Raw genomic sequence first — 144,179 nt, 5'->3', positions numbered from 1 at the left:
TGTTGTTTTGATTTTTGTTTTCTTGGTTCAGGGCTCCGTAAATCACATGCTTCAATTCATCCCACCTCCTCACCACCATTCCTTGCAAGACAACTTCCAGGTTTTATTGTCTTTTATTACTGCTAATCTCCATTCCCTTCCTTTCCCTCCACATAGTAGCCACTTCAAAATTGGCATGTATGCTTGAAGAATTTATGTCTTTGTATGTCTGTGTGTTTGATAGACACAGGAAGTGTTGTGTTAAAAATCCCATTGTGTTTCTTACTTTCTATGTTGACACTAATTTTTATGGTCCACTCTCCTTGCTGTGTAAATACTCAAATCCCTGCTTGTTTTATCTTTACCAAACCATTCTCTCTACACACAAATTTTGTTAGTCTAAACTGAACCCTATCACTTTCTGCTTAAAACATTTCAAAAACTTCCATTTACAATTAGAAACAAAAAAAATTGGAAACCAGCCTAAGAGGTCTCCTTGTCGGCTCCTACATACATCTCCAACCTCAACCAGTGTCCTTCTCTGTCTTCTGCTCCCCACACTTCAGCCACGCTGGCTTTCATTCAGTTTGCTGAATTCAGAAAGACCTTTCTTTCATATCAGCACCTTTGCCTTCTCCCCCTCCCCCACCTCATCTCTAGGAAGGGCTTTCTCTTTCTCAGCCTTCAAGCCTCTCCTAACTGTGGACATTGGTGCAGCCCTTCTGGAGAGACTTAGGCAATATTAGTCATCCTGGGCCAGGTTCCCTGGCAGCAGTGACTCCTGGGAAGTGGGACAGAGTTTAGTGAAGGAATGACCTCAGAAAAAGAAGATGGAGGGAGGTGAGCAGAGATGTGGACTCAGCACATTACGTTCCGCCTGGTCTTGAGAGGGGATCTGGAAGAGGAATTGTACCCATTGAGTGAGTCCCATTGGAGGTAAGGAGCCAGGGTTGTCTACCCAGTGCTAGTCATTACTGGCCTCTGGCTAAGCCTACATCCCAGGGCAGTGGAGGGGGAGCACCTCCCCGCTCTGGACAGGGAAAGGGCCATCAGGAGCCATGAGCAGCCAACATCCACAGCAGCTGGGAGGGGGGATGGCTGAACCAGCCAGTGAAGTTGCATCCACTAGTAAAACCAAAGGTGTGCAGGGCCTTCCTGCTCGAAATTCATTCTTAGCAACATACTCTAGAGAAGCTTCATTCACGTGCCCATGAAGGATACAAGGAAGCCCATTTCAGCATTGTTTATGATGGTGCAAAACTAGAAATAACCTAACTGTCCTTCAAGAGGAGAATAAAGTAATCATAGTAAATGCCTAGTAAAGCCATAAGAGTAATGGACTGCTGTAAGTGTGGCAACGTGGACAAATCTCAAAGCATGATTTGAGTGAAAAAGAAAGTGTCAGGGTACATTCTGAATGATGCTATTGAAATCAAATTTCAAAAGTGCAAAATCAATTCTAAATTAACTTGTGTTTAAACAACTTTTGAGTAAAATTATAGAAACCTACTTAGGGACAAGCAGAAAGTGGATGATAGTAAGTATCTCTGGGGAAGGAAGAACTGGGATGGAATCAGGAGTTCAAAGGTCTCCCAACTGTCACCCTAATGTTCTATTTAAAGACACACAGGCAATGGCAGCATTTTAAGATTTAATAGGAACACAGATGATCACAATTTATTCTACATATATTTTATTCTTTTACATTTCATCCTTAATAGTCACACTTTAAAAATTACAGAAAATATTCATGTGGCCCTATGTACACCTAGAGTGATACTTTTGTCTTTTTGTTTTCCCTATGCTATTGTTTTACTTTCAAATGATAGCAGAAGAAAGTACACAGATGATCCATTTTCTCTGTTTAGACTCCATCACAGCACTTTGACACATTTCATCATGTCACAGGAATTTGTTAGCCATGCTGTTCACATACAATGCAATTAACATCGGGTGAGGATATTTATGTCAGTGGGAAAATACTCATACAAAGGCTAATGTCCTTTAGGTGGAATTGACAGGATAAGGTTTGGGAACCCACTTATTCCAGGTGTCTCCTTGCTGTCTATTCTAGCCAATATTTCCCGTGGTCCATTCCCACCCAGTGATGCTGATCAGAAGAACCAGATTCATGCTCTTAGACTCTGAGGGATTAAATTTTGACACAGAAGTCCTGCTCTTCCTTCTGTGTCCCAGCTAAGGAAATGTCATTCAAAAAATGATCAGATGAGATTGGACGCATTGAGGGTGGTATGGCCATAGACAGAGAAGCATCTTTCAGATGCTCAAAACTCAGCGGGAAGGCAGGGGAGGGTGGGGTGAGGGCGAAAGATCAACCAAAGGACTTGTATGCATGCATATCAGCATAAGTGATGGATGTGAACAACATGGGGGAGGGGGAGGGCAGGATTGGGGGGATGAGGGGACATTGGTGGGGAAATGACACATTGGTAATATCTTATTCAATAAAGAAAAAAAAATGATCAGTTCAAGATTGAGAATGAGAGGCCTATGTTATAGGTTCTCCTATGGTGATTCTTTTGCTCTTCGGACTTAGCAAAATTATATATATGAATATTCAAATATACAAGAGCACATTTCATTTTGCTAAGTACTTCTAGACGGCCCTCCTGGGTGCCTGTACTAGTTTACACTCCCATCATAGCCCATGATGTTCCCATTTGTCCCATAGCCTCACCAACACTTCCCATCATCACACTCTAATTTGTCTTGCAGATCGGTGTAAAGAGGGCCTCATTACTTCTATGACTACAAGTACAATTCAACATCTCTGCATATCTTACTACAAGTGCAATTGAATACCTCTTCATACCTTGTTAACGTTTTGGGTTTCCCTTTATGAAATTCCCTTTTCATATACACAACCCATTTTTATGTGACAGACATTTCTTATAAAATGTAGATATTAATCGCAACAAGGGATTTCAGAGATCGCTTGCAGGTTTTAAGATAAAGCTCCCATAAACATTTGTGCTCAGGTTTTTGAGTGGATGAAAATTTCTATTTCTCTGGCATTAAATGCCCCAGAGTGCATTTGCTGGGGTGTGTGGTAGTTGCATGTTGAATTTCATAAGAAACAACCAAAGTACTTTCCCCAGTGGCTGTAATAGTCTACATTCCCACCAGCACTGTATGAGTGAGTTTTTCCACATCCTCCCCAGCAGCGAGTGTCATCACAGTCTTTTGTTTCAGTTAGTCTCCTTGTGGTCTAAATAACCTTTTCCTAATGGCTTATGATGTTGAACTTTTCCAGTGCTCATGCGACATGTTATAGCCTCTTCAGTGAAGTGTCTGTTCATTTATTCTGTTTAATTCTCCAGTGAACAACCTGGGCCTGGATTCCCTTCCTTAGATGCTTTAACTACAAACTCAACTTCTTTCATAGACTAGTCAGGGCATCACTTTCTCTTGAGGAAGGTTGTATAGTTTGTTTCCTCCCAGGTATTGGTCCGTTTTGCCTAACTGGTTAGCGATATGCGCACAGCGTTTTTCTCTGTTTCTTGGTCAGTCTGGCTAGAAATCTGTTTGTTTTACCAGTATTTTTAGAAGCAGTTTTCTGGTTTGTTGAAGGCTTTTCAAATTCTTTGTTTTACTGATTTCTGCCATTATGTTTCCCCCTTTCCTTGTTTCTTCTAAGTCACTCTGTTGCTCTCTGTAATTTTCTATTTGGATACTTCAATCTCTCTTCCCAGCTGTAATGCTTTCCTTAGAAGTCTATTTAAAACAAAAACTCTGGCTTTGATGGCTGCTTTTGATATGCAGCTTTTCTTTATTGTTTTTTAGTTGGGAGTATTCCATAATTTCACTCATAATTTCCTTTGAACTCAGGGTTTGTATAGAATATACTTCACTTCAGCTTCTGCTGTATTTTCTAAACTGTCCAGATATTTGGTGATTTTAAAGCTATTCTTTATTATTAACTTCTTACCTTAGTGCATTAGGGTTAGAGAATATATAGGCATCATGCATTATGGTTCATGAACATATCAATGGAGAAAAAACATATATATCTTCTTTGGAATTTATTGAGACTTCCTATGTGGCATAGTATGTGGTAATGATTTATTTTGTTTAAAAGACTGGGTATTATCTGTTAGTCTGATATAATATGTCTAACAAAGCAAACAATAACTTCCATTTGTCAAATTTTCTTATTTTAAAAAATCCTTTATTGCTTCCCATTTAATAGGTCCTATTTCAGATGGCAGGTTTAAAATTAATGAATTCTATTTTGCAAGACAAGGTGCTTTCCCATAACTTAAATACGTGCACTTAAACGTATCCCTGTGATTTACTACACATATCTATATTTTCCTCAGCAAGACATGCTCTTTAATATGCCCTCCTGTGTATCATTCCTCTACCCTCATCAACTACACGGTGCTGACACTAATATTTTAGATTTTTTCCACTCTTTTTCTGTAATCTTTTAGTCAAGAATATAATGAGCATGGGGCCACATGGCTCACTTACGGGAATTTTTGGTTCTGGCTTCACCCAGGACACCGACCCCTCATTGAATCTCCAATCTGTATCTAAGGAGAAATGAGCTTAGCCCAAGGCCTTGTGGAGAATCAAATGAGGCTGAGGCTTTGTCACGAGGCAGAGAAAATGGCCAATGAGCTCAACCACAGCCCATGAGCAGACCTCTCCACTGTCCAGGCACCCAGAGAGCACTTTCCAGGGAGGACCCCACTGAGTTTCTACAATAAACCTGTGAGCTTGACCCTAGGTCAGTGATGGCGAACCTATGACACGTGTGTCAGAGGTGACACGCGAACTCATTGGTTGATTTTTCTTTGTGACATGGCATTTAAGTATATAAAATAAATATCAAAAATATAACTCTTGCCAAAGCCGGTTTGGCTCAGTGGATGGAGCGTTGGCCTGTGGACTGAGGCGTCCCAGGTTCGATTCTGATCGGGGGCATGTGCCTGGGTTGCGGGCACATCCCCAGTGGGAGATGTGCAGCAGGCAGCTGATCGATGTTTCTCTCTCATCAATGTTTCTGACTCTATATCCTTCTCCCTTCTTCTCTGTGGAAAATCAATAAAATATATTAAAAAAAGTTTAAAAAATATAACTCTTTGTTTTACTATGGTTGCAAATATCCCAAAATTTCTGTATGTGGCACGGCACCAGAGTTAAGTTCGGGTTTTTCAAAATGCTGACATGCAGAGCTCAAATGTTTCGCCATCACTGCCCCAGGTTCACCCTGTGGTTAGAGGCACAAGCACTCAGAGACATGAAGTGCCCTGAAGACGCCCAGCAAGCAGGGGGCCGCGTGACCACTGTGCTGTGCAGGGACAGGTCCTCACCTGGTACATAGTTGGACCCACACCTGTTGGGTGGAACACATATTCTGTCATAACACAGAGAGATGAGGGCGAAAGCATAGGCCCTGCTCAGGAAGGCGGGCAGCTGGTACTGCACCAGTGTGTCCAGCCGGTGTGCCTGGGGGGCTGCACCACACACCTATTTTTTTAGGAAAGCACGAGTGGATGGTGTGGGGCCACTTGGCGGGTTGGCAGCTGGGGCCCAGGGCTGGGCTGACTGGTCTTCATGTTCTGCTCAGGATGCCCGCAATGGGAGGCCAGTCCTTGGCATCTGACCACCAGCTCTGAGTCCTGTGGGGGCAGAGTCCTGGCTTCCAGGAAGGGCAGGTGGAGAAGGGAGAACCCTTCTCGCTGGGAGTGTTAGGGGTCCTGAGGCCAAAACTCACCTTCCATGATTCTCCAACTCAGCACTGCCCGCCTGACCCCCAGAGAGTTCTGGTTAATCAGCAGAGCAGTTGGGGCTCCCAGTGGGGGTTGCACATTAGCTTCCGGGTAGTGAGCACTTTTGTACTTAAGAAGGTTTCTCTTTGTGTTTCCAGGGTGGGTTTCTGTACTAAACTGAAAGGTGAACAGAAAAGCAGATGGGCCCTCCTGTGCTTGGCATCTGCAGGGTCGCAGGCAGGGCTGGAAGGTGGAGTCAGAATGTCTGGAGATGCAGATGGGGAAGTGCTGGATGCGGAAGGACCCTGGGCTGCCAGCTGGAAGAACTTCATTCCACACCACACCTTTGATCAGGACCCGCAGAATGTTCTCCTGCTGCTTCACCCTGCAGACCAATTTGCTTATGCCCCCAAGCACTGGCTTTTGGAGTTTGGACTCCACGCCCTTGTCCTGGTTTTCTTGGGTGAAAACAACACCTTCTTTTTCTTCTCCTTGGTGAATACTGTCATGCACATGGTGGGTGTTGCTTTGGCCTGGCCACTGCTGGGCAGCCTGCTGACCTGGAGCGACTGGAAGGTGCACTTGGGGGTGTTGTTGGCGGCAGGCAGGTCTTTCTTCTTCGAGTCTTTCTCCCTGTCTGTGGGCTGGGCTGCCGTCCAGTAATCCACCTGCCGCTCCATCAGCTTGGCGCCATCGCCCTGGCTGGGGGAGGACAAACCCCACTCACTGACAAGATGAATGGGATGACAAGGCATCATTGGTGAACAGAGGTAGGGACAAAGGGAAGGACAAAAGCACGCTGCAGCCCAAGGGGTCCATCATCTGAGTCTCCCGACGTGTCTGAGGACTGTTGCACTGTTCCAACTTTCACCTGCCACCCTGAAAAGAATGAACTATAAGCAATCCTCATTGGGTGTCTTCTGCTTGTAGGAGACCAAGGCTTCCTCGATGGGAAGCTGAGAGGAACAGTTGTTCCCGTGATGTACTGCGTGATTCTCGTCATGATGTCCAGTGTGTCTTGTATGGCGCTCTGGGCCTCCAGATTATGGAACAGGTCCCATCAGGCCAGATCCTGGGAGAAGCTGTTGTAGCAGTAATGCATGGAGCCCAGGTACCTGGCCACAACGTTGGAACCCAGCGGGACGACCAGGAAGTGCACATCGCCCAGCCAGCCGAGCATCTTATAGGACAGCAGCTCCAGGAAAACCCGCAGCACAGCGCTCAAGTAGTGCTGTGCCCCTTCCATCAGCATCTTCAGCGGCTTACGGGCCTGGGAATTATCGTTACAGTATCTCTGTATCCACCAGATGATGGAGCTGAAGGCCACAGGACGTCAGCCATGAAGCAGATGCACAGCACAGACAGCATGTGCCCCTGCAGGGTGTCTGAGGGGAACTGCTCCTGCCAATCAGAGGTTTGACCAGGATGATGTTCTCTGGCAGCTGGTCATCAAAGATGAGTATGCGGTTCAGCTGGTTGTACGTGGTCTTCCTGGGGATCTGCAGCTGGCTCCCTGGGTCTGGCCATGCTCATTGTCTGGGCTCTTGGCTCACTTGTTCTATGGCTGTGCCGTCTGCCGCCCCTTCAGGAACCTGCCCAGCCATGGTGGCGGGGATGCTTCCCCTTGGCCTTGGTGGAGGGCATGAGAGACTCAGTCTTGGTGATGCGCCTAGTGAGCAGCATCTTCTTGGTGAGCATGTCCAGGGCTGAGGTCTCTGCCTCCGGGCTGTCCGTGGGCGGTGCTGGGTGCTCCCCTGGGTGGGCATGCTCTGGGGCTCTAAGTTGGAGACACTGTCCCTTGGCTATTGCTGACTGAGCTTGGTCTTTTTGGGCACTTCAACGGACTAGGAGGCTCCTTTCTTTTGCTTTGTTTGTTTTGTTAACCCTCAGCAGAGGTTATTTTTCCACTGAATTTTTAGAGAAACTTGAAGGGACGGGGAGAGACAGAAAGGGAGAGAGGCATCGATGTGAGAGAGACACATGGATTGCTTGCCTCCTGCATGTGCCATGGCCAGGGCTGGGGAGCAAGCCTGTAATCAACACAGTTGTGCCCGTGACCAGATTTGAACCCGGGACCGTTTACTCCGTGCGCCAACACACTAGCCCTCAGCGGAACCAGCTAAAACTCTGAAGCTGCGCCTGGCTCTGGGCACCATGGATGTTCCCCATGTCCATTTCTGAACTGAAAGGTGACAGGCCTTCGCAGTATGGCCTGAGCTTGGGTTTGGTGGTGCTGAGAAGGCTGTCATCTTCTTCCCTGTCGGGGCTACTGTCACTGGTTCTCCAGCATGTTAGACAGAAGGTGCGGGTCCTCCTCTACTTGGGGACATGATCTGCAGGGTCCTGCTCACGGTCCAGGGCCTCCTCCGACACTTAGGCCCTGCTCAGCCAAGCCACGACATTCTGCTTGTCATAGACCTTGTTGTGACTTTCAATAGTCACTGCTTCCTGATCCAGTTCCTATCCATGGGTGGCATCTTCACCGGCCACCTGCTCAGTGAAGCTCTCATACTCCTTTTTAGAGTAGTGATTTGTAGACTTGGTCTTGGGCCGGCCTACATGGCGCTGTCCACACGGTGAGTGGACTGGCTAGACATGGAGGAGGCCCAGATTCAGGCTACTTTGGGGGAGGGGGTGCTGTGGGCCGCCGAGTCTGAAATACTGTCTCTGGGCTGTTTGATGCCTGAGGGCTCACGTGTTTTCTTGCACTTTGGCCATAATTGCAGGCTCCTCTTGGCTCCAGGCCCTGTGGATGCTTCCGTCTGTGTCTGTGAGCTGGAGTGTGCCAACCCTTCAAAGAAGAGTCTGAACTTGGGCTTGTGGGTGCTGAGGGTGCTGTTCTCATCCTCCATGTCTGGGCCACTGTGCCTGGGGTTTCGCAGTGTGTTAAATAAAAGGTCCATGTCCCACTCCAACTCTGGGACATGCTTTGCTGTGTCCTGCTCGAGTCCACAGCCTCCTCCAACACTTTGATCTTTCCCAGCCACACCACCACTTTTTCCTTGATATTTTGTGGCCTGGTAATGCACATCTTTCTTAATATCCATGGCCCCTACTTCTTGAGTATCCCCATGTCAATGCCCTTCTCAGCCAGGTTCGGTCCATAGGTGGCATAGTTGCTGGCCTGTTGCTCAGAGGAGAAGCTCTGATGTACCCCCTCGGAGTAATTAACCCTTGACTTAGCCTTGCATCTGTCCTGTATGGCACTGTCCTCCCAGTGGATGGGCTGGTTGGACAGGGAGCAATGGAGATCTCGGCCACTTTAGCAGAAGCCTCCTCGGCCACTTTGTCCACCCTTCAGGGTTCGCTGCCTGACCTTGGCCATGCGGATGGCGCCCACAGGGAGTGTCTTCTAGCTCCAGATGGTCTGGTTCTTAAAGCACTTCCTCCAGTGCAACAGGGCCTGTAGCTTGTTGCCTTCTCACAGAGGAAGTGGGGGTCCTGCAGTGAGGTCAACCCCAGAACTGTCTCCAGTTGTTCACTGGGGAACAGCATACTCCCGTAGGATGTATTGGAGCCCTGCATCTTCACAGTGATCACCATCAATATGAGGTTGGAGTACTGCATCTTCATGGCGATCACCATGGAGATGAGGTACTTCTCCAACTCTTTGAACACCACCATCTTCATTAAGGTCAGGTTGCACAACCTGGGCACGAATCTGAGGCTGGGGTTGTCCAACTCCTGGGTAGCAAACCGGTTCTTGGGCATTGGTGTTGAACCTGGGCACAGGGATGGGGGAGTGGGAGGTGTAGAGACCAGGACTGTGGGCAGCAAGGTAGCTGCATCTGCTTACAACATACAGGTCCTGCTGCATTCTGGCGTTATGGTTTCTCTTCCCGTGTTGGGACAGAGGAGGGACATTCCCTCAGGGGCAGTTTATGAACTGCCAGGTGGGTTGGGGCTTTAGTTCGGACCAATACCCTAAGTCCATAATTGGCAAACTGTGGCTCGCGAGCCACATGCGGCTCTTTGGCCCCTTGACTGTGGCTCTTCCTAAGCCTTAGGAGTACCCTAATAAAGTTAATAACAATGTAGTTACCTATATAATTTAAGTTTAAAAAATTTGGCTCTCAAAAGAAATTTCAATCGTTGTGCTGTTATATTTGGCTCTGTTGACTAATGAGTTTGTCGACCACTGCCCTAAGCACTCAGTGACTGTTGAAAGGAGGTGGGGCACAAGTGATCCAAGAACTGTGTGTGTGAAAAGGAACCACATGCTCACTGACTAGCTCAGGGAAGCCCTGTGTGGTGTTCTTGCAAACTCAGAGACCTAAAGTTATCAAAAAGAGTGTTCTGAAATGAAAACTTTCAAACTAAAAGCAGTTTATGGCAGGTAGTCATGTCCTAGGCTGGCATCTTCCCTGACAAAGGTCAATCTTTACCTTCACTGAGCCTGTCTATTGCCTTTTGGCATCTACAATAACATATAATTTGGAATGTCAAAGGAATTTCCCTAGTTCCAGGCCCCTCAACACATAGGCAATGCTCTGCGGAGACCAAAAATCCCCTCATTCTTACTGAGTTCATTGTTGACTTGTAACTATCCTATATCCACCATGTAAAAGAAGTATCTCTGTGTCTTTTTACTGTTTATCCAGTCACAGAGAATTCGCCGCTTTGGTTTCTCTGAAACCCTAATGCATCACCACTGGGTTTCCTGTTACCACCATACATCTCCTGTTCTGATTGTAATGTATAAAATAAGGTGCAAAACTGCCAGAGAGAATATCTCAATCCGCTGAGATTTTCATCCTGCCAGTTATTGACAGTGGGACTTAAATAAACGACCAAAATTCTTGACAAGTTTGAATGTTTCATACTTTGACATTTACTTGACATAGTGGGTCAGGATTCCAAAAGAGCTCACCCAGGACCAACCCGTGGTCATGGTGTCAGGATTCAACAAAAGACCCATTGAACTGCTGGTTCCCCACCCATTGGGTGAACCTGGGTGAGTTGTATCTTAAATCCATGACTTTTCCCTTGCTGGTGGTAGAGGGTGAGATTTATTTCAGCTGTATTTTTAAATATTCCAGATAGAACTAAGATTAAGGGTTGGTGGAACTTAGGTTAAGACAAGACAGTAGGAAAAAAAATTGGTGGCTGTTGTTAAACTGTGGCTTTCCAATCGGAATTGCTTTCTGAGAATCATTGCAAAAAAAAAACAAAACAAAAACCCAAACATTATCATTTAAATTAGAGTTGAACTAAATCAGCTCCAAAAATACAGTGTCATATTCACCCTCAGGTCCGAGTATTAGGTATTCTTAGGGGACTAAGTATCTCTGTGGATGTGTGATGTCATTCCTCATGATGTGCAGGAGCCCCAAAGCAAAATTTCAACACAATTGCAATTAAAGTGACTGGTTCTGGTGGGGGAGCACCCATAAGGTTTGGTCAACCGTTCCCTGACCCTTTGGTTGTTTGAGACAGCAGGGAGATCAACCGAGGCACATCAGAGGTTTGAATGTGATTTGAGGGGTGAGAGCCTCATGGAGCTCAACCGATAAGCAACACAGGTTGACCAACTACATTATATAACAATCCTAGAAAATTTGCTCCGATTCTGCAGATATCAGAAAGAAAAGAAAAACCACATACACATACACACAACTACAAAACAACAACAACAAAACACACCTAAAATTAACATGGGAAGTGGTGCCTCCAAGTCCAGGAGATGCCTGATCCCAGCCCTCACTAATATTCCTGATAGGAAGCTTTTACTTACACGTGCTTTACAGAAATGGGAAGATTTAATTAGAAAATATCCTCCTAAAAATGGCCAAAGTGCAGTTTTATTTGTGTGCCTAAATTAATTTTTGGCATGCAATAAAAATTAGGATAATGGCAGGTCTAACATTAAACTGAATGAATGAATGGAAGCATATCTTGAATTGGAAATCAGGAGATTTTCAGAAGCACATATAAATTCCTTTAAAAACAATTCAGGAATTAGAAATTGTATAGACTGTCTCTGAACTCTTCTGAAGGTAATAATTGCCAACACCCCATTCTTCCACCTTCTCTAGTTCCCCCACTCTATTCTGCACCCTTTTCCATCCTTCTTCCTTTCCCTTCAGTCCCCTCCACTATCACTTCCTACTGACTTAAGAGAAAATGAGAATAGGAATTCTAACAACTCCCTTTGGAGAAAAGCTTGTCTCAGCAAGAGAGGAACCAGCAAATGTTCCTGATTTTCTCAATGACCCTGATGGGTTCACAAAGGCATTTAACTCTTAGAATATGTAATCCTGGATATTCTAACTGATTCCAATTAATATAGCTAATGGTTTTTGTCAGCAAATGCAACACAAATTCTAAATAAGGCTTTCAAGAAAATTCCTGTAGAGAAATCTGTTCACTGAAATGGGATGTAGAAAACCAATTAGAAACAAACCACACACACACACACACACACACACACACACACACACACACACAAACACACACACACACAAATATAGTGTTGATCCATGGGTGTTTCCCTTCTCACTGATAGTTTGGGAGCAGGTGAAATTATCATAGAAAGAGAAGCCACTAAGACCCCTGTAGACACTGGGGCTATTCTATTTATTCCTAACCACAGCCAACTAATTATCTTCTCCTTCAGAGCAAAGCATCTGTGCAAATGGCAGGAATATTTAACCAATGTGTGTTTTTAATCAAAACCTGTTTCCAACTAGGGAATGTTATAGCAATATTAGCAAATATCTCTCTTTGCTAATAAAATATGCCCCAAATCAGCTGATAGGGAGAGGTGTTTAGTTTGCTTATTTGTTTGTTTTATGAAATCAGTGATACACACACATGCTTTTTCCAGAAGGGTAATATGTATTTAGAAATAAATGAACAAGATACTGAGCCCAACAGAGCCTGAGATGAACCCAGCGGTGTCTCCTCAAAGTAGGGGTTCTAGCTTCACCCAGGTTTCCTCGGGAGCTCTGGAAAAAGATCTGCTGGTGACATCATGCACAGACATGGAGAGGCATGGGGGAGATGGTGAGCATTCAGCAGGTAAATGAGCCTTTGGCCAGTATTTGACTGAAAAGGAGCCCAGAGTTGGAACCACAGGCATGCACCTCTGTCCAGTGCCCACCCAGGGTGGAGGGAGCTGGGCCCCTTTGTTGTGAGGTCAGGCTTATGCAGTTCTGAACCCAACTCTCAATGGAAAATTGGGAAATTGATGTCCATAGAGTGGCAGACATCACCCAATGTCCATGACATTCAGAGCCCAGAGTTCAGGAATGTTCAGACTTTCCAGGCCAAGGCTCCAACCTCTCCAACAGAGTTGGTCTGGACATTAGAAATCCTGACATACTGGGAAGCTCCTGCATGTTCCTCCGTATCTAGGGCTCAGGGGGCGCTTTGTTCTGGGACCCAGAAAGAGCACTAGCTCTCGTTTTTTTTTTTTTTTTTTACTAAGAGAAATATTTGTATTATTTTATTTTATTATGGTTTAAAGTATAACATATGTTTCCATTTTTCCCCTAGACCCCTCCCCAGCCACCCCCACCTGCAGCACATGCCCCTACCCCCTTAATGACTGTGTGCATTGATTATGCTTATATGCATGCATTCAAGACCTTTGCTTGGTCTCTTACTCTCTCCCCCACTCTCCCCTGCCTTCCTGCTGAGGTTTGAGGGCCTGTTTGATGCTTCTCTGTCTCTGGATCGATTTTTGTTCATCAGTTTATGTTATTCATTATATTCCACAAATGAATGAGACCATGTGATATTTATTTTTTTCTGACTGGCTTATTTCACTTAGCATAATTCTCTCTATGTCCATGCAAGCTGTTGTGACTGGTAAGACTTCTTTCTTTTTTTCAGCAGCATAGTATTCCATTATGTAGATGTACCACAGGTTTTTTCCACTCAGCTGCTGTTGGGCACTTACGCTGATGGGAATTTAGGCTGTTTCCAAATCTTAGCTATTGTGCTGCTATGAACACAGGGATGCATATATCCTTTTTGATTGGTGTTTCTGCTTTCTTGGGATATATTCCAGAAGTGGAATTACTGGGTCAAATGGGAGTTTCATTTTTAATTTTTCAAAGAAGCTCCAGACTGTTTTCCACAATGCCTGCTCCAGTCTATGTTCCCACCAGCAGTGCACAAGGGTTCCTTTTTTTCCACATAATCACCAGCATTTGTCCTTTCTTGATTTGTGGATGATAGCCATTCTGACAAGTGTGAGACGGTATCCCATTGTGTTTTGAAAAAATATATTTTTATTGATTTCAGAGAGAGAGAGAAAAACATCAATGATGAGAGAATCATTGATTAGCTGCCTCCTACATGCCTCTATCGGGGATCAATGCCCAAAACTGGGCATGTGCCCTTGACCGGAATCGAAGCCGGGACTTTTCATTCCTCAGGCCAACACTCTTTCCACTGACTAAACCGGCCAGGGCCCTCGTTTTTGTTTTCATTTGCATCTCTCACATGATTATTGACCAAAACCATGTTTTCACAAGGCCATGAGACATATGCAAACGGAACTTTTTTTCTTGTGACTAATAAAAAGAATTTTATTCAACTCACTGAAGTCACATGTCCACATACAACCGTCATCACTCTGGCCAGGCCAGTGAGCTGTGCTAATAACTCCACTCTGGGGCCTTGACCCAAACTCCCCAGACCACCTGGATATGGAATTGGCAGCTGTTAGAAAGGGGGAAATGGAAGTCATGTCCCCCACAAGCCATTGTCAAATAAAATGTCAACTTGTGGTTTCCACTCTGACATATGACCTTGTAAGTTCTTACTCTCATCCTTACAATAAGAAAAAAGATGAATAATCCAAAAAATCAGGAAGTCTTTTCAGTTCCACCAGATCATTGAATTCACATGGCTATGAAATTAACCATTGCCTCTGCAAACTACTGTATTCAGGCTTTGTTAACACAATTCAACCTAGCACTAGCATATGTGCGTGTGCGCGCACACAATCTCTCTCTCTCTCTCTCTCTCTCTCTCTCTCTCTCTCTCTCTCTCACACACACACACACACACACACAATCAAATGAGTCTTTGTGGAATTAAAAGAAAATCAGACACCGAGGAGGTGACAATAGGAAGAAAAAGGGGTTGTAGGCACTTTTGCCTTGTGGCATTCCTCCTCCTACTTTATAGCTACTTCCTTCATGAGCGTAAATAACGCTAAGAAGCACATGCTGCAATAATCCATTGTGCAGGCAGAGAAGAGACAGGATCTAACAGGCACAATGACTTATCCAGGATCAAGAAGAGGTAAGAATGAGGGGTTGAGTCTGAGCCCTGGTCTGTCTCCTCAAACCTAGTACCCTGGCTGCAGCTAAACCTTGTGGAGAGGGTGTGTTCGTGTCACTGTGTACAATGTTGGTATTCCATGGAGAAGGTAGGTGAGCAGTCAGCAGCCCACAGGACTATCTATAGCTGTTATTAGGTGAGGGGAGTCATCAGGGAGGCAATTCCAGGAAGTGAGGTCACTTCCTAATAGAACTTGGAACCCCGGTAACCAGGCACCCACTCTCTAGCAACTGCCCAACTGCCACTCATTTGGCAAGAGACAGTTGACAGTTCAACATGTTCTCCTGTTGTGTTCCCAGTTGTGGGGGCTCTGGTTCCCGGAGACCCTGCAGGGAGCGTTGTTCCAGACTCTGTAGACGGTTCACCACTCGTGCCCGACATCTCTGGCCGTTTTCAAGAAGATCCCCTCAGGTAAGTGAAGGTGGCCTGGGTCAGACCCATTCACGCCAGGCCAGGCTCCTCTGTGGGCCATCCCTGTGCAGCCCACATCCCCCCTCTTCATGTGGTGGATAGGGGGTCCTGCAGGGAGAACCGCGGGAGTGTTTGGAGCAGTGGATAACCTCGAGGTCCTGCTGTGATCACACCCCAGGGTAGGGCAGGCAGGTGGAGATGGGGCTCTAGAGGGGTCCCTTATCTATGCCAATGGGAGTCCTAGGCCCTCAGGCTGTCATGCCTTTTCCTTGCCAGTAGAGGTCTCAGCAGATCACATTCTGTGTGTCTGGAGTGGAGAGTCACAAGTTTTAGAGAACCAGCAAAACAGGGCTCTGAGGTTTTCCCCTGGTGACTGGAAACTGTCTGTATAGAGCTCTGCACAGGAGAGCGGACCGGAGCCGACAGATGGGGTCTTCAATTCCACGCCCTTGCAGGCGGCACAGACACCTGAGATATCCTCAAGCCTGAAGCACCGCCGCAGGGTGAGTGTAGGTGCCCAATTGACCCAAACTCCAGGACCCCAGGGAGTCAACAGGACTCAGGTTCCAGAAGGCACCCTGCTGCTCCCCTGAGATCCCTCCTAGTGTCCAGTTTCCAAAGGAATCTGGGTCCTCGTCTCCTCCATGTCAGGAGCTGGGGCCTCCCAGGGCTGCACATTGTATGGGGACCGGGACTGCTTATCACAGAGATCCATGTCTTTTTTCTGTGGGACCTGGACTTAAAACCTTCCATTGCCATGGCGACAGTGCCACACTAAACATACCACATGTCCTGACATCAAAATCCTCCACCCCAGGAAAAGCCTCTGTGTGCTCATCATACATTGGGATGTTCTGTCAGAAATCGCACGGGTGACACTGTTAATACCAGCATGTGCTGTTTGTCCTCTGCGAAGAGAATGACCTAAGATACTAATGTGCTTCATATTCCTCACCTGCAATTCTACTTTTCCTGCCAAGAACCTTTTCTCTTATTAATGTGAAAAACTTTCAGACCTCTGAAAAATGTGTGTGTGTGTTTATTTGATCCAAAATGTCAACAATTGTGAGCGAGAAAAATCTCAATGGGATGAGAGAATGCTCCTGAGAATGACAATTTTGCACCTTATTTTATACAATACAAGCAAAAGTGCAGACTTATGTGGGTTGCATGAAATCCATGGGTGATAGATTAGGGAGACAGGAGAAAGCAAATTGGAGACACTTCTGTGATTGGAAAAAGGGTAAAATGATAGGCACATATTTCTTTTACAATGGTGGACGTAGGATAGTTTCAAGTCAACAATGAACTCAATAGCAACGAAGGGATCTCTGATCTCCGCAGAGCACAGAACAGTGCCTGAGCATGAGGTGTCCAAAATAAGGAAAATCCAATGATATGTTATCATAGAGGCAAAAAGGCAGTACACACACTTAGTTAAGGTAAAGATTGACCTTTGTCAGGGAAGATGCCAGACAAGGATCTGATGACCCATCATGAGCTCCTGTTAGTGTTTTAATTTCAGACCATCCTTTGTAGTTACTTAAGGTCTCTGAGTTTGCAAGGCTGCCTTGCAGGACTTCCCTGAGCTAGTCAGGTTAGCATGGGGCTCCTTTTTCATTCACACATCCTCCTTTTATTCAGAAATCAATACAAATTATGCATTGATGATGAGTGTTAGTGTTATGTCTTGCTGAACAATGGACCATTCCGGATAAGGTAAGACTCTAACCTTGAATGACATTCAAAGTGGAATTTTTATTATAAATCAAAATAAAAAGGCAGGTGCATGGGAGGCCATGAGATCCTATATGTTTTTGTTAAAAAATATTCTGTATCAATTTTATATTTTGAGCTAACATGAGCAGAGTCCGTTTGCTGCTTGTCTTAAGTTTTGGTATTTTGCATCTAGTATAACATTTACATACCAGGAACAAAAGCAAAAACATTAAAGCAGGAACACTGCTTAGGAATAGAAAATGTCGACTACTAGACAAGAAAGTGACTAAGGGAAATAAGCATCCCAGCCAACCAAAAACCCTTTGCATATATTTTCATAATTGCTTATTAAGCTAATTATATGTTTCCTTCTTCATCCACTGTTCCTTGTACTTATGCTATGTTTGACCTGAAGAATTAAGACTCTCTACTGTTTCCTTACCGTACTGATCATTAGAATGTACTTGTCTAGTAGGTGGGAAAACTTAGCAGATATCGAAATTCAACAATTCATATGTAATAAGGTATGTAATAAAAATATAAAAATCAGTTGGTGTACATATAATCAATAACAGTTAGGAGATAGAAGAAGAAGGTTTGAGCAGCAGTAATCTGTCAGCATCCAGGCCTTGTTGACTTCTTGGGAAAGCTGTCAGCCCCCACGGCCAGTGGTTTCTCATCCTTGACAAGTCTTCAGTCTCCTTGGTGGATGGAGGGCAGTGTCAGTGACAGATATCCATTTATGGTTAGGCCTTTAATAAGGTAACATCCTTTTTAACACATTGGAGAGAGTCTTTAATTAATGTGTTTCAATAAACAAAATCTCCTGGTTGTAAGTTTTGGTCCTTGAAGTCTTTGTCTCTTGGGATTACTGTGAAATGAATGTCACTAATGTATCATTGCCTCTAACCTTCCTAGTGAGACATGGATAGTAATGTAGAATTTCTACTTTTAGTTTTCCTTATATTTGGAAAACAAAAAGACTAAAAATCAGCAGTATTTTAAACAGAGTCATAACAATAATAACCATCTTCCCTTCATTTCGTTCCCTACCCGTTTTGTTGTTTATCCTGGTTATTTGCTAGTATGTTCGTGAATTCAGTCATTCCTTAGAGTTCTCTATTTCTTCATTCAGTTCAGAGATGTGACCTGCGTAGAAACCTGTTACTTAGAGTAAGTCAAGCCCTGACTGGTTTGGCTCAGTGGGTGGAGCTTAGACCTGAGGACTCAAGGGTCCCAGATTCAATTCAGGTCAAGGGCATGTACCTTGGTTGCAGGCACATTTCCAGTAGGGATTGTGCCAGAGGCAGCTGATCGATATTTCTCTCTCATCAATGTTTCCAACTCTCTAGACCTTTCTTTCTCTGTAAAAAATCAATAAAATATATGAAAAGAATAAAAAAATAGAGTAAGTCAAGAGTCCTTTTCATGAATTTTTCTAAAGATGTAACATATTTGAAAATGCAGTAAAGTAAAACAATATATATGAACGACAAAACAAAGTGGTATGGCCGAAACCGGTTTGGCTCAGTGGATAGAGCGTCGGCCTGCGGACTGAAAGGTCCCAGGTTCGATTCCGGTCAAGGGCATGTACCTGGGTTGCGGGCATATCCCCAGTAGGAGATGTGCAGGAGGCAGCTGATCGATGTTTCTCTCTCATCGATGTTTCTAACTCTCTATCTCTCTCCCTTCCTCTCTGTAAAAAATCAATAAAATATATTAAAAAAAATAAACAAACAAAATGGTATGGTTATAGTTTTGATTGCAATGCAATTGAGGAAAAACTGCCTTTTTGGTAAAATATAACATTTCAAGGCAATAATTTTTGGATAACAACAATTACTGTAAAATTAGAGAGAATGATATGAAAATATATAAGTATATATATATATATATATATATATATATTTGGATTCAATACATAATTTGAATATAAAAGGAACAGATAGCATGTAAGATTTTAAAACATTGTCAATGGCTTCTTGTATTGAGAATTGGATATAATTCATAAACTTCCAATGTTTGTGCCACAAATACCCGGAGTCGAACTGCCAGACACCCTCACAGGGAACCATCCTCTTGGCTGGCCTGGTGTCGCTGACACCAAGACCACTGTTACAACAGAGTGTTTCCTATTTGAAATTTTCTTGAATCTTTGTACATTTCTTCCTAGGGCAGGTTGAAATCTTTAGAACATCCATTTTAATAAAAATATAGGTACACAAATAGCACAGTTATTTATATTTTTTTAATTTTTTAAAGCTTCTCAGGTAATTTCAAGCATATTAAGTAGTCCTAAATTAGTCAAAAACGTTTCTCTAATAAGGAGAGAGAATAAATCCTTGAGGTACTCTAGAGCCCATTGGAATTGACTCAAAGTCATCTCCTGTTTTAAAAGTCTCTTACAATAGAAACTTTGGGAAGGTTGCAAATATACTTGTGCAAAAGATTATACCATGGACTTTTTGTAAATCTACGTAAAGCAAACCCAGACTTAGGGCAACTAACTCTAAAAGATATTAATCATACTTGCAAGCAGTTGTAATATTAAGTATTTTGTCCAGACTACAGAATTCTCCTTAATTTACAGAAGCATTTAATCTTTGTAGGCCAATAAAAGATTATATCTTAGTAATGTCATATGGAGGCTGACAATTCACCACACATAACACATAGATGAACACATATCTCACAAAGACTATACACACAATTTGAATTATGTTTTTGGTAGAGAAATAAAAGAATATTTTTATATAAAACTTTCACAAAATTGTATAGCCTATACCCCCTTTTACAAACCTTTCCTCACCTTTTACAATCCTTCTTACCCATTCAGAAATAACTATCCTTAGAGAAACTTACATGTGACCTTTTCCCTCAAATATGACTCTCCATACCTCAAGCCTTCTATTGTCATAACTGTATAATTTCTTCCAACTTAACCGGAACTTTTAACTGTTAGGAGCATTAATTTCCAATCGTAAGCACACAAGTGAACAAACAGCATTCCTTAGATTGACGTTGATGAACATATTTTAATCAAACTCTTACTTTGAAAAAACACACCTTCAGCAAAGCAAAAAACATTACATCAACAGCTCCAAATCCATTTTACAGACCTTCTGCAATTAAAAAACCCCCAAAAGCAGTGAACTTCAGACTTGTCTAGCAATCAATATGTCAGTATTCATGTTATTTCAAAATGTGTAGATATTTAATAACTTTCATTAAAACTGACTAAGTTAGAAAGATATAGTTGAAAAAGCTAAAGAGATTTGTGTAGGTGGGTAAGGTATTGTTTTTTCTATTGGGATAAGTCATATCTTCCAGAGATCTGTATTTTTAAGAATGGCCTAGACAAGACGTCTTGGTGAACTCAGGTATTTTCACTTCAAAGGTTCTGGGACTTTGGTTGCATGAAGCCAATTACCTGTAAGACTCCAAAATGAATAGGGGAGGTTTGGAGAAGGTAGAAGGACTTTGTGGGCTTTGAATTGTTTCTGGAGCAAAACCTATGGCACCTTGAAAACTTCACTTGTAAAACAAGGATAGTCATTTTCAATACCTCAGGACCAATGTTGCCCGCCCCCACAAATGTTAGCAAGGGATTGACAAATTCATTCACCCATTTTTGGATGGTTTCTTTCTATTTGGGAATATTTTTCTAGTTTCCAGAAAGCTCACAACTCTGAGAGGTATAAAGACTTTCAGGTATATGAAACCTCCGTTTGTCTCCCCTGGAAATGGCAACACAGGGCCCAGGTACGAGATAGTCTTAAAGTTAATGGTGCCAAAGCCTCTTTATTACCCACTTTATATTGCAACCAGGTAATTGGTGTAACAAAAGAAGATTGGCTTCTTGTTTGAGGCACTCAGGGTCAAGTTACTCCCATTTGGTGAATATGTACCCCAAAAGAGAATTCTCACTTCACTGTGGGCTGGCCCCCCATCTTTAGGCAGACATATGAGAAAGCCTAGTGTTAGAGCCATGTCTGCATGTCTCTGGGCTGTTTGGGGCCATTCTGAGTAGGGTGGGTACCCTGTTCAGCCATCTCTCAGGGTCTTGTGGAAGATAATACTGAAGAAGAGATGATTAGCAAACATTCGGTCAGTCTCAAGCTTAGTTTCCTCCTGGAAGGTTCCTTTAAAATCATTACTTTCCCTTTTGGTTCAGTATCGGGTTCATTTATTCTAAGTATATATGTTACTATTCTGGAGAAAGCATCTGTCAGCATCACTGATTTCATTAAAGAGTAAAAAAACCCCACTCACTAAACAGGGGAATTGGGGGAGATTTGATAAGCAAACCATATATATTCTCATAACATTCCCTAGTTGGAAGGAAACAGGTTTTGATTAAAAAACAGACATTTGTAGGAAAGCTTTATTCCGATGGTGAAAGCAATTAATTGGTTGTGGTTAAAAACAAATAAAATAGCCTCAATATATACAGGGTACTTAGTGGCTTCTCCCCCTCCCCCTTTTTAAAAATAGATTTTTTACTGATTTCAGAGAGGAAGGGAAAGGGAGAGAGAGATAGAAACATCAATGATGAGAGAGAATCTCCAATTGGCTGCCTTCTGCACGCCCCCTAATGGGGATCAAGCCTGCAACCTGGGCATGTGCTCTTGACCAGAATCAAACCTGGGACCCTTCAGTCTGCAGGCGACACTCTATCTCCTTAGCCAAACTGGCTAGGGCAATGGCTTCCCTTTTAATGATCATTTAAAATTCTCCCAAAGTATCAGTGGGAAGGAAAAACAAGCTTGGAGCAGCCCTAGGCATGTTTCTGTTTGTATCCTTTTTCTAAATCCTGTTTCAATTTCCTATATCCCTAAAGTGTGGAGGCTTCTCTATAGGAGTTTTCTATAAACCTTATTTAGTACTTCTCTTGCTTTTGCTCCCAGAAACCAGGAGTATATTAATTGCAATAGGTTAAAATATCCAGGATTGCATGTTCCATCAGTTAAATTTCTCTGTGAACCAATCAGGGCCATAGAGAAAATGGAGGATGATTGCTGATTCCTCTCTGGCTGAGAGCAGCTTTTCTCCAAAGGGAGTGGGCAGAATTCCTAATCTCATTTTCCCTTAAGTCAGTAGGGAGGGGCAGTGGAGGGGACAGAAGGGGAAGAAAGAAGGGAAGGGAAGGAAGACATCTGGACAAGGAAGCTCAGAGAGCAAAAGATGTAGGGGACGTGCTATAGAAGGGGGAGGATGGGGTGTTAGCATGTATTAGCTTCAGGAGAGTTGGAAGATAATCTCTGAAATTTCTTGTTCATTTATTTTTTAAAGAGAATTTGTCTCTGCTTCTCCTTAGAAGTTTCTAATTTCCAAATAAAGATGTGCATCCTATGCACTCAATCAGTTCAATTTTCAGGCCACCATTGTTATAGTTATTTGTTTCTTTTGTTTTATTTTGCTTGTGAAAAATTAATTTAGGCACCCAAAGAAAACTGTATATTGGCCATTTCTCAGTTGATATTTTGTAGTTAAATCTTCCTACATTTACCCTTCTGTAAAGCACTTGCAAGTCAAGGCTTCCTATCAGGAATATTAATGAGGGCTGGGGCCTGGGAGTTCCCAGTCATGGAGGCACAACTTCCCATGTTAATTATAGGTATGCTTGTTGCTGTTGTTTTTATTGTTTGGTATCTGCAGAGTCTCAGCACAGTTTCTAGGAGTATTATGTAGTGGGTTAAAGTTTGTTGCTTTATGGGTTGAGCTGCAAGTTGCTCACTCCCCTAGAGTCTCATTCAACCTTCTTTGTGCCTCAGTTTCTCTCCTTGCTGACTACAACCACCAGAAGGGCTACCAGCAGAGGTGGACTAAACCTCATTAGTGCTCCCCCTGAAGAGCCAGTTAGTTTAATTGCAGTTGTGTGCGAATTTCCTTATGGGGCTCCTGCATGTCATGAGGAATGACCTCAGACAAATCCGCAAAGATCCTCAGTTGTCTAAGAACATCTGAGATTCATGCAGGAAGGAGGATGTGCCCCTTTATCTTCTGAGCTGAACAAGATCAGCTCTCACTTAAACAGCTAAGGTGTTTGCCCAGAAAGTATTACAAAATATGGCTCCAATAAAGTCAGCAACACAAGCAAGGGAAGGTCCTGAATCCAACAGACAAGTGTCACAAGTTCACCGGCAGGCAGGGAACTGGTGCGTCAATGGACCCTTTGCTGGATGCCAGCACCGGGTGTAGGTCTGCAGGGTGGTGCTGGGTGAGATTTTCTGGGATCCTGCTGTATTGTGCCAAGTAAATGTCCATGTCAGAAGCATTCAAAACTGTGAACAATTGTTGAGATTTTATCTGAGCCAAATGGTCATTGGCCTTGAATCAAAACCTCAATGGATTGAAATAATGCTCTGGAGAATGGCAGTTGTCACCTTATTTTAGATATTACGGTCAGAAGTGGCGATGTATGTGAGTTGCATGAAATCCATTGGTGATAGATTGTATGAAAAGTGAAATGACAGACATATACTTCTTTCCTATAGGGGGATATAGGACAGAACAGCCAACAATGAACTCAATAACAGTGAGGGGATTTGTGGTCTCCACAGAGCACAGAGTATCCAAAAAATAGGAAAATTCCTTTGACATTCCAAAGCTATGTTCTTGTAGATTCCAAAAGACAGTAGACAGTCTCAGTTAAGGTAAATAATGACCTTTTTGCAGAAGATTCCAACCTAGGACCCAGCGACCCACCGTAAACAGCTTTTAGTTAAAACGTTTTAATTTCAAAGCATCTTTGTGATAACTTTAGGTCTCTGAGGTTAAAAGACCATCACCCAGGCCTTCCCTGACCTAATCACAGATTAGCGAGTGGCTGCTTTTTGTGTGGCCACACTCTCCTTTGATTCACTCATGCCCCACTTCATGCACCAATCATGTCCCTCCTCTGTCCCACCACAGGAGAAAAAACCAGCAACCCTGAGTAGGAAAAGGTCCGGTAGGGTACCAGCAGCTGCAGCTTCCTCACGAACTGTGGGCCTGGCCAGCACGTCCACGGTGCTCAAAACACTGGTCCCCCAGAACCTGTTCGCCACCTGGGAGGTGGACTGCTCCAGCCCCAGCTGCGTGCCCAGGTGGTGTAGTCTCACTGTAACGAAGCTAGTGATCTTCAAGAAGCTGGCCAAGGACCTCAACTCCGTGGTAATTTCCGTGAGGATGCAGGACTCCAAGGGCATCCTGAGGTCCCAAGAGATTGTGCTGCCCCGCAGTAGACCAGTGCACACCAACCTGGCACTCACCTTCTCCCTGCAGTACAACCACTTCCTCAAGGGAGAAGGTAACAAGCTCCTGATCATGCTGGAGCAGAGGAAATGCTCTAAGAACAGAAACGTCCTGGGCTACAAGACACTGGCCTCTGGCGCCATCCACATGGCTGACGTCATGCAGCGAAACCCCAGGTGTGGCCAGATGGTGAGCCTCTTTCGCAGCATCAAGGAATCCTCCACTGCGGTGGCCGAGATCTGGATCTCCTCCCTGTGCAGTGAGCCCATCGAACACGAGGACAGTGCCATGCAGGTCAGCCCTAAGGCCAAGTCGGCAGGGAACTACGAGGGGCAGGATGAGCTGCAGGCCAGTGGCAGGGGAAAGCACAGACAGGACCTGCACAAGGATGCCTTGGAGAAGGGGGAACCAAAGAAGCAGCGGCCGTCCATAGGAGGAAACCTGAAGCTGAAAGTCCTGGCGCTGTTTCACAGGTCCAAAGTGTCAGAGAGGGACCTTCGGTCTGACATGATGGGGAAGTGCAAGAAAAGTGACCCATACCTGGAGGATGATGAGAGCGTCCTCAGCACCCCCAGGCCCAAGCTCAGGCCATACTTGGATGGCCTGTCAGACTCCAGTTTGCAGACGGAGATGTGGGGCAGCCACAGTGACAGGACCCAAACAGAGCCTCTGAGTCTGCCCCACATGCCCGAGAATTCGTGGGCCCTGGGAGGCAAGCAGCCAAGTGAGATGGACAATGGATTAGTGGCCCACAGCACACCCACCAGCAAGGTGGACAACATCCAGATCTCTCTGTCCATGTCGCCCATCGACCAGGAGGACAGCGCCAGGCAAGCCAGTCCCGAGGCTGAGTCCTCGGACAACTACTCTGAGTGCATGTGTGAGAGCTTCTTCTCGCAGCGGGAGGCCAGCTACCACACCGCTGACCAGGAGGAGGGTGACTGTGATGAGGGGCCTCTCATATTCACAAGGAGCACCCTGACCACGCAACAGAACTACCACCAGAAAGTCCTGTTATGGCTGCGCACAGTCCAAGGTTCGGAGGAGGTCCTGGACCCTGAGCAGGACCATGGGGAACATGTCCCGGAGGTGGAGGAGGACCTGGACCTCCTGTATGACATGCTGCCGAACCCCAGTGACAGTGGCACAGACACTGAGGACGATGGCAGCGTCCTCAGCACCACCATACCTAAGCTTCGGCCATACTTTGAAGGGCTGTCTAACGGCCCAGGCATGAAGGACAATCACAGTGTCCTCAGCAGCCCCAGTCCCGAGCTCAGGCCATACATGGAAGGCCTGTCAGACTCCAGCTTGCCGATGGAGATGCGGGGCCTCCACAGCACCAGGATCCAAAAGGAGCCTCTGAGTCTGGCCCACCCGCCTGAGAACGCGAGGGCCCCGGGAGGCAAGCAGACAAGCCACAGTGACTCCCAACTTGTGGCCTACAGCACACCCACCACTAAGATTCGAATGGCCTCCCTGTCCCGCCAGCCTATCGATCAGGAGGCCACTGCCATGCCGGCCAGCACTAAGGCCCAAACCTCGCATAACCACCTCGCCAGCACATCTGAGAGCTGCTTCTTTGAGCAGCCGGCCAGTCACAATGCCGTCCACAGGCAGTCCCAGGAGAATAACTTGGACCAAGGGAATCTCATAGTAAGAAGGAGGTGCATGAACAGGCAACACAATTACCACCAGGAAGCCGTGGCATCTATGCTCAGGGCCCAAGTGTCGGAGAAGGTCATATCCTCAGAACAGGCCCTTGTGAGGCATGTCCCCAAAGTGGAGAAGGCTCTGCACCGTCGGTATGATATTGTGCTGAGCTCTAGTGACAGTAGCCTAGACACGGAGGACGATATCAGTGTCCCCAGCACCGCAAAGCCCAAACTCAGGCGATACTTTGACAGCATGTCAAGCGATAGTAGCTCTGACTCAGTGGCCCACACAATTCGCTCCCCTGGGAAGCAGCTGGCACAGCTGGAGGACAACCGGGAGGCAGGGTCCTCCGCCCAGCATTGGTTCACCAAGAAGCTGCCATCCATAGTGCGCTTCACCAAGTCTCTGGTCCTGCCCTCCAGCAGGTCCAAGAGGAAGCAGGCTGGCCACCGGGGCTGCGGCACAGCCCTGAATGAGTGGGTCAACAGAATGGGCAACGAGAGCCCATACCCACAGAGCCAGTGGCAGATCCCCAGGAAGCCCATCCGTGACCAGCTCCACAACATCCTCATTTGCCAGGACAAGATGCCCGAGAACATCATCCTGGTCAACACCTGCGCCTGGCAGGGCCAGTTACTTTCGGACATCCTGCAGGGGCACTCGCTGCCCGTGGTGTGCACTTGCTCCACAGATGACGTCCAGGAGGCCTTCAGCATCATCGTCTCACACATGCAGAGATACTGCAACTGCGATTCCCAGGCCCTGACGCCTGTGAAGATGGCGGTGGCAGGGGCACAGCCCTACTTCAACGCTGTGCTGCGGGTCTTCGTGAGGCAGCTGTCCCAGCAGCCACCCCAATGGCTAGACTACATGCGCTTCCTGGTCATCCCGCTGGGTCCCCACCCCTTGGCCAGCTACCTGGGCTCCATGGACTGCCGCTACAACAACTTCTTCCAGGACCTGTACTGGCGGGACATGTTCAACAACCTGGAGTCTGAGAACACCTTGCAGGACACACAGGACGTTGTGTCGAGAATCTCTGAGTACGTTGCAGGGGCCAACTGTGTCTACCTGCTGCCCATTGCTGAGGCCATTCTCATGTCTAAGCAGCAGCGCCCCAATGAAAAGTCCACACAGCTCATCCCCTTTGTGGGGGCAGTGAAGGTTGGAAGAGTGGAACCATCTGCAGCCATGTCAGGAGGCTCAGATGATGTAGTCACCTCATGCTCCGGTGAGCTTCTGTCCCCTACCGGGAAGGCCTCACCCAACACACTCTCCCCCGCATCAATGAGTGGGAGCCTGTCCTCCACCAGTCAGAGTGTCCATGCACAGATGATGGAGCTGCAGGTGGATTACTGGACAGCAGCCCAGCCAATAGATACGAAGAGAGTCACAGAGAAGAAACAGCTGCCTACCACCAAAAACACACTCAAGTGCTTCTTCCAGTCTGTCCAGGTCAGCAGGCTGCCCCGCAGTGGTGAGGGCACAGCAACACCTGCCTTGTCCATGGCTGTGGTCACCAAGGAGAGAAAAAAGAAGGCGCCCAAGAAAACCACGGACGAGAATGTGGAGTCCCAAAGCCAGTGCATCCAGGGCATTGGTCGCCTGGTTTGCAGGGCCAAGCACCAGCAGAGCATGCTGCCGGTCGTCATCGATGGCGTGGAGTGGAATGACGTGGCGTTTTTCCAGTTGTCAGCCCAGTGGTCCTCCCACGTCAAGCACGTCCCCATCTGCATCTTCGGACACAACAATCCCACCTTCTAGCCCTGCCCCTTCCCCTGCCCTTCACTCTGCCTTGGCCAAGACCAGAAGGACCCAGCTGCTTTTCTGTGAAGAGTACAGTTTCCTACAGACACAGACCCTGGGAACGCAAAGAGAATGTGCTCACAGCCTGGAACCTAAGGGGGTTGCCCCTCCCTGGGAGCTCCTCAATGCTCTGTTCAGTAACCAGAAGGCTGTGGCGGGTGGGACTCAGGAGGGCAGTGTTGAGCTGGAGCATCATGGAAGATGTGTTTTGGCCTCCGGATGCCCAACATTCTCAGTGAGAAGGGTTCTTGCCTTGAAGACCTGCCCTTCCAGGAAGCCAGGACTCTGCTTCCCTGGGAGACAGCTCCAACCTGTGCCCAGACTCAGAGGTTGGCAGCCAGAGGTCAAGGGCTAGCCTCTGATGGCAGTATTCTGAGCAGAACTTGGAGTCCAGTCAGCCCAGCCCTGGGGAAACAGCTGCCCGACAGCCAACTGGTCTAGCACCACCTACTCAGGGTTACCAGTGAACTCCAGCCTCACAGGCAGAAAGAGAAAAGACCTGTATGGTGCGCATCGCCCTAGCACACTGGCTAGACAAAGTGGTCGATTACCTGAAGAGGGAACCCACCTTCGTTCCTGTTACTACAGAACATTTGTTACCACCCAGCAGCTGTGGAACCAATTATTTACCAGGTGAGCCCCTCCCCCTCCAGAGCACATGCTCACCAGGCCACCTGTTGGCTGTTTGCCTTCAGGTCACTGCAACTCTCTGAGTGTTTGTTCCTCTGAAACCTCCCAGAAGCAGGGAGCAGGCTCATAGGGTTATTGTAGGGACTCGCTGGGTTCCTCCCTGGTAAGTGTTCTCTGGGAGCCTAGGCAGTGGAGAAGTCTGCTGCAGGGGCTGTGATTGAACCAACTGGTCATTTTCTCTTTCTGTTGAAGAAGCCACTGCCAAATTGTGATTCTCTTTGGGGCCTTGGGTTTAGCTCTTTTCTAATATTCCAAAGAGATTGGAGATACTATTAGGGGTCTCTGTCCCAGGTGAATCCAGATTAGAGATGCCAGGGGTGAGCAGTGGGGCCCAGGCTCACCCAGCAATCTGAGGTGGGGCTGGTTTGGGCTCATTCAATCAGCACGTATATTAGAAGCCCTGCCTGGTACAGAAATGTTTCTAGGCACTGACCATAACCCAGTGCTCAGAGCAGACCCCAAGCCTGCACTCCAGAGCTTCCTTCTGGGAGGGAGCGATTCAGTCCCACTAGGCTGCACAGGCTCATAGTGTCCACAGAACACCTGATGTGACGTCCTCCTGGCCTCCTCTCCCTATGGCTGCATCTTCGCGTATTGTGAAGAGGATGGTAAACCTCTGTTCAGCAGAAAACGTGAGTCAGTTTTGGATCCGATCCATGAGGGGAGTATGGAGACTGTGAATTCAAGGTGTTGGGAAAACCATGGATCCCAATCATGGTGGGATTTCTGCAAGAGACAGAGGTCGGAGGGCTTCCCTAGAAAAAAGGACATGAGTCAGACAGCTGTGCAAGTGGATATGGGTGGTGTGGGCGAGTGGGAAGGTCAGTGGACAGACAGCCCCTCAGACAATTCATAGCCTTCCACTCCTAATTCTAGCCCAGTCTGCACCCCTATCCCGGGACCTTGCTCCCTAATCTGGTAGAACCTCCGCAGTGGCAGCTTGGGGTACCCCACCCTGTGGGAGTTGAGTTTCAGTGGGAGGCAAAGAACCACACAGGACAGCTAGTGAATGAGGCAGCATGTAGGTGCAGGAGCCAAAGTTTGAGGTGATAGGAAGGCCCTGGGGTTTGTTTGTTTGCTCACTGGTCAGTATTCCTGAAGCACCTGCTCAGTGCCAATGAGTGACATGAACTGGGTGGACACCAGGCCTCTCAGTCCTAATGGGAGGGAACAGGGACACTGCGAGAGCATGTCAGGTTCCCCTGAAGAAGGGGACAGGTGGTTCCCTCATTGATCCCGAGCTGTCAGGTAGGAGGGCTTCATGCCAACCATTCCTGGGTGACCAGGCCCATCTCTGCCAGGACTGCCAGACTGAAGGTGGACGAGGAGAAGGTCTGGCTTCTGGATGGGCAGGAGCAGCAGGCATAGGATCCCAGGCTCTCTGAGTGGTGCTGTGGGAGGGCCGTGTGGAAGGGAAAGGCAGGCCTCACATTCTGCTGCTCACCTATCTCTCTCCCCAGGGCCATCTCCTGCATCCTGAGCATCTGGCTGGACCGGCACCTTCAGAATTTCACAGCCTGATGATGCTGTTGGCTTCCATAGAGCTCAACTTGCAGTCTCCTACCTGCCAAACAAGGCCCAGTGCCTCAGCGGGAGCACCTGAGCCCACTGAGACCGAGACAGGAGGAGGAGGAGGCCTCCGGGGGTGGTGTGGGTGAGTGTGCCTTTGGAAGGCACACAAAAGGGAGTGAGGGTGGTAACATGTCCTCTTCTTGCATCGACAGAACCAGCTCCAGAAGAACACCAGGAAAACCCTCAAGGGCAACGCCACCCTAGTGGCCTCTCCAGAGCCAGAGCCGGATCCAGGCCCAGCTTTCACTCAACTTCAAGAGGCAGAAGAACCACCTGCAGCATTTGAGCAACTCACCCCAGCATCTGTGCGGCCTGTGGTGCTAGATCCCAGGCCAGAGCGCGTGTCAGCAGCGATAGCAGAGAGGGCACCCTCCTAACCCCATTTAGACACAGTGTTAAATGTGTAATATTCTTCTTACATATGTTTATAATTTTATTATATTTTTATGATATTTAGTACTCCTAAACAGAAACTTAATTTAGAGTCTATAAAATTTAACCCTAAAAACCCTCAAAGCTTTGAGCAAGTCTGTTTTTCTGGACCCTGACCCTCCCAGGGAGAACTGCCCTCACCTTCTCCACCTGCCCTTCCTGGAGCCAGGACTCTGCTTCCCAGGGAGCTGGATCCACCCTGTGCCCAGACACAGTGCTGAGCTCCCAGTGGGGGCATCCTAAGCCCAACATGGAGGCCTCTCAGCTCACCCCTGGGCCTTCATGTTGTCCCCAACACCACTCACTCAGGCTTCCAAATAAGCTTGACCTTCACAGGGCAAAAAAAATAAATAAATAAAAATAAAAATGGACATGTAAGGTGCAGACCTCCCAGGAACAGTTAATGGAAAAACTGGTCAAATACTTGGTGCCCAGCTTACTGGGCAGCGTCCCCACCTTGGTCTGCACCCGCCCTTCTGTGTTAATACAGAACTTTTGGGTCGCACCAACGTGTGTGGGACCAACCATGGACCAGGTGAACCCTGCCCCTCCACAGCACAGTGGTCACTCAGCCACCTGCTTGCTGTGAGTCTCCAGATCCTGCATGTCCCTGAGTGTTTGTTTCTCTGAACATGGGGAGAGCCTAGGCCCAGCTTCATAGGGTTATTGTAGGGACTTGGGGCGGCGGGAGGGGGGTTCCTCCCAGGAAAAGGCCCGCTGGAAGCCTGGACTCTGGAGAGGTGTGCTGGTGGAGCTGTGGTTGTTCCAATTGGCCATTTTCTCTTCTTTTAAAGAAACTTGTGCCTTATTTGTGATTCTCCTCAGGACTTAGGCTAAGCTATTTTCCCTTTTGATAAAGACGTTGGAGATTCCATTAGGGGTCTCTGTCCTGGGTGAAGCCAGATCAGAAATCCCAGGGGTGAGCAGGGGGACCCCAGGCTCAGCCAGCCTTCTGAGATGGGGGTGGTTTGGGCTCATTAATTCAGCAAAGGCCCTGACCACAGGACTGCACTCCAGTGCTTCCTTCTAGTCAGGAGTGATTTCAGTCACACTGGGCTGCACAGCCAGGTAGCATCCACAGTACAGCCCATATGACTTCTTCCTCAAAGTATCGCTGATCTACACGTACTGTGAAGCAGAAAGTGGATCTCTAGACCAGCAGAAAAAGTGAATGGGCTTTGGATCAGAGCCTTAAGGGGAGTATGGGGACTGTGAGTTGGAGAAGCTGGCAACACCCTGGATCTCATGCCTTGTGAGATTTCTGCCAGAGGGCAGAGGTCTGAGGGCTTCTGCTAGAAAAAAGGGAGGGAGTCAGAGAGCTGTGCATGTGGATTGGGTGGTGTGGGTGAGTGGGGATCAGGCTAGCCCACACAGAAAAGAGCTGCCAGAGGATGAGCTTAGGCAGGAGCACAGAGCCACTCAGGTCATTGCCCAGGGCCTGCAGTCTGGAGGGCTTCCTGGGGTGGGGCCTTGAACTGGGACTTCAGTGATGGAGATGGGACATTTCTTTCTTGTAAGGCACACAAAAGGCAGTCATGGTGGTAACATGTTCTCTTCCTGGATCTACAGAAGCAGCTCCAGAGCAAGATGAAGAAACACCTAAAGCAGCAACGCCTACTCTGCTGCCATCTCCAGAGCCAGAGCAGGCTCCAGGCACAGCCGTCACTGAACTTCCAGATGTGGACCCACCTGCAGCTTGTGAGCAACGCACCTCAGCTCCTTTGGAACCTGTGGTCTTAGATCCTGGGCCACAGCGTGTGTCAGCTGCCACAACAGAGAGGGCTCTCTCCCCTCATTAATATGAAGTTTTAAAATATTTGTGTTCATCATATATATGTTTAACTTTATGTATTTTTTCATACTATTCAGTAACATTCAGTCTAATTAAAGAAAATGTAATGAAATACTCAAATATAAATTTAATTTAGATTCCATAAAATTTAACTCGACAACCCTTCAGAGACTTGAACAAGTCTGTTTCTTCTGAGCCTGCGTCGTGTTACTATTAGTCATAGGTTGGGAAGAATGAGTCTCTCAGGAGCCATCTGCTCGAAGGATGTGATGTACTTGAGGCCCAAGACAATGGGACTTTGGGGGAAATTGACCCACCAGCATTGGGGCAGGGACCCTTGATGTCAGGGCTGCAAACCCACATTTTGTTTGACTTCATCTCCCACCAGCACATGGACAAAGCCTGGCCTTAAGCGCCCCCTGGAGTCCACGTCGCAGAATGCTGTAGGGTTTAACCAGCAGAGAGCTGTTCTTGAACCCTTACTGACACCTGCACCTGGACAGACAGTCCACCCTGCCCCACGGACACTGAACAGCTTTCTGAGCATCTCCTCTGTGGGCCCACAGCACTGAAGAGGGGACAGGGAATGTCCCAGGGCCCGGGGTCCACACTCATCTCCTCCACAGGCACCGCTTCAAAATTTCCTCTGGGGTCAGAGCCTCTGTCTGTCTGCCCTCAGACCCTAGGCTCTGGTTCAGCTGGGCTTTTTCCTGAGGCTCTTCTGTCTCTCCAGAGCCCAGCAGCCATTCTTTCTCACGCCCCAAGGCTGAACAAGGTTGTGGAGACAGCCTGGCTTCTCCTTTTACATCAATCCTCCTCAGTGCTCTGAACCATCCTGGTGAGGATGGCCTAGCAGCCTTGTACAGCACCCCGCCATGGCACAAGCTACACTGACTCAGGACAAATGGGCGCTCACTGGGGACCACACCCAGGGTCCCTGCTCTCAAGGAGATCAACCCTGTGTGTTGACACAGAGAGAAAGGAAATCTGAATGGAGTCTGATGAGACCTCCCACTGACCCCTGAGGACCATAAGCACTGAGAATGTGAGCCCATCGCGGGGGCATTGCACAGGCTCTCTTTAGGATGTGATTTCTAAACCAGAAAGATGAATCAGTGTTTGTATACCCTCTTCATCCTGATTTTACAATGGCAGCCGATGAAGGCTTGTGAAAGTAAAGGAGGTCTGGGAATCATGGGCAGGTCTCCCTAAGAGATCCATGGTGATGAAAGTGCACTTGCATGCACTTGGAGTGGGCCTGGAGGGGCAGCAGCCTGCCTTGCCTGTAGTGTCTCTGCAGTAGACCAATTCCAGGATGCCATAATTTTAAGAGGTTCATCAAAATGTTGATGAAACTTGGGGTCTCAACAGGGTTGAGTCACACATGTTGGGAATGGCTAAAGGCATTTCCCCAAACCTGAATAGGAAACTGATTGTGGCTGCCAGACAGCTAAAAGGCATCTTAATCTACATGTTATTGCCCCCTACTGGCCAAACACCTGAACAGCCTTAGGCTATTCCCCAAACTGACAATGCCTCTGTACCCTTTGAAACCTTACCTTTTGAAGTGTATTATCTCCACCTTGCCTTAGGACAAATTGTGTTAATAAAAGCAAGGGGCCTAGACAAGGAGGTACTCTTCAGTCCCTTTAGCTGAAGGTCCTCTGACCCCCAATGCCTTTCAAAATTATAACTCGTCTCCGGACTCTTTATCAGTCTCCGGATTTCTATGTCATCTGCGCACAGCCTTTTCCAGATTCTTGAACCCTTCTTGATGCTGGGACATGAACCCTGGCACGTCTCCTTACCTTGGAAGCTCAGAACTGTGGTCTCAACAGGTGCTGTTTCTTCTTTCGAATTACACTTTTCAGTTTGGCTCTACTTTGCAGGTCCTTTCCTAAGTTTCACAGCCATCATCCAAACTGGAGGCAGAGGGTGTGAGAAATGAGGGGCAGGGGGCTGGAGGCAATTGGGAGGAAAAAGGAGGGAGATAGAAGGGCAGGGCCAGGGCCTGGTATGGGACCACTGTGCTAGTGATCTACTGCTGACAGTTACCGCACATTAGAGACTTAACCAACACACACTTATTAGCTCACACATCTGTGACAAGGAATCCTGCATGGCTCAGCTGGGACTACTGTGGTCTCACCTGTGGCAGGATCTCTGTCACTGAGGGTCTGAGCTCACTTGGGGGAGGGGGTGGTCTTTGGGATACAGTTTGGATGGAAGGCCTGACTTCCTCTCTCTCTGTTGGTCTCATTCAGTGCTGGGCCACATGGGTTTCTCCAGATAGCAACTCATAGCACAGAGGCTTATTCCTCAATGGAGAGAGAGAGAGAGAGAGAGAGAGAGAGAGAGAGAGAGAGAGAGAGAGAGCAGATCAGAGTAAGCAAGTGGATAAGCATCAATTTTTATTTATTTTATTTTTTTTTATTGCTTAAAGTATTATAAAGGGTATTATATATGTGTCCATTTTTTCCCCCTGCCCTAGAAAGTCCCCTAGCCTCCCCTATCCCCCAGTGTCTTATGTCCATTGGTTATGCTTATATGCATGCATACAAGTCCTTTGGTTGATCTCTTACCCCCCTACCTTCTGCCCCCTAACCCTCCCCGGCCTTCCCGCTGCAGTTTGATAATCTGTTTGAGGCAGCTCTTCCTCTGTGTCTATTATTGTTCAAAATTTATAGTGGTCTTTATTATCCATGAATGAGTGAGATCATGTGGCATTTTTCCCTCATTGACTGGCATATTTCACTTAGCATAATGCTCTCCAGTTCCGTCCATGCTGTTGCAAATGGTAAGAGTTCCTTCCTTTTTAGACCAGCAGAGTATCCCATCCTGTAGATGTACCAGTTTTCTAATCCATTCATCTACTGATGGGCACTTAGGCTGTTTCCAGATCTTAGCTATGGTGAATTGTGCTGCTATGAACATAGGGGTGCATATATCCTTTGTGATTGGTGTTTCTGGTTTCTTGGGATATATTCCTAGAAGTGGGATCACAGGGTCAAATGGGAGTTCCATTTTCAGTTTTTTGAGGAAACTCCATACTGTCTTCCATAGTGGCTGCACCAGTCTGCATTTCTACCAGCAGTGCACAAGTGTTCCTTTTTCTCCGCATCCTCTCCAGCACTTGTCGTTTTTTGATTTGTTGATGATAGCCAGTCTGACAGGTAAAGAAAAACTTTTCAGGTTGGGAATAAATCAACTATAGAACTTGTATGCATATCTGCATAACTCAGGGACACAGATAATGGGTGGTGAAGGCCTGGGGTGGGGGGTAGGGATCAGCTAGAAGTCGTCAATGGGGTAAAAAGGGGACATATGTAACCCTTTCAACAATCAAGATTAAAAAAATAAAATGGATTTGCTTTAAAATTCTTAAGTTATTTTTTTTTTTAAGTTGACGAGACAGTGAGAGAACCAAAAGTGTGTGGGAGAAGCATCAATAGGTTGCCTCCTGTATGCACCCAGACTGGGAATCAAACCCACAACCTAGATGTGGGCCCTGACCAGGAACCGAACACGAACGGCAATCCTTCAGTGCACAGGACGATGCTCAACCACTCTGTCTGTCCCAGGCACCGGCTTTGAGAACCAAATCATGGAGGTCGTGTTGGATCCCTTTGCCGTCTTCTATGGAGTCACTAAGAACAGCCACATTGAAAGGGAGGGCACACATTCACACCACACGAGAAAGGTGGAGTCCATGGGGAGTTACTGAGGAGGGAGCCAGTGACTCGAGAGGTCCATGCCTTGCCCCGGATCACAGACGGTCAGAATGCAAAGACTGAGATAAACCCAGTTGTGTCCTCCAAGAGGGGGTCCTAGGTGCCCCCAGGTTTGCTCAGGGGCTCTGGAAAAGGCTGTGCCTCTGGAATCGTGTTCTGACATGGAGATGGCACAGGGGAGACTGTGAGCACTTGGCAGCCTAGACAGTATTTTTCTGAAAAGGAGCCCAGATCTGGAATCACAAAGTTGCACCTCTGTTCACAACCCACCCGCAGTGGAGAAAGCCAGGCCCCCTTATGCTCAGCTCATGCTTACGTAGTTGTGGATCACACCCTCATTGGATAATTGAGAAATTGAAGCCCTTGTTCAGGCAGGGATTGGCCAGGGTACATGACATTCAGAGTGCAAACTTCAGGAATGTTCATACCTTCCAGGCCAAGGCTCCCACCTCCCCACAGAGTTGGTCTGGACATTAGAAATCCTGACATACTAGGCAGCTTCAGCCTGATCCTCCCTTTGTGGGGGCTGATTTGTTCTGGAGTCCAGAAAGGGAGCACTGTCATGTGCACATACACACACACACACACACTCACACACACACACACATTCACTCTAGATGTGATGACTTTGGGGGGGATTAGAAAAAAAGCAGACACAGAGGAGGTGACAACAGGAAGGAAAAAGAGGTTGGAGGCACTACCTACATGTGACAGTCCTCCTCCTACTTTATAGCTCCTCCCACACAGTAGCCTGAACAGCCATAAGAAGCACTTGCTCCATAACCCATTGTGCAGGCAGGACAGAGACGGGCCCTGACAGGCACAATGACTGATCCAGGATCAAGAAAAGGTAAGAATGAGGGATTGAGTCTGCACCCAGGGAGGTTTCCTCAAGTCTGGGACCCTGGCTGCACCCAGAGCTTCTAGGGGGCTGGGTAGAGGCGTGTGCTGGTGCCACTGTGTACAGAAAAGGTGTTTCATGCAGAAGAGGTGTCTGCAGACAGCAGCCCACAGGACTACTTGCATAGCTGTCATGAGATGAAGGGACTCAGGGAAGACAATACCAGGTATGAGGTCACTATCCAATATAACTGAAAACCCCCGTAACCAGGCACCCACATGTAGCCCAACAGGCAGCTCACTTGCCAGGAGGCATTTGCCAGTGCAACATGTTCTCTTGCTGTGTTCCCGGTGTTTGGTGCTCTTGCTTCCGGAGTCCCCGCAGTGAGAGCTTTTTCAGACGGTGCAGACATTGGTTCAACCCTCATCCCTGACGTATGTGTCCACTTCCTAGAATTTGGCCACAGGTAACACAAGGTGGCCGGGGTCAGACCCATTCAGGACAGGCCACCTCTGTGTGCCATCCCTGCGCAACCCACATCCCCTCCCCTTCATGTGTTGGGGAAGAGGGACCTGAAGGGAGAACTCTGGGGCAGGGACAGCTTTCGCGGGCAGTGGATCACCTAGAGGTCCTGCTGTGATTACCCACTAAGGCAGGGCAGGCAGGTGGAGATGGGCTTCCAGAGGGGTCCCTTATTGATGCCAATGGGAATCCTAGCCCTCAGGCTGTCACACCTTTTCCTTCTGCAGTGGAGATCTCAGCAGACCACACTATGTGTGTGTGTGTCTGCAGTGGAGGATTACAGGGGTAGAGAACCAGCAAAACAGGGCTCTGAGGCTTTCCTCCTTGTGACTGGGAACTGTCTTTCCAGAGCTCCTCACAGGAGAACTGAGAGGACCTGAAAGATGGGATCCTCACCTCCATGCCTCTGCAGGAGGCATAGGTGCCCCATACATCTTCCAGCGTGCTGTACTCCTGCAGGGTGAGTGCAGGTGCTGAGGTGACCCAGACTCCAGGATCCCATGTAGTCAAAGGTAGCCCTGGGTTCCAGTAACTGCCCTGCCACTCTTCTAGGTCCCTTCTAGAGTCCAATTTCCAAAGGAATCTGGGGCCTGTATCCTCCCCACAACCCACTCTCACTCAGCCCCCTTCAGATGAGATGCAAAGTCACTGCCCACAAAGTTTTAGGAATATCAGAAGAGAGACCTTGCTCCATTTCACGTCATGCTCAGTCAAGGGTATTTTTGTATTTTTTTTACAGACTTTCCTGTTTTAATGCCCATGTCCCAGTGTCCATGTTGGCCTGACAATCATTATAAACCTTCTCCCACTCTCACACATCATCATGATTAATAGGGATGCTTTTCCCAAAAGGACGTGGGGCTGAAGATACCAAGTCTGTTGCTTTGCCATTTGCTTCCCAGAGAACCACATCCCCATGGTCCCTCCAGGTCAGGAGCCGGGGCCAACCTGGGCTGCACTACTTACCAAGGGGGGACCTGTTATCAGGGCTGGCGATGCAGCTGTTCACTGCTGTGGGACCTGGACGTGACCCCCTCCTATTGTCATGTCAGTGGTGCTGCCCTGAACACCCCACTTGTCCTCATATCCAGACTCTCCCACCCCAGGACAAGCCTATGTGTTCCCATCTTAGAATGGGATGTTCTGTCAGAAATCCCAGGGCGACCTTGGTAACACAGGGAGCTGTTGTCCATTCTCTACTAAGAAAAGACTAAGATACCACTGTGTCTCATCATAACTCACCCCCAAGTCTACCCTGCCTGCCGAGAACCTTTTCTCTTGTCCATCTAGAAAACATGGAAACCTGTGCAGAATTTTTCTGAGTTTATTGAGCCAAAATGTAGACAATTGCAGTGAAGAAAATCTCAATGGAATGAGATAATTATGCTCCGGAGAATGGAGCTTTGCACCTCATTTTAAACATTACAATCAAAAGTGGAGACTTGTGTGGTTTCATGAAATTCATTGTTGATAGATCAGGGAAGCAGGAGAAAGCACAGCAGGGAAATCTCTGGGCCTGGAAAAAAGGTAAAATGATAGACATGCACTTCTTTCACTTAGGTGTGTATAGGTCAGTAAACAGTCAACAATCAACTCAATAACAGCGATGGGATGTGTGGTCTCTGCAGAGACCAGAGCAGTGCCTGTGCTTCGAGTGTCTAAATAAAAAGGAAAATTACTTTGACATTACAAAAATATGTTGTTATATGTTAGGTTAGGTGGCTCAGGAGGCGGCGCAAGAAATAGAGTCCAGTGAATCAGAAAAGAAAGGAAAGGAAAAGGTTTATTCTGCGTCCCCGGGAGACCCATGTACCCCAAGGACAGGGCACCTGGATTCACGACAACAGGGAGGGGGGCGCTTTTTTTATACTGTGGTTGGGTGAGGGGCGGGGACATGAGCTGAGGAATTCTCTGCTGCAGGGAATGGGCGGAATATTCAGGATGAAGTTCTTATCTGTGTGGGGGTATGTGAATTCAGGGAGAAGAAGCTGGTATCTGTGTCTGCCACCTTGATCTGTGAGAAATTCCAGGGGAAGTCTATTATCTTGTCATGTCTGCATGTATCGGATCCTGGGCTCTCTCTGACCTAACATCCCGGCCTTTTGGTGATAAGGGGCCTTTTGGTGATAAGGGATGGCTACTCGTTCTGGCTGCTTCCAGCTGACCACGGGTGGCGAAGGGGGGGGAGGGGCAGTTAAAGGCCAGGGTTTGGCAGAGGTAGGTCGGAGGGGAGCCGAGTGTAGGGATGGAGCAGGAGCTGATTCACAGTCACTCATGACATCTCCGCAATCCCGGAGTGGATGAACTTGAGGAGGCAGGGGGCTAGGAGAAAAATAGACACAGATGAGAATCAGGGGCCCTATCATGGGTAGGACTCAGGTGGCTAAGGGGCTTTGGAACCAGCCGGAAGGAGAGTTGTCCTGGAAGTGTCCTGCATGTAGTTCTTCAGTCAGCTTAGTCAGGGTCTGTATGTTTACGTTTTGCTCCACTACTCGACTCATTGATGTAATAACAGCATTCTTCCCGAAGGAATATACAGGTTCCTCCTTTTTCTGCAGTCAGAAGGTCTGAGGCGAGCTGCTTCTGCAGGGCTACTTGGGCTATTGATGTCACTTGTCACTGTAGGGAGGCTAAAAAGAGGCGGTAGTAGACTCCAGGGCTAACTGGAGCTTGTCATTAAAGTACTGAGCAGTGACCAGACTGTTCCCGAGGGCCCCCCAGTGAGGCCTACTGAGGCAGCAATACTCACCGCTAACATGACAAGGGGGAAGGCAGCCCGGCAGGTCCAGGGATGGGATGGAGGGAGCAACCAGTGAGCTCCGACTCTCCATACAAGTTTAGTTGGGGAACTACTGTGACCACGAAGCAAGGCCCGGGGTCAGAGGAGTTCATGCAGTTCCTTAAGGTGCCGTTGCACCAAAAGAAGGTACCTGGGCTGGCCTTGGTGAGACTGGCTGTGGTGTGGTATGATAGTCTCTTCCGTGGCAACCCCATAGGTGTTGACATCTTGATTACATCTATCTGGGTTCCGCTGGTTGTAAGCAAAACAGACATAGGGTCAGCCAGTTTTGGACACTGACTGGATGTCGACAGCCATCTGGATCTTTGTCTGACATCCGAACAGAGGGCAGTCCTGAGATCCTACCTGCCAGGTGACTTGTTTGCTGTTCTGGTAGTGGGTTTCACGGACCTTGAACCTCCACACATAAGCGGGTGGGGGTGGGTGTAGGTTGCACACGGCAGGGAGGAGAAGGAAGGAGGAGGGGAGGGCGGTTAAGGCAGACCTTAGTGGGGCCCAACACCTCACATTTATAGATGTCATGCTGCTCCGGGTTCCTCTTGAGTCTGGAGAGGCGGTGCTAGGACAGGTCGTCAAGCTGGGGTCGCCAAGCAGCTTGGCCGCGGTGGGGACTCTGAGGATTACAGTGTGAAGTCCTGTCCACCTAGGCTCCAAGGCTTGTGTTTGTAGGTTCTTAAGGAGGACCGAGTCACCAGGGTGAAGGGTTGGTCTTGGGAGTCCTGGTTGGTCAGCTCTGGCTTGGGCAGAAACCTGTTCTCGTGTTCTCGGAGCAATTGCCTGGTTAAAGACAGATATAGGAGATACGTACCCAGGGGAGAGGGATCAGTAAGGAGACGGTGGTTGAGCATGAAGAGCCAAAAGGGCTCAAGAAAGTGGGGCTCCTTGGTGTAGCTGGAGTTTGGTCAGGGCCCTGGGCAGGACGTCTGGCCAGGAGCTGTGAATTTCTAGAGAGAGTTTAGTTAGATGGTCCAATAGGTTGGAATTGAGTGGCTATGACAGGGCTGGGCAAACTTTTTGACTCGAGGGCCACAATGGGTTCTTAAACTGGACCAGAGGGCCAGAACAAAAGCATAGATGGAGTGTTTGTGTGAACTAATATAAATTCAAAGTAAACATCATTACATAAAAGGGTACGGTCTTTTTTTTTTTAGTTTTATTCATTTCAAACGGGCCGGATCCAGCCCGCGGGCCGTAGTTTGCCCACGCCTAGGCTATGATGAGGGATCGAGCCAGTGACAGAAATCCAGCAGGATGTAGAGGAGGAGGGATTGATGTTGGAGAGTAGATGGAAAGTTGTGTTGATGAGGGTGGGCATAGGAGTAGGTCCAGGGTTCGTAAATAGAGAGTGACACTAGAGGATTTCCCATCCAGACAGTAGAATTGATGATTCCCTCATCATTCCGTGTCTGTTTCACCTGAAAATATGAAAAACCTGAGCAAAATTGGAGGGTCCCTTGCCAGGTAAGAGCCTGTGAGGAATGATCGGTCATCCGGTCCTGGATGGTGTCGCCGAACCTTCAACGGGGATGGTGGGAGGCACTCGGTGAGCCTGAGAGAGATAGGTATTGCAGGGAAAGTGGGAAGAAATGTTAGAATGCGCTGATATCCAAGGGAAAATGGAAGGAGCAGTGGAAGCCAGGGACCTGGAGGCTGGAGAAAAGGCAGAGAGGGAGGGAGCAGGTCGCACAGCCTGTTCCCAGGCCTCTAGCCACTTGGATTTTAAAGTTGCTGCATTTTTTCCTTTGGGGAGGGTGGAAGGGGATGGGGCGAGGTCAGAGCAGTTTTCAGTTCAGAGGAGGGGACAGTTGTGGCGGAGAGAAGGAGAAAAGGCATTCATGGTGAAGACTGAGCGAGGCGAAGACTGAGCTAGGCTACGACTGAGCTAGGCTACTGTGGTCTGGGACAACTGGGCCCCATAACGGGACACATGGCAGTGGAGGATCTTTGTCCCAGTAAAGGGAGGGGGCCAGGAGTGGGAGGAGCAGGGAAGCTGAAGGGCTCAGAGTGAGCTGCAGAATGGCCACTAGGATGGTGAGGATATCTCGTCCTAACAGGGGCATGGGGCCTGCTATCATCAAGGAGGCAGGGAAGGGGTCCAGTGGCCAGAGGGCAGGTGGATTTGCCGTCAATACCCATGTCCGAGATCTTGGAAGGATAAAGGGGCCCTAAAAAGCAGGGAAGGACAGAGAAGGCAGCCCCCGTGTCAACCGGGAAGGTGACCTACTACCTTCATTGTGACCCGAGGCTCAGCAAGGGGATTGGAGTCATCGAGGCTGGGCTTCTTCAGTCTTCAGCCAGTTCCAACATGGCCAGCGGGTGTGTCCTGGACTGGAAGGGTGGTCCCCCCACGCTGAGGCGTAAGGGGCCCGCCACTTTTCCAGGGACAGTCACTCTTCCAGTGACCATTTTGACCTCACGCCGGGCAGGGCTTGGTCGGGGCTCGGGGCCAGGGGCACTGCATTGCCCAGTGGCCTTCTTTTCCGCATTTGAAGCATTCTCTGGTGGCGTTCCTTTCATTGCACCCCCACCGCTCACAGTCCCCTTAGGGCCGTGGCAGCTGCCATCAACCTCAGGGCCACAAACAACTAATGCGTGTCTGCAGGTCTACCTCCTGTGGAAGGCAGGCCTCCCATTCTGAGTGTGCCTGCTCCTCCAGGGCATTAAGAACCTTCAAGGCCATTTTTCACTCGATCTTGGACCTGGGTTTGAGGACCAATAAAGACCTTAAAGGTCGGGTTAGAGAGTGGGGGGCGTAGATTCAGACTATGCCCTCAGTTCCTGGACGGGACTATGGCAGGGGTAGAATGGGCGCAGAAATGGAAGAGGCTGTTTTGGAGCTGACGTTCTTAGGATTTGGGCTCTAGGGGAGGAGGAAGCTTATCTTTAAGAGAGTCTGAAGAGAGCACAGCTGGAACCTCTTGCAAAGGGAACTGGCCGGCCACCTGTGAACTAAAGTGCTGGCAGTCATGGTGGTGGAGTTTCAGCGGAAGGCGGGCGGTTAGACCTTACAGAGGGCACTGCGTGGAGTACAGGTTACTAAGGCAGGCCTGTAAGGGAAGGGGAGAGCGCGGGAGAGGTGGCCTGGGTGGGCTTGGGAGAGGTATTGGCAGTTGAGTTTAAAAGCCGCAACCTCCCAGGGGCAGAACGGAGGAGGAAGGACAGAAGGAAGGTAGAGCCTACGGAAGCGTGTGTGCACCGACTGGGAAAGAAGGCAGAGGCGGCAGGGGACTTTGTTGCCGGCTCCCACAGTGGCTAAGGCTTTAGCGGCTGTGGGGGTGCGCGGAAGGACCAACTGGGCAGAGGAGGGCATGGGGTTGTAAAAGGCGGTTTGAGTTCCTGGCCGCTGTGGGGCGGCAGAAGTGGGGAGGCGGGGCCAGTGGGTCCACGGAAGGTGTGGCTGGAGGAGAGTCCAGCAGGGTGGAGGAGGGGAGAGTGTGGACGGACTGGGGCACGAGGCCCGTGGGAGAGCGGCGGCTTACGCCTGGGGGGAATTTGTGGTGGCCTCTGGTGAAGGGGGGGTGGGAGAGCACGGAGACAATGATGATGATTATGGCACTCCGCCACCCACACACAGTACATGAACCCACCCCCACATGCACCACACACACTGCGGGCTCAGCGGTGCGGGGAGCGGCACAGCGCAGGGACAGCCCGGAGGGAGTAGGAAGGACAGGACTAGGAGAAATGGCGGAAGGAACTTTGGGGGAGGGACGGGGAATGCAGAGATATGGAGAGAGGCTGAGAGAGAGACTGAGAGAGAGAGACTGAGAGAGAGAAACTTGGGCAAATTTCCCAGTTCTTTGGCAGAACTTACTGAGATCGGTGTGACCTTAAAGTCAGGTACCGTTTTAGCCAGATCGGTGAGCTGGCACCCTAGAGGTGTGCTCAGGTCAGGTTTGGAATTTGGAATCCCCCTGTGCTTGATCCCCGTGGCCTGTAGCGGGGCTAAAGGCTGGCGTCCCAGCAGTTTAACCCACGCTACGGAGGGACGGAGGGACCGTGGGCGGGGTAGAGGCGTCCCTGCTACCCCCCCAGGTCAGGAGGAGCCTTCCTGGAAGGGTCCCAAGAGGCAATCTCTGACGTGGCCACGTTTTATGGACAGAGATGCCAGCAGGCAGGTGGCCACCTGGGACCAGCGCGGGGCGGGGCGGGGCGGGGCGGGACTCACCGCTGATGCTGCCAAACTGGGAAAAGTTGCTGAGCTGAAGAGAAGCGGTCCTGATGGGTCCAGAGCCACGAGGAGGGAGAGGCAGGCACCCAGCCTTGGAGGGACGGCCAAAGCGAGTGCTCCCGCCACCCAGGTTTCAAGGCACCAAATGTTAGGTTAGGTGGCTCAGGAGGCGGCTCAAGAAATAGAGTCCAGTGAATCAGAAAAGAAAGGAAAGGAAAAGGTTTATTCTGCGTCCCCGGGAGACCCACGTACCCCAAGGACAGGGCACGTGGATTCACGCCAACAGGGAGGGGGCGCTTTTTTTATACTGCGGTTGGGTGAGGGGCGGGGACATGAGCTGAGGAATTCTCTGCTGCAGGGAATGTGCAGAATATTCAGGACGAAGTTCTTATCTGTGTGGGGGTATGTGAATTCAGGGAGAAGAAGCTGGTATCCGTGTCTGGCACCTTGATCTGTAAGAAATTCCAGGGGAAGTCCATTATCTTGTCATGTCTGCATGTATCCGATCCTGGGCTCTCTCCGACCTAACATTATAGATGTAAAAAGACTTTAGAAAGAGAAAAATCAAGATGGCGGCATAGGTAAACACTGGAAATTGCTGCCTCGCACAACCACTTCACAAATACAACTAAAAGACAAAACGAACATCATCCAGAACCACAGGAGGGCTGCTGAGTGGAAATTCTACAACTAGAAGGAAAGAGAAAAGCACACTGAGACTCAGAGGAGGTGCGGAGGTAAAGTGCAGAGGTACGGAGGTGCACATGGAAAGGGCTGCCAACTGAGGACATGGTTGTCTTTTTCAATCGGGAGGGAGGCACAATCTCCCTACAGCCCTAACTCCAGTTCCAGGTGAGTCTCTGGGGACCCAGACTCACACAGGAGAAACTGTACTGTCTGGCATCAGTCGGAACTCGAGGGCGGCTTTCTATCAGAGGTGCTTGCAGTGATTACTGGGACACTGAGAAGCGGGGCATCTTAGGGCAGGACTGAGGAGAAGCCAAAGCTGCTTGCTCTGCCTGTGGATCCTGAAACCCGCCCCACCCAAGCTGTGCAAAGAGGCTTTTGCATATGAAAGGCCTGGCCCTTTGCAATCTAAAATTACCTAAAAACCTGCAGCTGGGTCAGAGAAAGCCAGAATACCCAAAAGAAGGCCCAAGGCCCCCAGTGACTTGCATTGCTTCACAGCTGGGCTCCTGCTGGACAGCCTCAGGCAGAGGCTAAATTAGCAGCTCCTTAGAGATCCAAGAGCCATTGTACCCAGTGGTCAGAGTGGGACCATCCAGATTACAACTCCTCAGATCCATAAGGGACACACTCAGGGAACAGACTCAGTGAGCACCAAAGCCCCACTGAAGCAAGTCTTGCCCTATAAGGGTGTCTTCAACACAGAAGTTCTCCCACTGCAGACACAGCTCATTCTCACAGCCAATTGGCCTGGAGGTCAATTCCTCCCAGTGATACCTACAACAACCAAGGCTTAACTCCAACAACACTGTGTACAAAGCCCACAAAGGGGTGCACCAAGAGTGTCCACCTCCGGTAATTGGGGAGCCTGAGCCACTGGGCCCTATAGGATAGCTAGCACAGAAAGAACACTCTATCAACACAGGAAAGCATAAAAATGCAGAGACAAAGAAACAGGTCACAAATGACAGAAATGGAGGAAAGCAAATTACTGGATATAGAGGTCAAAACCCAACTTATACGGTTTTTCAAGAATTTTCTAGAAACTTCCAATAAATTTAGTAAGACCCTCAATAAGTCTAGTGAGACCACCGATAAACTTAGTGAGACCCTCAAATCTAGTGAGACCCTCGAGGTTATGAAAAAGGACCACCTAGAAATTAAACATACACTGACGGAAATAAAGAACATTATGCAGAGTTCTAACAGCAGACTAGAGGATAGCAAGAATCAAGTCACAGATTTGAAATACGAAGAAGCAAAAAAAACCCAACCGGAAAAGCAAAAAGAAAAAAGAATCCAAAAATATGAAGATAGTGTAAGGAGCCTCTAGGACAACTTCAAGCGTACCAACATACGAATTATAGGGGTGCCAGAAGAAGAGAGAGAGCAAGATATTGAAAACCTATTTGAAGAAATAATGACAGAAAACGTCCCCTACCTGGTGAAAGAAATAGACTTACAAGTCCAGGAAGCACAGAGAACCCCAAACAAAAGGAATCCAAAGAGGACCACACCAAGACACATCATCATTAAAATGCCAAGAGCAAAAGACAAAGAGAGAATCATAAAGCAGCAAGAGAAAACAAGTCAGTTACCTACAAGGGAGTACCCATACAACTCTCAGCTGATTCCTCAACAGAAACTTTGAAGGCCAGAAGGGAGTGACAAGAAATATTCAAAGTGATGAATAGCAAGAACCTACAACCAACATTATTTTACCCATCAAAGCTATCATTCAAAATTGAAGGTCAGTTAAAGAGCTTCACAGATAAGAAAAAGTTAAAGAAGTTCATCACCATCCAAACCAGTATTATATGAAGTGCTGACAGGTATCCTTTAAGAAGAGGAAGAAGAAGAAAGAAGAAGAAGAAGAAGAAGAAGAAGAAGAAGAAGAAGAAGAAGAAGAAGGTAAAGATACAAATTATGAACAACAAATACACATCAACAAGTGAATCTAAATATCAAGTGAACAAATATTCTGATGAACAGAATAAACTGGTGAATATAATAGAATCAGGGGCATAGAGAGGGAGTGGACTGACTATTCTGAGGGGGTAAGGGATATGGGGGATGCGGGAAGAGAATGGACAAAAATTGTTCATCTATGGATGAGGACAGTGGAGGGGGGCGTCGGGTAAGGGCAGAGGGTGGAGTGGGAACCGGGTGGAGGGAAGTTATGGGGGGGAAAAGAGGAACAACTGTAATAATCTGAACAATAAAGATTTATTAAAAAAAAATAGGCAGGCTCAGTTAAGATAAAGATTGACGTTTTCAGGGAAGATGACAGCCTAGGACACCAGTACCCACCATAAGCTGCTTTTATTTAAAAAAAAACCCAAAAAACAAACAAACAACACTTTAAGTTCAGACAAACCTTTTCAGTTACTTTAGGTCTCTGAGTTTGCCACACCGCCAGGTTAGCATGTGGTCCCTGGAATCACACCTGCCCCATCTCTTGCCACCAATCACTGAGTGCTTGGGGTTCATTCTGAGCTGGAGTGCCCAACCCACCTGGCAGTTTATGAGCTGCCTCTGATGGCATGTAACCCTCTCCCAACACAGGATAGAAATCAGACCACCATTTCGGTGCCCGCAGGCCAGGAAAGCATGCCCGCTACACTCAACACACAGGTGCCCATGAACTTGTTTTCCACCTGGGAAGTGGAATGCTCCAGCCCCACCTGCGTACCCAGGCTGTGTAGCCTCACCTTAACCAAGCTGCTCATCTACAAGAAGCTGGAGAAGGAGCTCAGGGCTGTGGTGATCACTATAAAAATGCAGGGCCCTAAACAACTTGAGGTCTGATGAGATTCCGCTGTCCCCTCTTGGTCACGTGAAGACCGACCTGGCGCTGACCATCTCCCTACAGTACCCTCACTCTCTCAAGAATAAAGGCAACAATTTACAGATCCTGCTGCAGCAGAAGCAGCGCCTTAACAACCAGACCATTCTGGGTTACCGGGCACTCCCCATGGGCACCATCGACATGGCAGAGGTGATGTAGCGACCCCTCGAGGGTGGCCAGATGCTGAGACTCCATAGCACCAACATGGAGGAATCTGCCCACATGGCTGAGGTCAGCATGTCCTCCCTGTCCAGCCAGCCCATAGACCCCAAGGACAGCACCCAGAAGGCTGGCCCCAAGTCCAAGTCCCTGGTTCTTTACTCAGATAAAGAGCATGAAATATTCTCAGATCAGCAGGGCAGCTATAATCCCGGGCATGGGCAGGACCAAGAGGAGGAGGACTTCCACTTTGAGGAGCCCAAAAAGCAACACCAAAGTGTAGTAAGATCGCCACTCATGAGCAGGCAACAAGATGCCAACAAGAAAGTTGGGGCGTAGCTGCTCAGGGTGCAAGAGTGGGAGGAGGTCCTGGATTCAGAGCAGGAGTCTTCGGAGCATGTGCCTGAGGTGGAGGAGGACCTAGATCTGCTGTATGACTCAGTCGAGAACCGTGACAGTGGCCCATGAGAGTGTCTTCAGGACCCCGAAGCCCTGACTCAGGCCATATTGGAAGGCCTGTCCCAGCCCAGCTAGAGCATCCACAGTGCCCAGCTCTCAGATGGAGTGCTAGAGAATCCACAGTGCCAGCACCAGGAGGAGCCTCCAGATCCAACCCATGTGACAGAGAAGATGAGCCCAAAGCCACCAGTGGGCGCATCACCAAGACCGAGTCTCTCCTTATCGCTTCCACGAGATCCCAGGGGGAGCACGTTGGCCGCTGGGCCTGGAGCACATCCCTGAAGGAGCAGCAGGTGGCAGAGGCAGAAACAAGCGGGCCAACAGCCTGGACAACAAGCACTGCCCCAACCCCCTGAGCCAGCTGCAGATCCCCAGGGAGACAGTATATGACCAGCTGAACCACTTCCTCATCTCTGACAGCCAGCTGCCCTAGAACATCCTCCTCCTCAATGCCCCTGCCTGGCAGGGGCAGTTCCCGTCTGAGTCTAGCAGCAACACGTGCTGCCCGGGGTGTGCACCTTCTCTAAGGCTGAGGTCCAGGCAGCCTTCAGCACCATCATCTCGTGGAAACAGAGATACCGTCTCTATAATTCCCAGCCCCCCAGCCTGTGAAGATCGTGGTGTCAGGGGCACAGCATTACTTAAGCACCGTGTTATGGGTCTTCCTGAAGCTGCTGTCCTACCAACCTATGCCTCTCTCCCCCTGGCTGGGCTACATGCACTTCCTGGTCATCCAGTTGGGTTCCTACCTTGTAGCCAGGTACCTGGGCTCTGTGCATTACCGCTACAACAGCTTCATCCAGAACCTGCCCAGGCGGGACCTGTTCTACAAGGAGGCCCAGAGGGCTGTGCAGGACACGCTGCCCATGGTGTTGAGAACCACACAGTGCGTCACAGGAGCCAATTGTGTTCACCAACTGCCCATCATGGAGGCCACACTCAGCTACAAACAGAGGAGCCCCAGTGAGGAGTCCTCGAACATCATTCCCTTCGTGGGGGTTGTGGAGCTTGGTATTGTGAGACCATTCTGGGTCGCCTCAGGACACTCAGATTATGCGGCCCGCTTGGGCTCTGGAGTGCTGTTGTCCACCCTCCATACGGGTCTGCGGCAAACAAGGAGGCATCACACATCCTTCTCTACTCCCCGTCAGTGAGAGGAGATGAGTCCTCCCCCAGCCAGGGTGTTGGAGCTGAGCTGATGGGGCTGCAGGTGGACTCCTGGATGGCAGCCCAGCCCACAGACAGAAAAGGAGACTCTGAGAACAAAGCCCAGGCTACCGCCAACAACACCCTCCAGTTCCCCTTCCAGTTTCTCTAGGTGAGCAGGCTGCCCAGCAGTGGTGAGTCTGCAGCCACGCCCTCCGGGTCATGGACAAGGAGAACAACAAGAAGGTGATGTGTTTTCCCAAGAAAACCAAGGACAAGGAACTGGAGAACCAGAGCCAGTGCCTGGAGGGCATCAGCCACCTGTTCAGCAGGGCCAAGCACCAGCAGGACAACTGTGGGTCCTTGTTGACCGTGTGGAGTGGAACAGCGTGGAGCTCCCACGTCCAGCACTTCCCCACCTGCATAGTCGGAAGCTCCAACCCCACCTATGAGCCTGCCCGTCCCCTACCCTTCCCTCTGCCCTGGCCAAGCCCGGGAAGGATGAGCTGCTTTTCTGTTCACATTTCGGGTTTAGCACCGAGACAGACTCTTGAAACACAAAGTGTAACCCTTTCAGTGTGAATAAGCTCATAACCTGGAAACTAACGTGGTGGTGCCCACAGGGAGCCCCCAACTGCTCTGCTTATTACCCAAAATGCTCTGGCAAGTGGGAGGCCAACAGTGTTGAGCTGGGCAATCATTGAAGGTGATGGTCTTCAGGACCCAAAAACTGCCATTGACAAAGCTTCTCAATGCCAACACCTGCCCCTCCTGGAAGCCTGGACTCCGCCTCCCCGGGGAGTCAGCTTCCCTTTCTGCCCGACTCAGTGCTGGCCTCCCATGGGGGCACCTGACTGAGAACAGAGGCTGGTCAGCCAGCCTTGGGCCCCACTGCCACCCATCCCAGTGGCCCCAGCACTACCCGCTCATGCTGTCCCATAAACTCCATCCTCGTGAGGCAGAACAGAAGAGAAACACCAAGGACCAATGTGGTACTGACTGCCTGGGCACACTGACTGGACAAACTGGGCAAATACCTGATGCCCACCTTCCTGGGCAGGGACCCCACTTTTGTCCCCACCTCTCCGTGTTCTTATAGAACATTTGCTACAACAGGAGTTGGATCAACCATGTACCAGGTGAGCTCCTGCCCCTGCACAGCACAGTGGTCATTTGGCCACTTGTTTGCTGTGAATCTTCAGGTCACTGCATGTCTCTAAGTGATTGTTCCCCAGAATGTGAGGCCCAATAGGGTTACTGTAGGGTCTCAGTGGGGTGCCTCTGGGTGCCTGGACAGTGGTGAGGTCTGCTGGAGGGCTGTGTTTTAGCCAATTGGTTATTTTTTCATTCTGTTGACAAAGTCTCTGCCAAATTTGTGATTCTACTCAGGGCTCAGGGCTAAGCACTTTTCTCATGAGATAAAGAGATTGGAGATCCATTATGAGTCCCGGTCCGTGGTGAAGCCAGATCAGAAACCCCATGTTTGAGAGGTGGAGTTCAGACTCAGCCAGCTGTCTGAGATGGGCATGGTTTGGGTTCATTCATTCAGCAAATATATGAGAAGCCCTGCCAGGTACAGACGTGTCTCTAGGCACTGACCATAATCCAGTGCACAGAGCAGACCCCAAGCCTGCACTCCAGAGGTTCCTTCTAGTCGAGAGTCCTTCTGCAAGGACTCTTCCTTCTGCAAGAGGGCAGAGGTCTGAGGGCTTCTTCTAGGAAAAAGGGCAGGACTCAGAGAGCTGTGCATGTAGATATGGGTGGAGTGGGCGAGTGGGGAAGTCAATGGACAGAGTGAGCCCCTCAGAAAATTCATACCCTTCTGCTTCTAATCCCAGCCCAGTCTGCACCCCTATCCCGGGACCGTGCTCACTAATCTGGTAGAACCTCCTCAGTGGCAGCTTGGCTGTTGATCTCTACCCATGGTAGTTAACTGTCAATTAGAGGAGAAGAACCCCACAGGGCAGCTAGTGAATTAGGCAGCATGTAGGAGCAGGAGCCAAAGTTTGAGGTGTGAGGTGGTCTCTGGACATCAGAAATGCAGATGGATTTTCTTCGTTTACTCCTTGATCACCTATTCCTGGAGCACCTACTGTGTGCCAATGAGTGACATGAACAGAGTGGAAACCAGCTCTCCCTGTCCTCATGGAGTTGACATTTTGGCAGGAGGGTAGTAGGAGGGTATAGGGACACTGAGAGAGCATGTCAGGTACCCCTGAAGAAGACGACGGTGGTTCCCTAATTGTTGCAGAGCTGTCATTTAGGTGGGCTTTCTGCCATGCCCTCTTGAATGACCAGGCACATCTCTGCCAGGACTGCCAGGTTGAATTTGGGCAAGGGATAGGTCTGCCTTCTGGATGGGCAGGAGCAGCAGGCACAGTACCCCAGGCTCTCTGAATGGTGCTCTGGGAGGGTCATGTGTAAAAAAGGCCAGGCCTCAAACCCTGCTGTCTGTCTATCTCTCTCCCCAGGGTCATCTCCTGCATCTTGGGCATCTAACTGGACCAGTACCCTGAAGATTTTTATTAGTCGCCAGAATTTCCCAGCCTGATCATGCTTTTGGCCTCCATAGAGCTCACCTTTCCAGTCCTAGACCTGCCGACCCAGTGAGTTTAATAAGATTATTTATACTAGTGACCAGAAGACAATTCTGGATGTTTCCAATGAAATTAGAGCAGCCTGTGAGTGAGAGAAAGAGACAGAGCTGGGAACCAGTGGACTGAAACATCTTGGGTTTGATTCCAGTCCAGGTACATACCTCAGTTGCAGGCTAGATCCTTGGCCCTGGTCTGGGCCAGGGAACGTTATCCTTGGGTGAGGATCGACAAAGAAAACTGTAGTGATAAGAATGGCACTGCCACTTGCATTAAAACCCCAGGCACGTTAGCTGAATTCTTTACGTCTTGTTCTTTTCACGTGAAAAATGAGTTGCAAGGATAAAATTGAATAATAAAGTGCTTGACATAGAGAGTTGGCATATGGTAGGCACTTAGTATATATTGCCCATTACTATTATAAATACACTAGAGGCCCAGTGCACGAAAATTTGTGCACTGGTTGTGGGGGGGTCCCTCAGCCCAGCCTACCCCTTATCACATACTGGGAGCTCTAAGGGGATGTCCTAGTGACGGCTTAGGCCTGCTCCCTGTTCCCCTTGGGGAGGGGGCCTAAACCACAGTTTGGCCTCCCTTTGTGGGAGGCGACCCGGCTCATCAGGGGAAGGCACCAGCCCCATCACCCCGCTGTTGCAGCCATTGCCAGTCACCGCAGTCACCAGGGTGTTTTCATCAACACGGACTCCAGTCCCTTCACCATGAAAAAAAGACAACTTTCTTTAGGCATTTTCAAGATGTGTGTTATAGGATATGACATTTCTTTCTTTCTTTCTTTCTTTTTTTATCCTCACCTGAGGATATGTTTCCATTGAATTTTAGAGAATGTGGAAGAGAAAGCGAAAGTCAGAGAGAAACATCAAAGTGAGAGGAACACTTTGATTGTTTGCCTCCTGTATGAGCCCTGACCTGGGCCCAGGCCAGGGAGGAGCCTGCAACCTAGGTACATGCCCTTAGTCAGAATTGAACCCGGACCCTGTGGTGGGCAGGCCGAGGCATTATCCACTGAGCAAAACCAGCTAGGGCAGGAAATGACATTGCTTAGCCCTCCAGCAGCGGACCTTCCTTTTTTTCAAAAGGAGTGTGGTAAAAAACCCTAGATCACCTTATTGGAGTCTTATTACCCAAGTTACTAAGAATGTTATCAATGGTATACAGGGAGCTTGGCCAGTGAGCAGTCAGAAAAGGTGTTTCCTCTGTAGTTACACCAATTGCCGGCTCAGCCTCTGCCCAGGCCTAACTCCTCTGGCCGAGTCATTAGGCCTGGGCAGGAGACCCCCACTCCTGCAATCCCCCCTCCGCCCAACCCCAAGCTTAATGCCTCGGCATTAGGCCTGGGCAGAGGACCGCCAGCTCCCCCAATTGTGCGATCTGACCCTGCTCCCCGTGATCACTGGCTCTGCCCCTTCTCCCAGCCATCGCAAGCCCCCTTCCTGCTCTCAGCCATTGCTGACTCCACCACTGGCCTGGCCTAATGCCTCTCACCAAGCCTGTAGGCCTAAGCGTGGAATGCCCCGGTCCCCACGATCGCTGACTCTGCCCCTGCACCCCGCGATCACTGACTCCACACCAGCCCAGGCCTAACGCTTCTGGCCAAGGTGTAAGGCCTGGGCAGGGGATCCCCAGCTCTCCTCAATTTTCGGCTCTGCCCCTGCCCAGGCCTAATGCCTGTGGCCGAGGCATTAGGCCTGGCAGGGGACTCCCAGCTCCAAGCGATCACCGATCACCGACTCCTCACATCCTCCACACCATTGCCGGCTCCACACCTGCCCAGGCCTAACTCCTCAAGGCATTGGGCCTGGGCAGGAGACCCCTCAGCTCTGATTGCAGGCTCCGATTGCCGCTGGGTGTCTATGTATGCAAATTAACCGCCATCTTTGTTTGGTTAATTTGCATACTCATACGATTGGCTGCTGGGCATAGCAAAGGTATGACCAATTTGCATGTTTGTCTATTATTAGGTAAGATATGAATGTAAACAATCATCAAGTGGAAATACCATGTGTAACATCAACAAAATAATCTAAAGCACTAAGATGTTAACAGGAATTGCCCAGGGCCTTCCAATGCTCTATTTCTCCATTTAATCATAAATGCATGGACCTACTCATTTCTGGATAGAAAGATAAAATATTGCAAAGGCATATACTCTCCTGAATTAATCTAAAATGTACATATATATGTAATATGCAGATTAGGCCAGGAAGCTTTAATGCAGTGGTTCTCAACCTGTGGGTTGCGACCCCTTTGAGGGTTGAACAACCCTTTCACAGGGGTTGCCTAAGACCATTGGAAAACACATATATAATTACATATTGTTTTTGTGATAAATCACTTGCTTTAATTATGTTCAATTTGTAACAATGAAAATACATCTTGCATATCAGATATTTACATTATGATTCATAACAGTAGCAAAATTACAGTTATGAAGTAGCAACAAAAATAATTTTATGGTTGGGGGTCACCACAACATGAGGAACTGTAGTAGAGGGTCGCAGCATTAGGAAGGTTGAGAACCACTGCTTTAAAGGGTCACGACCAGACAGGAGGAGGTTGCCTGTGCAGGTGAGGCCAGGGGCAGAGATGGAGACAGACACAGGGGGCCTGCCTGAGCCAGAGCGGACACAGGCAGGGGGGCCAGTAAGGCCTGGGGTTGGCTGAGTCACTGCGCCTGGCTAGGGAAGCCCTGGAAGGGACACAGGCAGGGGGTCAGGGGGTACCTGGGGCAGAAGTCAGGTGCGGGTCCTGCTGCCTGCAGCACGGGTCAGATCCAACTCCTGTGGTAGCCCTCGAGGTGCCTCGTCCAGCGATTTCAATAGAGCGCTGGGCCTCTAGTTTAAAGTAAAAATTATAATAGGATTTTGGGGAAACAAACATTGTTCTAAATTTGATCTACAAATAAATATGCAAACAAATCAGGAAACAGTTGAAAAGAATATAGGAAGGGGACTTGCTCTGTCAATTAGGAAGGACTCTCAAGCAGTGCGGCCCTGGTGCTGGAGTGAGCAGGTCCTGGGAGCTGGGCAGCGACATCTGGAACAGGGCACAGCACACATGAGACTCAGGGGATTATTGTGGGGGCCCTTTGGCAGCAAATAGCACTGGGGCAGCTGCTCAATTATTGAGGGGAAAACTTTAGGTCAATATTTCAGATCTTACCCAAGACATTTTAATGTATTTACGAATAATATATTTTACTGTCTTTTCCTTCTGAAAATCGAATGAAGGTGGAATCAAAATTTTAAAAATAAAAAATGAGAGAATATACATAAACTCTATTTAATTCCATGATATAGAGAACACTACCCACATGTTGATGTCTTTTTTGGGTGAGATGTAATGGAGAAAAAAGGTCAGGCCTATGAAGTCCTAAGCAAAGAGCCTTGCAGACAGAGAGGTGTGTGTGTGCAAAGGCCTGAGGTGGGAAAGAGCCCACTGGGGTGAAGGAATGACACACGGGCCAGGGTGGCTGGAGTTAAGAGGAGAGTGTGAGACAGGACGTTGTGCTGGTCAACGGGGTCCCCGATCCTGCAGAGTCTTGCTCAAGCTGTAAAATTTATTCCAAGTGCCATGAGGACTTTTAGAGGATTTTAAGTGAAAGACATTTAGCAACTATCTTTCTATTTGTATTTGAAAATAGTACTTTAATAATCAGATTTGGCTGTTGCATTTTTGATCAGATGCTTTTTCAGTACCTAGTACATTTTATTAACTTTTATAAAGACACGGTTTTTATTTTTGAATATTCATTCCTAGGTTTAATTTCTTTTTTAAAAAAATATATTTTATTAATTTTTTTGCAGAGAGGAAGGAAGAGGGATAGAGAGTTAGAAACATCGATGAGAGAGAAATATCGATCATCTGCCTCCTGCATACCCCCTACTGGAGATGTGCCCACAACCACGTACATGCCCTTGACCGGAATCAAACCTGTGACCTTTCAGTCCACAGGCTGATGCTCTATCCACTGAGCCAAACCAGTTAGGGCCCTAGGTTTAATTTCTTAACAAACCTACAGCATCTGAGAAACTTATTTATTTATTTTTAATTTAAGTGTAGTTGATATACAATCTTATATGGTTATATTGTTTCTGGTGTATGATATGGTGAATCAACAATTATATCACCTCACCAATTCATATAACCATCTGTCATCATGCAAACTTATCCCAATATTATTGACTGTATTTCCCTTCCCCTTTTCACCCACTCCACACCCTCCCTTCTGGTAACCACATCTTTTCTCTCTTTTTATATGAGTCTGTTTTTGTTTTGTTTTGTTTTTTTGATTCCACATATGAATAAAACTATATGGTAATTGTCTTTCGCTGCCTGACTTAGTTCACTTAGCATAATACCTTCTAGACCAGTGGTTCTCAACCTTGGCTGCACATTAGAATCACCTGGGAATCTTTTTCAAATCCTGATTTCTAGGCCTCATCCTCCAGAAATTCTGTTTCTTTGTTACTAATGTTGTGGCCCCACCCCATAACAAAGAAACAGAATTTCTAGGGGATGAGGCCCAGAAATCAGGATTTTAAAAGATTCCCAGGTGATTCTAATGCTCAGGCATGTGAGAAGGGAGTAATGTAGATTTCTTTAGTTGTGGCGCCAGACAAGCCATTCCATAATGAGCCAGACACTTAGAATAAGGACAAGGAGAAGTCTGAATGGGGATTTTTTTCTCAACACTTTCTCATACTGCCAAGGAATAAGAAGCTGATGTTTAATTTGGGTTTGGATTGGGGGGGAGGAATGGATGGTGGTGGTCGCAGCCATGAGGAACATGGTGTTGTGTTAGTGCTGGCAGTGTATAATAATGATATTGATTTCCTTTTTACATGGTAGACTATTGTTTATTGTTAAACTATTGAAAAGATGGTCAGCTCAAGATCTGAAGTTTTATGCCACAAGTGTTCCAGTTTTTCCTTTAACAACTTGGTCTAGAACAGCATTGCTGGATATTGGAGATACTAGAGAAGTGAGGTTTCACACTGTTTTACTGATGATACACTTCATGTTACATTTGCCCCATAAGTAAGATACTAATAATATGGGTTATTGGGTATGGTGTACGTCGTTATTATCTTCACAATTTTTCTGTAAATCTAGAACTAATATAAAATAAAACATCCATTGAAACAACACTCAAAATCCTAGGAAATGGTAGCAACTGATCATAGTGGAAGGGACCACTGAAATGACGGGGGAGTATGGGAATTGTCTTAGAGGAAACACCACCTCCCTGCCATATGCTGGACTCTAATGGAACTAGAGGAAATGAGAGAGAGAGGTCTCTCTGGGAAAAATTTTAGGAGTTAAGAGCAAGGTCTCGGTTCTATAACCAGAGTGTCTGAGATTTCTGCATCCTCTGCATCCCCCGCCCCTCCTTGATAGTGACACTGAGGCTTTGTGATGTCAAGCCACACCATGGCAACCACTGATTTTGGGCTGCCAGAGCTGAAGTAAGTGGCTCCTCATTAACCTAAAGAGTATATGTAGAGGCTACTTCATAATACTAAAGGGATCAATACAACAAGAAGATATAACTCTGGTAAACATATATGCACCCAATGCAGGAGCACCCAAATTCATAAAAAAACTCCTGGAAGATATCAAAGGAGAGATCGACAACAATACAATCATAGTAGGGGACTTTAATACACCACTGACAGCACTGGATAAGTCCTCTAGACAAACAATCAGCAAAGATACAGCAATCCTAAATGACTCACTAGATCAGATGGACTTAATAGACATCTTCAGAACACTCCACCCCAAAGCCAGGGAATATACATTCTACTCAAATGCTCATAAGACATATTCAAAAAGAGGCCATATATTGGGTCACAAGCAAAGTATCCCTAAATTTAAGAAGATTGAAATCATAAAAAGCATCTTCACAGACCACGATGGCATAATATTAGAAATAAACTACAATAAAAACAACCAAAAATACTCAAACACCTGGAAGCTGAATAGCATGCTATTAAATATTGATTGGGTTACCAATGAGATCAAAGAAGAAATTAAAAACATCCTGGAAACTAATGACAATGAAAACACAACAATCCAAAACCTATGGGACACAATGAAAGCAGTCTTGAGAGGGAAGTTTATAGCTCTACAGGCCTATCTCAAAAAACAAGAAAACATGGTAGTAAATCATCTAACTCTACAACTCAAAGAATTAGAAAGAGAGCAACAAGAAAACCCCAGAGTGAGCAGAAGGAAGGAAATAATAAAGATTAGAGCAGAAATAAATGACATAGAGACCAAAAAAACAATACAGAAAATCAATGAAACCAAGAGCTGGTTCTTCGAAAGGATAAACAAGATTGACAAACCTCTAGCCAGCCTCACCAAGAAGCAAAGAGAGAGGACCCAAATAAACAAAATCAGAAACGATAGAGGCGAAATAACAACAGACCCCACAGAAATACAAATGATCATTAAAAAATACTATGGACAGCTCTACTCCAACAAACTAGACAACCTGGAGGAAATGGACAAATTCCTAGAAAAATACAACATTCCAAAACTCAATCAGGAAGAATCTAAAAATCTCAACAGGCCAATAACTATGGAAGAAATTGAAGCAGTCATCAAAAAGCTTCCAGCAAACAAAAGCCCAGGACCAGACGGCTTCACAGGGGAGTTTTACCAAACATTCAAGGAAGAACTAAAACCTATCCTCCTCAGACTACTACAAAAAATTCAAGAGGAAGGAACACTTCCAAGCTCATTCTATGAAGCCAGCATCACCCTAATACCAAAACCAGGTAAAGACAACACAATGAAAGAGAACTACAGGCCAATATCCCTCATGAACATAGATGCCAAAATCCTCAACAAAATCTTAGCAAATCGGATCCAGCAGTACATCAGAAAGATCATACACCATGGCCAAGTAGGATTTATCCCAGGGATGCAAGGATGGTACAATATCCGCAAATCAATAAACGTGATACATCACATAAACAAACTGAAAGAAAAAAACCACATGGTCATATCAATTGATGCAGAAAAAGCATTTGACAAAATTCAACACCCATTTTTGATAAAAACTCTCAGCAAGGTGGGAGTAGAAGGATCATACCTCAACATAATAAAAGCCATATATGACAGGCCCACAGCCAACATCATACTCAATGGGCAAAAACTAACACCATTTCCCCTAAGAACAGGAACAAGACAGGGATGCCCCCTCTCACCACTCCTGTTCAACATAGTACTGGAAGTGTTAGCCATTGCAATTCGGCAAAAAGAAGAAATAAAAGGCATCCAAATTGGAAAAGAGGAAGTAAAACTGTCCTTATTTGCAGACGACATGATATTATACATACAAAACCCCAGAGACTCCATCCAAAAGCTACTAGACTTAATACATGAATTTGGCAATGTAGCAGGATACAAAATTAACCCCAAGAAATCTGAGGCATTTCTATACACCAGTAGTGAACTTTCAGAAAGAGAGATTATAAAAGCAATCCCGTTTACCATTGCACCAAAAAAATTAAGCTACCTAGGAATCAACTTAACTAAAGAGGTAAAAGACCTCTACTCAGAAAACTACAGGACGTTGAAAAAAGATATAGAGGAAGACATAAACAGATGGAAGAACATACCTTGTTCATGGATTGGTAGAATCAACATCATTAAAATGTCCATACTACCCAAAGCAATCTATAAATTCAACGCACTTCCCATTAAAATACCAACGGCATACTTCAGAGATCTAGAACGAACTCTCCAAAAATTCATCTGGAATAAAAAAAGACCCCGAATAGCTGCAGCAATCCTGAAAAAGAACAAAGTAGGTGGGATCTCAATACCAGATATCAAGTTGTATTACAAAGCCACTGTTCTCAAAACTGCCTGGTACTGGCACAAGAATAGGCATATAGATCAATGGAATAGAATAGAGAGCCCAGAAATCTGCCCGAACCAATATGCTCAATTAATATTTGACAAAGGAGGCAAGAACATACAATGGAGCCAAGATAGTCTCTTCAATAAATGGTGTTGGGAAAATTGGATAGATATATGCAAGAAAATGAAACTAGACCACCAACTTACACCATACACAAAAATGAACTCAAAATGGATAAAGGACTTAAATGTACGACAGGAAACCATAAAAATTCTAGAAGAATCCAAAGGCAACAAAATCTCAGACATATGCCGAAGCAATTTCTTCACTGACACAGCTCCTAGGGCACTTGAAACTAAAGAGAAAATAAACAAATGGGACTTCATCAAAATAAAAAGCTTCTGCACAGCAAAAGAAACCATCAACAAAACAACAAGAAAACCCACTGTGTGGGAAAACATATTTGCCAATGTCATATCTGATAAGGGCCTAATCTCCAAAATTCATAGGGAACTCATACAACTTAACAAAAGGAAGTTAAACAGTCCAATCAAAAAATGGGCAAAGGACTTAGATAGACATCTTTCAAAAGAGGACATTCAGAAAGCCAAGAGACATATGAAAACATGCTCAAAGTCACTAATCATCCGAGAGATGCAAATCAAAACAACAATGAGGTATCATCTCACACCTGTCAGACTGGCTATCATCAACAAATCAACAAACGACAAGTGCTGGAGAGGATGTGGAGAAAAAGGATCACTTGTGCACTGCTGGTGGGAATGCAGACTGGTGCAGCCACTATGGAAGACAGTATGGAGTTTCCTTAAAAAACTGAAAATGGAACTCCCATTTGACCCTGTGATCCCACTTCTAGGAATATATCCCAAGAAACCAGAAACACCAATCAGAAAGGATATATGCACCCCTATGTTCATAGCAGCACAATTCACCATAGCTAAGATCTGGAAACAGCCTAAGTGCCCATCAGTAGATGAATGGATTAGAAAACTGTGGTACATCTACACGATGGAATACTATGCTGCTGTAAAAAGGAAGGAACTCTTACCATTTGCAACGTCATGGATGGAACTGGAGAGCATTATGCTAAGTGAAATAAGCCAGTCAATGAAGGAAAAATACCACATGATCTCACTCATTCATGGACAATAGAGACCATCATAAACTTTTGAACAATAATAGATACAGAGGCAGAGCAGCCTCAAACTGATTGTCAAACTGCAGCAGGAAGGCCGGGGAGGGTTGGGGGGCAGGAGGTAGGGGGGTAAGAGATCAACTAAAGGACTTGTATGCATGCATATAAGCATAACCAATGGACATAAGACACTGGGGGATAGGGGAGGCTAGGGGACTGTCTAGGGCGGGGTGATAAAATGGACACATATGTAATACCCTTTGTAATACTTTAAGCAATAAAAAAAAAAAAAAAAAAAAGAGTATATGTAGAGGCCAGGACCCTTTGAGTAGTGTCTGTTGCCTCAAGCTAGCGAAACTTAATAAGACGATATTGTAGGCTAGTAGAGATACGGAATAAGACTCCAAACCCAAGGATGGATGAAGAAACTGCAAGTCATAGAATCAATAATGTTTGTATGGGGCGGGGGGGGGGGCGTGGATGGTGGTGGTCACAGTCATGAGGAACAACAGGTTGTTGTGTTAGGGCTGGCAGTGTCTAATAAAGAGTTTGATTTCCTTTTTACATGGAAGACTATTGAATATTGTTAAACTGTTGAAAGGATGGTCAGCTGAAGATGTGAAGTTTTATGCCAAAACTGGTACAGTATTTCCTTTAACATCATGGTCTAGGACAGCATTGTTGGATATTGGAGATACTAGATAAGTGAGTTTTGACTCTCTTTCACTGATGGGGAGGGATCTAAGGAAGGGGCAGGCATGTGAGAAGGGATTAGTGTAGATTTCTTTAGTTGTGGCACCAGACAAGCCATTCCATAATGAGGCAGACCCTTAGAAAAAGGACAAGGAGAAGTCTGAATGGGGATTTTTTTCTCTCAATGATTTCTCATACTGGCAACGAATAAAGAAGCTGATGTTTAATTTAGGTTTGGATTGGGCTGTGGGTTGCATGGTTGTGGTCGCAGTCATGAGGAACAGGGTGTTGTGATAGTGCTGGCAGTGTATAATAATGAATTTGATTTCCTTTTTACATGGTAGACTATTGAATATTGTTAAACTAATGAAAGGATGGTCAGCTCAAGATCTGAAGTTTTTTGCCACAACTGGTCCAGTTTGTCCTTTAACAACTTGGTCTAGAACAGCATTGCTGGATATTGGAGATACTATAGAAGTGAGGTTTCCCTCTAACAGTTTCACTGATGATTCACAGCATGTTACATTTGCCCCATACATAAGTAAGATATTAGGAATAAGGGAAATTGGTTATGGTGTACATGGTTATTATCTTCACAATTTTTCTATAAATCTGGAAGTATTCAAAAATGAAACATCCATTAAAACAACACTCAAAATCCTAGGAAATGGTAGCAACTAATCATAATGGAAGGGACCACTGAAATGACGGGGGAATATGGGAATTGTCTTAGAGGAAACACCACCTCCCTACAATATGATGGACTATGATGGAACTGGAGGAAATGAGAGAGAGAGGTCAGTTTGGTTAAAATTTTAGGAGTGAAGAGGAAGGTCTCTGTTCTATGACCAGAGTGTCTGAGATTTCTTCATCCTCTTACACCCCCGCCCCTCCTGGATGGTGAAGCTGAGGCTTTGTGATGTCAAACCACACCATGGAAACCACTGATTTTGGGCAACCAAAGCTGAAGTGAGTGGCTCCTCATTCACCTAGAGAGTTTATATAGAGGCCTGGACCCTTTGAGCAGTGTCCGTTGCATCAAGATAGCCAAACTTACTAAGAAGATATTTTAGACTAGTGGAGATAAGGAATAAGACTCCAAACTCAAGGATGGATGAAGAAAGTGCAAGTCCTAAAGTGAATTAGAAGTCAGTTTCTCAACTGCACGACGAAGAAGTGGATAACGTCAGAATACCTTATTCAAAACTACCCCTTCCCCAATAATTCCTCTCCCAAGATTCTGGCCTTGTGCTTTTTGGCCACAGACACTTCCTCATTCAATCCACTGTCATCCATTTACAAGCACATTTCCTAAACATTTTCCAAAATTTTCCCCAAAACCAATGTCTTTCTGTGATTAACTTGTTTCCAAACTACATAACCAAGATAGTGCCAACGGTAACTTTGGACTTTAAGCTGAATGTACACAAGAGGGAGAAAGACAGAAAGAATCAGATAATTGTATTTTACTACAGGAAGGGCAAAACCTCCAGTAAGCAAGACAACAACCTCCAGTAAGCAAGGAAGAAAAGAAGCTGATGTTTAATTTAGGTCTGGATTCGGGGAGTGGGATGGATGGTGGTGGTCGCAGTCATGAGGAACAGCGTGTGGTGTTAGTGCTGGCAGTGTATAATAGTGAATTTGATTTCCTTTTTACATGGTAGAGTATTGAATATTGTTAAACTCTTGACAGGATTGTCTGCTCAAGATGGGAAATTTTATGCCACCATGGTACAGTTTTTCCTTTATCTACTTGGTCTAGAACAGCATTGCTGCATATTGGAGATACTAGAGAAGTGAGGTTTCACTCTGTTTCACTGATGATTCACTTCATGTTGCATTTGCCCTAAACATAAGTAAGATATTAGTAATAAGGGAAATTGGGTATGGTGTACATGGTTATTATCTTCACAATTTTTATGTAAATCTGAAACTATTCTAAAATAAAACATCCAGATTTTCAATCCCAGCAACAACACAGAGTGGGTAACTATTAAGGAACCAGCTCTGGCCAGTAGACTTCCCCACACCAGTTTTAAGTGTAATAGAGACGATAAACCCAAGCTATGGGACAGAGAGACCCTTTAGCCTCAGTGGCCAACCCAAAAACACTGCCACCCAGAGGCTGAGCCACAAACTGACTCTTAGCTAAATAAAAATTAAGGCAGTCTGGGAGTCAAATATGGCCTGCTTTAAAATGCGGACTGTGGTTTACAACAGGGAGGAACAGTGTATCACAGAGAAATTCAACACTCTCCTGAATTCCTGACAGGACTAAGGCAAGCCAGACTGACGAGTAGAAGAACCGAAGGACCTTCACTACTGCAATTTGTTTTTCTTCTTTTTTATTTTTTATTTTTTCACATTTTAACTATGAAACCATTTTTTTCCTTTGTTTTCCCATCACCTGATTTTACCCTTTAAATTACTACATTTTTATTTTTTAACCAGTATTATTACTGCTACCATTTTACCATTTTTCAAAGTGCCATTTTATTTTCTCTTTATTTTATTTTGGGATTAGTGTTCTGTATTCTGTTTCATGATTTCTCTAGCATCAATTTTCCCTACCTCAATTTTACCTCTATGCTAAAGCCCTTTCCCTCACTTTTCTCCTTTTGTTGTCCTGTTTCTCTTACCCTACTCCTGCTCTAGATTTTCCCTATTCCTTCTGTTTACCTCCTGTCAAAATTTCACCCTACTTATATATCCTATTTCCAATTCATTGCTCTAAAACCTTATACACATATCCCTTATCTTTCTTCACTATCCAATTTTTTTCTTCTTTTATCTTTCTATTGTTTTGCTGCTGTTTGCTTGATTGTTGAGTATATTGGTTTTTTTGTTGTTGTTGTTGTTGTTTGTTTGTGTGTGTGTGTGTGTGTGTGTGTGTGTTTAGGACTGGTTGTGAGGCTGTTTTTCTTTTTCTTTTTCTTTTTTTCTGCTGGTTTTTACCCTCGCTCCAACCCCTCCCCCCTGGTTATTTTTATGCTTCTGTTTTCCCTTGCCTTTCTAGATACTATTGGTTGATTCAAGGTTGCATTCATCTCCAGGGAGCTGTTGCTGGAGTTTGTTGGGATTAGTGGTTGTTATATAGGAGTTTTCTCCTCATATACATAGCCTCTTCCCCTCATGTACTTCATTCTCTCTTTTCGCTCTTTTTTTTTTACTCTCTTTTTTTTTCTCTTTTATTTCCCCCTTGTTTTTATCAATTTCATTTTTCACTACTTTTTTTTTCTTTCTTCCCTACTTTTCTTTTCTTTTCTTTTTTCTCTTTTATCTTTTTCTCTCCTTTCTTCCTTGTCCCATAATTCTCTTTATGCAGGTGGTCACCATTTTGGGGGGTTATTAATATCGTGAATATATTTGTGTTTAGTGCCTAGTACATGGTGCCTTGTTGTGTTGTATTTTGTGCCTTTAAATCAACGCAGCAGATCCAAGAAACAGCAGCCTCATGAGCACCACACCCTCTGCTGAGGAACAGCAGCTGTACGTGAAGCCTCCCCACACCAGCCAGAAGAGCCACCACAGCTGTGAACAGCACCCACCAGAGGAGCTGCTGCCAACAGAGGAGCAGCTGCTACCACAACTGCCCGAGGAGCAACCACAGCCCAAGGAACCACTGCCACCCAGGGAGCAGCCACTGAATGACTCAACGTCTAGATCTGTCAGTGAGATCAATCATGGGTAGACAAAGAAACCGCCAAAGGAAAGAGAAGGAGGACTCTCCAGAAAAGCAGCTAAGTAATACAGAGGCATGCAACATGACAGAAAAAGAATTCAGAATAAGGGTCCTAGAGTGCATATACCGGATGGAGGAAAACATCAACAACCTCTGCAAGAAGCTAGAAGAAAAAGATGAAAAAGTCAACTACCTATGCAAGAAGCAAGAAGAAACAGATGAAAAAGTCAATAACATATGGAGGAAGCTAGAAGAAACAGATGAAAAAATCAACAACTTAAGTAAGACCCAAGAAGAAATGAAGAGTGATATAGCTGCAATAAAAAACACCATTGAAAGTTTCAACAGTAGACTAGGAGAAGCGGAGGACCGAATTAGTGAATTAGAAGACAAGGAAGCAAAACACACTCAAAATGTACTGCAATTGGAGAAAAAAATTAAAAGACAATAGGAGAGCCTAAGGGAGCTTAGGGACAACATGAAATGAAACAACACATGAATAACAGGGGTGCCAGAACAACAGAAAGAGGAACAAGGATTAGAAAACCTATTCAAAGAAATAATATCAGAAAACTTCCCTGAGGTGGGGAAGAAAAAAGTCACACAAGCCCAGAGAGTCCCAAATAAGGTGAACCCTAAAGGACCCCCACCAAGATACATCATAATTACCATGGCAAATGTTCAGGACAAAGAGAGAATCTTACAGGCTGCAAGAGAGAGATGAAAAGTTACATACAAGGGATCTCCCATTAGATTATCAAATGATTTCTCAACAGAAGCACATCAGGCCAGAGAAGAATGGACGAAAATTTACAAAGTGATGCAAAGCAAAGGACTGAATCCAAGAATACTCTATCCAGCAAGGCTATCATTCAAACTTGAAAGGGAAATAAGAAGCTTCACAGACAAAAAAAGGCTAAGGGAGTTTATCACCACCAAGCCAGCAATGCAAGGAATGCTAAAGGGACTGGTCTAAAAAGAAGAAATGCAAAGCTGAGAAAGAAAACACCCACACAAAAAAAGAAATGGCTGCAAACAAGTACCTTTCAATAACAACTTTAAACGTAAATGGACTAAATGCTCCAACCAAAAGACGTCAAGTGGCTGAATGGATAAAAAAACATGACCCATACATCTGCTGTCTACAAGAGACCCACCTCATTAGAAGGGACTCACACAGACTGAAAGTGAAGGGATGGAAAAATATTTTTCAGGCAAATGGAAAGGAAAAGAAAGCTGGGGTAGCAATACTTATATCGGACAAAATAGACCTCAAAGTGAAGGCCATAACAAGAGATAAGGAAGGCCACTTCATAATACTAAAGGGATCAATACAACAACAAGATATAACCCTGGTAAACATATATGCACCCAATGCAGGAGCACCCAAATTCATAAAAAAACTCCTGGAAGATATCAAAGGAGAGATCGACAACAATACAATCATAGTAGGGGACTTTAATACACCACTGACAGCACTGGATAAGTCCTCTAGACAAACAATCAGCAAAGATACAGCAATTCTAAATGACTCACTAGATCACATGGACTTAATAGACATCTTCAGAACACTTCAACCCAAAGCCACCGAATTTACATTCTACTCAAGTGCTCATATGACATATTCAAAAAGAGGCCATATATTGGGTCACAAGCAAAGTATCCCCAAATTCAAGAAGATTGAAATCATAACAAGCATCTTCTCAGACCATGATGGCATAGTATTAGAATTAAACTACAATAAAAATTACCCAAAATACACAAACACCTGGAAGCTGAATAGCATGTTATTAAATATTGATTGGGTTACCAAGGAGATCAAAGAAGAAATTAAAAACATCCTGGAAACTAATGACAATGAAAACACAACAATCCCAAACCTATGGGACACAATGAAAGCAGTCCTGAGAGGGAAGATTATAGCTCTACAGAACTATCTCAAAAAACAAGAAAAAATGGTAGTAAATCATCTAACTCTACAACTCAAAGAATTAGAAAGAGAGCAACAAGAAAACCCCAGAGTGAGCAGAAGGAAGGAGATAATAAAGACTAGAGCAGGAATAAATGACAATGACATAGAGACCAAAAAAGCAATACAGAAAATCAATGAAGCCAAGAGCTGGTTCTTTGAAAGGATAAACAAGATTGACAAACCTCTAGCCAGACTCACCAAGAAGCAAAGAGAGAGGACCCAAATAAACAAAATCAGAAATGATAGAGGCGAAATAACAACAGACCCCACAGAAATACAAATGATTGTTAAAAAATACTAGGGACAGCTCTACTCCAACAAACCAGAGGGCCTGGAGGAAATGGACAAATACCTAGAAAAATACAACATTCCAAAACTCAATCAGGAAGAAGGTAATAATCTCAACAGGCCAATAAGTATGGAAGAAATTGAAGCAGTCATCACAAAGCTTCCATCAAACAAAAGCCCAGGACCAGACAGCTTCACAGGGGAGTTTTACCAAACATTCAAGGAAGATCTAAAACCTGTCCTCCACAGACTACTACAAAAAATTCAAGAGGAAAGAACACTTCCAAGCTCATTCTATGAAGCCAGCATCACCCTAATACCAAATCCAGGTAAAGACAACACAATGAAAGAGAATTACAGGCCAATATCCCTTATGAACATAGATGCCAAAATCCTCACCAAAATCTTAGCAAATCGGATCCAGCAGTACATCAGAAAGATCATACACCATGGCCAAGTAGGATTTATCCCAGGGATGCAAGGATGGTACAATATCTGCAAATCAATAAACGTGATACATCACATAAACAAATTGATAGAAAAAAACCACATGGTCATATCAATTGATGCAGAAAAAGCATTTGACAAAATTCAACACCCATTTTTGATAACAACTCTCAGTAAGGTGGGAGTAGAAGGATCATACCTCAACATAATAAAAGCCATATATGACAGGCCCATAGCCAACATCATACTCAATGGACAAAAACTAACACCATTTGCCCTAAGAACAGGAACAAGACAGGGATGCCCCCCTCACCACTCCTGTTCAACATAGTACTGGAAGTGTTAGCCATTGCAATTCGGCAAGAAGAAGAAATAAAAGGCATCCAAATTGGAAAAGAGGAAGTAAAACTGTCCTTATTTGCAGACGACATGATATGATACATACAAAACCCTAGAGACTCCATCAAAGAGCTACTAGACTTAATACATGAATTTGGCAATGTAGCAGGATACAAAATTAACCCCAAGAAATCTGAGGCATTTCTATACATCAATAGTGAACTTTCAGAACGAGAGATTATAAAAACAATCCCATTTACCATCGCACCAAAAAAATTAAGCTACCTAGGAATAAACTTAACTGAAGAGGTAAAAGACCTCGACTCAGAAAACTACAGGACATTGACAAAAGATATAGAGGAAGACATAAACAGATGGGAGAACATACCATGTTCATGCATTGGTAGAATCAACATCATTAAAATGTCCATACTACCCAAAGCAATCTATAAATTCAACGCACTTCCCATTAAAATATCAACGGCATACTTCACATATCTAGAACGAACTCTCCAAAAATTCATCTGGAATAAAAAAAAAGACCCTGAATAGCTGCAGCGATTCTGAAAAAGAAAGAAGTAGGTGGGATCTCAATACCAGATATCAAGCTATATTACAAAGCCCCTGTTCTCAAAACTGCCTGGTACTGGCACAAGAACAGGCATATAGATCAATGGAATAGAATAGAGAGCCCAGAAATCAGCCCGAACCAATATGCTCAATTAATATTTGACAAAGAAGGCAAGAACATACAATGGGGCCAAGATAGCCTATTCAATAAATGGTGTTGGGAAAATTGGACAGATACATGCAAGAAAATGAAACCAGACCATGAACTTACACCATACACAAAAAATAAACTCAAAATGGATAAAGGACTTAAATATACAATGGGAAACCATACAAATACCAGCAAAATCCAAAGGCAACAAAATCTCAGACATGTACCGAAGCAATTTCTTCACTGATACAACTCCTAGGGCACTTGAAACTATAGAAAAAAATGAACAAATGGGACTATATCAAAATAAAAAGCTTCTGCACAGCAAAAGAAACCATCAACAAAACAAGGAGAAAACCCACTGTGTGGGAAAACATATTTGCCAATGTCATATCTGATAAGGGCCTAATCTCCAAAATTCATAGGGAACTCATACAACTTAAAAAAAGGAAGTTAAACAGTACAATCAAAAAATGGACAAAGAACTTAGATAGACATCTTTCAAAAGAGGACATTCAGAAAGCCAAGAGACATATGAAAACATGCTCAAAGTCACTAATCATCCGAGAGATGCAAATCAAAACAACAATGAGGTACCATCTCACACCTGTCAGACTGGCTATCATCAACAAATCAACAAATGACAAGTGCTGGAGAGGATGTGGAGAACAAGGAACACTTGTGCACTGTTAGTGGGAATGCAGACTCGTGCAGCCACTATGGAAGGGGATATGGAGTTTCCTCAAAAAACTGAAAATGGAACTGCCATTTATCCCTGTGATCCCACTTCTAGGAATATATCCTAAGAAACCAGAAACACCAATCAGAAAGGATATATGCACCCCTATGTTCATAGCAGCACAATTCACCATAGCTAAGATCTGGAAACAGCCTAAGTGCCCATCAATAGATGAATGGATTGGAAAACTGTGGTACATCTACATGATGGAATACTATGCTGCTCTAAAAAGGAAGGAACTCTTACCATTTGCAACGGCATGGATGGAACTAGAGAGAGTAATGCTAAGTGAAATAAGCTAGTCAATGAAGGAAAAATACCACATGATCTCACTCATTCATGGATAATAGAGACCATTATAAACCTTTGAACAATAATAGATACAGAGGCAGAGCTGCCTCGAACAGATTGTCAAACTGCAGCGGGAAGGCCAGGGAGGGTTGGAGGTCAGGAGGGAGGGGGGTAATAGATCAACCTCAGGACTAGTATGAATGCATATAAGCATAACCAATGGACATAAGACACTGGCAGATAGGGGAGGCTAGGGGACAGTCAAAGGCAGGGGGGAAACAGGACACATATGTATTGCCCTTTGTAATACTTTAAGCAATAAAAACAATAAATAAAATAAAATAAAACATCCATTAAAACAACACTCAAAATCCTAGGAAATGGTAGCAACTGAACATAGTGGAATGGACCACTGAAATGACGGGGGAGTATGGGAATTGTCTTAGAGGAAACACCACCTCCTTGCCATATGCTGGACTGTAATGGAACTAGAGGAAATGAGAGAGAGAGAGGACAGTTTGGGAAAAAATTTAGGAGATAAGTAAAGGTCTCTGTTCTATAACCAGAGTGAGATTTCTGCATCCTCTGCCACCACCGCCCCTCCTGGATGGTCAAGCTGAGGCTTTGTCATGTCAAGCCACAACATGGCAACCACTGATTTTGGGCAACCAGAGCTGAAATGAGTGGCTCCTAATTAACCTAAAGAGTATATGTAGAGGCCAGGACCCTTTGAGTAGTGTCTGTTGCCTCAAGATAGCGAAACTTAATAAGACGATATTGTAGACTAGTAGAGATATGGAATAAGACTCCAAACACAAGGATGAATGAAGAAACTGCAAGTCTGAAACTGAATTTATGTTTGTATTTTTTTTGGGGGGGGGGTGAGATGGATGATGGTGGTCGCAGTCATGAGGAACAGGGTGTTTTGTTCGTGCTGGCAGTGTATAATAAAGAATTTGATTTCCTTTTTACATGGCAGACTATTGAATATTGTTAAAGTATTGAAAGGATGGTCAGCTCAAGATGTGAAGTTTTATGCCACAACTGGTACACTTTTTCCTTCAACATCATGGTCTAGAACAGCATTGTTGTATATTGGAGATACTAGAGAAGTGAGGTTTGACTCTGTTTCACTGATAGGGAGGGATCTAAGGAGGGGGCAGGCATGTGAGAAGGGAGTAATGTAGATTTCTTTAGTTGTGGCACCAGACAAGCCATTCCATACTGAGCCAGACACTTAGAATAAGGCCAAGGAGAAGGATGAATGGCCCCACCCCATAACAAAGAAACAGAATTTCTGGGGATGAGGCCCAGAAATCAGGATTTTAAAAAGATTCCCAGGTGATTCTAATGCACAGCCATGGTTGAGAACCACTGTTCTAGACCCACCCATGTTGTTGCAAATGGTAATATTTCCTTGTTATTTATGGACCAGTAAGATTCCATTGTACATATGCACCACATCATCTTTATCCAGTCATCTGTTGATGGGCACTTAGGTTACTTCCGTATCTTGGCTATTGTAAATAATGCTGCAGTGAACATAGGGGTAGAGCATAGGCGTAGAGCTTTTAAAGCTCTCCTAATATTAAACCATACTTGTGTTCCAGTATAAGCTAAGGAAGTAGATATACTCATGTTTAGTCCTCTTAGTCACATTTATTATTAAGTTGGTCCACAGCTGTTTTTATGTATGTGCCAAACTTCCTTTATATTTTGATATCTGTTGCATTAACTTCCATATTAAATTTGTATCCACATATGTTTATTTTCTACTATTTGGATTTTGTTGAATTTTTGTAATATCATTAAATATAAAATGTAAAGGAAGTAAAAATCACCCAGGTTTTTTAACAAAATTCTTCCAATTTTTGTTTTCTTACTAAATTATTTTTATTCACTCAATGTGCTGGTGAACATACTCTAAACATTTTCATCATTTTTAATGGCTGCATGCTATTACATTTTGGGATTGCATCATATATATTTTTAATCAATATTGTGATGATGATATTTAGCTTTCTTTCTGTCTTTCCTATTCAGACAATGGATCAGTAAATGTGTTTGCACATCACTTTTGGACAGATTTCTAGGTACATTCAAAGGGAAGCACACTTCATTGTTATACATATTGCCAGAGTGTCCTCCAGGGAGGTAGTTTCAACTTGCATTCCCCAAGTTCATGGAAACTGTCAGGTTCATGCAGCCCTGCCAATCTGATCTGGGAAACAGCTTTAATTCTCACAGCACTCCTTACTGGTAATTCAAGGTGAAGATAAACAAGTTGTTGTTTTTAAAAAATTAATATCATTTTTTAAAAAATATATTTTACCGATATTTTACAGAGGAAGGGAGAGGGATAGAGAGTTAGAAACATCGATGAGAGAGAAACATCGACCAGCTGCCTCCTGCACACCTCCTACTGGGGATGTGCCAGCAACCAAGGTACATGCCCTTGACCGGAATCGAACCTGGGACCTTTCAGTCCGCAGACCGACGCTCTATCCACTGAGCCAAACCGGTCTGGGAGAAGATTAATATCTTAAGGAAATAGCAAAAGGAACTTCTTGGAGCTAAATCACAAATATTGAGAAGGGTATCTCTCCAAGATGCAAGGATAAGAATCATAAATGATACAGACAATTATTGCAGATACATGAGACCAAGAAACTCTTTGCTTTTATGCGAGAAATCATTATGATAAGATTAGTCACAGAAGCAAATACCAAACTGCTTATATTTGTTCTTCCAGTTTATTGTAAATTTAATTTTACATTTCTTGAAAGTCTTGGAAGTGTGCTACACAGTCACTTCTCTCTCTCCCCCTCTCCTCTCTCACTCTCTGTTATTCTTTAAAAATACTGTCTCCATATTACTGGGTATTTTTCCACACACACCAAAAAGGAGAAAAATGTACATTCAACATTGTCGTTTTGTGACTTTAAAAAATAAAGTAACAAAAAGGACATGCTTTAGATTAAATTCTAGTTCTAGAAATTTATCTTAAGAATATAATTATCTATGATGGTGGGATTGGGCCAGGTGCTGGGTTGCTTCCCCTCATGGAGTTTGTAAACCAGCATAGGAGAGAGCTCCTCAAAGCAAGCAGACAGGACAAAATAACCACAAACCCATAAATGCTGCAAGGAATCAGTAATCTGGAATAGAGAGTCATGGCAGGGCGGGCTGGGGGGAGAGAAAAAGGCAACGTCTTGGATTAGATGGTCAGGGAGGTTTTCTCTGAGAGACTTTAAGCTGAGTCAGACAGCTGAGAGTGTCTGATACTCAGAGAGTTGGGAAAAGAGCTTTGCAAAGAGAAGGAAGAACATCTGCAAAGACACAAAAGTGTGTCTCAAGGACTGAAAGGAAGTCAGTGCTGGTGTTTTGTGAGTGAGGCTGTGAGAGACACTAGTTGAGGTTGGGAGGTCCATGGGACACAACAAGCCAGTGAGTCATTCTGTTTTATGTTTTAAGGACAATGAGAAGTCATTAAAGTGTCTTAAGCAGGTAGGGTGGGATGGCTGGTTTTAAGTTGAATGGATCACTCTGGTTGCAGGGAGGAGAACAGGTGGAAGACAGGACAAGATCAGAAGCAGAGAGAGCAGAGGGCCAGCAGAGGGGGAGGGTGGCCTGAACTAGGACAAGAGCAGGAAAAGTAGAAAAAGAACTGACTCCACTTGGAGATGAAATCATGACATGTCAATGGTGGACTGGGTCCTGGAGATACAAGGTAGGGTAAAATCAAAGATGACACTTCATTTTAGACTAGGGGACCTCCAGGAGGGCCCATAAAGGGTTAATATGGGGAAGTGTTTGTACTCCTGAGTGGTGAGCAGGAGAGAGGGCAGGAAGGTATTTAGATGCATAAGTCTTGGATGCTGGTATGAATTTGGAAGAGGAGGCGCTACTGATAATAGAATGTAATTGAGTAAGACAGGGAAACAGGGCAAAGGAAAGTCACAGTAAAGGTAAAATTGGGGAGTGAAAACCAGGACAGGAGGTCAGAAAATGTTACCACACTTTGAATGCTGCGTCAAAGCAACAAAGTGGGGAGCTTTTAAATTATGAAGCCAGGGAAACAACTTTAACCACACTTTCCTTTGACAAGTTCAGGAAAAAATAATTTCATTTACAGATGAGCAATAGGAAAAGTTGAGTACTGGAAAGAGTGTGAAAAAATGGCCACTCATACATTTTAGGGAAACATTTTATTGGGACAAGCTTATTAGAGAATAATTGAGAGCAGGGGTCTTCAAACTACGGCCCGTGGGCCACATGCGGCCCGCCGAAAACGTTTATTCGGCAAGCGGGTGTTTTTTGCCGCTGCTGTGTGCATAGGAATTTGTCCATAGTTTTTTTTTAAACTATAGTCCGGCCCCCCAACGGTCTGAGGGACCTTCAACTGGCCCCCTGTTTAAAAAGTTTGAGGACCCCTGATTTAGAGCAACCATACATATAAAAATATTCAATCTTTTTGACACAACTCCAATTTGAACTTATTTTATAGGAATTCAAGAAACAGTGTAAACGTTGAAATATATGAATACTAGTAAATTTATGACAACACTGTCATCATAAAATTTTGGCATTACTGCAACATCTATCAATAGACAACAGAGTAAAAGACAATATTTTGCATACATAATGAAATACTTGTGCAGTTGTAAAAAGGAGTCATGTTATCTTAATTTAGACATGAATTTTCTATGATGAAGTTTAAATTAAAAGCACAAGTTTGTGTGATCCTATTTTTAATTACCTATATGTGTGCCTGTATGTTACCAGAAAAACATGCAAGTCCATTACTAAATTATTGTGATCAGGATTTTATTTTTAATTGACAAGATATTAAAAGAATCATTGTTCATATAATTTGATTCTATAATTCTATTTCCACTGATAGAGATCCTCATAAATCATTCAAAATGCTATACATTTTATAAAGAAAGATATCCATCACAGCATTATGTATGTATTTTAAAAACAAAAAGAGCATAAAGACCCATTTAGGCAATACTTAAGCACATGATGGTACTGAAACAGATGAAATATTATGCCGCATGTTTACAGGCAACAGGCATTTCTTGTGAGATAAGAATGACAAGATGGAAACTATGTCAACATTCACAGGATAATACTAGGAACAAATATACTAATATGTTGCATGTGATTGTCTCTGGGTGATGGAATCTGAGGTGATTTGACTTCTGTCTGTTTGTCAGTGGACTGAGATCCAGGACTGCTCCTGGGTAAGAATTACTCTTTCCTTTGAAGGTCCCAAGGGCTCAGGCAAGGTCTTGGGGCCCAGAAGACATGAGTACTGTCTGCCTAAGGGGAGATCATGTGGCTAAGCCTCCAGGAAGGATTGGCTTCCCCCAAGCTGATCATTCAGATACGAATCAGTAAGAAAATAATACCCAGCAATGAGCTTGCTCAGTAAGTAACATTGGGTGTTGGATCTCCCTGAACAGTGTCTGAGAATATGGCTCTAGAGCAGCGGTTCTCAACCTGTAGGTCGCGACCCCTTTGGGGGTCGAACAGCCCTTTCACAGGGGTCGCCTAAGACCATCGTAAAAAATATATATAATTACATATTGTTTTTGTGATTAATCAGTATGCTTTAATTATGTTCAATTTGTAGCAATGAAATTGTGGGTCACCACAATATGAGGAACTGTATTAAAGGGTTGCGGCTTTAGGAAGGTTGAGAACCACTGCTCTAGAGCACCTCAGAGAAGCAGGCCATTGGATAAAGCCAGCATCCACTCTATTCTATCCATTGAGAATTTGTCTCTCAGGGCCAGACAGGCAACCAAAGGAACCACCTCAACAACTCTTTGAACACCAACTGACAAATGCATTTGCAGAGCATGCCCTGTGCTTCTCTGGGCACTTGAAGAAAAATGTGGAGGGAAATCCCAAGGTCCTTGCCCCCAATCAAGGAAGGCTTCAAGCGATCACTTTTGATCCACAGGCGTTTATTGATACCTAATGGGTGTCTACTCCTGCCCTGGGCACCTAGGTACAGAGCGACCAGACATGGTGGAAGTTTGGTCCCCAGATCTCCTGGCACCAGGTCATAAACTTGTGCAAAGGGGAAATAACAAGACATGTTAACCTGGATTATCTCTGATGCCAGAGATAAGACCTGGCACCATGGAGCCCCAGGGAAATGTGGAACTAGGCTGAGAGGGAGCATCAGGAGCCCCCCACCAGGTCAGGCATGAGACTGCCTCAGGGCTCCCATCTGTGTCCTTACTAATGAGGCTCCAGGGAGGTTCGGCTTCCTCTTCCCTCCAGGTTCCTTGACTCAGATGCTGCATTAATCACTAGGAAGGCCTCTGCCATTCAGTTCCACCCGCTGAGTAGGTAAAAGTTGGATTATTTGGAAGGTCTCCCTGAAAACCTGTTCCCCATCGCAGATGTGGGTCTCCACAGGGCGAAGGGAAATAATGGGTAGGGAGGTGGGTGGTAGCTGTTGTTTTGATTTTTGTTTTCTTGGTCCAGGGCTCCGTAAATAACATGCTTCAATTCATCCCACCTCCTCACCACCATTCCTTGCAAGACAACTTCCAGGTTTTATTGACTCTTATTACCGCTAATCTCCATTCCCTTCCTTTCCCTCCACATAGTAGCCACTTCAAAATTGGCATGTATGCTTAAAGAATTTATGTCTTTGTATGTCTGTGTGTTTGATAGACACAGGAAGTGTTGTGTTAAAAGTCCCATTGTGTTTCTCACTGTCTATTTTTACACTAATTTTTATGGTCCACTCTCCTTGCTGTGTAAATACTCAAATCCCTGCTTGTTTTATCTTTTTTACCAAAACATTCTCTCTACACACAAATTTTCTTAGTCTAAATTGAACCCTATCACTTTCTGCTTAAAGCATTTCAAAAACATCCATTTACAATTAGAAAAAAAAAAAATTGGAAACCAGCCTATGAGGTCTCCTTGTCGGCGCTCCTACATACATCTCCAACCTCAACCAGTGTCCTTCTCTTTCTTCTGCTCCCCACACTTCAGCCACACTGGCTTTCATTCTGTTTGCTGAATTCACAAAACTCTTTCTTTCATCTCAGCACCTTTGCCTTCTCCCCCTCCCCCACCTCATCTCTAGGATGGGCTTTCTCTTTCTCAGCCTTCAAGCCTCTCCTAACTGTGAACATTGGTGCAGCCCTTCTGGAGAGACTTAGGCAATATTAGTCATCCTGGGCCAGGTTCCCTGGCAGCAGTGACTCCTGGGAAGTGGGACAGAGTTTAGTGAAGGAATGACCTCAGAAAAAGAAGATGGAGGGAGGTGAGCAGACATGTGGACTCAGCACATTACGTTCAGCCTGGTCTTGAGAGGGGATCTGGAAGAGGAATTGTACCCATTGAGTGATTCCCATTTTAGGTAAGGAGCCAGGCTTATCTACCCAGTACCAGTCATTACTGACCTCCCAGGGTAGTGGACTGGGAGCACCTACCCGCTGAGGACAGGGGAAGGGCCATCAGGAGCCATGAGCAGCCAACATCCACAGCAGCTGGGAGGGGGGATGGCTGAACCAGCCAGTGAAGTTGCATCCACTAGTAAAACCTAAGGTGTGCAGGGCCTTTCTGCTAGAAATTCATTCTTAGCAACATACTCCAGAGAAGCTACATTCATGTGCCCATGAAGGATACAAGAAAGTCCATGTCAGCATTGTTTATGACGGTGGAAAACTAGAAATAAGCTAAATGTCCTTCAACAGGAGAAGAAAGTTATCATAGTAAATGCCTAGTAAAGCGGTAAAACTAATGGACTGCAGTATGTGTGGCAATGTGGACAAATCTCAAAGCATGATTTGTGTGGAAAAGAAAGTGTCAGGGTACATTCTGAATGATGCTATTGAAATCAAATTTCAAAAATGCAAAAACAACTCTAAATTAACTTGTGTGTACACAACTTTTGAGTAAAATTATAGAAACCTACTTAGGGACAAGCACCAAGTGGATGATAGTAGGTACCTCTGGGGAGGAAAACTGGGATGGAATCAGGAGTTCAAAGGTCTCCCAACTGTCACCCTAATGTTCTATTTAAAGACACACAGGCAATGGCAGAATTTAAGATTTAATAGGAACACAGGTGATCACAATTTATTCTACATAGATTTTATCCTTTTACATTTAATCCTGAATAGTCACACTTTAAAAATTACAGAAAATATTCACGTGGCCCTATGTACACCTTGAGTGATACTTCTGTCTTTTTGTTTTCCCTATACTATCGTTTTACTTTCAGATGATAGCAGAAGAAAGTACACAGATGATCCATTTTCTCTGTTTAGGCTCCATCACAGCACTTTGCCACATTTCATCATGTCACAGGAATTTGTTAGCCATGCTGTTCATATACAATGCAATTAACATCGCGTAAGGATATTTATGTCAGTGGGAAAATACTCATAAAAAAGGCTAATGTCCTTTAGGTGGAATTGACAGGACAAGTTTTGGGAACCCACTTATTCCAGGTGTCTCTTTGCTATCTATTCTAGCCAATATTTCCTGTGGTCCATTCCCACCCAGTGATGCTGATCAGAAGAACCAGATTCATGCTCTTAGACTCTGAGGGGTTATATTTTGACACAGAAGGCCTGCTCTCCCCACTGTATCCCAGCCAAAGAAATGTTATTCAAAAAGTGATCAGAGGAGATTGGGCGCTTTGAGGGTGTTATGGCCATGGACAGGGAAGCATCTTTCAGATGCTCAAAACTCAGCAGGAAGGCGGGGGGAATGGGGGGGGGGTGAGGTGAGGGGGAAAGATCAACCAAAGGACTTGTATGAATGCATATCAGCATAGGTGATGGATGTGGACAACATGGGGGAAGGGAGAGGGGGAGGGCAGGATTGGGGGGATAAGGTGATATTGGTGGGGTAATGACACATTTGTAATATCTTATTCAATAAAGAAAAAAAAATGATCAGTTCAAGATTGAGAATGAGAGGCCTATGGTGATTCTTTTGCTCTTCGGACTTAGCAAAATTATATATATGAATATTCAAATATATAAGAGCATATTTCATTTTGCTAAGTACTTCTAGATGGCCCTCCTGGGTGCCTGTACTAGTTTACACTCCCATCATAGCCCATGATGTTCCCATTTGTCCCATAGCCTCACCAACATTACCCATCATCACACTCTAATTTGTCTTGCAGATCGGTGTAAAGAGGGCCTCATTACTTCTATGACTACAAGTACAATTCAACATCTCTGCATATCTTACTACAAGTGCAATTGAATACCTCTTCATACCTTGTTAACGTTTTGGGTTTCCCTTTATGAAATTCCCTTTTCATATACACAACCCATTTTTATGTGACAGACATTTCTTATAAAATGTATCTATTACTCGCAACAAGGGATTTCAGAGATCACTTGCAGGTTTTAAGATAAAGCTCCCATAAACATTTGTGCTCAGGTTTCTGAGTGGATGAAAGATTCTATTTCTCTGGCATAAATGCCCCAGAGAGCAATTGCTGGGGTGTGTGGTGGTTGCATGTTGAATTTCATAAGAAACAACCAAAGTACTTTCCCCAGTGGCTGTAATAGTCTACATTCCCACCAGCACTGTATGAGTGAGTTTTTCCACATCCTCCCCAGCATCGAGTGTCATCACAGTCTTTTGTTTCAGTTAGTCTCCTTGTGGTCTAAATAACCTTTTCCTAATGGCTTATGATGTTGAACTTTTCCAGTGCTCATGCGACATGTTATAGCCTCTTCAGTGAAGTGTCTGTTCATTTATTCTGTTCAATTCTCCAGTGAACCACCTGGGCCTGGATGCCCTTCCTTAGATGCTTTAACTACAAATTCAACTTCTTTCATAGACTAGTCAGGGCATCACTTTCTCTTGAGGAAGGTTGTATAGTTTGTTTCCTCCCAGGTATTGGTCCGTTTTGCCTAACTGGTTAGCTATATGCGCACAGCGTTTTTCTCTGTTTCTTGGTCAGTCTGGCTAGAAATCTGTTTGTTTTACCAGTATTTTTAGAAGCAGTTTTCTGGTTTGTTGAAGGCTTTTCAAATTCTTTGTTTTACTGATTTCTGCCATTATGTTTCCCCCTTTCCTTGTTTCTTCTAAGTCACTCTGTTGCTCTCTGTAATTTTCTATTTGGATACTTCAATCTCTCTTCCCAGCTGTAATGCTTTCCTTAAAAGTCTATTTAAAACAAAAACTCTGGCTTTGATGGCTGCTTTTGATATGCAGCTTTTCTTTATTGTTTTTTAGTTGGGAGTATTCCATAATTTCACTCATTATTTCCTTTGAACTCAGGGTTTGTATAGAATAGACTTCACTTCAGCTTCTGCTGTATTTTCTAAACTGTCCAGATATTTGGTGATTTTAAAGCTATTCTTTATTATTAACTTCTTACCTTAGTGCATTAGGGTTAGAGAATATATAGGCATGAAGCATGATGGTTCATGAACATATCAATGGAGAAAAAAACATATATATCTTCTTTGGAATTTATTGAGACTTCCTATGTGGCATAGTATGTGGTAATGATTTATTTTGTTTAAAAGACTGGGTATTATCTGTTAGTCTGATATAATATGTCTAACAAAGCAAACAATAACTTCCATTTGTCAAATTTTCTTATTTTAAAAAATCCTTTATTGCTTCCCATTTCATAGGTCCTATTTCAGATGGCAGGTTTAAAAGTAATGAATTCTATTTTGCAAGACAAGGTGCTTTCCCATAACTTAAAGTACATGCACTTAAACGTATCCCTGTGATTTATTACACATATCTATATTTTCCTCAGCAAGACATGCTCTTTAATATGCCCTCCTTTGTATCATTCCTCTACCCTCATCCACTACACAGTGCTGACACTAATATTTTAGATTTTTTCCACTCTTTTCCTGTAATCTTTTAGTCAAGAATAAAATGAGCATGGGGCCACATGGCTCACTTCTGGGATTTTTGGTTCTGGCTTCACCCAGGACACCGACCCCTCATAGAATCTCCAATCTGCATCTAAGGAGAAAAGAGCTTAGCCCAAGGCCTTGTGGAGAATCAAATGAGGCTGAGGCTTTGTCACGAGGCAGAGAAAATGGCCAATGAGCTCAACCACAGCCCGTGCAGCAGACCTCTCCACTGTCCAGGCACCCAGAGAGCACTTTCCAGGGAGGACCCCGCTGAGTTTCTACAATAAACCTGTGAGCTTGACCCTAGGTCAGTGATGGTGAACCTGTGACACGTGTGTCAGAGGTGGCATGCAAACTCATTGGTTGATTTTTCTTTGTAACATGGCATTTAAGTATATAAAATAAATATCAAAAATATAACTCTTGCCAAAGCCGGTTTGGCTCAGTGGATGGAGCATCGGCCTGTGGACTGAGGGGTCCCGGGTTCGATTCTGATCGGGGGCATGTGCCTGGGTTGCGGGCACATCCCCACATGTGCAGCAGGCAGCTGATCGATGTTTCTCTCTCATCAATGTTTCTGACTCTATATCCTTCTCCCTTCTTCTCTGTGGAAAATCAATAAAATATATTAAAAAAAGTTTAAAAAATATAACTCTTTGTTTTACTATGGTTGCAAATATCCGAAAATTTCTATATGTGGCACGGCACCAGAGTTAAGTTAGGGTTTTTCAAAATGCTGACATGTAGAGCTCAAAAGTTTCGCCATCACTGCCCTAGGTTCACCCTGTGGTAGAGGCACAAGCACTCAGAGACATGAAGTGCCCTGAAGACACCCAGCAAGCAGGGGGCCGCGTGACCACTGTGCTGTGCAGGGACAGGTGCTCACCTGGTACATAGTTGGACCCACACCTGTTGGGTGGAACACATGTTCTGTCATAACACAGAGAGATGAGGGCGAAAGCATAGGCCCTGCTCAGGAAGGCCGGCAGCTGGTACTGCACCAGTGTGTCTAGCCGGTGTGCCTGGGGGGCTGCACCACACACCTATTTTTTTAGGAAAGCACGAGTGGATGGTGTGGGGCCACTTGGCGGGTTGGCAGCTGGGGCCCAGGGCTGGGCTGACTGCACTCCATGTTCTGCTCAGGATGCCCGCAATGGGAGGCCAGTCCTTGGCATCTGACCACCAGCTCTGAGTCCTGTGGAGGCAGAGTCCTGGCTTCCAGGAAGGGCAGGTGGAGAAGGGAGAACCCTTCTCGCTGGGAGTGTTAGGGGTCCTGAGGCCAAAACTCACCTTCCATGATTCTCCAGCTCAGCACTGCCCGCCTGACCCCCAGAGAGTTCTGGTTAATCAGCAGAGCAGTTGGGGCTCCCAGTGGGGGCTGCACATTAGCTTCCGGGTAGTGAGCACTTTTGTACTTAAGAAGGTTTCTCTTTGTGTTTCCAGGGTGGGTTTCTGTACTAAACTGAAAGGTGAACAGAAAAGCAGGTGGGCCCTCCTGTGCTTGGCATCTGCAGGGTCGCAGGCAGGGCTGGAAGGTGCAGTGAGAATGTCTGGAGATGCAGATGGGGAAGTGCTGGATGCGGAAGGACCCTGGGCTGCCAGCTGGAAGAACTTCATTCCACACCACACCTTTGATGAGGACCCGCAGAATGTTCTCCTGCTGCTTCGCCCTGCAGACCAATTTGCTTATGCCCCCAAGCACTGGCTTTTGGATTTTGGACTCCATGCCCTTGTCCTGGTTTTCTTGGGCAAAAACAACACCTTCTTTTTCTTCTCCTTGGTGAGTCCTGTCATGCACATGGTGGGTGTTCCTTTGGCCTGGCCACGGCTGGGCAGCCTGCTGACCTGGAGAGACTCAAGGTGCACGTGGGGGTGTTGTTGGCGGTAGGCAGGTCTTTCTTCTTCAAGTCTTTCTTCCTGTCTGTGGGCTGGGCTGCCGTCCAGTAATCCACCTGCCGCTCCATCAGCTTGGCGCCATCACACTGGCTGGGGGAGGACAAACCCCACTCACTGACAAGATGAATGGGATGACAAGGCATCATTGGTGAACAGAAGTAGGGACAAAGGGAAGGATAAAAGCAAGCTGCAGCCCAAGGGGGTCCATCATCTGAGTCTCCCGACGTGTCTGAGGACTGTTGCACTGTCCCAACTTTCACCTGCCACCCTGAAATGAATGAACTATAAGGAATCCTCATTGGGTGTCTTCTGCTTGTAGGAGAGCAGGGCTTCCTCGATGGGAAGCTGAGAGGAACAGTTGTTCCCGTGATGTACTGCGTGATTCTCGTCACGATATCCAGTGTGTCTTGTATGGCGCTCTGAACCTCCAGATTATGGAACAGGTCCCATCAGGCCAGGTCCTGGGAGAAGCTGTTGTAGCAGTAATGCATGGAGCCCAGGTACCTGGCCACAACGTTGGAACCCAGCGGGACGACCAGGAAGTGCACATCGCCCAGCCAGCCGAGCATCTTGTAGGACAGCAGCTCCAGGAAGACCCGCAGCACAGCGCTCAAGTAGTGCTGTGCCCCTTCCACCAGCATCTTCAGCGGCTTAAGGGGCTGGGAATTATCGTTACAGTATCTCTGTATCCACCAGATGATGGAGCTGAAGGCCACAGGACGTCAGCCATGAAGCAGATGCACAGCACAGGCAGCATGTGCCCCTGCGGGGTGTCCGAGGGGAACTGCTCCTGCCAATCAGAGGTTTGACCAGGATGATGTTCTCTGGCAGCTGGTCATCAGAGATGAGTATGCGGTTCAGCTGGTAGTACGTGGTCTTCCTGGGGATCTGCAGCTGGCTCCCTGGGTCTGGCCATGCTCATTGTCTGGGCTCTTGGCTCACTTGTTCTATGGCTGTGCCGTCTGCCGCCCCTTCAGGAACCTGCCCAGCCATGGTGGCGGGGATGCTTCCCCTTGGCCTTGGTGGAGGGCATGAGAGACTCAGTCTTGGTGATGCGCCTAGTGAGCAGCATCTTCTTGGTGAGCATGTCCAGGGCTGAGGTCTCTGCCTCCGGGCTGTCCGTGGGCGGTGCTGGGTGCTCCCCTGGGTGGGCATGCTCTGGGGCTCTAAGTGGGAGACACTGTCACTTGGCTATTGCTGACTGAGCTTGGTCTTTTTGGGCACTTCAGCTGGACTAGGAGGCTCCTTTGTTTTGCTTTGTTTGTTTTGTTAACCCTCAGCAGAGGTTATTTTTCCACTGAATTTTTAGAGAAACTTGAAGGGACGGGGAGAGACAGACAGGGAGAGAGGCATCGATGTGAGAGAGACACATGGATTGCTTGCCACCTGCATAGCCATGGCCAGGGCTGGGGATCAAGCCTGTAATCAACACAGTTGTGCCCGTGACCAGATTTGAACCCGGCACCGTTTACTCCGTGCGCCAACACACTAGCCCTCAACGGAACCAGCTAAAACTCGGAAGCTCCGCCTGGCTCTGGGCACCATGGATGCTCCCCATGTCCATTTCTGAACTGAAAGGTGACAGGCCTTCGCAGTGTGGCCTGAGCTTGGGTTTGGTGGTGCTGAGAAGGCTGTCATCTTCTTCCCTGTCGGGGCTACTGTCACTGGTTCTCCAGCATGTTAGACAGAAGGTGCGGGGCCTCCTCTACTTGGGGACATGATCTGCAGGGTCCTGCTCACGGTCCAGGGCCTCCTCTGACACTTAGGCCCTGCTCAGCCAAGCCACTACTTTCTGCTTGTCATAGACCTTGTTGTGACTTTCAATAGTCACTGCTTCCTGATCCAGTTCCTATCCATGGGCGGCATCTTCCCCGGCCTCCTGCTCAGAGAAGCTCTCATACTCCTTTTTAGAGTAGTGATTTGTAGACTTGGTCTTGGGCCGGCCTACATGGCGCTGTCCACACGGTGAGTGGACTGGCTAGAAATGGAGGAGGCCCACATTCAGGCGACATTGGGGGAGGGGGTGATGTGGGCCGCCGAGTCTGAAATACTGTCTCTGGGCTGTTTGATGCCTGAGGGCTCATGTGTTTTCTGGCACTTTGGCCATAATTGCAGGCTCCTCTTGGCTGCGGGCCCTGTGGATGCTTCCGTCTGTGTCTGTGAGCTGGAGTGTGCCAACCCTTCAAAGAACAGTCTGAGCTTGGGCTTGTGGGAGCTGAGGGTGCTGTTCTCATCCTCCATGTCTGGGCCACTGTGCCTGGGGTTTCGCAGTGTGTTAAATAGAAGGTCCATGTCCCACTCCAACTCTGGGACACGCTCTGCTGTGTCCTGCTCGAGTCCACAGCCTCCTCCAGCACTTTGAACTTTCCCAGCCACGCCACCACTTTTTCCTTGATATTTTGTGGCCTGGTAATGCACATCTTTCCTAATATCCATGGCCTCTACTTCTTGAGCATCCCCATGTCAATGCCCTTCTCAGCCAGGTTCGGTCCATAGGCGGCATAGTTGCTGGCCTATTGCTCAGAGGAGAAGCTCTGATGTACCCCCTCGGAGTAATTAACCCTTGACTTAGCCTTGCATCTGTCCTGTATGGCACTGTCCTCCCAGTGGATGGGCTGGTTGGACAGGGAGCAATCCAGATCTCGGCCACTTTAGCAGAAGCCTCCTCGGCCACTTTGTCCACCCTTCAGGGTTCGCTGCCTGACCTTGGCCATGCGGATAGCGCCCTCAGGGAGTGTCTTCTAGCTCCAGATGGTCTGGTTCTTAAAGCACTTCCTCCAGTGCAACAGGGCCTGTAGCTTGTTGCCTTCTCACAGAGGAAGTGGGGGTCCTGCAGTGAGGTCAACCCCAGGACTGTCTCCAGTTGTTCACTGGGGAACAGCATACTCCCGTAGGATGTACTTGGAGCCCTGCATCTTCACAGTGATCACCATCGATATGAGGTTGGAGTACTGCATCTTCATGGCGATCACCATGGAGATGAGGTCCTTCTCCAACTCTTTGAACACCACCATCTTCATTAAGGTCAGGTTGCACAACCTGGGCACGAATCTGAGGCTGGGGCTGTCCAACTCCTGGGTAGCAAACAGGTTCTTGGGCATTGGTGTTGAACCTGGGCACAGGGATGGGGGAGCGGGAGGTGTAGAGACCAGGACTGTGGGCAGCAAGGTAGTTGCATCTGCTTACAACATACAGGTCCTGCTGCATTCTGGCGTTATGGTTTCTCTTCCTTTGTAGGGACAGAGGAGGGACATTCCCTCAGGGGCAGTTTATGAACTGCCAGGTGGGTTGGGGCTTTAGTTCGGACCAATCCCCTAAGTCCATGATTGGCAAACTGTGGCTCGCGAGCCACATGCGGCTCTTTGGCCCCTTGACTGTGGCTCTTCCTAAGCCTTAGGAGTACCCTAATAAAGTTAATAACAATGTAGTTACCTATATAATTTAAGTTTAAAAAATTTGGCTCTCAAAAGAAATTTCAATCGTTGTGCTGTTATATTTGGCTCTGTTGACTAATGAGTTTGTCGACCACTGCCCTAAGCACTCAGTGACTGTTGAAAGGAGGTGGGGCACAAGTGATCCAAGAACTGTGTGTGTGAAAAGGAACCACATGCTCACTGACTAGCTCAGGGAAGCCCTGTGTGGTGTTCTTGCAAACTCAGAGACCTAAAGTTATCAAAAAGAATGTTCTGAAATGAAAACTTTTAAACTAAAAGCAGTTTATGGTGGGTAGTCATGTCCTAGGCTGGCATCTGCCCTGACAAAGGTCAATCTTAACCTTCACTGAGCCTGTCTATTGCCTTTTGGCATCTACAATAACATATAATTTGGAATGTCAAAGGAATTTCCCTAGTTCCAGGCCCCTCAACACATAGGCAATGCTCTGCGGAGACCAAAAATCCCCTCATTCTTACTGAGTTCATTGTTGACTTGTAACTATCCTATATCCACCATGTAAAAGAAGTATCTCTGTGTCTTTTTACTGTTTATCCAGTCACAGAGAATTCGCCGCTTTGATTTCTCTGAAACCCTAATGCATCACCACTGGGTTTCCTGTTACCACCATACATCTCCTGTTCTGATTGTAATGTATAAAATAAGGTGCAAAACTGCCAGAGAGAATATCTCAATCCGCTGAGATTTTCATCCTGCCAGTTATTGACAGTGGGACTTAAAAAAACGACCAAAATTCTTGACAAGTTTGAATGTTTCATACTTTGACATTTCCTTGACATAGTGGGTCAGGATTCCAAAAGAGCTCACCCAGGACCAACCCGTGGACATGGTGTCAGGATTCAACAAAGGACCCATTGAACTGCTGGTTCCCCACCCATTGGGTGAACCTGGGTGAGTTGTATCTTAAATCCATGACTTTTCCCTTGCTGGTGGTAGAGGGTGAGATTTATTTGCGCTGTATTTTTAAATATTCCAGATAGAACTAAGATTAAGGGTTGATGGAACTTAGGTTAAGACAAGACAGTAGGAAAATAAAATTGGTGGCTGTTGTTAAACTGTGGCTTTCCAATCGGAATTGCTTTCTGAGAATCATTGCAAAAAAAATCAAAACAAAAACCCAAACATTATCATTTAAATTAGAGTTGAACTAAATCAGCTCCAAAAATACAGTGTCATATTCTCCCTCAGGTCTGAGTATTAGGTATTCTTAGGCGAGTAAGAATCTCTGTGGATATGTGATGTCATTGCTCATGATGTGCAGGAGCCCCAAAGAAAAATGTCAACACAATTGCAATTAAAGTGACTGGTTCTGGTGGGGGAGCACCCATAAGGTTTGGTCAACCGTTCCCTGACCCTCTGGTTGTTTGAGACAGCAGGGAGATCAACTGAGGCACATCAGAGGTTTGAATGTGATTTGAGGGGTGAGAGCCTCATGGAGCTCAACCGATAAGCAACACAGGTTGACCAACTACATTATATAACAATCCTAGAAAATTTGCTCCGATTCTGCAGATATCAGAAAGAAAAGAAAAACCACATACACATACACACAACTACAAAACAACAACAACAAAACACACCTAAAATTAACATGGGAAGTGGTGCCTCCAAGTCCAGGAGATGCCCGATCCCAGCCCTCACTAATATTCCTGATAGGAAGCTTTTACTTACACATGCTTTACAGAAATGGGAAGATTTAATTAGAAAATATCCTCCAAAAAATGGCCAAAGTGCAGTTTTATTTGTGTGCCTAAATTAATTTTTGGCATGCAATAAAAATTAGGAAAATGCCAGGTCTAACATTAAACTGAATGAATGAATGGAAGCATATCTTGATTTGGAAATCAGGAGATTTTCAGAAGCACATATAAATTCCATTAAAAACAATTCAGGAATTAGAAATTGTATAGACTGTCTCTGAACTCTTCTGAAGGTAATAATTGCCAACACCCCATTCTTCCACCTTCTCTAGTTCCCCCACTCTATTCTGCACCCTTTTCCATCCTTCTTCCTTTCCCTTCAGTCCCCTCCACTATCACTTCCTACTGACTTAAGAGAAAATGAGAATAGGAATTCTAACAACTCCCTTTGGAGAAAAGCTTGTCCCAGCAAGAGAGGAACCAGCAAATGTTCCTGATTTTCTCAATGACCCTGATGGGTTCACAAAGGCATTTAACTCTTAGAATATGTAATCCTGGATATTCTAACTGATTCCAATTAATATAGCTAATGGTTTTTGTCAGCAAATGCAACACAAATTCTAAATAAGGCTTTCAAGAAAATTCCTGTAGAGAAATCTGTTCACTGAAATGGGATGTAGAAAACCAATAACAAACAAACCACACACACACACACACACACACACACACACACACACACACAAATATAGGGTTGATCCATGGGTGTTTCCCTTCTCACTGATAGTTTGGGAGCAGGTGAAATTATCATAGAAAGAGAAGCCACTAAGACCCCTGTAGACACTGGGGCTACTCTATTTATTCCTAACCACAGCCAACTAATAATCTTCTCCTTCAGAGTAAAGCATCTGTGCAAATGGCAGGAATATTTAACCAATGTCTGTTTTTAATCAAAACCTGTTTCCAACTAGGGAATGTTATAGCAATATTAGCAAATATCTCTCTTTGCTAATAAAATATGCCCCAAATCAGCTGATAGGGAGAGGTGTTTAGTTTGCTTATTTGTTTGTTTTATGAAATCAGTGATACCCACACATGCTTTTTCCAGAAGGGTAATAAGTATTTAGAAATAAATGAACAAGATACTGAGCCCAACAGAGCCTGAGATGAACCCAGCGGTGTCTCCTCAAAGTAGGGGTTCTAGCTTCACCCAGGTTTCCTCGGGAGCTCTGGAAAAAGATCTGCTGGTGACATCATGCACAGACATGGAGAGGCATGGGGGAGATGGTAAGCATTCAGCAGGTAAATGAGCCTTTGGCCAGTATTTGACTGAAAAGGAGCCCAGAGTTGGAACCACAGGCATGCACCTCTGTCCAGTGCCCACCCAGGGTGGAGGGAGCTGGGCCCCTTTGTTGTGAGGTCAGGCTTATGAAGTTCTGAACCCAACTCTCAATGGAAAATTGGGAAACGGATGTCCATAGAGTGGCAGATATGACCCAATGTCCATGACATTCAGAGCCCAGAGTTCAGGAATGTTCAGACCTTCCAGGCCAAGGCTCCAACCTCTCCAACAGAGTTGGTCTGGACATTAGAAATCCTGACATACTGGGAAGCTCCTGCATGTTCCTCCGTATCTAGGGCTCAGGGGCGCTTTGTTCTGGGACCCAGAAAGAGCACTAGCTCTCGTTTTTTTTTTTTTTTTTTTACTAAAAGAAATATTTGTATTATTTTATTTTATTATGGTTTAAAGTATAACATATGTTTCCATTTTTCCCCTAGACCCCTCCTCAGCCACCCCCACCTGCAGCACAGGCCCCTACCCGCTTAATGACTGTGTCCATTGATTATGCTTATATGCATGCATTCAAGACCTTTGCTTGGTCTCTTACTCTCTCCCCCACTCTCCCCTGCCTTCCTGCTGAGGTTTGAGGGCCTGTTTGATGCTTCTCTGTCTCTGGATCGATTTTTGTTCATCAGTTTATGTTATTCATTATATTCCACAAATGAATGAGACCATGTGATATGTATTTTTTTCTGACTGGCTTATTTCACTTAGCATAATGCTCTCCATGTCCATGCAAGCTGTTGTGAATGGTAAGACTTCTTTCTTTTTTACAGCAGCATAGTATTCCATTATGTAGATGTACCACAGGTTTTTTCCACTCAGCTGCTGTTGGGTATTTACGCTGATGGGAATGTAGGCTGTTTCCAAATCTTAGCTATTGTGCTGCTATGAACACAGGGATGCATATATCCTTTTTGATTGGTGTGTCTGCTTTCTTGGGATATATTCCAGAAGTAGAATTACTGGGTCAAATGGGAGTTTCATTTTTAATTTTTCAAAGAAGCTCCAGACTGTTTTCCATAATGCCTGCTCCAGTCTACGTTCCCACCAGCAGTGCACAAGGGTTCCTTTTTTTCCACATAATCACCAGCATTTGTCCTTTCTTGATTTGTGGATGATAGCCATTCTGACAAGTGTGAGACGGTATCCGATTTTGTTTTGAAAAAATATATTTTTATTGATTTCAGAGAGAGAGAGAAAAACATCAGTGATGAGAGAATCATTGATTAGCTGCCTCCTACTTGCCTCTATCGGGGATCAATGCCCAAAACTGGGCATGTGCCCTTGACCGGAATCGAAGCCGGGACTTTTCATTCCTCAGGCCAACACTCTATCCACTGACTAAACCGGTCAGGGCCCTCGTTTTTGTTTTCATTTGCACCTCTCACATGATTATTGACTAAAACCATGTTTTCACAAGGCCATGAGACCTATGGAAACAGAACTTTTTTTCTTGTGACTAATAAAAAGAATTTTATTCAACTCACTGAAGTCACATGTCCACATACAACCGTCATCACTCTGGCCAGGTCAGTGAGCTGTGCTGATAACTCCACTCTGGGGCCTTGAGCCAAACTCCCCAGACCACCTGGATATGGAAATTGGCAGCTGTTAGAAAGGGGGAAATGGAAGTCATGTCCCCCACAAGCCATTGTCAAAGAAAATGTCAACTTGTGGTTTCCACTCTGACATATGACCTTGTAAGTTCTTACTCTCATCCTTACAATAAGAAAAAAGATGAATAATCCAAAAAATCAGGAAGTCTTTTTAGTTCCACCAGATGATTGAATTCACATGGCTATGAAATTAACCGTTGCCTCTGCAAACTACTGTATTCAGGCTTTGTTAACACAATTCAACCTAGCACTAGCATATGTGCGTGTGCGCGCACTCAATCTCTCTCTCTCTCTCTCTCTCTCTCTCTCTCTCTCTCTCTCTCTCTCACACACACACACACACACACACACACACACACACAATCAAATGACTCTTTGTGGAATTAAAAGAAAATCAGACACCGAGGAGGTGACAATAGGAAGAAAAAGGGGTTGTAGGCACTTTTGCCTTGTGGCATTCCTCCTCCTACTTTATAGCTACTTCCTTCATGAGCGTAAATAACGCTAAGAAGCACATGCTGCAATAATCCATTGTGCAGGCAGAGAAGAGACAGGATCTAACAGGCACAATGACTTATCCAGGATCAAGAAGAGGTAAGAATGAGGGGTTGAGTCTGAGCCCTGGTCTGTCTCCTCAAACCTAGTACCCTGGCTGCAGCTAAACCTTGTGGAGAGGGTGTGTTCGTGTCACTGTGTACAATGTTGGTATTCCATGGAGAAGGTAGGTGAGCAGTCAGCAGCCCACAGGACTATCTATAGCTGTTATTAGGTGAGGGGAGTCATCAGGGAGGCAATTCCAGGAAGTGAGGTCACTTCCTAATAGAACTTGGAACCCCGGTAACCAGGCACCCACTCTCTAGCAACTGCCCAACTGCCACTCACTTGGCAAGAGACAGTTGACAGTTCAACATGTTCTCCTGTTGTGTTCCCAGTTGTGGGGGCTCTGGTTCCCGGAGACCCTGCAGGGAGCGTTGTTCCAGACTCTGTAGACGGTTCACCACTCGTGCCCGACATCTCTGGCCGTTTTCAAGAAGATCCCCTCAGGTAAGTGAAGGTGGCCTGGGTCAGACCCATTCACGCCAGGCCAGCCTCCTCTGTGGGCCATCCCTGTGCAGCCCACATCCCCCCTCTTCATGTGGTGGATAGGGGGTCCTGCAGGGAGAACCGCGGGAGTGTTTGGAGCAGTGGATAACCTCGAGGTCCTGCTGTGATCACACCCCAGGGTAGGGCAGGCAGGTGGAGATGGGGCTCTAGAGGGGTCCCTTATCTATGCCAATGGGAGTCCTAGGCCCTCAGGCTGTCATGCCTTTTCCTTGCCAGTAGAGGTCTCAGCAGATCACATTCTGTGTGTCTGGAGTGGAGAGTCACAAGTTTTAGAGAACCAGCAAAACAGGGCTCTGAGGTTTTCCCCTGGTGACTGGAAACTGTCTGTATAGAGCTCTGCACAGGAGAGCGGACCGGAGCCGACAGATGGGGTCTTTAATTCCACGCCCTTGCAGGTGGCACAGACACCTGAGATATCCTCAAGCCTGACGCACCGCCGCAGGGTGAGTGTAGGTGCCCAATTGACCCAAACTCCAGGACCCCAGGGAGTCAACAGGACTCAGGTTCCAGAAGGCACCCTGCTGCTCCCCTGAGATCCCTCCTAGTGTCCAGTTCCCTAAGGAATCTGGGTCCTCGTCTCCTCCATGTCAGGAGCTGGGGCCTCCCAGGGCTGCACATTGTATGGGGACCGCGACTGCTTATCACAGAGATCCATGTCTTTTTTCTGTGGGACCTGGACTTAAAACCTTCCATTGCCATGGCGACGGTGCCACACTAAACATACCACATGTCCTGACATCCAAATCCTCCCCCCCAGGAAAAGCCTCTGTGTGCTCATCATACATTGGGGTGTTCTGTCAGAAATCGCACGGGTGACACTGTTAATACCAGCATGTGCTGTTTGTCCTCTGCGAAGAGAATGACCTAAGATACTAATGTGCTTCATATTCCTCACCTGCAATTCTACTTTTCCTGCCAAGAACCTTATCTCTTATTAATGTGAAAAACTTTCAGACCTCTGAAAAATGTGTGTGTGTGTTTATTTGATCCAAAATGTCAACAATTGTGAGCGAGAAAAATCTCAATGGGATGAGAGAATGCTCCTGAGAATGACAATTTTGCACCTTATTTTATACAATACAAGCAAAAGTGCAGACTTATGTGGGTTGCATGAAATCCATGGGTGATAGTTTAGGGAGACAGGAGAAAGCAAATTGGAGACACTTCTGTGATTGGAAAAAGGGTAAAATGATAGGCACATATTTCTTTTACAATGGTGGACGTAGGATAGTTTCAAGTCAACAATGAACTCAATAGCAACGAAGGGATCTCTGATCTCCGCAGAGCACAGAACAGTGCCTGAGCATGAGGTGTCCAAAATAAGGAAAATCCAATGATATGTTATCATAGAGGCAAAAAGGCAGTACACACACTTAGTTAAGGTAAAGATTGACCTTTGTCAGGGAAGATGCCAGACAAGGATCTGATGACCCATCATGAGCTCCTGTTAGTGTTTTAATTTCAGACCATCCTTTGTAGTTACTTAAGGTCTCTGAGTTTGCAAGGCTGCCTTGCAGGACTTCCCTGAGCTAGTCAGGTTAGCATGGGGCTCCTTTTTCATTCACACATCCTCCTTTTATTCAGAAATCAATACAAATTATGCATTGATGATGAGTGTTAGTGTTATGTCTTGCTGAACAATGGACCATTCCGGATAAGGTAAGACTCTAACCTTGAATGACATTCAAAGTGGAATTTTTATTATAAATCAAAATAAAAAGGCAGGTGCATGGGAGGCCATGAGATCCTATATGTTTTTGTTAAAAAATATTCTGTATCAATTTTATATTTTGAGCTAACATGAGCAGAGTCCGTTTGCTGCTTGTCTTAAGTTTTGGTATTTTGCATCTAGTATAACATTTACATACCAGGAACAAAAGCAAAAACATTAAAGCAGGAACACTGCTTAGGAATAGAAAATGTCGACTACTAGACAAGAAAGTGACTAAGGAAAATAAGCATCCCAGCCAACCAAAAACCCTTTGCATATATTTTCATAATTGCTTATTAAGCTAATTATATGTTTCCTTCTTCATCCACTGTTCCTTGTACTTATGCTATGTTTGACCTGAAGAATTAAGACTCTCTACTGTTTCCTTACCGTACTGATCATTAGAATGTACTTGTCTAGTAGGTGGGAAAACTTAGCAGATATCGAAATTCAACAATTCATATGTAATAAGGTATGTAATAAAAATATAAAAATCAGTTGGTGTACATATAATCAATAACAGTTAGGAGATAGAAGAAGAAGGTTTGAGCAGCAGTAATCTGTCAGCATCCAGGCCTTGTTGACTTCTTGGGAAAGCTGTCAGCCCCCACGGCCAGTGGTTTCTCATCCTTGACAAGTCTTCAGTCTCCTTGGTGGATGGAGGGCAGTGTCAGTGACAGATATCCATTTATGGTTAGGCCTTTAATAAGGTAACATCCTTTTTAACACATTGGAGAGAGTCTTTAATTAATGTGTTTCAATAAACAAAATCTCCTGGTTGTAAGTTTTGGTCCTTGAAGTCTTTGTCTCTTGGGATTACTGTGAAATGAATGTCACTAATGTATCATTGCCTCTAACCTTCCTAGTGAGTCATGGATAGTAATGTAGAATTTCTACTTTTAGTTTTCCTTATATTTGGAAAACAAAAAGACTAAAAATCAGCAGTATTTTAAACAGAGTCATAACAATAATAACCATCTTCCCTTCATTTCGTTCCCTACCCGTTTTGTTGTTTATCCTGGTTATTTGCTAGTATGTTCATGAATTCAGTCATTCCTTAGAGTTCTATATTTCTTCATTCAGTTCAAAGATGTGACCTGCGTAGAAACCTGTTACTTAGAGTAAGTCAAGCCCTGACTGGTTTGGCTCAGTGGGTGGAGCTTAGACCTGAGGACTCAAGGGTCCCAGATTCAATTCAGGTCAAGGGCATGTACCTTGGTTGCAGGCACATTTCCAGTAGGGATTGTGCCAGAGGCAGCTGATCGATATTTCTCTCTCATCAATGTTTCCAACTCTCTAGACCTCTCTTTCTCTGTAAAAAATCAATAAAATATATGAAAAGAATAAAAAAATAGAGTAAGTCAAGAGTCCTTTTCATGAATTTTTCTAAAGATGTAACATATTTGAAAATGCAGTAAAGTAAAACAATATCTATGAACGACAAAACAAAGTGGTATGGCCGAAACCGGTTTGGCTCAGTGGATAGAGCGTCGGCCTGCGGACTGAAAGGTCCCAGGTTCGATTCCGGTCAAGGGCATGTACCTGGGTTGCAGGCATACCCCCAGTAGGAGATGTGCAGGAGGCAGCTGATCGATGTTTCTCTCTCATCGATGTTTCTAACTCTCTATCTCTCTCCCTTCCTCTCTGTAAAAAATCAATAAAATATATTAAAAAAATAAACAAACAAAATGGTATGGTTATAGTTTTGATTGCAATGCAATTGAGGAAAAACTGCCTTTTTGGTAAAATATAACATTTCAAGGCAATAATTTTTGGATAACAACAATTACTGTAAAATTAGAGAGAATGATATGAAAATATATAAGTATATATATATATATATATATATTTGGATTCAATACATAATTTGAATATAAAAGGAACAGATAGCATGTAAGATTTTAAAACATTGTCAATGGCTTCTTGTATTGAGAATTGGATATAATTCATAAACTTCCAATGTTTGTGCCACAAATACCCGGAGTCGAACTGCCAGACACCCTCACAGGGAACCATCCTCTTGGCTGGCCTGGTGTCGCTGACACCAAGACCACTGTTACAACAGAGTGTTTCCTATTTGAAATTTTCTTGAATCTTTGTACATTCCTTCCTAGGGCAGGTTGAAATCTTTAGAACATCCATTTTAATAAAAATATAGGTACACAAATAGCAGTTATTTATATTTTTTTAATTTTTTAAAGCTTCTCAGGTAATTTCAAGCATATTAAGTAGTCCTAAATTAGTCAAAAACGTTTCTCTAATAAGGAGAGAGAATAATTCCTTGAGGTACTCTAGGGCCCATTGGAATTGACTCAAAGTCATCTCCTGTTTTAAAAGTCTCTTACAATAGAAACTTTGGGAAGGTTGCAAATATACTTGTGCAAAACATTATACCATGGACTTTTTGTAAATCTACGTAAAGCAAACCCAGACTTAGGGTAACTAACTCTAAAAGATATTAATCATACTTGCAAGCAGTTGTAATATTAAGTATTTTGTCCAGACTACAGAATTCTCCTTAATTTACATAAGAATTTAATCTTTGTAGGCCAATAAAAGATTATATCTTAGTAATGTCATATGGAGGCTGACAATTCACCACACATAACACATAGATGAACACATATCTCACAAAGACTATACACACAATTTGAATTATATTTTTGGTAGAGAAATAAAAGAATATTTTTATATAAAACTTTCACAAAATTGTATAGCCTATACCCCCTTTTACAAACCTTTCCTCACCTTTTACAAACCTTCTTACCCATTCAGAAATAACTATCCTTAGAGAAACTTACATGTGACCTTTTCCCTCAAATATGACTCTTCATACCTCAAGCCTTCTATTGTCATAACTGTATAATTTCTTCCAACTTAACTGGAACTTTTAACTGTTAGGAGCATTAATTTCCAATCGTAAGCACAGAAGTGAACAAACAGCATTCCTTAGATTGACGTTGATGAACATATTTTAATCAAACTCTTACTTTGAAAAAACACACTTTCAGCAAAGCAAAAAACATTACATCAACAGCTCCAAATCCATTTTAAAGACCTTCTGCAATTAAAAAACCCCCAAGAGCAGTGAACTTCAGACTTGTCTAGCAATCAATATGTCAGTATTCATGTTATTTCAAAATGTGTAGATATTTAATAACTTTCATTAAAACTGACTAAGTTAGAAAGATATAGTTGAAAAAGCTAAAGAGATTTGTGTAGGTGGGTAAGGTATTGTTTTTTCTATTGGGATAAGTCATATCTTCCAGAGATCTGTATTTTTAAGAATGGCCTAGACAAGACGTCTTGGTGAACTCAGGTATTTTCACTTCAAAGGTTCTGGGACTTTGGTTGCATGAAGCCAATTACCTGTAAGACTCCAAAATGAATAGGGGAGGTTTGGAGAAGGTAGAAGGACTTTGTGGGCTTTGAATTGTTTCTGGAGCAAAACCTATGGCACCTTGAAAACTTCACTTGTAAAACAAGGATAGTCATTTTCAATACCTCAGGACCAATGTTGCCCGCCCCCACAAATGTTAGCAAGGGATTGACAAATTCATTCACCCATTTTTGGATGGTTTCTTTCTATTTGGGAATATTTTTCTAGTTTCCAGAAAGCTCACAACTCTGAGAGGTATAAAGACTTTCAGGTATATGAAACCTCCGTTTGTCTCCCCTGGAAATGGCAACACAGGGCCCAGGTACGAGATAGTCTTAAAGTTAATGGTGCCAAAGCCTCTTTATTACCCACTTTATATTGCAACCAGGTAATTGGTGTAACAAAAGAAGATTGGCTTCTTGTTTGAGGCACTCAGGGTCAAGTTACTCCCATTTGGTGAATATGTACCCCAAAAGAGAATTCTCACTTCACTGTGGGCTGGCCCCCCATCTTTAGGCAGACATATGAGAAAGCCTAGTGTTAGAGCCATGTCTGCATGTCTCTGGGCTGTTTGGGGCCATTCTGAGTAGGGTGGGTACCCTGTTCAGCCATCTCTCAGGGTCTTGTGGAAGATAATACTGAAGAAGAGATGATTAGCAAACATTCGGTCAGTCTCAAGCTTAGTTTCCTCCTGGAAGGTTCCTTTAAAATCATTACTTTCCCTTTTGGTTCAGTATCGGGTTCATTTATTCTAAGTATATATGTTACTATTCTGGAGAAAGCATCTGTCAGCATCACTGATTTCATTAAAGAGTAAAAAAACCCCACTCACTAAACAGGGGAATTGGGGGAGATTTGATAAGCAAACCATATATATTCTCATAACATTCCCTAGTTGGAAGGAAACAGGTTTTGATTAAAAAACAGACATTTGTAGGAAAGCTTTATTCCGATGGTGAAAGCAATTAATTGGTTGTGGTTAAAAACAAATAAAATAGCCTCAATATATACAGGGTACTTAGTGGCTTCTCCCCCTCCCCCTTTTTAAAAATAGATTTTTTACTGATTTCAGAGAGGAAGGGAAAGGGAGAGAGAGATAGAAACATCAATGATGAGAGAGAATCTCCAATTGGCTGCCTTCTGCACGCCCCCTAATGGGGATCAAGCCTGCAACCTGGGCATGTGCTCTTGACCAGAATCAAACCTGGGACCCTTCAGTCTGCAGGTGACACTCTATTTCCTTAGCCAAACTGGCTAGGGCAATGGCTTCCCTTTTAATGATCATTTAAAATTCTCCCAAAGTATCAGTGGGAAGGAAAAACAAGCTTGGAGCAGCCCTAGGCATGTTTCTGTTTGTATCCTTTTTCTAAATCCTGTTTCAATTTCCTATATCCCTAAAGTGTGGAGGCTTCTCTATAGGAGTTTTCTATAAACCTTATTTAGTACTTCTCTTGCTTTTGCTCCCAGAAACCAGGAGTATATTAATTGCAATAGGTTAAAATATCCAGGATTGCATGTTCCATCAGTTAAATTTCTCTGTGAACCAATAAGGGCCATAGAGAAAATGGAGGATGATTGCTGATTGCTCTCTGGCTGAGAGCAGCTTTTCTCCAAAGGGAGTGGGCAGAATTCCTAATCTCATTTTCCCTTAAGTCAGTAGGGAGGGGCAGTGGAGGGGACAGAAGGGGAAGAAAGAAGGGAAGGGAAGGAAGACATCTGGACAAGGAAGCTCAGAGAGCAAAAGATGTAGGGGACGTGCTATAGAAGGGGGAGGATGGGGTGTTAGCATGTATTAGCTTCAGGAGAGTTGGAAGATAATCTCTGAAATTTCTTGTTCATTTATTTTTTAAAGAGAAGTTGTCTCTGCTTCTCCTTAGAAGTTTCTAATTTCCAAATAAAGATGTGCATCCTATGCACTCAATCAGTTCAATTTTCAGGCCGCCATTGTTATAGTTATTTGTTTCTTTTGTTTTATTTTGCCTGTGAAAAATTAATTTAGGCACCCAAAGAAAACTGTATATTGGCCATTTCTCAGTTGATATTTTGTAGTTAAATCTTCCTACATTTACCCTTCTGTAAAGCACTTGCAAGTCAAGGCTTCCTATCAGGAATATTAATGAGGGCTGGGGCCTGGGAGTTCCCAGTCATGGAGGCACAACTTCCCATGTTACTTATAGGTATGCTTGTTGCTGTTGTTTTTATTGTTTGGTATCTGCAGAGTCTCAGCACAGTTTCTAGGAGTATTATGTAGTGGGTTAAAGTTTGTTGCTTTATGGGTTGAGCTGCAAGTTGCTCACTCCCCTAGAGTCTCATTCAACCTTCTTTGTGCCTCAGTTTCTCTCCTTGCTGACTACAACCACCAGAAGGGCTACCAGCAGAGGTGGACTAAACCTCATTAGTGCTCCCCCTGAAGAGCCAGTTAGTTTAATTGCAGTTGTGTGCGAATTTCCTTATGGGGCTCCTGCATGTCATGAGGAATGACCTCAGACAAATCCGCAAAGATCCTCAGTTGTCTAAGAACATCTGAGATTCATGCAGGAAGGAGGATGTGCCCCTTTATCTTCTGAGCTGAACAAGATCAGCTCTCACTTAAACAGCTAAGGTGTTTGCCCAGAAAGTATTACAAAATATGGCTCCAATAAAGTCAGCAACACAAGCAAGGGAAGGTCCTGAATCCAACAGACAAGTGTCACAAGTTCACCGGCAGGCAGGGAACTGGTGCGTCAATGGACCCTTTGCTGGATGCCAGCACCGGGTGTAGGTCTGCAGGGTGGTGCTGGGTGAGATTTTCTGGGATCCTGCTGTATTGTGCCAAGGAAATGTCCATGTCAGAAGCATTCAAAACTGTGAACAATTGTTGAGATTTTATCTGAGCCAAATGGTCATTGGCCTTGAATCAAAACCTCAATGGATTGAAATAATGCTCTGGAGAATGGCAGTTGTCACCTTATTTTAGATATTACGGTCAGAAGTGGCGATGTATGTGAGTTGCATGAAATCCATTGGTGATAGATTGTATGAAAAGTGAAATGACAGACATATACTTCTTTCCTATAGGGGGATATAGGACAGAACAGCCAACAATGAACTCAATAACAGTGAGGGGATTTGTGGTCTCCACAGAGCACAGAGTATCCAAAAAATAGGAAAATTCCTTTGACATTCCAAAGCTATGTTCTTGTAGATTCCAAAAGACAGTAGACAGTCTCAGTTAAGGTAAATAATGACCTTTTTGCAGAAGATTCCAACCTAGGACCCAGCGACCCACCGTAAACAGCTTTTAGTTAAAACGTTTTAATTTCAAAGCATCTTTGTGATAACTTTAGGTCTCTGAGGTTAAAAGACCATCACCCAGGCCTTCCCTGACCTAATCACAGATTAGCGAGTGGCTGCTTTTTGTGTGGCCACACTCTCCTTTGATTCACTCATGCCCCACTTCATGCACCAATCATGTCCCTCCTCTGTCCCACCACAGGAGAAAAAACCACCAACCCTGAGTAGGAAAAGGTCCGGTAGGGTGCCAGCAGCTGCAGCTTCCTCACGAACTGTGGGCCTGGCCAGCACGTCCACGGTGCTCAAAACACTGGTCCCCCAGAACCTGTTCGCCACCTGGGAGGTGGACTGCTCCAGCCCCAGCTGCGTGCCCAGGTGGTGTAGTCTCACTGTAACGAAGCTAGTGATCTTCAAGAAGCTGGCCAAGGACCTCAACTCCGTGGTAATTTCCGTGAGGATGCAGGACTCCAAGGGCATCCTGAGGTCCCAAGAGATTGTGCTGCCCCGCAGTAGACCAGTGCACACCAACCTGGCGCTCACCTTCTCCCTGCAGTACAACCACTTCCTCAAGGGAGAAGGTAACAAGCTCCTGATCCTGCTGGAGCAGAGGAAGTGCTCTAAGAACAGAAATGTCCTGGGCTACGAGACACTGGCCTCTGGTGCCATCCACATGGCTGACGTCATGCAGCGAAACCCCAGGTTTGGCCAGATGGTGAGCCTCTTTCGCAGTATCAAGGAATCCTCCACTGCGGTGGCCGAGATCTGGATCTCCTCCCTGTGCAGTGAGCCCATCGAACACGAGGACAGTGCCATGCAGGTCAGCCCTAAGGCCAAGGCGGCAGGGAACTATGAGGGGCAGGATGAGCTGCAGGCCAGCGGCAGGGGAAAGCACAGACAGGACCTGCACAAGGATGCCTTGGAGAAGGGGGAACCAAACAAGCAGCGGCCGTCCATAGGAGGAAACCTGAAGCTGAAAGTCCTGGCGCTGTTTCACAGGTCCAAAGTGTCAGAGAGGGACCTTCGGTCTGACATGATGGGGAAGTGCAGGAAAAGTGACCCATACCTGGAGGATGATGAGAGCATCCTCAGGACCCACAGGCCCAAGCTCAGGCCATACTTGGATGGCCTGTCAGACTCCAGTTTGCAGACGGAGATGTGGGGCAGCCACAGTGACAGGACCCAAGCAGAGCCTCTGAGTCTGCCCCACATGCCCGAGAATTCGTGGGCCCTGGGAGGCAAGCAGCCAAGTGAGACGGACAATGGATTTGTGGCCCACAGCACAACCACCAGCAAGGTGGACAACATCCAGATCTCCTCTCTGTCCATGCCGCCCATCGACCAGGAGGACAGCGCCAGGCAAGCCAGTCCCGAGGCTGAGTCCTCGGACAACTACTCTGAGTGCATGTGTGAGAGCTTCTTCTCGCAGCGGGAGGCCAGCTACCACACCGCTGACCAGGAGGAGGGTGACTGTGATGAGGGGCCTCTCATATTCACAAGGAGCACCCTGACCACGCAACAGAACTACCACCAGAAAGTCCTGTTATGGCTGCGCACAGTCCAAGGTTCGGAGGAGGTCCTGGACCCTGAGCAGGACCATGGGGAGCATGTCCCGGAGGTGGAGGAGGACCTGGACCTCCTGTATGACATGCTGCCGAACCCCAGTGACAGTGGCACAGACACTGAGGACGATGGCAGCGTCCTCAGCACCACCATACCTAAGCTTCGGCCATACTTTGAAGGGCTGTCTAGCGGCCCAGGCATGAAGGACAATCACAGTGTGCTCAGCAGCCCCAGGCCCGAGCTCAGGCCATACATGGAAGGCCTGTCAGACTCCAGCTTGCCGATGGAGATGCGGGGCCTCCACAGCACCAGGATCCAAAAGGAGCCTCTGAATCTGGCCCACCCGCCTGAGAACGCGAGGGCCCCGGGAGGCAAGCAGACAAGCCACAGTGACTCCCAACTTGTGGCCTACAGCACACCCACCACTAAGATTCGAATGGCCTCCCTGTCCCGCCAGCCTATCGATCAGGAGGCCACTGCCATGCCGGCCAGCACTAAGGCCCAAACCTCGCATAACCACCTCGCCAGCACATCTGAGAGCTGCTTCTTTGAGCAGCCGGCCAGTCACAATGCCGTCCACAGGCAGTCCCAGGAGAATAACTTGGACCAAGGGAATCTCATAGTAAGAAGGAGGTGCATGAACAGGCAACACAATTACCACCAGGAAGCCGTGGCATCTATGCTCAGGGCCCAAGTGTCGGAGAAGGTCATATCCTCAGAACAGGCCCTTGTGAGGCATGTCCCCAAAGTGGAGAAGGCTCTGCACCGTCGGTATGATATTGTGCTGAGCTCTAGTGACAGTAGCCTAGACACGGAGGACGATATCAGTGTCCCCAGCACCCCAAAGCCCAAACTCAGGCGATACTTTGACAGCATGTCAAGCGATAGTAGCTCTGACTCAGTGGCCCACACAATTCGCTCCCCTGGGAAGCAGCTGGCACAGCTGGAGGACAACCGGGAGGCAGGGTCCTCCGCCCAGCATTGGTTCACCAAGAAGCTGCCATCCATAGTGCGCTTCACCAAGTCTCTGGTCCTGCCCTCCAGCAGGTCCAAGAGGAAGCAGGCTGGCCACCGGGGCTGCGGCACAGCCCTGAATGAGTGGGTCAACAGAATGGGCAACGAGAGCCCATACCCACAGAGCCAGTGGCAGATCCCCAGGAAGCCCATCCGTGACCAGCTCCACAACATCCTCATTTGCCAGGACAAGATGCCCGAGAACATCATCCTGGTCAACACCTGCGCCTGGCAGGGCCAGTTACTTTCGGACATCCTGCAGGGGCACTCGCTGCCCGTGGTGTGCACTTGCTCCACAGATGACGTCCAGGAGGCCTTCAGCATCATCGTCTCACACATGCAGAGATACTGCAACTGCGATTCCCAGGCCCTGACGCCTGTGAAGATGGCGGTGGCAGGGGCACAGCCCTACTTCAACGCTGTGCTGCGGGTCTTCGTGAGGCAGCTGTCCCAGCAGCCACCCCAATGGCTAGACTACATGCGCTTCCTGGTCATCCCGCTGGGTCCCCACCCCTTGGCCAGCTACCTGGGCTCCATGGACTGCCGCTACAACAACTTCTTCCAGGACCTGTACTGGCGGGACATGTTCAACAACCTGGAGTCTGAGAACACCTTGCAGGACACACAGGACGTTGTGTCGAGAATCTCTGAGTACGTTGCAGGGGCCAACTGTGTCTACCTGCTGCCCATTGCTGAGGCCATTCTCATGTCTAAGCAGCAGCGCCCCAATGAAAAGTCCACACAGCTCATCCCCTTTGTGGGGGCAGTGAAGGTTGGAAGAGTGGAACCATCTGCAGCCATGTCAGGAGGCTCAGATGATGTAGTCACCTCATGCTCCGGTGAGCTTCTGTCCCCTACCGGGAAGGCCTCACCCAACACACTCTCCCCCGCATCAATGAGTGGGAGCCTGTCCTCCACCAGTCAGAGTGTCCATGCACACATGATGGAGCTGCAGGTGGATTACTGGACAGCAGCCCAGCCAATAGATACGAAGAGAGTCACAGAGAAGAAACAGCTGCCTACCACCAAAAACACACTCAAGTGCTTCTTCCAGTCTGTCCAGGTCAGCAGGCTGCCCCGCAGTGGTGAGGGCACAGCAACACCTGCCTTGTCCATGGCTGTGGTCACCAAGGAGAGAAAAAAGAAGGCGCCCAAGAAAACCACGGACGAGAATGTGGAGTCCCAAAGCCAGTGCATCCAGGGCATTGGTCGCCTGGTTTGCAGGGCCAAGCACCAGCAGAGCATGCTGCCGGTCGTCATCGATGGCGTCGAGTGGAATGACGTGGCGTTTTTCCAGTTGTCAGCCCAGTGGTCCTCCCACGTCAAGCACGTCCCCATCTGCATCTTCGGACACAACAATCCCACCTTCTAGCCCTGCCCCTTCCCCTGCCCTTCACTCTGCCTTGGCCAAGACCAGAAGGACCCAGCTGCTTTTCTGTGAAGAGTACAGTTTCCTACAGACACAGACCCTGGGAACGCAAAGAGAATGTGCTCACAGCCTGGAACCTAAGGGGGTTGCCCCTCCCTGGGAGCTCCTCAATGCTCTGTTCAGTAACCAGAAGGCTGTGGCGGGTGGGACTCAGGAGGGCAGTGTTGAGCTGGAGCATCATGGAAGATGTGTTTTGGCCTCCGGATGTCCAACATTCTCAGTGAGAAGGGTTCTTGCCTTGAAGACCTGCCCTTCCAGGAAGCCAGGACTCTGCTTCCCTGGGAGACAGCTCCAACCTGTGCCCAGACTCAGAGGTTGGCAGCCAGAGGTCAAGGGCTAGCCTCTGATGGCAGTATTCTGAGCAGAACTTGGAGTCCAGTCAGCCCAGCCCTGGGGAAACAGCTGCCTGACAGCCAACTGGTCTAGCACCACCTACTCAGGGTTACCAGTGAACTCCAGCCTCACAGGCAGAAAGAGAAAAGACCTGTATGGTGCGCATCGCCCTAGCACACTGGCTAGACAAAGTGGTCGATTACCTGAAGAGGGAACCCACCTTCGTTCCTGTTACTACAGAACATTTGTTACCACCCAGCAGCTGTGGAACCAATTATTTACCAGGTGAGCCCCTCCCCCTCCAGAGCACATGCTCACCAGGCCACCTGTTGGCTGTTTGCCTTCAGGTCACTGCAACTCTCTGAGTGTTTGTTCCTCTGAAACCTCCCAGAAGCAGGGAGCAGGCTCATAGGGTTATTGTAGGGACTCGCTGGGTTCCTCCCTGGTAAGTGTTCTCTGGGAGCCTAGGCAGTGGAGAAGTCTGCTGCAGGGGCTGTGATTGAACCAACTGGTCATTTTCTCTTTCTGTTGAAGAAGCCACTGCCAAATTGTGATTCTCTTTGGGGCCTTGGGTTTAGCTCTTTTCTAATATTCCAAAGAGATTGGAGATACTATTAGGGGTCTCTGTCCCAGGTGAATCCAGATTAGAGATGCCAGGGGTGAGCAGTGGGGCCCAGGCTCACCCAGCAATCTGAGGTGGGGCTGGTTTGGGCTCATTCAATCAGCACGTATATTAGAAGCCCTGCCTGGTACAGAAATGTTTCTAGGCACTGACCATAACCCAGTGCTCAGAGCAGACCCCAAGCCTGCACTCCAGAGCTTCCTTCTGGGAGGGAGCGATTCAGTTCCACTAGGCTGCACAGGCTCATAGTGTCCACAGAACACCTGATGTGACGTCCTCCTGGCCTCCTCTCCCTATGGCTGCATCTTCGCGTATTGTGAAGAGGATGGTAAACCTCTGTTCAGCAGAAAACGTGAGTCAGTTTTGGATCCGATCCATGAGGGGAGTATGGAGACTGTGAATTCAAGGTGTTGGGAAAACCATGGATCCCAATCATGGTGGGATTTCTGCAAGAGACAGAGGTCGGAGGGCTTCCCTAGAAAAAAGGACATGAGTCAGACAGCTGTGCAAGTGGATATGGGTGGTGTGGGCGAGTGGGAAGGTCAGTGGACAGACAGCCCCTCAGACAATTCATAGCCTTCCACTCCTAATTCTAGCCCAGTCTGCACCCCTATCCCGGGACCTTGCTCCCTAATCTGGTAGAACCTCCGCAGTGGCAGCTTGGGGTACCCCACCCTGTGGGAGTTGAGTTTCAGTGGGAGGCAAAGAACCACACAGGACAGCTAGTGAATGAGGCAGCATGTAGGTGCAGGAGCCAAAGTTTGAGGTGATAGGAAGGCCCTGGGGTTTGTTTGTTTGCTCACTGGTCAGTATTCCTGAAGCACCTGCTCAGTGCCAATGAGTGACATGAACTGGGTGGACACCAGGCCTCTCAGTCCTAATGGGAGGGAACAGGGACACTGCGAGAGCATGTCAGGTTCCCCTGAAGAAGGGGACAGGTGGTTCCCTCATTGATCCCGAGCTGTCAGGTAGGAGGGCTTCATGCCAACCATTCCTGGGTGACCAGGCCCATCTCTGCCAGGACTGCCAGACTGAAGGTGGACAAGGAGAAGGTCTGGCTTCTGGATGGGCAGGAGCAGCAGGCATAGGACCCCAGGCTCTCTGAGTGGTGCTGTGGGAGGGCCGTGTGGAAGGGAAAGGCAGGCCTCACATTCTGCTGCTCACCTATCTCTCTCCCCAGGGCCATCTCCTGCATCCTGAGCATCTGGCTGGACCGGCACCTTCAGAATTTCCCAGCCTGATGATGCTGTTGGCTTCCATAGAGCTCAACTTGCAGTCTCCTACCTGCCAAACAAGGCCCAGTGCCTCAGCGGGAGCACCTGAGCCCACTGAGGCCGAGACCGGAGGAGGAGGAGGCCTCCGGGGGTGGTGTGGGTGAGTGTGCCTTTGGAAGGCACACAAAAGGGAGTGAGGGTGGTAACATGTCCTCTTCTTGCATCGACAGAACCAGCTCCAGAAGAACACCAGGAAAACCCTCAAGGGCAACGCCACCCTAGTGGCCTCTCCAGAGCCAGAGCCGGATCCAGGCCCAGCTTTCACTCAACTTCAAGAGGCAGAAGAACCACCTGCAGCATTTGAGCAACTCACCCCAGCATCTGTGCGGCCTGTGGTGCTAGATCCCAGGCCAGAGCGCGTGTCAGCAGCGATAGCAGAGAGGGCACCCTCCTAACCCCATTTAGACACAGTGTTAAATGTGTAATATTCTTGTTACATATGTTTATAATTTTATTATATTTTTATGATATTTAGTACTCCTAAACAGAAACTTAATTTAGAGTCTATAAAATTTAACCCTAAAAACCCTCAAAGCTTTGAGCAAGTCTGTTTTTCTGGACCCTGACCCTCCCAGGGAGAACTGCCCTCACCTTCTCCACCTGCCCTTCCTGGAGCCAGGACTCTGCTTCCCAGGGAGCTGGATCCACCCTGTGCCCAGACACAGTGCTGAGCTCCCAGTAGGGGCATCCTAAGCCCAACATGGACGCCTGTCAGCTCACCCCTGGGCCTCCATGTTGTCCCCAACACCACTCACTCAGGCTTCCAAATAAGCTTGACCTTCACAAGGCAAATAATAATAATAATAATAATAATAATAATAATAATAATAATTAAAAATAAAAATGGACATGTAAGGTGCAGACCTCCCAGGAACAGTTAATGGAAAAACTGGTCAAATACTTGGTGCCCAGCTTCCTGGGCAGCGTCCCCACCTTGGTCTGCACCCGCCCTTCTGTGTTAATACAGAACTTTTGGGACTCACCAACGTGTGTGGGACCAACCATGGACCAGGTGAACCCTGCCCCTCCACAGCACAGTGGTCACTCAGCCACCTGCTTGCTGTGAGTCTCCAGATCCCTGCATGTCCCTGAGTGTTTGTTTCTCTGAACATGGGGAGAGCCTAGGCCCAGCTTCATAGGGTTATTGTAGGGACTTGGGGCGGCGGGAGGGGGGTTCCTCCCAGGAAAAGGCCCGCTGGAAGCCTGGACTCTGGAGAGCTGTGCTGGTGGAGCTGTGGTTGTTCCAATTGGCCATTTTCTCTTCTTTTAAAGAAACTTGTGCCTTATTTGTGATTCTCCTCAGGACTTAGGCTAAGCTATTTTCCCTTTTGATAAAGACGTTGGAGATTCCATTAGGGGTCTCTGTCCAGGGTGAAGCCAGATCAGAATTCCCAGGGGTGAGCAGGGGGACCCCAGGCTCAGCCAGCCTTCTGAGATGGGGCTGGTTTGGGCTCATTCATTCAGCAAAGGCCCTGACCACAGGACTGCACTCCAGTGCTTCCTTCTAGTCAGGAGTGATTTCAGTCACACTGGGCTGCACAGCCAGGTAGCATCCACAGTACAGCCCATATGACTTCTTCCTCAAAGTATCGCTGATCTACACGTACTGTGAAGCAGAAAGTGGATCTCTAGACCAGCAGAAAAAGTGAATGGGCTTTGGATCAGAGCCTTAAGGGGAGTATGGGGACTGTGAGTTGGAGAAGCTGGCAACACCCTGGATCTCATGCCTTGTGAGATTTCTGCCAGAGGGCAGAGGTCTGAGGGCTTCTGCTAGAAAAAAGGGAGGGAGTCAGAGAGCTGTGCATGTGGATTGGGTGGTGTGGGTGAGTGGGGATCAGGCTAGCCCACACAGAAAAGAGCCGCCAGAGGATGAGCTTAGGCAGAAGCACAGAGCCACTCAGGTCATTGCCCAGGGCCTGCAGTCTAGAGGGCTTCCTGGGGTGGGGCCTTGAACTGGGACTTCAGGGATGGAGATGGGACATTTCTTTCTTGTAAGGCACACAAAAGGCAGTCATGGTGGTAACATGTTCTCTTCCTGGATCTACAGAAGCAGCTCCAGTGCAAGATGAAGAAACACCTAAAGCGGCAACGCCTACTCTGCTGCCCTCTCCAGAGCCAGAGCAGGCTCCAGGCACAGCCGTCACTGAACTTCCAGATGTGGACCCACCTGCAGCTTGTGAGCAACGCACCTCAGCTCCTTTGGAACCTGTGGTCTTAGATCCTGGGCCACAGCGTGTGTCAGCTGCCACAACAGAGAGGGCTCTCTCCCCTCATTAATATGAAGTTTTAAAATATTTGTGTTCATCATATATATGTTTAACTTTATGTATTTTTTCATACTATTCAGTAACATTCAGTCTAATTAAAGAAAATGTAATGAAATACTCAAATATAAATTTAATTTAGATTCCATAAAATTTAACTCGACAACCCTTCAGAGACTTGAACAAGTCTGTTTCTTCTGAGCCTGCGTCGTGTTACTATTAGTCATAGGTTGGGAAGAATGAGTCTCTCAGGAGCCATCTGCTCGAAGGATGTGATGTACTTGAGGCCCAAGACAATGGGACTATTGGGGAAATTGACCCACCAGCACTGGGGCAGGGACCCTTGATGTCAGGGCTGCAAACCCACATTTTGTTTGACTTCATCTCCCACCAGCACATGGACAAAGCCTGGCCTTAAGCGCCCCCTGGAGTCCACGTTGCAGAATGCTGTAGGGTTTAACAAGCAGAGAGCTGTTCTTGAACCCTTACTGACACCTGCACCTGGACAGACAGTCCACCCTGCCCCACGGGCACTGAACAGCTTTCTGAGCATCTCCTCTGTGGGCCCACAGCACTGAAGAGGGGACAGGGAATGTCCCAGGGCCCGGGGTCCACACTCATCTCCTCCACAGGCACCGCTTCGAAATTTCCTCTGGGGTCAGAGCCTCTGTCTGTCTGCCCTCAGACCCTAGGCTCTGGTTCAGCTGGGCTTTTTCCTGAGGCTCTTCTGTCTCTCCAGAGCCCAGCAGCCATTCTTTCTCACGCCCCAAGGCTGAACAAGGTTGTGGAGACAGCCTGGCTTCTCCTTTTCCATCAATCCTCCTCAGTGCTCTGAACCATCCTGGTGAGGATGGCCTAGCAGCCTTGTACAGCACCCCGCCATGGCACAAGCTACACTGACTCAGGACAAATGGGCGCTCACTGGGGACCACACCCAGGGTTCCTGCTCTCAAGGAGATCAACCCTGTGTGTTGACACAGAGAGAAAGGAAATCTGAATGGAGTCTGATGAGACCTCCCACTGACCCCTGAGGACCATAAGCACTGAGAATGTGAGCCCATCGCGGGGGCATTGCACAGGCTCTCTTTAGGATGTGATTTCTAAACCAGAAAGATGAATCAGTGTTTGTATACCCTCTTCATCCTGATTTTACAATGGCAGCCGATGAAGGCTTGTGAAAGTAAAGGAGGTCTGGAAATCAGGGGCAGGTCTCCCTAAGAGATCCATGGTGATGACAGTGCACTTGCATGCACTTGGAGTGGGCCTGGAGGGGCAGCCGCCTGCCTTGCCTGTAGTGTCTCTGCAGTAGACCAATTCCAGCATGCCATAATTTTAAGAGGTTCATCAAAAGGTTGATGAAACTTGGGGTCTCAACAGGGTTGAGTCACACATGTTGGGAATGGCTAAAGGCATTTCCCCAAACCTGAATAGGAAACTGATTGTGGCTGCCAGACAGCTAAAAGGCATCTTAATCTACATGTTATTGCCTCCTACTGGCCAAACACCTGAACAGCCTTAGGCTATTCCCCAAACTGACAATGCCTCTGTACCCTTTGAAACCTTACCTTTTGAAGTGTATTATCTCCACCTTGCCTTAGGACAAATTGTGTTAATACAAGCAAGGGGCCTAGACAAGGAGGTACTCTTCAGTCCCTTTAGCTGAAGGTCCTCTGACCCCCAATGCCTTTCAAAATTATAACTCGTCTCCGGACTCTTTATCAGTCTCCGGATTTCTATGTCATCTGCGCACAGCCTTTTCCAGATTCTTGAACCCTTCTTGATGCTGGGACATGAACCCTGGCACGTCTCCTTACCTTGGAAGCTCAGAACTGTGGTCTCAACAGGTGCTGTTTCTTCTTTCGAATTACACTTTTCAGTTTGGCTCTACTTTGCAGGTCCTTTCCTAAGTTTCACAGCCATCATCCAAAGTGGAGGCAGAGGGTGTGAGAAATGAGGGGCTGGGGGCTGGAGGCAATTGGGAGGAAAAAGGAGGGAGATAGAACGGCAGGGCCAGGGCCTGGTATGGGACCACTGTGCTAGTGATCTATTGCTGACAGTTACCGCACATTAGAGACTTAACGAACACACACTTATTAGCTCACACATCTGTGACAAGGAATCCTGCATGGCTCAGCTGGGACTACTGTGGTCTCACCTGTGGCAGGATCTCTGTCACTGAGGGTCTGAGCTCACTTGGGGGAGGGGGTGGTCTTTGGGATACAGTTTGGATGGAAGGCCTGACTTCCTCTCTCTCTGTTGGTCTCATTCAGTGCTGGGCCACATGGGTTTCTCCAGATAGCAACTCATAGCACAGAGGCTTATTCCTCAATGGAGAGAGAGAGAGAGAGAGAGAGAGAGAGAGAGAGAGAGAGAGCAGATCAGAGTAAGCAAGTGGATAAGTATCAATTTTTATTTATTTTATTTTTTTTTATTGCTTAAAGTATTATAAAGGGTATTATATATGTGTCCATTTTTTCCCCCTGTCCTAGAAAGTCCCCTAGCCTCCCCTATCCCCCAGTGTCTTATGTCCATTGGTTATGCTTATATGCATGCATACAAGTCCTTTGGTTAATCTCTTACCCCCCTACCTTCTGCCCCCTAACCCTCCCCGGCCTTCCCGCTGCAGTTTGATAATCTGTTTGAGGCAGCTCTTCCTCTGTGTCTATTATTGTTCAAAAGTTTATAATGGTCTTTATTATCCATGAATGAGTGAGATCATGTGGCATTTTTCCCTCATTGACTGGCTTATTTCACTTAGCATAATGCTCTCCAGTTCCGTCCATGCTGTTGCAAATGGTAAGAGTTCCTTCCTTTTTAGAGCAGCATAGTATTCCATCGTGTAGATGTACCAGTTTTCTAATCCATTCATCTACTGATGGGCACTTAGGCTGTTTCCAGATCTTAGCTATGGTGAATTGTGCTGCTATGAACATAGGAGTGCATATATCCTTTTTGATTCGTGTTTCTGGTTTCTTGGGATATATTCCTAGAAGTGGGATCACAGGGTCAAATGGGAGTTCCATTTTCAGTTTTTTGAGGAAACTCCATACTGTCTTCCATAGTGGCTGCACCAGTCTGCATTTCTACCAGCAGTGCACAAGTGTTCCTTTTTCTCCGCATCCTCTCCAGCACTTGTCGTTTTTTGATTTGTTGATGATAGCCAGTCTGACAGGTAAAGAAAAACTTTTCAGGTTGGGAATAAATCAACTATAGAACTTGTATGCATATCTGCATAACTCAGGGACACAGATAATGGGTGGTGAAGGCCTGGGGTGGGGGGTAGGGATCAGCTAGAAGTCGTCAATGGGGTAAAAAGGGGACATATGTAACCCTTTCAACAATCAAGATTAAAAAAATAAAATGGATTTGCTTTAAAATTCTTAAGTTATTTTTTTTTTAAATTGACGAGACAGTGAGAGAGAACCAAAAGTGTGTGGGAGAAGCATCAATAGGTTGCCTCCTGTATGAACCCAGACTGGGAATCAAACCCACAACCTAGATGTGGGCCCTGACCAGGAACCGAACACGAACGGCAATCCTTCAGTGCACAGGACAATGCTCAACCACTCTGTCTGTCCCAGGCACCGGCTTTGAGAACCAAATCATGGATTTCGTGTTGGATCCCTTTGCCGTCTTCTATGGAGTCACTAAGAACAGCCACATTGAAAGGGAGGGCACACATTCACACCACACGAGAAAGGTGGAGTCCATGGGGAGTTACTGAGGAGGGAGCCAGTGACTCGAGAGGTCCATGCCTTGCCCCGGATCACAGACGGTCAGAATGCAAAGACTGAGATAAACCCAGTTGTGTCCTCCAAGAGGGGGTCCTAGGTGCCCCCAGGTTTGCTCAGGGGCTCTGGAAAAGGCTGTGCCTCTGGAATCGTGTGCTGACATGGAGATGGCACAGGGGAGACTGTGAGCACTTGGCAGCCTAGACAGTATTTTTCTGAAAAGGAGCCCAGATCTGGAATCACAAAGGTGCACCTCTGTCCACAACCCACCTGCAGTGGAGAAAGCCAGGCCCCCTTATGCTCAGCTCATGCTTACGTAGTTGTGGATCACACCCTCATTGGATAATTGAGAAATTGAAGCCCTTGTTCAGGCAGGGATTGGCCAGGGTACATGACATTCAGAGTGCAAACTTCAGGAATGTTCACACCTTCCAGGCCAAGGCTCCCACCTCCCCACAGAGTTGGTCTGGACATTAGAAATCCTGACATACTGGGCAGCTTCAGCCTGATCCTCCCTTTGTGGGGGCTGATTTGTTCTGGAGTCCAGAAAGGGAGCACTGTCATGTGCACATACACACACACACACACACACTCACACACACACACACACACACACACATTCACTCTAGATGTGATGACTTTGGGGGGATTAGAAAAAAAGCAGACACAGAGGAGGTGACAACAGGAAGGAAAAAGAGGTTGGAGGCACTACCTACATGTGACAGTCCTCCTCCTACTTTATAGCTCCTCCCACACAGTAGCCTGAACAGCCATAAGAAGCACTTGCTCCATAACCCATTGTGCAGGCAGGACAGAGACGGGCCCTGACAGGCACAATGACTGATCCAGGATCAAGAAAAGGTAAGAATGAGGGATTGAGTCTGCACCCAGGGAGGTTTCCTCAAGTCTGGGACCCTGGCTGCACCCAGAGCTTCTAGGGGGCTGGGTAGAGGCGTGTGCTGGTGCCACTGTGTACAGAAAAGGTGTTTCATGCAGAAGAGGTGTCTGCAGACAGCAGCCCACAGGACTACTTGCATAGCTGTCATGAGATGAAGGGACTCAGGGAAGACAATACCAGGTATGAGGTCACTATCCAATATAACTGAAAACCCCCGTAACCAGGCACCCACATGTAGCCCAACAGGCAGCTCACTTGCCAGGAGGCTTTTGCCAGTGCAACATGTTCTCTTGCTGTGTTCCCGGTGTTTGGTGCTCTTGCTTCCGGAGTCCCCGCAGTGAGAGCTTTTTCAGACGGTGCAGACATTGGTTCAACCCTCATCCCTGACGTATGTGTCCACTTCCTAGAATTTGGCCACAGGTAACACAAGGTGGCCGGGGTCAGACCCATTCAGGACAGGCCACCTCTGTGTGCCATCCCTGCGCAACCCACATCCCCTCCCCTTCATGTGTTGGGGAAGAGGGACCTGAAGGGAGAACTCTGGGGCAGGGACAGCTTTCGCAGGCAGTGGATCACCTAGAGGTCCTGCTGTGATTACCCACTAAGGCAGGGCAGGCAGGTGGAGATGGGCTTCCAGAGGGGTCCCTTATTGATGCCAATGGGAATCCTAGCCCTCAGGCTGTCACACCTTTTCCTTCTGCAGTGGAGATCTCAGCAGACCACACTATGTGTGTGTGTGTCTGCAGTGGAGGATTACAGGGGTAGAGAACCAGCAAAACAGGGCTCTGAGGCTTTCCTCCTTGTGACTGGGAACTGTCTTTCCAGAGCTCCTCACAGGAGAACTGAGAGGACCTGAAAGATGGGGTCCTCACCTCCATGCCTCTGCAGGAGGCATAGGTGCCCCATACATCTTCCAGCGTGCTGTACTCCTGCAAGGTGAGTGCAGGTGCTGAGGTGACCCAGACTCCAGGATCCCATGTACTCGAAGGTAGCCCTGGGTTCCAGTAACTGCCCTGCCACTCTTCTAGGTCCCTTCTAGAGTCCAATTTCCAAAGGAATCTGGGGCCTGTATCCTCCCCACAACCCACTCTCACTGTCCAGCCCCCTTCAGATGAGATGCAAAGTCACTGCCCACAAAGTTTTAGGAATATCAGAAGAGAGAACTTGCTCCATTTCACGTCATGCTCAGTTAAGGGTATTTTTGTATTTTTTTTACAGACTTTCCTGTTTTAATGCCCATGTCCCAGTGTCCATGTTGGCCTGACAATCATTATAAACCTTCTCCCACTCTTACACATCATCATGATTAATAGGGATGCTTGTCCCAAAAGGACGTGGGGCTGAAGATACCAAGTCTGTTGCTTTCCATTTGCTTCCCAGAGGACCACATGCCCATGGTCCCTCCAGGTCAGGAGCTGGGGCCAACTTGGGCTGCACTACTTACCAAGGGGGGACCTGTTATCAGGGCGGGCGATCCAGCTCTTCACTGCTGTGGGACCTGGACGTGACCCCCTCCTATTGTCATGTCAGTGGTGCTGCCCTGAACAACCCACTTGTCCTCATATCCAGACTCTCCCACCCCAGGAAAAGCCTATGTGTTCCCATCTTAGAATGGGATGTTCTGTCAGAAATCCCAGGGTGACCTTGGTAACACAGGGAGCTGTTGTCCATTCTCTACTAAGAAAAGACTAAGATACCACTGTGTCTCATCATAACTCACCCCCAAGTCTACCCTGCCTGCCGAGAACCTTTTCTCTTGTCCATCTAGAAAACATGGAAACCTGCGCAGAATTTTTCTGAGTTTATTGAGCCAAAATGTAGGCAATTGCAGTGAAGCAAAATCTCAATGGAATGAGATAATTATGCTCCGGAGAATGGAGCTTTGCACCTCATTTTAAACATTACAATCAAAAGTGGAGACTTGTATGGTTTCATGAAATTCATTGTTGATAGATGAGGGAAGCAGGAGAAAGCACAGCAGGGAAATCTCTGGGCCTGGAAAAAAGGTAAAATGATAGACATGCACTTCTTTCACTTAGGTGTGTATAGGTCAGTAAACAGTCAACAATCAACTCAATAACAGCGAGGGGATGTGTGGTCTCTGCAGAGACCAGAGCAGTGCCTGTGCTCCGAGTGTCTAAATAAAAAGGAAAATTACTTTGACATTACAAAAATATGTTGTTATATGTTAGGTTAGGTGGCTCAGGAGGCGGCGCAAGAAATAGAGTCCAGTGAATCAGAAAAGAAAGGAAAGGAAAAGGTTTATTCTGCGTCCCCGGGAGACCCACGTACCCCAAGGACAGGGCACCTGGATTCACGACAACAGGGAGGGGGGCGCTTTTTTTATACTGTGGTTGGGTGAGGGGCGGGGACATGAGCTGAGGAATTCTCTGCTGCAGGGAATGAGCGGAATATTCAGGACAAAGTTCTTATCTGTGTGGGGGTATGTGAATTCAGGGAGAAGAAGCTGGTATCTGTGTCTGCCACCTTGATCTGTGAGAAATTCCAGGGGAAGTCTATTATCTTGTCATGTCTGCATGTATCCAATCCTGGGCTCTCTCAGACCTAACATCCCGGCCTTTTGGTGATAAGGGCCTTTTGGTGATAAGGGATGGCAACTCCTTCTGGCTGCTTCCAGCTGACCACGGGTGGCGAAGGGGGGGGGAGGGGCAGTTAAAGGCCAGGGTTTGGCAGAGGTAGGTCGGAGGGGAGCCGAGTGTAGGGGTGGAACAGGAGCTGATTCACAGTCACTCGTGACATCTCCGCGATCCGGGAGTGGATGAACTTGAGGAGGCAGGGGGCTAGGAGAAAAATAGACACAGATGAGAATCAGGGGCCCTATCATGGGTAGGACTCAGGTGGCTAAGGGGCTTTGGAACCAGCCGGAAGGAGAGTTGTCCTGGAAGTGTCCTGCATGTAGTTCTTCAGTCAGCTTAGTCAGGGTCTGTATGTTTACGTTTTGCTCCACTACTCGACTCATTGATGTAATAACAGCATTCTTCCCGAAGGAATATACAGGTTCCTCATTTTTCTGCAGTCAGAAGGTCTGAGGCGAGCTGCTTCTGCAGGGCTACTTGGGCTATTGATGTCACTTGTCACTGTAGGGAGGCTAAAAAGAGGCGGTAGTAGACTCCAGGGCTAACTGGAGCTTGTCATTAAAGTACTGAGCAGTGACCAGACTGTTCCCGAGGGCCCCCCAGTGAGGCCTACTGAGGCAGCAATACTCACCGCTAACATGACAAGGGGGAAGGCAGCCCGGCAGGTCCAGGGATGGGATGGAGGGAGCAACCAGTGAGCTCCGACTCTCCATACAAGTTTAGTTGGGGAACTACTGTGACCACGAAGCAAGGCCCGGGGTCAGAGGAGTTCATGCAGTTCCTTAAGGTGCCGTTGCACCAAAAGAAGGTACCTGGGCTGGCCTTGGTGAGACTGGCTGTGGTGTGGTATGATAGTCTCTTCCGTGGCAACCCCATAGGTGTTGACATCTTGATTACATCTATCTGGGTTCCGCTGGTTGTAAGCAAAACAGACATAGGGTCAGCCAGTTTTGGACACTGACTGGATGTCGACAGCCATCTGGATCTTTGTCTGACATCCGAACAGAGGGCAGTCCTGAGATCCTACCTGCCAGGTGACTTGTTTGCTGTTCTGGTAGTGGGTTTCACGGACCTTGAACCTCCACACATAAGCAGGTGGGGGTGGGTGTAGGTTGCACACGGCAGGGAGGAGAAGGAAGGAGGAGGGGAGGGCGGTTAAGGCAGACCTTAGTGGGGCCCAACACCTCACATTTATAGATGTCATGCTGCTCCGGGTTCCTCTTGAGTCTGGAGAGGCGGTGCTAGGACAGGTCGTCAAGCTGGGGTCGCCAAGCAGCTTGGCCGCGGTGGGGACTCTGAGGATTACAGTGTGAAGTCCTGTCCACCTAGTCTCCAAGGCTTGTGTTTGTAGGTTCTTAAGGAGGACCGAGTCACCAGGGTGAAGGGTTGGTCTTGGGAGTCCTGGTTGGTCAGCTCTGGCTTGGGCAGAAACCTGTTCTCGTGTTCTCGGAGCAATTGCCTGGTTAAAGACAGATATAGGAGATATGTACCCAGGTGAGAGGGATCAGTAAGGAGACGGTGGTTGAGCAAGAAGAGCCAAAAGGGCTCAAGAAAGTGGGGCTCCTTGGTGTAGCTGGAGTTTGGTCAGGGCCATGGGCAGGACGTCTGGCCAGGAGCTGTGAATTTCTAGAGAGAGTTTAGTTAGATGGTCCAATAGGCTGGAATTGAGTGGCTATGACAGGGCTGGGCAAACTTTTTGACTCGAGGGCCACAATGGGTTCTTAAACTGGACCAGAGGGCCAGAACAAAAGCATAGATGGAGTGTTTGTGTGAACTAATATAAATTCAAAGTAAACATCATTACATAAAAGGGTACGGTCTTTTTTTTTTTTAGTTTTATTCATTTCAAACGGGCCGGATCCAGCCCGCGGGCCGTAGTTTGCCCACGCCTAGGCTATGATGAGGGATCGAGCCAGTGACAGAAATCCAGCAGGATGTAGAGGATGAGGGATTGATGTTGGAGAGTAGATGGAAAGTTGTGTTGATGAGGGTGGGCATAGGAGTAGGTCCAGGGTTCGTAAATAGAGAGTGACACTAGAGGATTTCCCATCCAGACAGTAGAATTGATGATTCCCTCATCATTCCGTGTCTGTTTCACCTGAAAATATGAAAAACCTGAGCAAAATTGGAGGGTCCCTTGTCAGGTAAGAGCCTGTGAGGAATGATCGGTCATCCGGTCCTGGATGGTGTCGCCGAATCTTCAACGGGGATGGTGGGAGGCACTCGGTGAGCCTGAGAGAGATAGGTATTGCAGGGAGAGTGGGAAGAAATGTTAGAATGCGCTGATATCCAAGGGAAAATGGAAGGAGCAGTGGAAGCCAGGGACCTGGAGGCTGGAGAAAAGGCAGAGAGGGAGGGAGCAGGTCACACAGCCTGTTCCCAGGCCTCTAGCCACTTGGATTTTAAAGTTGCTGCATTTTTTCCTTTGGGGAGGGTGGAAGGGGATGGGGCGAGGTCAGAGCAGTTTTCAGTTCAGAGGAGGGGACAGTTGTGGCGGAGAGAAGGAGAAAAGGCATTCATGGTGAAGACTGAGCGAGGCGAAGACTGAGCTAGGCTACGACTGAGCTAGGCTACTGTGGTCTGGGACAACTGGGCCCCATAACGGGACACATGGCAGTGGAGGATCTTTGTCCCAGTAAAGGGAGGGGGCCAGGAGTGGGAGGAGCAGGGAAGCTGAAGGGCTCAGAGTGAGCTGCAGAATGGCCACTAGGATGGTGAGGATATCTCGTCCTAACAGGGGCATGGGGCCTGCTATCATCAAGGAGGCAGGGAAGGGGTCCAGTGGCCAGAGGGCAGGTGGATTTGCCGTCAATACCCATGTCCGAGATCTTGGAAGATTAAAGGGGCCCTAAAAGGAGGGAAGGACAGAGAAGGCAGCCCCCATGTCAACCGGGAAGGTGACCTACTACCTTCATTGTGACCCGAGGCTCAGCAAGGGGATTGGAGTCATCGAGGCTGGGCTTCTTCAGTCTTCAGCCAGTTCCAACATGGCCAGCGGGTGTGTCCTGGACTGGAAGGGTGGTCCCCCCACGCTGAGGCGTAAGGGGCCCGCCACTTTTCCAGGGACAGTCACTCTTCCAGTGACCATTTTGACCTCACGCCGGGCAGGGCTTGGTCGGGGCTCGGGGCCAGGGGCACTGCATTGCCCAGTGGCCTTCTTTTCCGCATTTGAAGCATTCTCCGGTGGCGTTCCTTTCATTGCACCCCCACCGCTCACAGTCCCCTTAGGGCCGTGGCAGCTGCCATCAACCTCAGGGCCACAAACAACTAAGGCGTGTCTGCAGGTCTACCTCCTGTGGAAGGCAGGCCTCCCATTCTGACTGTGCCTGCTCCTCCAGGGCATTAAGAACCTTCAAGGCCATTTTTCACTCGATCTCGGACCTGGGTTTGAGGACCAATAAAGACCTTAAAGGTCGGGTTAGAGAGTGGGGGGCGTAGATTCAGACTATGCCCTCAGTTCCTGGACGGGACTATGGCAGGGGTAGAATGGGCGCAGAAATGGAAGAGGCTGTTTTGGAGCTGACGTTCTTAGGATTTGGGCTCTAGGGGAGAAGGAAGCTTATCGTTAAGAGAGTCTGAAGAGAGCACAGCTGCAACCTCTTGCAAAGGGAACTGGACGGCCACCTGTGAACTAAAGTGCTGGCAGTCATGGTGGCGGAGTTTCAGCGGAAGGCGGGCGGTTAGACCTTACAGAGGGCACTGTGTGGGGTACAGGTTACTAAGGCAGGCCTGTAAGGGAAGGGGAGAGCGCGGGAGAGGTGGCCTGGGTGGGCTTGGGAGAGGTATTGGCAGTTGAGTTTAAAAGCCGCAACCTCCCAGGGGCAGAACGGAGGAGGAAGGACAGAAGGAAGGTAGAGCCTATGGACGCGTGTGTGCACCGACTGGGAAAGAAGGCAGAGGCGGCAGGGGACTTTGTTGCCGGCTCCCACAGTGGCTAAGGCTTTAGCGGCTGTGGGGGTGCGCGGAAGGACCAACTGGGCAGAGGAGGGCATGGGGTTGTAAAAGGCGGTTTGAGTTCCCGGCTGCTGTGGGGCGGACAGAAGAGGGGAGGCGGGGCCAGTGGGTCCACGGAAGGTGTGGCTGGAGGAGAGTCCAGCAGGGTGGAGGAGGGGAGAGTGTGGACGGACTGGGGCAGGAGGCCCGTGGGAGAGCGGCGGCTTACGCCTGGGGGGAATTTGTGGTGGCCTCTGGTGAAGGGGGGGTGGGAGAGCACGGAGACAATGATGATGATTACGGCACTCCGCCACCCACACACAGTACATGAACGCACCCCCACATGCACCACACACACTGCGGGCTCAGCGGTGCGGGGAGCGGCACAGCGCAGGGACAGCCTGGAGGGAGTACGAAGGACAGGACTAGGAGAAATGGCGGAAGGAACTTTGGGGGAGGGACGGGGAACGCAGAGATATGGAGAGAGGCTGAGAGAGAGACTGAGAGAGAGAGACTGAGAGAGAGAAACTTGGGCAAATTTCCCAGTTCTTTGGCAGAACTTACTGAGATCGGTGTGACCTTAAAGTCAGGTACCGTTTTAGCCAGATCGGTGATCTGGCACCCTAGAGGATTTGGAATCCCCCTGTGCTTGATCCCTGTGGCCTGTAGCCAGGCTAAAGGCTGGCGTCCCAGCAGTTTAACCCATGCTACGGAGGGACGGAGGGACCGTGGGCGGGGTAGAGGCGTCCCTGCTACCCCCCCAGGTCCGGAGGAGCCTTCCTGGAAGGGTCCCGAGAGGCAATCTCTGACGTGGCCACGTTTTATGGACAGAGATGCCAGCAGGCAGGTGGCCACCTGGGACCAGCGCGGGGCGGGGCGGGGCGGGGCGGGACTCACCGCTGATGCTGCCAAACTGGGAAAAGTTGCTGAGCTGAAGAGAAGTGGTCCTGATGGGTCCAGAGCCACGAGGAGGGAGAGGCAGGCACCCAGCCTTGGAGGGACGGCCAAAGCGAGTGCTCCCGCCACCCAGGTTTCAAGGCACCAAATGTTAGGTTAGGTGGCTCAGGAGGCGGCGCAAGAAATAGAGTCCAGTGAATCAGAAAAGAAAGGAAAGGAAAAGGTTTATTCTGCGTCCCCGGAAGACCCACGTACCCCAAGGACAGGGCAGGTGGATTCACGCCAACAGGGAGGGGGCGCTTTTTTTATACTGCGGTTGGGTGAGGGGCGGGGACATGAGCTGAGGAATTCTCTGCTGCAGGGAATGTGCAGAATATTCAGGACAAAGTTCTTATCTGTGTGGGGGTATGTGAATTCAGGGAGAAGAAGCTGGTATCTGTGTCTGGCACCTTGATCTGTGAGAAATTCCAGGGGAAGTCCATTATCTTGTCATGTCTGCATGTATCCGATCCTGGGCTCTCTCCGACCTAACATTATAGATGTAAAAAGACAGTAGAAAGGGAAAAATCAAGATGGCGGCATAGGTAAACACTGGAAATTGCTGCCTCGCACAACCACTTCAAAAATACAACTAAAAGACAAAACGAACATCATCCAGAACCACAGGAGGGCTGCTGAGTGGAAATTCTACAACTAGAAGGAAAGAGAAAAGCACACTGAGACTCAGAGGAGGTGCGGAGGTAAAGTGCAGAGGTACGGAGGTGGACATGGAAAGGGCTGCCAACTGAGGACATGGTTGTCTTTTTCAATCGGGAGGGAGGCACAATCTCCCTACAGCCCTGACTCCAGTTCCAGGTGAGTCTCTGGGGACCCAGACTCACACAGGAGAAACTGTACTGTCTGGCATTAGTCGGAACTCGAGGGCGGCTTTCAATCAGAGGTGCTTGCAGTGATTACTGGGACACTGAGAAGCGGGGCCTCTTATGGCAGGACTGAGGAGAAGCCAAAGCTGCTTGCTCTGCCTGTGGATCCTGAAACCCGCCCCACCCAAGCTGTGCAAAGAGGCTTTTGCATATGAAAGGCCTGGCCCTTTGCAATCTAAAATTACCTAAAAACCTGCAGCTGGGTCAGAGAAAGCCAGAATACCCAAAAGAAGGCCCAAGGCCCCCAGTGACTTGCATTGCTTCACAGCTGGGCTCCTGCTGGACAGCCTCAGGCAGAGGCTAAATTAGCAGCTCCTTAGAGATCCAAGAGCCATTGTACCCAGTGGTCAGAGTGGGACCATCCAGATTACAACTCCTCAGATCCATAAGGGACACACTCAGGGAACAGACTCAGTGAGCACCAAAGCCCCACTGAAGCAAGTCTTGCCCTATAAGGGTGTCTTCAACACAGAAGTTCTCCCACTGCAGACACAGCTCATTCTCACAGCCAATTGGCCTGGAGGTCAATTCCTCCCAGTGATACCTACAACAACCAAGGCTTAACTCCAACAACACTGTGTACAAAGCCCACAAAGGGGTGCACCAAGAGTGTCCACCTCCGGTAATTGGGGAGGCTGAGCCACTGGGCCCTATAGGATAGCTAGCACAGAAAGAACACTCTATCAACACAGGAAAGCATAAAAATGAAGAGACAAAGAAACAGGTCACAAATGACAGAAATGGAGGAAAGCAAATTACTGGATATAGAGGTCAAAACCCAACTTATACGGTTTTTCAAGAATTTTCTAGAAACTTCCAATAAATTTAGTAAGACCCTCAATAAGTCTAGTGAGACCACCGATAAACTTAGTGAGACCCTCAAGAAATCTAGTGAGACCCTCGAGGTTATGAAAAAGGACCACCTAGAAATTAAACATACACTGACTGAAATAAAGAACATTATACAGAGTTCTAACAGCAGACTAGAGGATAGCAAGAATCAAGTCACAGATTTGAAATACGAAGAAGCAAAAAACACCCAACCGGAAAAGCAAAAAGAAAAAAGAATCCAAAAATATGAAGATAGTGTAAGGAGCCTCTAGGACAACTTCAAGCGTACCAACATACGAATTATAGGGGTGCCAGAAGAAGAGAGAGAGCAAGATATTGAAAACCTATTTGAAGAAATAATGACAGAAAACGTCCCCTCCCTGGTGAAAGAAATAGACTTACAAGTCCAGGAAGCACAGAGAACCCCAAACAAAAGGAATCCAAAGAGGACCACACCAAGACACATCATCATTAAAATGACAAGAGCAAAAGACAAAGAGAGAATCATAAAGCAGCAAGAGAAAACAAGTCAGTTACCTACAAGGGAGTACCCATACAACTCTCAGCTGATTCCTCAACAGAAACTTTGCAGGCCAGAAGGGAGTGACAAGAAATATTCAAAGTGATGAATAGCAAGAACCTACAACCAACATTATTTTACCCATCAAAGCTATCATTCAAAATTGAAGGTCAGTTAAAGAGCTACAAAGATAAGAAAAAAGTTAAAGAAGTTCATCACCATCCAAACCAGTATTATATGAAGTGCTGACAGGTATCCTTTAAGAAGAGGAAGAAGAAGAAAGAAGGAGAAGGAGAAGAAGAAGAAGAAGAAGAAGAAGAAGAAGAAGAAGAAGAAGAAGAAGGTAAAGATACAAATTATGAACAACAAATACACATCAACAAGTGAATCTAAATATCAAGTGAACAAATATTCTGATGAACAGAATAAACTGGTGAATATAATAAAATCAGGGGCATAGAGAGGGAGTGGACTGACTATTCTGAGGGGGTAAGGGATGTGGGGGATGCGGGAAGAGAATGGACAAAAATTGTTCATGTATGGATGAGGACAGTGGAGGGGGCGTGGGGTAAGGGCAGAGGGTGGAGTGAGAACCGGGTGGAGGGGAGGTATGGGGGGAAAAAGAGGAACAACTATGATAATCTGAACAATAAAGATTTATTAAAAAAAATAGGCAGGCTCAGTTAAGATAAAGATTGACGTTTTCAGGGAAGATGACAGCCTAGGACACCAGTACCCACCATAAGCTGCTTTTATTTAAAAATAACCAAAAAACAAACAAACAACACTTTAAGTTCAGACAAACCTTTTCAGTTACATTAGGTCTCTGAGTTTGCCACGCCGCCAGGTTAGCACGTGGTCCCTGGAATCACACCTGCCCCATCTCTTGCCACCAATCACTGAGTGCTTGGGGTTCATTCTGAGCTGGAGTGCCCAACCCACCTGGCAGTTTATGAGCTGCCTCTGATGGCATGTAACCCTCTCCCAACACAGGATAGAAATCAGACCACCATTTCGGTGCCCGCGGGCCAGGAAAGCATGCCCGCCGCACTCAACACACAGGTGCCCATGAACTTGTTTTCCACCTGGGAAGTGGAATGCTCCAGCCCCACCTGCGTACCCAGGCTGTGTAGCCTCACCTTAACCAAGCTGCTCATCTACAAGAAGCTGGAGAAGGAGCTCAGGGCTGTGGTGATCACTATAAAAATGCAGGGCCCTAAACAACTTGAGGTCTGATGAGATTCCGCTGTCCCCTCTTGGTCACGTGAAGACCGACCTGGCGCTGACCATCTCCCTACAGTACCCTCACTCTCTCAAGAAAAAAGGCAACAACTTACAGATCCTGCTGCAGCAGAAGCAGCGCCTTAACAACCAGACCATTCTGGGTTACCGGGCACTCCCCATGGGCACCATCGACATGGCAGAGGTGATGTAGCGACCCCTCGAGGGTGGCCAGATGCTGAGACTCCATAGCACCAACATGGAGGAATCTGCCCACATGGCTGAAGTCAGCATGTCCTCCCTGTCCAGCCAGCCCATAGACCCCAAGGACAGCACCCAGAAGGCTGGCCCCAAGTCCAAGTCCCTGGTTCATTACTCAGAGATAGATTATGAAATATTCTCAGATCAGCAGGGCTGCTATCATCCCGGGCATGGACAGGACCATGAGGAGGAGGACTTCCACTTTGAGGATCCCAAAAAGCAACACCAAAGTGTAGTAAGATCGCCACTCATGAGCAGGCAACAAGATGCCAACAAGAAAGTTGGGGCGTAGCTGCTCAGGGTGCAAGAGTGGGAGGAGGTCCTGGATTCAGAGCAGGAGTCTTCGGAGCATGTGCCTGAGGTGGAGGAGGACCTAGATCTGCTGTATGACTCACTCGAGAACTGTGACAGTGGCCCATGAGAGTGTCTTCAGGACCCCGAAGCCCTGACTCAGGCCATATTGGAAGGCCTGTCCCAGCCCAGCTAGAGCATCCACAGTGCCCAGCTCTCAGATGGAGTGCTAGAGAATCCACAGTGCCAGCACCAGGAGGAGCCTCCAGGTCCAACCCATGTGACAGAGAAGATGAGCCCAAAGCCACCAGTGGGCGCATCACCAAGACCGAGTCTCTCCTTATCGCTTCCACCAGATCCCAGGGGGAGCACGTTGGCCACTGGGCCAGGAGCACATCCCTGAAGGAGCAGCAGGTGGCAGAGCCAGAAACAAGCAGGCCAACAGCCTGGACAACAAGCACTGCACCGACCCCCTGAGTCAGCTGCAGATTGCCAGGGAGACGGTATATGACCAGCTGAACCTCTTCCTCATCTCTGACAGCCAGTTGCCCTAGAACATCCTCCTCCTCAATGCCCCTGCCTGGCAGGGGCAGTTTCCGTCTGAGTCCAGCAGCAACACATGCTGCCCGGGGTGTGCATCTTCTCCAAGGCTGAGGTCCAGGCAGCCTTCAGCACCATCATCTCGTGGAAACAGAGATACCGTCTCTATAATTCCCAGACCCCCAGCCTGTGAAGATCGTGGTGTCAGGGGCACAGCATTACTTAAGCACCGTGTTATGGGTCTTCCTGAAGCTGCTGTCCTACAACCTATGCCTCTCTCCCCCTGGCTGGGCTACATGCACTTCCTGGTCATCCAGTTGGGTTCCTACCTTGTAGCCAGGTACCTGGGCTCTGTGCATTACCGCTACAACAGCTTCATCCAGAACCTGCCCAGGCGGGACCTGTTCTACAAGGAGGCCCAGAGGGCTGTGCAGGACACGCTGCCCATGGTGTTGAGAACCACACAGTGCGTCACAGGAGCCAATTGTGTCCACCAACTGCCCATCATGGAGGCCACACTCACCTATAAACAGAGGAGACCCAATGAGGAGTCCTCGAACTTTATTCCCTTCATGGGGGTTGTGGAGCTTGGTATTGTTAGACCATTCTGGGTCGCCTCAGGACACTCAGATTATGCGGCCCGCTTGGGCTCGAGTGCTGTTGTCCACCCTCCATACGGGTCTGCGGCAAACAAGGAGGCATCACACATCCTTCTCTACTCCCCGCCAGTGAGAGGAGATGAGTCCTCCCCCAGCCAGGGTGTTGGAGCTGAGCTGATGGGGCTGTGGGTGGACTCCTGGATGGCAGCCCAGCCCACAGACAGAAAAGGAGACTCTGAGAACAAAGCCCAGGCTACCGCCAACAACACCCTCCAGTTCCCCTTCCAGTTTCTCCAGGTGAGCAGGCTGCCCAGCAGTGGTGAGGCTGCAGCCACGCCCTCCGGGTCATGGACAAGGAGAACAACAAGAAGGTGATGTGTTTTCCCAAGAAAACCAAGGACAAGGAACTGGAGAACCAGAGCCAGTGCCTGGAGGGCATCAGCCGCCTGTTCAGCAGGGCCAAGCACCAGCAGGACAACTGTGGGTCCTTGTTGACCGTGTGGAGTGGAACAGCGTGGAGCTCCCACGTCCAGCACTTCCCCACCTGCATAGTCGGAAGCTCCAACCCCACCTTTGAGCCTGCCCGTCCCCTACCCTTCCCTCTGCCCTGGCCAAGCCCGGGAAGGATGAGCTGCTTTTCTGTTCACATTTCGGTTTAGCACCGAGACAGACTCTTGAAACACAAAGTGTAACCCTTTCAGTGTGAATAAGCTCATAACCTGGAAACTAACGTGGTGGTGCCCACAGGGAGCCCCCAACTGCTCTGCTTATTACCCAGAATGCTCTGGCAAGTGGGAGGTCAACAGTGTTGAGCTGGGCAATCATTGAAGGTGATGGTCTTCAGGACCCAAAAACTGCCATTGACAAAGCTTCTCAATGCCAACACCTGCCCCTCCTGGAAGCCTGGACTCCGCCTCCCCGGGGAGTCAGCTTCCCTTTCTGCCCGACTCAGTGCTGGCCTCCCACGGGGGCACCTGACTGAAAACAGGCTGGTCAGCCAGCCTTGGGCCCCACTGCCACCCATCCCAGTGGCCCCAGCACTACCCGCTCCTGCTGTCCCATAAACTCCATCCTCGTGAGGCAGAACAGAAGAGAAACACCAAGGACCAATGTGGTACTGACCACCTGGGCACACTGACTGGACAAACTGAGCAAATACCTGATGCCCACCTTCCTGGGCTGGGACCCCGCTTTTGTCCCCACATCTCCGTGTTTTTATAGAGCATTTGCTACAACAGGAGTTGGATCAACCATGTACCAGGTGAGCTCCTGCCCCTGCACAGCACAGTGGTCATTTGGCCACTTGTTTGCTGTGAATCTTCAGGTCACTGCATGTCTCTAAGTGATTGTTCCCCAGAATGTGAGGCCCAATAGGGTTACTGTAGGGTCTCAGTGGGGTGCCTCTGGGTGCCTGGACAGTGGTGAGGTCTGCTGGAGGGCTGTGTTTTAGCCAATTGGTTAATTTTTTCATTCTGTTGACAAAGTCTCTGCCAAATTTGTGATTCTCCTCAGGGCTCAGGGCTAAGCACTTTTGTCATGAGATAAAGAGATTGGAGATCCATTATGAGTCCCGGTCCTTGGTGAAGCCAGATCAGAAACCCCATGTTTGAGAGGTGGAGTTCAGACTCAGCCAGCTGTCTGAGATGGGCATGGTTTGGGTTCATTCATTCAGCAAATATATGAGAAGCCCTGCCAGGTACAGACACGTCTCTAGGCACTGACCATAATCCAGTGCACAGAGAAGACCCCAAGCCTGCACTCCAGAGCTTCCTTCTAGTAGAGAGTCCTTCTGCAAGGACTCTTCCTTCTGCAAGAGGGCAGAGGTCTGAGGGCTACTTCTAGGAAAAAGGGCAGGACTCAGAGAACTGTGCATGTAGATATGGGTGGAGTGGGCGAGTGGGGAAGTCAATGGACAGAGTGAGCCCCTCAGAAAATTCATACCCTTCTGCTTCTAATCCCAGCCCAGTCTGCACCCCTATCCCGGGACCGTGCTCACTAATCTGGTAGAACCTCCTCAGTGGCAGCTTGGCTGTTGCTCTCTACCCATGGGAGTTAACTGTCAATTAGAGGAGAAGAACCCCACAGGGCAGCTAGTGAATTAGGCAGCATGTAGGAGCAGGAGCCAAAGTTTGAGGTGTGAGGTAGTCTCTGGACATCAGAAATGCAGATGGATTTTCTTCGTTTACTCCTTGATCACCTATTCCTGGAGCACCTACTGTGTGCCAATGAGTGACATGAACAGAGTGGAAACCAGCTCTCCCTGTCCTCATGGAGTTGACATTTTGGCACGAGGGTAGTAGGAGGGTACAGGGACACTGAGAGAGCATGTCAGGTTCCCCGGAAGAAGACGACGGTGGTTCCCTAATTGTTGCAGAGCTGTCATTTAGGTGGGCTTTCTGCCATGTCCTCTTGAATGACCAGGCACATCTCTGCCAGGACTGCCAGGTTGAATGTGGGCAAGGGATAGGTCTGCCTTCTGGATGGGCAGGAGCAGCAGGCACAGGACCCCAGGCTCTCTGAGTGGTGCTCTGGGAGGGTCATGTGGAAAAAAGGCCAGGCCTCAAACCCTGCTGTCTGTCTATCTCTCTCCCCAGGGTCATCTCCTGCATCTTGGGCATCTAACTGGACCAGTACCCTGAAGATTTTTATTAGCCGCCAGAATTTCCCAGCCTGATCATGCTTTTGGCCTCTATAGAGCTCACCTTTCCAGTCCTAGACCTGCCAACCCAGTGAGTTTAATAAGATTATTTATACTAGTGACCAGAAGACAATTCTGGATGTTTCCAATGAAATTAGAGCAGCCTGTGAGTGAGAGAAAGAGACAGAGCTGGGAACCAGTGGACTGAAACGTCTTGGGTTTGATTCCAGTCCAGGTACATACCTCAGTTGCAGGCTAGATCCTTGTCCCTGGTCTGGGCCAGGGAACATTATCCTTGGGTGAGGATTGACAAAGAAAACTGTAGTGATAAGAATGGCACTGCCACTTGCATTAAAACCTCAGGCACGTTAGCTGAATTCTTTACGTCTTGTTCTTTTCACGTGAAAAATGAGTTGCAAGGATAAAATTGAATAATAAAGTGCTTAACATAGAGAGTTGGCATATGGTAGGCACTTAGTATATATTGCCCATTACTATTATACATACACTAGAGGCCCGGTGCACGAAAATTTGTGCACTGGCTGTGGGGGGGTCCCTCAGCCCAGCCTACCCCTTATCACATACTGGGAGCTCTAAGGGGATGTCCTAGTGATGGCTTAGGCCTGCTCCCTGTTCCCTTTGGGGAGCGGGCCTCAGCCACAGACTGGCCTTCCTTTGTGGGAGGTGACCGGGCTCATCAGGGGAAGGCACCAGCCCCATCACCCCACTATTGCAGCCATTGCCAGTCACCGCAGTCACCAAGGTGTTTTCATCAACACGGACTCCAGTCCCTTCACCATGAAAAAAAGGCAACTTTCTTTAGGCATTTTCAAGATGTGTGTCATAGGATATGACATTTCTTTCTTTCTTTCTTTTTTTATCCTCACCTGAGGATATGTTTCCATTGATTTTTAGAGAATGTGGAAGAGAAAGCGAAAGACAGAGAGAAACATCAAAGTGAGAGGTACACTTTTATTGGCTGCCTCCTGTATGAGCCCTGACCTGGGCCCAGGCCAGGGAGGAGCCTGCAACCTAGGTACATGCCCTTAGTCAGAATTGAACCCGGACCCTGTGGTGGGCAGGCCGAGGCATTATCCACTGACCAAAACCAACTAGGGCAGGATATGACATTTCTTAGCCCTCCAGCAGCGGACCTTCCTTTTTTTTCAACAGGAGTGTGGTAAAAAACCCTAGATCACCTTATTAGAGTCTTATTACCCAAGTTACTAAGAATATTATCAATGGCATACATGGAGCTTAGCCAATGAGCAGTCGAGAAAAGGTGTTTCCTCTGTAGTTACACCAATTGCCGGCTCGGCCTCTGCCCAGGCCTAACTCCTCTGGCCGAGTCATTAGGCCTGGGCAGGAGACCCCCAGCTCCTGCAATCCCCCCTCCGCCCATCCCCAAGCCTAATGCCTCCGCATTAGGCCTGGGCAGGGTACCGCCAGCTCCCCCAATTGTGCGATCTGACCCTGCTCCCCGCGATCACTGGCTCTGCCCCTGCTCCCAGCCATCGCAAGCCCCCATCCTGCTCTCTGCCATCGCTGGCTCCACCACTGCCCAGGCCTAATGCCTCTCACCAAGGCTGTAGGCTTAGGCGTGGGACGCCCCGGTCCCCACGATCGCTGACTCTGCCGCTGCACCCTGCGATCACTGACTCCACACCAGCCTAGGCCTAACGCTTCTGGCCAAGGTGTAAGGCCTGGGCAGGGGATCCCCAGGTATCCTCAATTTTCGGCTCTGCCCCTGCCCAGGCCTAATGCCTGTGGCCGAGGCATTAGGCCCGGCAGGGGACTCCCAGCTCCCAGCGATCACCGATCACCGACTCCTCACATCCTCCGCGCCATTGCCGGCTCCACACCTGCCCAGGCCTAACTCCTCAAGGCATTAGGCCTGGGCAGGAGACCCCTCAGCTCTGATTGCAGGCTCCGATTGCCGCTGGGAGCCTATGTATGCAAATTAACCGCCATCATTGTTTGGTTAATTTGCATATTCATACGATTGGCTGCTGGGCATAGCAAAGGTATGACATATTTGCATGTTTGTCTATTATTAGGTACGATATGTATGTAAACAATCATCAAGTGGAAATACCATGTGTAACATCGACAAAATAATCTAAAGCACTAAGATGTTAACAGGAATTGCCCAGGGCCTCCCAATGCTCTATTTCTCCATTTAATCATAAATGCATGGACTTACTCATTTCTGGATAGAAAGATAAAATATTGCCAAGGCACATACTCTCCTGAATTAATCTAAAATGTACATATATATGTAATATGCAGATTAGGCCAGGAAGCTTTAATGTAGTGGTTCTCAACCTGTGGGTTGCGACCCCTTTGAGGGTTGAACAACCCTTTCACAGGGGTCGCCTAAGACCATTGGAAAACACATATAGAATTACATATTGTTTTTGTGATTAATCACTTGCTTTAATTATGCTCAATTTGTAACAATGAAAATACATCCTGCATATCAGATATTTACATTATGATACATAACAGTAGCAAAATTACAGTTATGAAGTAGCAACAAAAATAATTTTATGTTTGGGGGTCACCACAACATGAGGAACTGTATTAAAGGGTCGCAGCATTAGGAAGGTTGAGAACCACTGCTTTACAGGGTCACGACCAGACAGGAGGAGGTTGCCTGTGCAGGTGAGGCCAGGGGCAGAGATGGAGACAGACACAGGGGGCCTGCCTGAGCCAGAGCGGACACAGGCAGGGGGGCCAAGGAGGCATGGGGTTGGCTGAGTCACTGCGCCTGGCTAGGGCAGCCCTGGAAGGGACACAGGCAGGGGGTCAGGGGGTGCCTGGGGCAGAAGTCAGGTGCGGGTCCTGCTGCCTGCAGAGCGGGTCAGATGCAACTCCTGTGGCAGCCCTCGAGGTGGCTCGTCCAGCGATTTCAATAGAGCGCCGGACCTCTAGTTTAAAGTAAAAATTATAATAGGATTTTGGGGAAACAAACACTCTTCTAAATTTTATCTACAAATAAATATGCAAAAAAATCAGGAAACAGTTGACAAGAATATAGGAAGGGGACTTGCTCTGTCAATTAGGAAGAACTCTCAAGCAGTGGGGCCCTGGTGCTGGAGTGAGCAGGTCCTGGGAGCTGGGCAGCGACATCAGGAACAGGGCGCAGCACACATGAGACTCAGGGGATTATTGTGGGGGCCCTTTAGCAGCAAATAGCACTGGGACAGCCGCTCAATTATTGAGGGGAATACTTTAGATCAATATTTCAGATCTCACCAAAGAGTTTTTAATGTATTTATGATTAATATATTTTACTGTCTTTTCCTTCTGAAAATCGAATGAAGGTGGAATCAAAATTTTAAAAATAAAAAATGCGAGAATATACATAAACTCTATTTAATTCCATGATATAGAGAACACTTTCCACATGTTGATGTCTCTTTTGGGTGAGATGTAATGGAGAAAAAAGGTCAGTCCTATGAAGTCCTGAGCAAAGAGCCTTGCAGACAGAGAGGTGTGTGTGCAAAGGCCTGAGGTGGGAAAGAGCCCACTGGGGTGAAGGAATGACACACGGGCCAGGGTGGCTGGAGTTAAGAGGAGAGTGTGAGACAGGACGTTGTGCTGGTCAACGGGGTCCCCGATCCTGCAGAGTCTTGCTCAAGCTGTAAAATTTATTCCAAGTGCCATGAGGACTTTTAGAGGATTTTAAGTGAAAGACATTTAGCAACTATCTTTCTATTTGTATTTGAAAATAGTACTTTAATAATCAGATTTGGCTGTTGCATTTTTGATCAGATGCTTTTTCAGTACCTAGTACATTTTATTAACTTTTATAAAGACACGGTTTTTATTTTCGAATATTCATTCCTAGGTTTAATTTCTTTTTTAAAAAAATATATTTTATTAATTTTTTTGCAGAGAGGAAGGAAGAGGGATAGAGAGTTAGAAACATCGATGAGAGAGAAACATCGATCATCTGCCTCCTGCATACCCCCTACTGGGGATGTGCCCACAACCACGTACATGCCCTTGACCGGAATCAAACCTGCGACCTTTCAGTCTGCAGGCTGATGCTCTATCCACTGAGCCAAACCAGTTAGGGCCCTAGGTTTAATTTCTTAACAAACCTACAGCATCTGAGAAACTTATTTATTTATTTTTAATTTAAGTATAGTTGATATACAATCTTATATGGTTATATTGTTTCTGGTGTATGATATAGTGAATCAACAATTTTATCACCTCACCAATTCATATAACCATCTGTCATCATGCAAACTTATCCCAATATTATTGACTATATTTCCCTTCCCCTTTTCACCCACTCTACACCCTCCCTTCTGGTAACCACATCTTTTCTCTCTTTTTATATGAGTCTGTTTTTGTTTTGTTTTGTTTTTTTGATTCCACATATGAATAAAACTATACGGTAATTGTCTTTCGCTGCCTGAATTAGTTCACTTAGCATAATACCTTCTAGACCAGTGGTTCTCAACCTTGGCTGCACATTAGAATCACCTGGGAATCTTTTTCAAATCCTGATTTCTAGGCCTCATCCTCCAGAAATTCTGTTTCTTTGTTACTAATGTTGTGGCCCCACCCCATAACAAAGAAACAGAATTTCTAGGGGATGAGGCCCAGAAAACAGGATTTTAAAAGATTCCCAGGTGATTCTAATGCTCAGGCATGTGAGAAGGGAGTAATGTAGATTTCTTCAGTTGTGGCACCAGACAAGTCATTCCATAATGAGCCAGACACTTAGAATAAGGACAAGGAGAAGTCTGAATGGGGATTGTTTTCTCAACACTTTCTCATACTGGCAAGGAATAAGAAGCTGATGTTTAATTTGGGTTTGGATTGGGGGGGAGGAATGGATGGTGGTGGTCGCAGCCATGAGGAACATGGTGTTGTGTTAGTGCTGGCAGTGTAAAATAATGAATTTGATTTCCTTTTTACATGGTAGACTATTGTTTATTGTTAAACTATTGAAAAGATGGTCAGCTCAAGATCTGAAGTTTTAAGCCACAAGTGTTCCAGTTTTTCCTTTAACAACTTGGTCTAGAACAGCATTGCTCGATATTGGAGATACTAGAGAAGTGAGGTTTCACTCTGTTTCACTGATGATGCACTTCATGTTACATTTGCCCCATAAGTAAGATATTAGTAATAAGGGTTATTGGGTATGGTGTACATTGTTATTATCTTCACAATTTTTCTGTAAATCTAGAACTAATATAAAATAAAACATCCATTAAAACAACACTCAAAATCCTAGGAAATGGTAGCAACTGATCATAGTGGAAGGGACCACTGAAATGACGGGGGAGTATGGAAATTGTCTTAGAGGAAACACTACCTCCCTGCCATATGCTGGACTCTAATGGAACTAGAGGAAATGAGAGAGAGAGGTCCGTCTGGGAAAAATTTTCGGAGTTAAGAGGAAGGTCTCTGTTCTATAACCTGAGTGTCTGAGATTTCTGCATCCTCTGCCACCCCCGCCCCTCCTGGATAGTGAAGCTGAGGCTTTGTGATGTCAAGCCACACCATGGCAACCACTGATTTTGGGCAGCCAGAGCTGAAGTAAGTGGCTCCTCATTAACCTAAAGAGTATATGTAGAGGCCAGGACCCTTTGAGTAGTGTCTGTTGCCTCAAGATAGCGAAACTTAATAAGACGAAATTGTAGACTAGTAGAGATAAGGAATAAGACTCCCAACCCAAGGATGGATGAAGAAACTGAAAGTCTTAAAGTGAATAATGTTTGTATTGCGGAGGGGGGGTGGGGGTAGGGGTTGGGAGGATGGTGGTGGTCGCAGTAATGAGGAGCTGGTTGTTGTGTTAGGGCTGGCAGTGTCTAATAAAGAATTTGATTTCCTTTTTACATGGCAGACTATTGAATATTGTTAAACTATTGAAAGGATGGTCAGCTCAAGGTGTGAAGATTTATGCCACAACTGGTACAGTATTTCCTTTCACATCATGGTCTAGAACAGCATTGTTGGATATTGGAGATACTAGATAAGTGAGTTTTGACTCTCTTTCACTGATGGGGAGGGATCTAAGGAGGGGGCAGGCATGTGAGAAGGGAGTAATGCTGGAAGCCGGTCCATCCTTGCTGCTTGACACAGTCGCTGCAGGAAAGAAACATCTGCACAGCATATGTTTCAAGGGACCTGGCGTATATAGCATACTGTTCTTAATATGTTTGCTCCCCTTAGCGCTGTGTGTTTTAACCAAGGTCACCTCTCTGAGAAAGGTTGTTTCCCAAGGTAGGACTTTTTCCCTGAAGTCAGGGAGGGGATGAAACTCCTTAACTAAGTGCCAGGCGGGTAGTTAATCACTACAAACAATCATGCTTAAGCTACATAATCTTTACTCCCTGGAATGGAGATAAGAAACGCCCTAAACTTTGTAATAGAAATTGACAGGATTAAAATCAACTAGGATAAATACGGATGTAACAAGACAATAAACAGCAGAACCTCTCTGGAGATTGAGAACAGAACTTGGCTGGAGATCCTGGCTAGGCTGCTGATCAACTGAACGCTGTCTCCGTGTCATTCCTTCTTCGCCGACTTCGTCTACGCCTTAGGGGAACCCCTGGACCTGCTGGGGTTGGACCCCGGCAGAGTAATGTAGATTTCTTTACTTGTGACACCAGACAAGCCATTCCATAATGAGGCAGACACTTAGAAAAAGGACAAGGAGAAGTCTGAATGGGGATTTTTTTTCTCTCAACACTTTCTCATACTGGCAAGGAATAAAGAAGCTGATGTTTAATTTCGGTTTGGATTGGGGTGTGGGATGGATGGTGGTGGTCGCAGTCGTGAGGAACAGGGTGTTGTGATAGAGCTGGCAGTGTATAACAATGAATTTGATTTCCTTTTTACATGGTAGACTATGGAATGTTGTTAAACAATTGAAAGGATGGTCAGCTCAAGATCTGAAGTTTTATGCCACAACTGGTCCAGTTTTTCCTTTAACAACTTGGTCTAGAACAGCATTGCTCGATATTGGAGATACTAGAGAAGTGCGGTTTCCCTCTAACAGTTTCACTGATGATTCACTTCATGTTACATTTGCCCCATACATAAGTAAGATATTAGTAATAAGGGAAATTGGGTATGGTGGACATGGTTATTATCTTCACAATTTTTCTGTAAATCTGGAACTATTCAAAAATAAAACATCCATTAAAACAACACTCAAAATCCTAGGAAATGGTAGCATCTGATCATAGTGGAAGGTACCCCTGAAATGATGGGGAGTATGGGAATTGTCTTAGAAGAAACACCACCTCCCTGCCATATGCTGGACTCTAATGGAACTAGAGGAAATGAGAGAGGTCAGTTTGGTTAAAATTTTAGGAGTTAAGAGGAAGGTCTCTGTTCTATGACCAGAGTGTCTGAGATTTCTGCATCCTCTTACACCCCCGCCCCTCCTGGATGGTGAAGCTGAGGCTTTGTGATGTCAAGCCACACCATGGCAACCACTGATTTGGGGCAACCAGAGCTGAAGTGAGTGGCACCTCATTCACCTAGAGAGTTTATATAGAGGCCTGGACCCTTTGAGCAGTGTCCGTTGCATCAAGATAGCCAAACTTACTAAGAAGATATTTTAGACTAGTGGAGATCAGGAATAAGACTCCAAACTCAAGGATGGATGTAGAAACTGCAAGTCCTAAAGTGAATTAGAAGTCAGTTTCTCAACTGCATGACGAAGAAGTGGATAAGGTCAGAATACCATATTCAAAACTACCCCTTCCCTAATAATTCCTCTCCCAAGATTCTGGCCTTGTGCTTTTTGGCCACAGACACTTCCTCATTCAATCCACTGTCATCCAATTACAAGCACATTTCCTAAACATTTTCCAAATTTTTCCCCAAAACCAATGTCTTTCTGTGATTAACTTGTTTCCAAACTACATAACCAAGATAGTGCCAACGGTAACTTTGGACTTTAAGCTGAATGTAGACAAGAGGGAGAAAGACAGAAAGAATCAGATAATTGTATTTTACTACAGGAAGGGGGAAACCTCCAGTAAGCAAGACAACAACCTCCAGTAAGCAAGGAAGAAAAGAAGCTGATGTTTAATTTAGGTCTGGATTCGGTGGGTGGGATGGATGGTGGTGGTCGCAGTCATGAGGAACAGCATGTGGTGTTAGTGCTGGCAGTGTATAATAGTGAATTTGATTTCCTTTTTACATGGTAGAGTATTGAATATTGTTAAACTATTGACAGGATTGTCCGCTCAAGATGGGAAATTTTATGCCACCATGGTACAGTTTTTCCTTTATCTACTTGGTCTAGAACAGCATTGCTGGGTATTGGAGATACTAGAGAAGTGAGGTTTCACTCTGTTTCACTGATGATTCACTTCATGTTGCATTTTCCCCAAGCATAAGTAAGATATTAGTAATAAGGGAAATTGCGTATGGTGTACATGGTTATTATCTTCACAATTTTTCTGTAAATCTGGAACTATTCTAAAATAAAACATCCAGATTTTCAATCCCAGCAACAACACAGAGTGGGTAACTATTAAGGAACCAGCTCTGGCCAGTAGACGTCCCCACACCAGTTTTAAGTGTAATAGAGACGATAAACCCAAGCTACGGGACAGAGAGACCCTTTTCCTCAGTTCTCAACCCAAAAACACTGCCACCCAGAGGCTGAGCCACAAACTGACTCCTAGCTAAATACAAATTAAGGCAGTCTGGGAGTCAAATATGGCCTGCTTTAAAATCCGGACTGTGGTTTACAACAGGGAGGAACAGTGTATCACAGGGAAATTCAACACTCTCCTGAATTCCTGATAGGTCTAAGGCAAGCCAGACTGATGAGTAGAAGAACTGAAGGACCTTCACTACTGCAATTTTTTTTTCTTCTTTTTTATTTTTTATTTTTTCACCTTTTAACTAAGAAACCATTTTTTTTTCTTTTTTTTCCCATCACCTGATTTTACCCTTTAAATTACTACATATTTATTTTTTAACCAGTATTATTACTGCTACCATTTTACCATTTTTCAAAGTGCCATTTTATTTTCTCTTTATTTTATTTTGGGATTAGTGTTCTGTATTCTGTTTCATCATTTCTTTAGCATCAATTTTCCCGACCTCAATTTTACCTGTATGCTAAAACCCTTTCCCTCACTTTTCTCCTTTTGTTGTCCTGTTTCTCTTACCCTACTCCTGCTCTAGATTTTCCCTATTCCGTTTACCTCCTGTCAAAATTTCACCCTACTTATATATACTCTTTCCAATTCACTGCTCTAAAACCTTATACACATATCCCTTATCTTTCTTCACTATCCAATTTTTTTTCTTCTTTTATCTTTCTATTGTTTTGCTGCTGTTTGCTTGATTGTTGAGTATATTGTTTTTTTGTTGTTGTTTGTGTGTGTGTGTGTGTGTGTGTGTGTGTGTGTGTGTGTGTTTAGGACTGGTTGTGAGGCTGTTTTTCTTTTTCTTTTTCTTTTTTTCTTCTGGTTTTTACCCTCGCTCCACCCCATCCCCCCTGGTTATTTCTATGCTTCTGTTTTCCCTTGCCTTTCTAGATACTATTGGTTGTTTCAAGGTTGCATTCAATTCCAGGGAGCAGTTGCTGGAGATTGTTGGGATTAGTGGTTGTTATATAGGAGTTTTCTCCTCATATACATAGCCTCTTCCCCTCATGTACTTCATTCTCTCTTTTCACTCATTTTTTTTCCCTCCCTTTTTTTTTCTCTTTTCTTTCCCCCAAGTTTTTATCAATTTCATTTTTCACTACTTTTTTTTCCTTTCTTCCCGACTTTTCTTTTCTTTTCTTTTTTTCTCTTTTATCTTTTTCTCTCCTCTCTTCCTTGTCCCCTAATTCTCTTAATTCAGGTGGTCACCTTTATTTGGGGTTATTAGTATGGTGAATATATTTGTGTTTAGTGCCTAGTACGTGGTGCCTTGTTGTGTTGTATTTTGTGCCTTTAAATCAACCCAGCAGACCCAAGCAACAGCAGCCTCATGAGCACCACACCCTCTGCTGAGGAACAGCAGCTGTACGTGAAGCCTCCCCACACCAGCCAGAAGAGCCAAAACAGCTGTGAATAGCACCCACCAGAGGAGCTCCTGCCAAGAGAGGAGCAGCTGCTACCACGACTGCCCGAGGAGCAACCACAGCCCAAGGAACCACTGCCACCCAAGGAGTAGCCACTGAATGACTCAACGTCTAGATCTGTCAGTGAGATCAATCTTGGGTAGACAAAGAAACCGCCAAAGGAAAGAGAAGGAGGACTCTCCAGAAAAGCAGCTAAGTAATACAGAGGCATGCAACATGACAGAAAAAGAATTCAGAATAAGGGTCCTAGAGTGCATATACCGGATGGAGGAAAACATCAACAACCTCTGCAAGAAGCTAGAAGAAAAAGATGAAAAAGTCAACTACCTATGCAAGAAGCAAGAAGAAACAGATGAAAAAATCAATAACATATGGAGGAAGCTAGAAGAAACAGATGAAAAAATCAACAACTTAAGTAAGACCCAAGAAGAAATGAAGAGTGATATAGCTGAAATAAAAAACACCATTGAAAGTATCAAAAGTAGACTAGGAGAAGCGGAGGACCAAATTAGTGAATTCGAAGACAAGGAAGCAAAACACACTCAAAATGTACTGCAATTGGGGAAAAAAATTAAAAGACAATAGGAGAGCCTAAGGGAGCTTAGGGACAACATGAAATGAAACGACATATGAATAATAGGGGTGCCAGAACAACAGAAAGAGGAACAAGGATTAGAAAACCTATTCGAAGAAATAATATCAGAAAACATCCCTGAGGAGGGGAAAAAAAAATCACACAAGCACAGAGAGTCCCAAATAAGGTGAACCCGAAAAGACCCACACCACGACACATCATGATTACCATGGCAAATGTTCAGGACAAATAGAGAATCTTACAGGCTGCAAGAGAGAGACGAAAAGTTACATACAAGGGATTTCCCATTAGATTGTCAAATGATTTCTCAACAGAAGCACATCAGGCCAGAGAAGAATGGACGGAAATTTACAAAGTGATGCAAAGCAAAGGACTGAATCCAAGAATACTCTATCCAGCAAGGCTATCATTCAAACTTGAAGGGGAAATAAGAAGCTTCACAGACAAAAAAAGGCTAAGGGAGTTTATCACCACCAAGCCAGCAATGCAAGGAATGCTAAAGGGACTGGTCTAAAAAGAAGAACTGCAAAGCTGAGAAAGAAAACAGCCACACAAAAAAAGAAATGGCTGCAAACAAGTACCTTTCAATAACAACTTTAAACGTAAATGGACTAAATGCTCCAACCAAAAGACGTCAAGTGGCTGAATGGATAAAAAAACATGACCCATACATCTGCTGTCTACAAGAGACCCACCTCATTAGAAGGGACTCACACAGACTGAAAGTGAAGGGATGGAAAAATATTTTTCAGGCAAATGGAAAGGAAAAGAAAGCTGGGGTAGCAATACTTATATCGGACAAAATAGACCTCAAAGTGAAGGCCATAACAAGAGATAAGGAAGGCGACTTCATAATACTAAAGGGATCAATACAACAACAAGATATAACCCTGGTAAACATATATGCACCCAATGCAGGAGCACCCAAATTCATAAAAAAAACTCCTGGAAGATATCAAAGGAGAGATCGACAACAATACAATCATAGTAGGGGACTTTAATACACCACTGACAGCACTGGATAAGTCCTCTAGACAAACAATCAGCAAAGATACAGCAATCCGAAATGACTCACTATATCACATGGACTTAATAGACATCTTCAGAACACTTCAACCCAAAGCCACGGAATTTACATTCTACTCAAGTGCTCATATGACATATTCAAAAAGAGACCATATATTGGGTCACAAGCAAAGTATCCCCAAATTCAAGAAGATTGAAATCATAACAAGCATCTTCTCAGACCATGATGGCATAATATTAGAATTAAACTACAATAAAAATAACCCAAAATACTCAAACAACTGGAAGCTGAATAGCATGTTATTAAATATTGATTGGTTTACCAATGAGATCAAAGAAGAAATTGAAAACATCCTGGAAACTAATGACAATGAAAACACAACAATCCAAAACCTATGGGACACAATGAAAGCAGTCCTGAGAGGGAAGTTTATAGCTCTACAGACCTATCTCAAAAAACAAGAAAAAATGGTAGTAAATCATCTAACTCTACAACTCAAAGAATTAGAAAGAGAGCAACAAGAAAACCCCAGAGTGAGCAGAACGAAGGAGATAATAAAGACTAGAGCAGAAATAAATGACAATGACATAGAGACCAAAAAAGCAATACAGAAAATCAATGAAGCCAAGAGCTGGTTCTTTGAAAGGATAAACAAGATTGACAAACCTCTAGCCAGACTCACCAAGAAGCAAAGAGAGAGGACCCAAATAAACAAAATCAGAAATGATAGAGGCGAAATAACAACAGACCCCACAGAAATACAAATGATTGTTAAAAAATACTATGGGCAGCTCTACTCCAACAAACCAGAGGGCCTGGAGGAAATGGACAAATACCTAGAAAAATACAACATTCCAAAACTCAATCAGGAAGAAGGTAATAATCTCAACAGGCCAATAAGTATGGAAGAAATTGAAGCAGTCATCACAAAGCTTCCATCAAACAAAAGCCCAGGACCAGACAGCTTCACAGGGGAGTTTTACCAAACATTCAAGGAAGATCTAAAACCTGTCCTCCACAGACTACTACAAAAAATTCAAGAGGAAAGAACACTTCCAAGCTCATTCTATGAAGCCAGCATCACCCTAATACCAAATCCAGGTAAAGAAAACACAATGAAAGAGAATTACAGGCCAATATCCCTTATGAACATAGATGCCAAAATCCTCAACAAAATCTTAGCAAATCAGATCCAGCAGTACATCAGAAAGATCATACATCATGGCCAAGTAGGATTTATCCCAGGGATGCAAGGATGGTACAATATCTGCAAATCAATAAACGTGATACATCACATAAACAAATTGAAAGAAAAAAACCACATGGTCATATCAATTGATGCAGAAAAAGCATTTGACAAAATTCAACACCCATTTTTGATAACAACTCTCAGTAAGGTGGGAGTAGAAGGATCATACCTCAACATAATAAAAGCCATATATGACAGGCCAATAGCCAACATCATACTCAATGGACAAAAACTAACACCATTTCCCCTAAGAACAGGAACAAGACAGGGATGCCCCCTCTCACCACTCCTGTTCAACATAGTACTGGAAGTGTTAGCCATTGCAATTCGGCAAGAAGAAGAAATAAAAGGCATCCAAATTGGAAAAGAGGAAGTAAAACTGTCCTTATTTGCAGACGACATGATATGATACATACAAAACCCTAGAGACTCCATCAAAGAGCTACTAGACTTAATACATGAATTTGGCAATGTAGCAGGATACAAAATTAACCCCAAGAAATCTGAGGCATTTCTATACACCAATAGTGAACTTTCAGAACGAGAGATTATAAAAACAATCCCATTTACCATCGCACCAAAAAAATTAAGCTACCTAGGAATAAACTTAACGGAAGAGGTAAAAGACCTCTACTCAGAAAACTACAGGACATTGAAAAAAGATATAGAGGAAGACATAAACAGATGGAAGAACATTCCATGTTCATGCATTGGTAGAATCAACATCATTAAAATGTCCATACTACCCAAAGCAATCTATAAATTCAACACACTTCCCATTAAAATATCAACGGCATACTTCATAGATCTAGAATTAACTCTCCAAAAATTCATCTGGAATCAAAAAAAGACCCTGAATAACTGCAGCGATTCTGAAAATGAACAAAGTAGGTGGGATCTCAATACCAGATATCAAGCTGTATTACAAAGCCACTGTTCTCAAAACTGCCTGGTACTGGCACAAGAACAGGCATATAGATCAATGGAATAGAATAGAATAGAGAGCCTGAATAGAAATCAGCCCGAACCAATATGCTCAATTAATATTTGACAAAGAAGGCAAGAACATACAATGGGGCCAAGATAGCCTCTTCAATAAATGGTGTTGGGAAAATTGGACAGATACATGCAAGAAAATGAAACTAGACCACGAACTTACACCATACACAAAAAATAAACTCAAAAGGAATAAAGGACTTAAATATACGACGGGAAACCATACAAATACCAGCAAAATCCAAAGACAACAAAATCGCAGACATGTACCGAAGCAATTTCTTCACTGGTACAACTCCTAGGGCACTTGAAACTATAGAGAAAATGAACAAATGGGACTACATCAAAATAAAAAGCTTCTGCACAGCAAAAGAAACCATCAACAAAACAGCGAGAAAACCCACTGTGTGGGAAAACATATTTGCCAATGTCATATCTGATAAGGGCCTAATCTCCAAAATTTATAGGGAACTCATGCAACTTAACAAAAGGAAGTTAACAGTACAATCAAAAAATGGGCAAAGAACTTAGATAGACATCTTTCAAAAGAGGACATTCAGAAAGCCAAGAGATATATGAAAACATGCTCAAAGTCACTAATCATCCGAGAGATGCAAATCAAAACAACAATGAGGTACCATCTCACACCTGTCAGACTGGCTATCATCAACAAATCAACAAACGACAAGTGCTGGAGAGGATGTGGAGAAAAAGGAACACTTGTGCACTGCTGGTGGGAATGCAGACTGGTGCAGCCACTATGGAAGGCAGTATGGAATTTCCTCAAAAAACTGAAAATGGAACTGCCATTTATCCCTGTGGTCCCACTTCTAGGAATATATCCTAAGAAACCAGAAACACCAATCAGAAAGGATATATGCACCCCTATGTTCATAGCAGCACAATTCACCATAGCTAAGATCTGGAAACAGCCTAAGTGCCCATCAGTAGATGAATGGATTGGAAAACTGTGGTACATCTACATGATGGAATACTCTGCTGCTCTAAAAAGGAAGGAACTCTTCCCATTTGCAACGGCATGGATGGAACTAG

General features: G+C 46.4%; 2 protein-coding genes and 1 pseudogene across 3 annotated transcripts; 2 read left to right on the top strand and 1 right to left on the bottom strand.

Annotated features, from left to right (window-relative positions):
• Positions 1 to 15,080: 15,080 nt before the first annotated feature.
• On the top strand, positions 15,081 to 27,800 carry LOC308532618 (phosphofurin acidic cluster sorting protein 2-like; the record flags this gene model as incomplete). Its single annotated transcript, XM_081110133.1, has 5 exons — positions 15,081 to 15,102; positions 15,314 to 15,425; positions 15,820 to 15,928; positions 24,060 to 26,347; positions 26,462 to 27,800. 5 exons carry the CDS (start codon positions 15,081 to 15,083, stop codon positions 27,798 to 27,800), a joined length of 3,870 nt encoding a protein of 1,289 aa, XP_080966259.1.
• A 19,890-nt stretch (positions 27,801 to 47,690) lies between these two features.
• LOC308532617 (phosphofurin acidic cluster sorting protein 2-like) lies at positions 47,691 to 104,757 on the top strand (the record flags this gene model as incomplete). The annotated part of the gene is made up of 3 exons (XM_081110132.1): positions 47,691 to 47,864; positions 101,365 to 103,304; positions 103,419 to 104,757. The coding sequence occupies 3 exons, from the start codon at positions 47,691 to 47,693 to the stop codon at positions 104,755 to 104,757; spliced, it is 3,453 nt and encodes a 1,150-aa protein (XP_080966258.1).
• LOC308532555 (phosphofurin acidic cluster sorting protein 2-like) lies at positions 83,576 to 85,585 on the bottom strand (annotated as a pseudogene). Its single transcript has 3 exons — positions 85,473 to 85,585; positions 84,275 to 84,459; positions 83,576 to 84,218 (listed from the first exon to the last, which is right to left on the bottom strand). The product of its transcript is annotated as a phosphofurin acidic cluster sorting protein 2-like (transcript).
• Positions 104,758 to 144,179: the final 39,422 nt, after the last annotated feature.

Source organism: Myotis nattereri (assembly GCF_964212035.1).
Source record: "Myotis nattereri genome assembly, chromosome: 16".
NCBI classification, from domain to species: Eukaryota; Metazoa; Chordata; class Mammalia; order Chiroptera; family Vespertilionidae; genus Myotis; species Myotis nattereri.
This window is presented reverse-complemented; position numbering and strand designations above follow the sequence as displayed.